General features: G+C 38.9%; 1 protein-coding gene across 2 annotated transcripts; it reads right to left on the bottom strand.

Annotated features, from left to right (window-relative positions):
- Positions 1-43112: 43112 nt before the first annotated feature.
- On the bottom strand, positions 43113-133518 carry LOC308338980 (XK-related protein 6-like). 2 transcript variants are annotated; one of them, XM_080797356.1, is made up of 4 exons: positions 132269-133209; positions 45221-45333; positions 44727-44785; positions 43113-43244 (listed from the first exon to the last, which is right to left on the bottom strand). In XM_080797356.1, the coding sequence occupies exons 1-2, from the start codon at positions 133030-133032 to the stop codon at positions 45315-45317; spliced, it is 783 nt and encodes a 260-aa protein (XP_080653482.1). In that variant the 5' UTR covers positions 133033-133209; the 3' UTR covers positions 43113-43244; positions 44727-44785; positions 45221-45314. The 2 variants fall into 2 exon arrangements, with proteins under 2 accessions (XP_080653482.1, XP_080653483.1); XM_080797357.1 differs by lacking the exon at positions 44727-44785 and having other exon boundaries at positions 132269-133518.
- Between the last annotated feature and the right edge of the window lie 10661 nt (positions 133519-144179).

The following is a 144179-nucleotide window of genomic DNA, read 5'->3' as shown; positions in this document are numbered from 1 at the left end:
GTTCTTGGCATGCCAGGGATGGTGAGAGGGGAAGGGGATGCTCACCCAGTCAGCACTGCAGGCCTCCAGCCTTACAGCTGTGGGATTATGAAGTGGACACTTCATAATTAAGGTGGTGGACAGACACTTCCCATCAAGGCCCTGTCCCCACAAGATGTCTATTCCAACCGACTCAGGCTAATGGCCAAATACACCTTCTGATAGCCAAGGCAAAGGGTCACAGGGACCATGCCAGGATGACTCTGGTGGACAAGGCAAGAAACAGGGCATGAATGGACCTTAAAAACACGAACCATTTTGCAATCTGAGCTCTGCTCCTCTGGGGACAGGGAGCAGGATATGAAGACCACAGCCTGATTTCCAGCCACTTACTCACAAGGAGGAAACACCTCCTCCCCATCAGAATAGTGACCTCTGAGCAGGAGACACCCAGTGCACACACACACAGCCACATGTGGGCATCTCCCTGTTGGTCTGCAGCAGCAAAAGGAAGTGTGTGTGTTGGAAGCAGGGGTGGGGTACAACCTAAACGTTTACCAGTAAATGAAGAAATCTTGGTGTATCACCAAAGAGTTTGATTATGGGTTATATCAAACAACAGAATAAATGCAACTATTAAAAATAATGAAATAGATCTATACCTTCTGACTTGAGAAATGTCCATTGTGCAAAATGCTGCAGAAAATAGTGATTTTTATTTTTGTAGAATAAAATTCTATTATATTATTTTTATAAAATAAAATTTGGTTTTCTGCATATGAATTTGGCTAAGCATACAGATAAAATAGTCTGGAAGTTGACACCACATTACTAGTTAACAGCTGTTACCTCTGGGATGGGAGGGGGATACTGGAGCTAAGAGGAATGAAGATAATGTGATTTTACTTTATACACTTTGAATTTTGTTACGAAGGCTACATAACATTTTGTCATAAAAACCAATAATGGTTAAAAAAAGTAATAAATTCAATAATCACCAAAGGTGCCCAAATACCCTGAAAGAGTGCATGCTTGAGATCAGCATCCACCCATGAATGGGCAGTCCCCTGAAAAGTGTCCAGAGACCCACCTCAAAAAGCAAGTAAAATGCCCACTTCCATATTTTAGTGGATATATATGTTTTGTTCTTTGCCTAAGTAGAAGAGCTTGGGCCTTTCCAGGCATTTCAGCCCCCATTACAAGATAGCTTCCCAGCAAACTAACGAAAAGAGATCTCTTCTCACGCAATTTGTCCAAGCTACAGCGTATGCCAAATCAGGGATCTGTCTCTTTACAAGAAAGGACAGATTTTAGGAGGAGGGTAAAGAGAGAGGAAAAAAGAAATCAGAACATGTCAAAAGAGATATCTTTTACAATTCCACTGACCTGATTATGGGGCGCATTTTAACAGTTTAACTATTTATCCATTTCTCTCAGAAGAATGTAATAATCAGAACTTTGAAGATGTCAAGTCAGTGTTTGACACTGGTTTGAGTCTGTCTGCAGCCCATCGTCCTGGAGACAAGGTAGGCAGGTGCCCCTGGCTGGTCTCCAGGACCATCTGTACAACCCACTTGCACTTCCGTCCAGCTAGTTGGTCAAGAATTCTCTACCGAGCATTGCTTGTGCCAGGAAATAGTTTGGGGGAGGAGACAGATAGCTCCTGTCCACAAAAAGCATATAACCCAGTCAGAAAAAAAAGAACCCCCAGAGAGAATGCCATAATACCAGAGACCGAGGCTATCTGGTGGTTTTTTGCAGTTTACACAGAGCTGCTGTGATCCCTATCTTTCATGTGAGAAAACCCAGGGGCATAGAATAAGAAATGTTTAATAAAATTGCCACAGCAATCCCAGCCTTCAGAAACCACAGCCAGCAGCCATCAACATTGAGGCAAGACCTTCCACCCACAAAAAGACTACAACTCACTGAAAGCTCAGATGATGGTTAGCCTTTATTAGCAATAAATAGTTTTTTAATTAAGGTTAAAAAAAAGAAATGTATAATAGAACAACAAAGTGAACATTTATCATTGGTAAAGCATCACAAAGGAAAATCAACAGTCTGCAGTGATTCAGGACAAAGCCCTCCACAGCAAAACTCTGGGCAAGACTGAAATCATTCATTCTAGGGAACAGTATCACAGGGAACTTTTAGGGGTAGAGAGGTAAGTACCCCCACTTCCTAGGGTACCGACCTTAAAACTGGCATAGTTTCGATGAACAGAAGACCATATTCTGGGAAAAGTAAAAATTATTGAGAAAAGCATGAAAATCACACTCTAAAAACTGCTGCTCCCAAGGAAACAGGAAGGTGCCAGAGAAATCCAGAAGGTGGACTTTAACTTCAGCATGACCTGAGCTTCCTAATGCACTAATCACACAGATGGAATAAATCTATTCCTGCAGGGGCAGAATTATGCGGTTCACTGTGATCCAATGTCAAATAGGTTATCCCTTGATTAAGGTCTTAGTATGGATGAGAGTTTTATTGAAATGATTTTCCATTATCTGCACAGCAGTTCATCACAAATATATTTGGCGAAGTGTATTTCAAATATGATTTGATCACGCATCAAAATTGTGGGCATTTAACTTGTTTTAATCAAGAAATTAAATGCATCTTGCCTTGCCTCCTCTCCTGGGACTGTCCTATCCCAGGAGCTCCCGAGCCTGTAGGCTCCAAGGAGCCTTCAGTGGCAACTCCGCTCAGCCTGGCTTCTCTCTTCTCTCCCTACGGCTCCCCACCCTGAGCTCTGACCATCAAGTTGAAAGAGAACCTTACAATCAAAGAAGATGTAAACAAGAATAAGCCCCGTCGGCTTAATGGGGAGAAAGAAAAGCTTTAATGTGCATTAATTAGTAGGGGGCTTACTCTGCAATAGTTCATTAGGAGTCAGTGTGAGTCTCACTGTTTCCCCCAGTGTTACTCGGGCTGCACCCCCACCGCTTCTGTCAAAGGCAGCAAAAGCACATGCTCCTTGCCCTCTGAAGCAGGGTGAGGTGCCAGCCAGCCAGAGGGGCAGTACAGAGTTCACTGAACCCAACCGAGGATGCGCCCACCTACTTGCCCTCTCTGCTAAGACCCGGGATGTCCTACGGCCAGGGACCCCATGTGGAGGAGAGCCAGAAGTCAGACCAGTGCAATTTTGGCTCTGCTACCCAGGACAGCTCCTTCCACAGCCAAATATGCCACTGTGTGGCCAGGAGCAGTGAGCTGGGAGCTGGACGTAGTAAATTAAAGAGATGGTTTCTTCTGAATTTAGAAGGGTGGTCCGCCCTTGCTTGTGGGAGGGTGTCTGTGAAGCCTAGCTTCATTCTTTGTAAGCTCTTGCAGACAACTGAGAGTCCAAGTGGACATCTCACTTGGTTGGGGTGGGGCTCAAATATTAATGGGCAATCACTTGGTATCGTCTTATAACAGCAGGAGCAAGAATCAGGAAGAGTTAGAAGGGGCTTAGTTAAGACCACTGGCAAATGTGAAATCTGAGCTGAAATAACGGGGGGTTCAACTTGCAGCCTGGGAGAAGATCATGAAAAAATCACACCAAAAGCCTCCCTTCGGCTCTTGGCATCCAGCTTTCCTGAATTCCTCCAGATTAGGACACTGCAGAGACTTGACAAAGCCCACATATTCAGTGGACACACCAGGCTTCCTTGAACAAGGATAGAGGCATAACGTTACTCTAACTCAGAGTTCAAGAGCTAAAGAGGAGCTAAAGAAGCCAGAAAGGAGGGCTACCTGGCTGGCTCAGTTGATAGAGCCTGCAACTCTTTATTTCAAGGTCATAAGTTCGAGCCCCACAATGGGTGTGGAACTAATTAATTAATTTAAAATAATTTTTTATTATGTTGTTAGTCATCATACAGTACATCATTAGCTTTTGCCATAGTGTTCCATGATTCATCGTTTGTATGTAACCTATTAATATAAGATAAAATTTGGGGGCACCTGGGTGGCTCAGTCATTAAACAGCTGCCTTTGGCTCAGGTCATGATCCCAGGATCCTGGGATCGAGCCCCGCATTGGGCTCCCTGCTCGGCAGGAAGCCTGCTTCTCTCCCTCCCAGTCCCTCTGCTTGTGTTCCCTCTCTCTCTGTCAAATCAATAAATAAAATCTTAAAATGTATATAAATAAAATAAAATTTAAATTTAAAAAGCCAGAAATGGTCCTAGTGGTGAACTTTGATCTGTTTCTAGCTTTCTTCTACAAAAGAGAGCCTGAGAAAGGGGAGCAAGGCTTTCCCACCTCAGGTGCTAAAGGCTGCAGCATCCTCACTGGGGTCTAGACTTTATTTTTATTACATTCCAGAGTGCACTATCCCTAGCCAGGGTCAAAGCTTTCCCTGGCAACCTGCCTGGGCCAGAGTACAAAACGCCGGTGCTGGGCAGGGTTTCCCCTTTCAGGCCTGAGAATGCCTTCCTGGGGGACCGGGCAAGGAACTAGTTCAACCTGAAAAAGTCAACTGCATAACAATGTTAATACCAATGTTATATGTCAAAGTTAAATATTTAAAATCAACCTAAGTGCCCAAAATGAAGGGAATGCTTAGTATCAACGAGAGCTCTGGTAACCTGTCATAAAAGTAATTATGAAAAATACATAACTATAAGGGGAAGCGATCTGAATATTATATTAATTAAGAGGGGGAACACAAAATTGTATGCCATTAGGATTATAACTATGTATTTCAAATTTTGCAAGGGAATGCAGAAATATATATTTTTAATATTTCTGCATTCCCTTGCAAATTTTAATTTATTGAAATACATTTAAATAATTTGATTAATTTAAATAAATCTAAATTTATTCAATTAACTTAAATCTAAATTTATCTGATTTATTTAAAGCTCTTGAGGTAGGGAGATTATATGTTTTTTTTAATCTCCTTTAATAATATATTATGTTTACAATAGATAACATTGAAAAAAATAAGAAGCCTGTTAAGAAAGGGGTCCTAGATGGAGGTCCCTAAGTCCTGGCTCCTGTTCCTGTCTCTGCTCCATCTCACCACGTAGCCTTGGACACACCTCGTGGAGCCTCAGGTATCACAATGGTACACACAGTGTAACTCAGTTGGTAGAGCTGACTTCCTACAGCTTTGTCCACCCACAAACAGTGTTAACTGACCTAATTAGACCATGACTTCAACCATTGATACTTATCAAACCAAAGGAGCTGGAAATCTGGCCAGAACACCACCTGTGTATACTGTGCCCTCAAGAGCTCAGAGCAATTTACCACATACGATTTCAGCCATGCTTGATTCTCCTGTGCACAAATAGAAGCTACTAGATTGCTTCAAGCCTGGGTCACTTGGCACTTCCCAGGATTTAAGTATGATGTGGACTACCATTTATAAATAAAACTCCTGCGCCTCAGAATCCCACTATTCACCACAGAGCATATCCTAATTGGGAAGGGAGGGGGAACTATTTACTCAGACAGCAACTTCCAATTTACATAGCACCTCACGCTAATGAAACGTCTACCGGAACTTAATGATGAGATGAAGGTGTAAATTTAGAGCTCCACCCACCAGCCTGCTGTGTTTCTGATTCAGTCCAAATCTGTTTGAAGTAAGTTACGAGACTTCACCAGCTTTCTGAGTTAATGTGTAGGATCTATTTTTTCCCTTTTACAAAGAGGCACTTGCCAGTAACAGTTTCGCTATTTCTCAAGACTCAGAGAAGGTTCTGCGTTCTCGTCTGTGGCAGTTACCGGGACTACCGCCAGCTTCAAAGGAAGGGGCGGGGGGGGGGAGGCGACTCACACAGGAGAGGAGATGGAAGAGAACTCTAATGTCCTTTGTCTTCCTTGCGAACTTGCAATCGGTCAGCTCCCAAGGAAACACGATGTCTACAAAATAAAGTATTTTCTGAATAATGGAATCCAAGGGACACTCATGATCTATCTGTGAAGGAAATCCCAGTCACCTCAAAACAAACCTTTTGAATCTGAAGCTCCCCATATTCCAGCTGCACCCCTACACTGTTCCTCAACTCCCACCTCTCCCTCTGCCTGGCACAACCTTCCCTCAGCCCTCCTCTGTGCCTGGGGTCACTGCCTTTTCTTTATTCCAGGCTCTCCTTTCAGGCTTTCCTGACCCTTCCAGGCCTGGCCCCGTCCTCCTCATCACCCCAGAATGGTCTGCATAAAGCTCTATTAGTATGAGCACTTCTCTCATTCCATTACCCCTACAAATTTACCTCAATGCTCCCCTGTGTTAGATGGAGAATTATTTTAGGGCAGGGTCATGTCTTCCCCGTCTCTATGTCCCTGGCAACAGGCAAAGTTCCTTCTTTGATTTAGCAGGTATTCGTGGCGTGCCTCTGTTCCTGCTCTCAAGGAACCCACAGTCCTATACAGGGGAGCTGGCCTGGGGAGAGTGCTTGGGACATGTTCATTCAGTGTGAAGGGGATGTATGTGTGTGCTTGTGTGTGTGTGTGTGTGTGTGTGTGTGTGTATGTGATGACTGCATTGATCCTCACATCAATCTCATGCGGAAAGATAATTTTCCTCATTTTGTACATGAGATCACAAAAATACGCAAAGGCATATTGACCAGGGGTGGAAGAGTGGAGAGTGGACAATGATGGAAGGTCACCACAGGTGACCCCAGTGTTGTATTGAAAAAGAGAGCCTACCAGAGATCAGACTACTAATAACCTTTACTTCCTGGGCCAGGCTTGGTCAGCCATGGGCTCAGACTGCCACCCACCCACCTCTCCTCAAAGATTCTTATCCCCGGGCTGCGAGTGTGGACCTGGGAGTGGTAGTGGCCTCCACTCTGCCATTTTCCCCCACTTTCTTCACATGTCCGCTCCAATGATCTTTTTCAGAGGAAGGCTCAATGGGGGCAAGTTGACTCAGCTCTGTTCCCTTTGCTGCTGGCGTCAGTATCCAACTCTCCAGAGCTCTTAGTCAGCCAGTGTGTCCCAGTGCAGTTGTCTGTCAAAGATCTCCCACGTTGCTTCTGTTGAGCCGGCATTCAGCACATCAGCAAGACTGCTGTTTCCCAAACTGGGGTCCACAGATGTTCTGCCTCAGAATCACCTGGGGAGCTGTGAGAATGCACATGAGCCTCACCCCAAATCTACAGGATCAGAATGTCTGTGGGTAGTACCCAGAAATATGTGCAGGGGGTGGGCAGGAGTGTCTGCATATGGGGACTGAGGAGTCTCTTCAGGTGGGACCTAGGGTTTCACAAACCCCTCTGGGAATTCTAATGCTCACTGAAGTCTGAGCAGCACTGACAGAAGGAACTGCAGCTCCCCTTCAGTGAGTGGGCCCGGGTTCCCTGGAGGACACTCTCCATACATGCTCACAGCACTGCCAGCTGTCCACGTTCCCTCAGTTGAAGAATTAAGAGTGAAACCAAATGTGTTTTTGAAAAACAAGTAGAATGCATGTCCCTAACCCAGACTCTTGCTAAATGCACTCAGTGGTTTGATGAATGGGTGCTTAAATAGTAGCAATTTTTTTTTTTTTGAGAAAGAAACTCACACAACAGGTAAAAACAGAAGTTGAATTTGGCTGACCCAGGGAATGCTCTGGAGGTCTAAGAACTAATGAACCAGGGCCCAAATCCCTGCCACACAGTAGGTGCCTAAGCAGTGCTAATTGTTGTTATCCATAAATGACAGCCTTCTGCAGAGGTGGGCATGAAATGTGGAGGTGCTCATCAGAACTGGATCTTGTCATTTTATTAGCACAGTCCCTGAAAAGGATCCTAATGGGAGGAAGACACTGCATCGTGCCCAGCCCACAGTAAGGTAACACTGGACTGAGACATCTAAATGTCAGAAAGAGGAGAAAGCTGTCAAAGGTACGAAGTCGAGTTGCCCACGCTGGAAAGCAGCATGGTGAGGTTAAGTGACTTACCTCAGCTACAAAGTAAATCCCCAGCAGAGGCAGGAATATAACCCAGGTCTCCAGTGCCCTGTTCTGATAATATCTTTTTTCTAGATCCTGCTGCCTCCTCAGTGAAAGGGGAGACTTCAAACAAAAAGTCAGCATAGTAGTTTGGTCTGCTATGAAGAGAGGCACTGGTGTGGCTGCTGCCTGCATCCTATGAAAAGACTGAATGCTAGAAATATCTGAAAGTGAAGAGACCTTGGAGGTCACCTGGCCAGATCCGTCCTGCAGAGATCAGTCCTGTCCCTCGAGATCTTCAGGGCATGGCTCCAAGGAAGAGACTGCCTCCCACAGAGATCTGCCTACACTGTAGGGCTGGAGGTATGAACAAGTGGGTCCCATGAACCCCCAACTGCCCTTTGCCCCCCACTCACTCATTCTCCTCTGTTTTGCCCTCACCTCACTCTGCTCCAAGGTCTGAAATCTGGTACATGTTAAAAGTCTTTCTTTATAGCGTGCTTCCTTTCCTCCTACCAAATCCTATAACATCATAATGTGGGAACTCAGTGTTTAACTATTGCTAAATTTACCCTTCGAGGAGACATTCAATGACTGTCTCAGTGAAGAACATTTTTGGATGCTATTACTGGTTAACCGCCCACATCCGTTCTTCCCCTTCTTCCTTGATAACAAAAATCTGAACTTGATGATTTTGTTCGCCTCAGGAAAACTGATGGACTTCAAGCCCAGGGGTAATTCTAATTTCTCTCTGTCAACCCCAACAATGCCATTCCTCCTGCCAGGGATTAGCACTAGGCACAGCAATATGAAGGATTCTGGCCAAGAAGACATGGTGGAAACTCCCTGGGGGATCTTATGGAAAGGGTTCCTCCTCCTAAAAGAGAGACACATGGAAAGAGACTTATCTCTTCTTCTGCTGGACTCTGTCATATCTGAAAACTACACTGGGGTCAGTGAAAGCCATTTTGCAAGAGGAGGGATGTCTGGGGAATATGGTGGAGTAGGAGGACCCTAAGCAATCACAAAGGGAGCCAGTCTGACATTATGATGACAGCAGAGCAAAAAGATGGAAGGAACCTGGGTCTACACTGTCATCTTTGAGCTACTGAATTGACCAATCCTAGCATCACAATACCTAGTGACTTTGTGTTCAATGGCACGATGCGTTTTCCTTATTATATAGGCTACTTGGAAGTGTGTTCTCTGCACCTGTAACTAAAGGGACCCTAACTGATTAGCCATCTCCCTTCTCTTGGCATTTAGTTGAGGAGACAGAATATAACCAATACCAATTTCCAAACTACACATAGAACCAACATAGCACATATTAGTGTAAATGTTTAGCAACTTTGAGATTCTTCTTACGTGACTGGAATGTAAATTAAACCCCCTCAATTTCCAAAAACCTAAATCCCTGGTGGAGCCTTTTACATTTAGACCACAATAAACGGCCCCCTGGTAAATGGGACATGCATGACATTTAATGGCTCTGGGGGAAGGACAATCATGTAATACCACTGTGTTTATCAGCATAAGCCAGCAGGCTCCCTGGGACAGGGAGAAGCTGCATATTAATCAAAGACTATGTTCCTTTTACTGTAGGATTGTTTCAATTCAGGAGGATACAAATCATTTTTTTTGCTGGTGGAGAGTTTGGAGGTCAAACCATGCTTCAAAACAAAATAAATACAAGTAATCAATGCCTCTGTAGGTTTCAATGTAAGCAGGCATTCAGAAAAAGCTACCTGGATTCATGTGGAATTGTTATCCTTTTCTTGGACCAATGACTCTAAGTCTGAGGTTCAATCTGAGCTTCCTGACCCTGAAGAAAATCAACAGGTCCACCTTCAAGAGCAGAGGAGGCCAACTCAAGTGGTTCCACCATAAGCCTCTCTCCCTGGGTTCTTTGGAGCACTTGGATAGCAGAAACAGAGCGTTTTCACCAGCTGTCCAAGTCATATGTATTTTGAGGAGGGAAATGAGATAGTCGGTAACTCTGGCATATGGGGCATGGATATTAGACCTGTTTCCATGAACCAGATGGTAAAAGTCAGGTTTCTACTTGGTAGAAGAAAGACCCAGAAGACTGTCAGGTCTGCCAGTGTTTTGCATGAAATCTCAAAAACCTAAGAGGTGGCCATTCTGCTGGAGGGATGAGATAAAGCTCAACATGAGAAATTACCTGTAGATAGAGAAAAGCTAGGCACAAGGAGGGGACAAGGACAGATTGTGGAGTCAGATGACCAGGGTTCAAATATCTCTGCCATTTTCCAGCAGATGACCTTTTGCAAATCATTGTTACTGCTTCCATCAGCCTTTCTCTTCTCGTCTGTAAAGTGGGGACATTGATGTAAGTGATAGCTAACTCTTGTGTTGCACCTTCCAAGGGCCAGACAATGTCCAAGTGCTCCATACAGATAAATCGTGCTACTTCTCCCAGCTGTCTCAAGGCTCAAAGGAGATGGCTGTGAGGGAGATTGTGACTCCCTTAGGCATGGGGGAAAGTAAATTCATTAAAGTAGGGTCCAGTCTTCCCGTTTTCCTTCTCGAGAGGCTAGACTGGTTTCAGGGATCCCACGATTAGAAGTCCAGCCTGTTCTAATTGCAACAAAACCTCCCAGAAAGGGAATAGATCTTTATGTGGGCCCTTTGACTGTTTTTCTTGTCTTACTCAGGATTTTTGTCTAAGGCTTCGTTTGTTTATTTGTTGCACACACACATTATCGAGTCCCTTCGGTGTTGCAGACAGCTTCTGATGGAGAAATCAAAGCCTTGAGAGAGGGGAAAACAAGGAGAGCACCAGGGAAGAATAATGGAACTGGGGCCTGATGGAACAATAGGGCGGGCCCGAGACCAAGGGGAGGGCAATGGGCTGCAATGGAGTGAGCACTGTTCTGGGAGTCCCGAGAATCTCAGACTGGATTCCAGCCTCAGCTTTGCCTGCACTGAAAGGAAACAACCCCCGTCCATGGAACCACCTTGCACATTTCTTAAGATGATGGAGGCTTTAAATCTTGTTCCAGTTCAACATTTCCATCCTATTTTTCTCTCTTGGCCACATTCTCATTGGCTGTTCATTCGACAGATGCTATTACTGTGAGAGCTCACCTGATACTGGGCATTACAGAGATACAGCAGGACATGAGATGTAGTTCTTCCTTTCTAGATGCTAAAAGTCCAGTGGGAGATGCATATACCAAGGCAGTTGGAGGAGGACACAGCCAGGCTCTTAGAGGAAAGGCCTCTTAGAGGAAAGGCCTCTTAGAGGAAGTCACAACCAGTTAAAGGGGACTGGGAATTGGACAGAGGAAAAGGGTGCAAGCGGTCCAACCCTATATGAAAGGGCTAAGATACGGGGGCACATCCCCTATGTAAGATGTTTGGAAGGCAATGTTGACAGTGTAGAGCTAGGAGCCACACACGTGCCTGAAAATGACCAAGCAAGAGAAGCCTTCTGTTTCTCTGTTGCTAAAGATCAAGGGCCAGAGGGCACCCAGCGGGGTGGCCTCTTCTTTCCTCTATCACAGAAGAAGGTCATAATTATAATCAGAGCAAATTGTTCCTCAGATCTGAGCACTGGTGCCAGACAGGTTGTCAGGGGTCAGCTCACTAAGTCCCACACTGACCTGACAAGGACACAGAGGTCCCTCAGCTACTGAGCAGAAGAATGAGGACCACTTCTGACACCTCATGCCTCCCAAGCCAGTATCTTTTCCCCTCTTCAGTGGCACACAGGATCCTGTCACAAGGACCATCATACTTAGTTAGATGGAATGCAAGACACAAAGACAAAGACACCAGCTATGAAGGTCTTCCCTTGCATGAGACTGGCACAAGAGCCACTTAATTATTTTGTCATTAAAATGTTGCCAGATGCAGATGTTGGTGGTAATCTTTCCATCTTTAATGCTCGAGTATGCATTTTATATGACACATTCATCTTTTCAAATCACATTGGCAGGTATTTTACCTATGCTTTGATATTAGAGTGGTGTCTTCCTGAAATGAGGTCTTCTCCATCCAGACCTTAATCAGAAAAATAGGATCCAACCATAAATCTGAAAGTGTTGTCTGGTAGTTCTCTAAGCCCTGCCACCACCACACTTCGAAGTTCAGATGGGATTCCTGAGAGTGAGTGGAGGTGGAGGGAGAGGACGTGAGAGCTGCAGCCTTCCATGCTGGGAGCTATTATGATCAGCTATCCTCCAACCTCTAGCCCCAGTGAGATCAAGTTCCTCCTCAAAATACTGTCCCTACAACACCCACTCCACCATGACAGCACATGTAATGGCTGAGGGAAGGGAAGACATGATAATAAATATTACTTCTCTTTGATCTTCTGCAGTCAGCCATAGCTTTGTGCTAGACAACTGCATATATCATTTCCATTAATCTTCCTGACTCTGTGAAACAGGTATGAATTCCATTTTTAAGATGAGGGAACTGAGACTCAAAAAAGTTAGTTTGCCTGAAATTACACAGATAGTAAATCGTAGAGCCAGGATTCAACGTCAGTCTTGCTTTTCTTAAAAGGCTGTGCCTTTTCCAAGATATGACTGAAGTGGTTAGCAGAGTGCCTGATGTTTAACCTATGTCGTCCTATTGGGTCCTCACAATGTCCCAAAAAGGGAAGTGCTATTGGGCCCCTTTTACAGAGGAGGCTAGTGGTTTACAAGATGTCACACAGCCACTGTGTGAAGGAGGTGGGGTGGGTTCCCCTGTTCTCACTCTGGAGACCGTGTTCCTCTCAACTGGAACAAGAAGCCTCTGACTAGCACAAGAGAGAAGGTTCCTAATGTGTAGGTTTGTGATACAATCCAACTATCATCTACCAACTACGACCTATCCAAACAGAATAAGCAACCCAAATTAAAAGAACAATCCCTGTTCCCCAGAAAAGTAGCATTGGAAATATACACTGCATTTCTGTCAGTTTTCATACTCCATGTTGGGCTGATACTGAGTATGAAGCAATTTTCTCCAGCTTGGTAAACCACCACCCCAAGCAGTCCTCCTGTCCTGCTATGAGTTCAGGACTCCTCCAACTAATCACGGTGCAGCCACAAAGCAGTTCTCTTGGTCTAGTAGCCACAGGAAGGATTCACTGATTCAGAGGCATGTGCCTGACAAGTCTCCCAATGGTCTGAATATTACTCCTGCCTGTAAGATCCTTCCACACAGTCAACTGCAGCCATTAATTATCCAGCAAGCAGCTTCCACTCATGCACTCAAGCTGGCTGTGAATCCATTACTTGCTTCCAGCGTTTAAGTTCTAGTTGTGTTGACGGAGGTGGCCTTTAAAGCACCATCACAAAAAGTACACCTTCTGTTTATGTTCACACTCCTTAGAGTCAAGATTGAGAAACTGGTTTCTAGAATCCAATGTCAGATACCTGGAAGATCCAGAGCAGAAAGGGATATGTGGTCAAAAAGACAGCAGCAAGGTGTGCAGAGAGGGGAAACCAAGGTAGAAAGTGTGCTGAAATGATGCAAGAGGGAGGTGTGCAGTCAGGGAACCCAGGATAGGAAAGGGCTCAGCCAAGTGGAGGGGGCTCCACAGCAGGCAGGGCCCGGTGTTCTGGGTTTCCAAGGACTCCATCACACCACACATAACTCAAAGAGAGAGAAAAAATATTTCAACAAGGTTAACCATGCTTGGGATTACTTGGGAAGAGGACTGTGTTCTACAAGTCAGAAGCAAGCCTACAGTCATGGAGGAACTTGATTATCCTTTCCGACATACCTCTTAATGCCAGCTTCAGCCTCCTCTTGGCACTGGACCCTATTAGGCAGGGCCAAGCTGGCACTGTTTCTGTTAGTAACTCACATTTACCTCCCCAGCCAATAAAAACAGACATGCCAAAGCTTTAAAGCAAAGAACCAGGAAAAGTAAACCGGTTCATATACTTTTTCTTTTTCAGACAGTGTCACATTCCATATGGCGCATTCAGGATTTCCTCATGGTTTGTTACTGAAAAGGAATCCCTGCTGTTATTTTGGCAGTCTAACAGCCACCTACCCCTCTGCTGGGAACCCAGCCCCCAGTACTGCTATTGCCCACCTGGAGGTGGAAAGCTCCACCCAGACCCTCCTCTACTGGAACACGACTGGTGTGGTTTGGCGGTGGGGGTTATTGGTCAGACATGTGACTCTGTTTCCCAATCAGATGTGCTGTCCAACCCCCAGAGGTCTGGGGATTCTAGAGTCACACTTGCAATATTGACCAGTCTGTTCCTGCTAAGGAGACTTTGTCAGGGCCTCTGCAGACTCTCCCTGGTATTTTTGTCTCCTATTCAATCTATTTGTAGGTGCCTAAATTCTCCCTATGCCTCCATGTTCATTCTTCCTGCCCCACCCACACTAAGAGAGCCAGAATTGGATTCCATTCGTTGCCCCTCTGGAGAGCAGACAGTCATTCACAATGGTCGTAGAGGAATATGACCAGCATTCTTAAAGCCAGGACTCCAATAATGCCATAACTCAAAAGAACCTTTGATGAATCCACTGTCCCAAAAGATTGGGATCTGCCAGCATATCATGAACCTTTGGAGGAGGACCAGGTCTTCCTGGAATGCTATGTGAGCCCCACTGCTGGAGATGAACCTTCCCACTATGTTCAGACAACCTGTGAGTCTCTAATTCCACATGTAAAGTCATTAACATGGAGAAACTGTGAGTTTCCCATCATTAGAAATATTCAAGTAGAGACAAGGCAGAGAAGGGACTTCTGTCCAGGAAAGAGTGAGGTCCATATAAAGACTCCTTCCAAACAAAGTTTTCAAACAGCCTACCTGGATAAGGAATAACCATGAAAACAAGCAAACAGACTGGGACTGGTTGTTGGAAATATAAAGTATAACTGTTGTCCAATTGAAAATTGTTTTCCAGGAGTATACTGGAAAGGAAGGGGTGTGAGGAAGGCTAATAGCTTTAAGAATTCACAGATACCTGCTTTGAAAAAGTGCAAAGAAAATTCCATTCAGTGTCAGATCAGAAAGATATTTCAGGCTCACACCTCCAAAATAGTGATATCAGAAGACATCTTCAAATCCACACGTGTGTATCAGTTTACATATAATAGAGATGTTGTTAAGTATCTACTTGAGCCAAAAGATGGGGAAGGGTGGGAGGACTTTATAGAAACCCAATCTGACATGAAATGATAATTCTGACCCAGATCCCTTTGCAAAAGAATGAATCTCAAAAACCAGTCTTACACAGCCAAGTATGAAACAAGCTCTTTCATTAAGGATGATTTCAGATCATGGTGCCAGCACCATTTATTCGACCTACACCTCATACTGTCTTGTCATGTTAACTAATTTATTGTGGCACTGTCTTCCTCTCTAACTAACTGCAAAATCCCCAGATAGGTGAGATCATGCCTAGGGCACTGGAGTCTGGGTTTTCAGAAAATATGAAGGCAGAATGGCTGAGGTAGAATGTCCTCCCTTCCTTCAGATGACAAAGATGGAAGGGAGTGCATGATACTCCTATGAAAATCAATGAGCTAAAGACACTAAATATTTAAATTCAAGTAATGAGAATTAAGCCATAATCTTAACACTGATTTCAATGTTTTGGACATATAATCTGAAACTCATTTATTTCTTCAACCAGTGCTTAATGAGTTCCTATAAATGCAAGGCATTAAAAATGAAGAGAATGGTATCTGCCCTTTAGTGCCTAGCCTAGCAAGATAAAATAAATTTTAATATGATAAATATCATATTAGAACTATAAGGCATTTTGTAAATGTTCTGAAAGTTATGACCATTTGTGAGAGAACACATCAGGCTAGGCTATATGAGCCTTTCACTTAGAAGATGCTCAATAAATGGATGAATAGGTGGATGGATGGATGGATGGATGGATGGAGAAATGGATGCATGGATGGGCAGATGGATGGATAAAAAGAGGGTTGGGTTTGTTTAACCAGGGAAGAGGGGTAAGGGGATTTCAGCCAAGAAAACCACAAACGCCAAGACAAAATGGCAGGAAAGCATCAAATATGACCTGAGACCCATGGTTGAAACATCAGGTCCATTGAGGAAAGTGCTAAAGCTTAAAGCTAGGAATAGAGGCTGGAGTCAGGGACTAGAGGATCAAGACTGCCCCACCAGGGAAGTTTAGACCTCATCTGATCTAGAAGGCCAGGTGGAGGGAATGGTACTCAACTAGTCGGGGGAAAGGAAGACTTAGAAGCCTTCTGAATGGGGTGGGAGGAATATTTATCATACCTTCACTGAGTGCCAGACTGTGATTGACTAGTTCTTAAAAACGAAATATTTCAAGCATATAAGTAAAGAGCATAGTATAAGGAACAATAATATACCCACTCAGCTCTGTCAAAATTTTAACATTTTGCATTCATGGCTTCATTTTCTTTTTGAGAAACAAAGCATTTAATAAACAATTGAAACCCTCTCTGCACCTTTCTCCATCCCATTCCCCTTCCTGAAGTACTTACTTCACTGAATTTGTTGTTAATGGTTCTCATGCACAGTTTAGTATATTTTCTAGATATACCCTTATTCATAAGCTAGGTGTATATTCACCCATACATATGCATATACATGCGCCCACATATGTCTAATATATATAAATAATATTATTGGCATATTTTAAATTTTTACATGAATGTTTTCATACTGTAGATATTCTGTGTTTTTTTTTCACTTAACATTGTTTTAAGATTTGTCCATGATGACACAAATGTAGTTCTAATTTATTCACTTTTAACTGCTCTATGCTATTTCATTGAATGAATATCCAGACCCTTTTAATGGATGCTTTTGTTATTTCTTGTCATTAAAAACAAAGCTGTAAAGAACATTCCTGGCAAAGGAATTTCTGGCTGGTAGATATACATATCACTAACTTTATTTTATATTGTTAACTTGCTCTCTAAAGAGGGTGGAACAATTTACACATACACCAGGAATATGAGTTATTATTGCTTAACATACTTGACCACACTTCATGTTGTATTATAGATGTGAAACAGTATTTCATTGTTTTAATTTCTTTTTTTTTTTTTTTTTTTTAAATTTTTTTATTTTAATAAACATATAATGTATTTTTATCCCCAGGGGTACAGGTCTGTGAATCGTCTGGTTTACACATTTCACAGCACTCATCATAGCACATACCCTCCCCAATGTCCATTTCCCCACCACCCTCTCCCGTCCCCCTTCCCCCCCGCAACCCTCAGTCTGTTTCTTGAGATTGAGTCTTTTATGGTTTGTCTCCCTCCCAATCCCATCTTTTCATTTTTTCTTTTCCTACCTCCCCCCAAACCCCCCCACCTTGCATCTCCACTTCCTCATATCAAAGAGATCATATGATAGTTATATTTCTCCGATTGACTTATTTCGCTAAGCATGATACCCTCTAGTTCCATCCACGTCGTCGCAAATGGCAAGATTTCATGTCTTTTGATGGCTGCATAGTATTCCATTGTGTATATATACCACATCTTCTTTATCCATTCATCTGTTGATGGACATCTAGGCGCTTTCCACAGTTTGGCTATTGTGGACATTGCTGCTATAAACATTCGGGTGCACGTGCCCCTTCGGAGCACCACGTTTGTATCTTTAGGATATATACCCAGGAGTGCAATTGCTGGGTCGTAGGGTAGCTCTATTTTCAGTTTTTTGAGGAACCTCCACACTGTTTTCCAGAGTGGTTGCACCATCTTGCATTCCCACCAACAGTGTAGGAGGGTTCCCCTCTCTCCGCATCCTCGCCAGCATCTGTCATTTCTTGACTTGTTAATTTTAGCCATTCTGACTGGTGTGAGGTGGTATCTCATTGTGGTTTTGATTTGTATTTCCCTGATGCCGAGTGATGTGGAGCATTTTTTCATGTGTCTGTTGGCCATCTGGATGTCTTCCTTGCAGAAATGTCTGTTCATGTCCTCTGCCCATTTCTTGACTGGATTATTTGTTCTTTGGGTATTGAGTTTGATAAGCTCTTTATAGATTTTGGATACGAGCCCTTTATCTGATAGGTCGTTTGCAAATATCTTCTCCCATTCTGTCAGTTGTCTTTTGGTTTTGTTAACTGTTTCCTTTGCTGTGCAAAAGCTTTTGATCTTGATGAAATCCCAATAGTTCATTTTTGCCCTTGCTTCTGTTGCCTTTGGCGATGTTCCTAGGAAGAAGTTGCTGCGGTGGAGGTCAAAGAGGTTGCTGCCTGCATTCTCCTCAAGGATTTTGATAGATTCCTTTCGCACATTGAGGTCCTTCATCCACTTTGAGTCTATTTTCGTGTGTGGTGTAAGGAAATAGTCCAATTTCATTTTTCTGCATGTGGCTGTCCAATTTTCCCAGCACCATTTGTTGAAGAGGCTGTCTTTTTTCCATTGGATATTCTTTCCTGCTTTGTCGAAGATTAGTTGACCATAGAGTTGAGGGTCTATTTCTGGGCTCTCTATTCTGTTCCATTGGTCTATATGTCTGTTTTTGTGCCAGTACCATACTGTCTTGATGATGACAGCTTTGTAATAGAGCTTGAAGTCTGGAATTGTGATACCACCGACTTTGGCTTTCTTTTTCAATATTCCTTTGGCTATTCGAGGTCTTTTCTGGTTCCATATAAATTTTAGGATTATTTGTTCTATTTCTTTAAAAAAAATGGATGGGATTTTGATAGGGATTGCATTAAATGTGTAGATTGCTTTAGGTAAAATAGACATTTTCACAATATTTGTTCTTCCAATCCATGAGCATGGAATATTTTTCCATTTCTTTGTGTCTTCCTCAATTTCTTTCATGAGTACTTTATAGTTTTCTGAGTATAGATTCTTTGCCTCTTTGGTTAGATTTATTCCTAGGTATCTTATGGTTTTGGGTACGATTGTAAATGGGACTGACTCCTCAATTTCTCTTTCTTCTGTCTTGTTGTTAGTGTAAAGAAATGCGACTGATTTCTGTGCATTGACTTTATATCCTGACACTTTACTGAATTCCTGTATAAGTTCTAGCAGTTTTGGAGTGGAGCCTTTTGGGTTTTCCACATATAGTATCATATCATCTGCAAAGAGTGATAGTTTGACTTCTTCTTTGCCAATTTGGATGCCTTTAATTTCTTTTTGTTGTCTGATTGCTGAGGCTAGGACTTCTAGTACTATGTTGAACAGCAGTGGTGATAACGGACATCCCTGCCGTGTTCCTGACCTTAGCGGAAAAGCTTTCAGTTTTTCTCCATTGAGAATGATATTTGCGGTGGGTTTTTCATAGATGGCTTTGATAATATTGAGGTATGTGCCTTCTATCCCTACACTTTGAAGAGTTTTAATCAGGAAGGGATGCTGCACTTTGTCAAATGCTTTTTCAGCATCTATTGAGAGTATCATATGGTTCTTACTCTTTCTTTTATTAATGTATTGTATCACATTGATGGATTTGCGGATGTTGAACCAACCTTGCAGCCCTGGAATAAATCCCACTTGGTCGTGGTGAATAATCCTTTTAATGTACTGTTGGATCCTATTGGCCAGTATTTTGGTGAGAATTTTCGCATCTGTGTTCATCAAGGATATTGGTCTGTAATTCTCTTTTTTGGTGGGATCCTTGTCTGGTTTTGGGATCAAGGTGATGCTGGCCTCATAGAATGAGTTTGGAAGTTTTCCTTCCATTTCTATTTTTTGGAACAGTTTCAGGAGAATAGGAATTAATTCTTCTTTAAATGTTTGGTAGAATTCCCCTGGGAAGCCGTCTGGTCCTGGACTTTTGTTTGTTTGGAGATTTTTGATGACTGTTTCAATCTCCTTACTGGTTATGGGTCTGTTCAGGTTATCTATTTCTTCCTGGTTCAGTTGTGGTAGTTTATACATCTCTAGAAATGTATCCATTTCTTCCAGGTTGTCAAATTTGTTGCCATAGAGTTGCTCGTAGTATGTTCTTATAATTGTTTGTATTTCTTTGGTGTTGGTTGTGATCTCTCCTCTTTCATTCATGATTTTATTTATTTGCGTCCTTTCTCTTTTCTTTTTGATAAGTCTGGCCAGGGGCTTATCAATCTTATTAATTCTTTCAAAGAACCAGCTCCTAGTTTTGTTGATTTGTTCTATTGTTTTTTTAGTTTCTATTTCATTGATTTCTGCTCTGATCTTTATGATTTCTCTTCTCCTGCTGGGTTTAGGCTTTCTTTGTTGTTCTCTCTCCAGCTCCTTTAGGTGTAGGGTTAGGTTGTGTATTTGAGACCTTTCTTGTTTCTTGAGAAAGGCTTGCACTGCTATATATTTTCCTCTCAGGACTGCCTTTGTTGTGTCCCACAGATTTTGAACTGTTGTGTTTTCATTATCATTTGTTTCCATGAATTTTTTCAATTCTTCTTTAATTTCCTGGTTGACCCATTCATTTTTTAGAAGGATGCTGTTTAGTCTCCATGTATTTGCGTTCTTTCCAAATTTCCTCTTGTGATTGAGTTCGAGCTTCAGAGCATTGTGGTCTGAAAATATGCAGGGAATGATCTCGATCTTTTGGTACCGATTGAGACCTGATTTATGACCCAGGATGTGGTCTATTCTGGAGAATGTTCCATGTGCACTAGAGAAGAATGTATATTCTGTTGCTTTGGGATGGAATGTTCTGAATATATCTGTGATGTCCATCTGGTCCAGTGTGTCATTTAAGGCCTTTATTTCCTTGTTGATCTTTTGCTTAGATGATCTGTCCATTTCAGTGAGGGGAGTGTTAAAGTCCCCTGCTATTATTGTATTACTGTTGATGTATTTCTTTGATTTTGTTATTAATTGGTTTATATAGTTGGCTGCTCCCATGTTAGGGGCATAGATATTTAAGATTGTTAGATCTTCTTGTTGGACAGACCCTTTGAGTATGATATAGTGTCCTTCCTCATCTCTTATTATAGTCTTTGGCTTAAAATCTAATTGATCTGATATAAGGATTGCCACCCCAGCTTTCTTCTGATGTCCATTAGCATGGTACATTGTTTTCCACCCCCTCACTTTAAATCTGGAGGTGTCTTCGGGTCTAAAATGAGTTTCTTGTAGGCAGCATATGGATGGGTTTTGTTTTTTTATCCATTCTGATACCCTGTGTCTTTTGATTGGGGCATTGAGCCCATTAACATTCAGGGTAACTATTGAGAGATATGAATTTAGTGCCATTGTATTGCCTGTAAGATGATTGTTACTGTATATTGTTTCTGTTTCTTTCTGATCTACTACTTTTAGGGTCTCTCTTTGCTTAGAGGACCCCTTTCAATATTTCCTGTAGAGCTGGTTTGGTGTTTGCAAATTCTTTCAGCTTTTGTTTGTCCTGGAAGCTCTTTATCTCTCCTTCTATTTTCAATGATAGCCTAGCCGGATATAGTATTCTTGGCTGCATGTTTTTCTCGTTTAGTGCTCTGAATATATCATGCCAGTTCTTTCTGGCCTGCCAGGTCTCTGTGGATAGGTCCGCTGCCAATCTAATGTTTTTACCCTTGTATGTTACAGACTTCTTTTCCCGGGCTGCTTTCAGGATTTTCTCTTTGTCGCTAAGACTTGTAAATTTTACTATCAGGTGACGAGGTGTGGACCTATTTTTATTGATTTTGAGGGGCGTTCTTAGCATCTCCTGGATTTTGATGTTTGTTCCCTTTGCCATATTAGGGAAATTCTCTCCAATAATTGTCTCCAATATACCTTCTGCTCCCCTCTCTCTTTCTTCTTCTTCTGGAATCCCAATTATTCTAATGTTGTGTCGTCTTATGGTGTCACTTATCTCTCGAATCCTCTCCTCATGTTCCAGTAGTTGTTTGTCTCTCTTTTGCTCAGCTTCTTTATTCTCTGTCATTTGGTCTTCTATGTCACTAATTCTTTCTTCTGCCTCATTTATCCTGGCAGTGAGAGCTTCCATTTTTGATTGCACCTCATGAATAGCTTTTTTTATTTCAACTTGGTTAGATTTTAGTTCTTTTATTTCTCCAGAAAGGGCTTTTATCTCTCCGGAGAGGGTTTCTCTAATATCTTCTATGCCTTTTTCGAGCCCGGCTAGAACCTTGAGAATTGTCATTCTGAACTCTAGATCTGTCATGCTACCTATGTCTGTATTGATTAGGTCTCCAGCCTTCGGTACGGCCTCTTGTTCTTTTTTTTGAGGTGAGTTTTTCCGCCTTGTCATTTTGTCCAGGTAGGATTTGCTTTCTCCTGCTGTGGAATTCCGCTGTTCTTGCTGACTGAAGTTGGTTTTGGATGGTTTCTTGTTGATCTTCTGGGGGAGGGGCCTGTTGTAGTGATTCTCAAGTGTCTTTGCCGCAGGCGGAATTGCACCGCCCTTGCCAGGGGCCAGGCTAAGTAATCCGCTCGGGTTCGCTTTCGGGAGCTTTTGTTCCCTGAGCGCTTTCCGTAGAGTTCCGGAGGACGGGAATGAAGATGGCGGCCTCCCAATCTCTCGGGCCCGGAGGAGCCGAGAGCTTGGGGTTCCGCTCCTCAGTGCACTCTCAGAGCAAAGCGCCCAATAGCCCCGCCTCCCTGGCTTGCGGTCGCGCCTCGAGGAAAGCAGTCAATTGTTGGAGCTGGAGAAAAGCGCCGGGTCGCTTTTGTCTCCGTGGCCTCCGGCCGCGCTCCGAGCCCACCCAGCCTGCGACCGGCACAAGGTAACCCCGGGCTTAGAGCTCACTGGTCGGCTTTGTCGCTGTAGCCGGCTTCCCCGCTCTAATACCTGCGAGCTCTGCGGCCCTCAGACACCCCCGGTCCTTCTGTGACCCCGCGGGACCTGGGGTTATGCTGACCCCGCCTGGGTTTCCCCCCGGTTTAGCCTCTGGAGCGATGTCTCCCAGTGGAGCCGACTTTTAAAAGTCCCGATTTTGTGCTCTGTCGCTCCGCCGCTTGCCGGGTGCCGGCCCCTCCCCCCGGGGTCTATCTTCCCGTCGCTTTGGATTCACTTCTCCGCAGGTCCTACCTTTCAGAAAGTGATCGATTTTCTGTTTCTGGGATTGTTGCTCTTCTTCTCTTCGATTTCCCGTTGGATTTATAGGTGTTCACAATGGTTAGATAAGCTATCTAGCTGATCTCCTGCTACCCGATGTCGTCTCAGCCTCTATTTCATTGTTTTAACTTTTGCATTTTCTAGATTGCTAATGGGGTTGAACATCTTTTGGTTTTTTTATTTCCTCAGAAATTGTTCACATTTTTTCAACCATTTTTTAAAAATTGGCCTTTTTTTCCCTTTACTGTTTGAAGGGAGTTCTTTATAAATTGTGAATACTAATCCTTTGTTAGTTGCATGCCCTATAAATATCTGTACAGTCTTACAGTGGCTTATCTTTTAGTATTGTTTTTGATGTGTATATTTTTATTCTTAACTACAACTCTTAAAATATATATCATCAACTCTGTTTCCTAGATGAGAAAACTGATCCTATGTGACTTGCCTAAGTTCCCTTGGACAGAATGGGGAAGAGATAAAACTTAAGCCCAGGCACTTACGATCCTAAGTCCCTTTCTCTCAGACCATCATTTCAGGTTAGAAGTAGTAATTTTCATCTATACCAACAGGTGGCACTGGGAATAGAAAGAAGGGAAAGAAAGCAAGGGCTGTAGGTAGGAAAAAATCAATAGGAAGTGACTAATAACTGGGTGACAGGGTCAAGAACAAGAGTGAGGTTGTGTCCAAATGAGGGTGACAGTGGTACTTCTAAGAATATAGAAATACAGGAGGAAGCAGTTTGGAGTCTGTTTTTAAATGTGCTGAACCGAAGTGCCAATATGAAGTCATGTTGAAAATGTAATTAAAGAGACCTAGAACCCATCAATGGAGAAATCCTTGCAACCAAGGGTCTGGGTAAACTAACAGAAGAAATGTGAAAGGAGAGTGCTGAAGTTCAGCTCTGGTGGCCCCCAAAAGTATTCTACCCAAGGGACTGTGAAATTCCCCAGGAATTCAACTCACACTAATTTTCTTCCTTCTATATCTGACACTTAACACAATGTCCAGCTCATAGTAAGCACTCAGTAAATATTTGCTTAATGGATGAAAACTGTTACATCCCTTATATAAATCCACAGTGTCTTGTGGAAAGTCCTATGATTCAGAATTTTTTGACCCTTAGATAAGTAATTGAATGCAATATGCCCATTGGTCTCAAAGGCGTGACTCCATTCTGAAGTTAAGTGTGCACATATTCACAGTAAGTGAGACAGAGGAAGACCTTAAATACCCTTAAATCACCATTTTGCTGCCAAATGAACTTGTGCCAAACTTAAGAAAAGTCTTTCATGTTTTGGAATGTGGAGTTGCAGATAAAGGATTGAGAGCTCATAGCAGTGGTTTTTAAACTTTTCTAACTATATTGCAGTGAGAAATACATTTTTCACTGACACTCATTACATGCTCACACACTTACAAAGTAAAATTGAAATAAACGTTTTATTAAATAGCACTTATCCTTATTATATGTGGGACACTTTGATTTTTTTTTTCTATTTATTTTTGGCATTCTGGTTGGAGCCAATTAAATTGAGACTAAAGCCCGCTAATGGGTGGTGACATGCAATTTGAAAAATACTTCCTAAGAATCCAGCAAAGTGCTTTATATACAGTAGATGCTGTTGTATCTGTTGAGCAAAATGAAGAGCATTAAGTGTACAAACAGCACTACGGATTTGAGGATTTATTTATTTATTTATTTGCGAGATAGAAAGCAAGTGCATGCAAGCAGAGAGAAGGGGCAAAGGGAGAGAAGGGAGGAGAGAAGCAGAGTCCCCGCTGAGGGGAGCCCGACTTGGGGTTCAATCCCATGACCCTGAGATCAAGACCTGAGCCGAAATCAAGAGTTGGATACTTAACCAACTGAGCCACCCAGGATCTCCAGCACTATGGACTTTGACCATGGAACTCTTTCAACTTGAGTTCCCCTCTAAATTTGGGGTGGTTAGGTGGGGACCCTGGCTGGAAAGATTGTATCCTCTGAAAGCTGTCCTGGGGGCAGGGGATATCACAGGTGGTAAAAGATTAGGAAGAGAAATTGCTTAGTTCTTGAGTTTGCCAAGAGCTGGCCATGGTCCTGCTTTGCAAAGATCAACTGGAAAGAGGTCCAAAGATAAACTCTTTCTCCTGGATGGCAATCAAGAAGCTCATTTTGCTCCACTTCTGGACAAACCTCATCCAGAAAGGAACTCACGATTCCTTGCAACCTCTTTCAATTTTTCTGGTCCAAAATAATCAATAAATTGGTTTTGCATCATGGAAAATCAGAGCTGAAATGGGCATGAAGACCATACAAACCCGCCAGTCAGTTCCCTCATCTAACCAGAGGCCACAAGCTACAAGAAGAGCTTGGGCAGCCAGCCTGGGGCTCACAGCACAGGGAGACCTGGTCTGGCTGCTTGCTGCTTGCCTGCACACAGTGGCCAAATCTGCCGCGCCGTCTGCTGCCCCAGCCTTCTCATCCACTGTTTATTCAAGTCACAACTTCAACCATGGCATAAAATGTTTATGCAAGAAAAACTCACCTGGTATAAGGTTTGGTGCATCCCCAAGCCCCCTGTGCCTGACCATGGACTGGGTTTCGCCCTGCCAGCACTTAAGCCCCTCTCACATACTCTTAGCCTCTTAGTTAACAATAGATTTCTGGCAACATGACCTTCCTTCCTCCTCCTCCTCTTTGAAGTGACCTAAGATGCATTCATATCTGACTCAAGCGTTTTTTACATAAAAATGATGTACACAGGAGTGTGGTAACTCTTCAGGCCACACCCGTATCTCCTGCTTTTGATTTCTTATAAATAATAAATGTATTAACTATAATAATAAATTTAGCCCATTATGCTTCAGTGTCTTTATATTATCTACTTTTTGTTTGGGGCATATATAATTTCTCAAACTGGTCAGGGGACCTCAAACACAGAAAGAGACCTCTCCTTAGAACCCTCTGCCTCCTGACCCTTACTCACACACATCCTCCTTTAAATAAGCCAGTGCAGTGAACAGAGTGAGGGATGGAGGGACCAACAGTAATAAAGTAGTCGCCAGCTGCCAGACACTAGACTTTCATTGCCATGCCTGCTTCCTGCACAGCCCTATGAAGTGGCATCTTTACCACCACCACTGTCGTCACCATCACCATCATCATCATCATCTCTGCCACCACTGTCATTTCTGAGGCTCTGAGATGCTAAGTTCCTTTCACAAAGCCAAAGCCCTTCCATGCCTTCCTCTTACCTCCTGCAGGCTGACTGGCTTCTCCTTAAAAAGCAAGATGCTATCTATGGGGTGGACACTAAAAAAAATCATAGGTTGATTCGTAGGCAAATTCCCTTAGAAATTATTAGAAAATACACACACAGAGACACACACACACATAAACAAGGTGTTAATATTTGTTATTTGTATACATATTTATCTTCTAATATATTTTATGTATTCTAGATATCCTTCAAAATACATTACATTTGTAAGTATGTTGTCTTTCCAAATTAAAAAAAAAAATCCACTTGCCACAGTATAGTGACACCTAAGGCAAGTGAATCAGCCACAGAACTCAGAACTAATCTCGTAACATCAAACAACCACCACCTGGGGAAACCCATGTTTTCAGAGAACCACTGTAATTTTGCAGGGGCCTCCCAGCACACTGTTCTGAATTCCCCTCCTCATAAAAGCACTCTGATCTTCATTGTTAACAGACAATGGCAGGTAAGACAAAATACACCCATGCTAATAAAATGTAATGCTCAAAGCAAGCAAACAAAAAAAAAAACCAAAAACAAAAACATGCAACTTGGCTCTGCTCCTATCTAAGTCTGTGTATTTGTGTAAGGGTTTTGATTTTTTTTTTTTTTTTGAGTTTCTGATTCAATGGTACTGGCATGTGACCCAGGCCATTGGTAACTTTTAAAGGCTCTAACAGGTGATTCTGAGCTACACACCTGTTAAGACTAGATCACATTTAATTAATGGTTGTGTTTTCCTCAAGATGCTTACTGCCAGTTCCTAATTCCTCTGTCTTCCAGTGACATCTACGGTGAAAGCTAACTTGGAGAGTCATTTTAGCTCAGGGCTGGGAAGACATTTTTAAGCAGAAGAAAGAAAGCCTAAAATAAAAGATTGAAAAATCTGACTAGGTAAAAGCATAGTATTTTCTGAATGTCAATAAATACTACAAACAAGGTGAAAAAAAAAAAGAGGAAAATATGTGTACAAAACAGAGCTTTCAAGGGTCACTGAGAAACAACGACAACAAAACAAAATTCCAAAAGAAGAATGAGTCAAGGACCTAAGAGGCATTTCACAGAAAAAGAGAAAGAAAGTAAGCGATTCAGTCTCCAGGAGATCAAATGTATGCAAATTAAAACAAGGGGATATTATTTTATTTATTTTTTTTAAGATTTTATTTATTTACCTGACAGAGAGACAGAGATCGCAAGTAGGCAGAGAGGCAGGCAGAGAGAGAGAAGCAGGCTCCCTGCTGAGCAGGGAGCCTGATGCAGGACTCCATCCCAAGACCCTGAGACCATGACCCGAGCCGAAGGCAGAAGCTTAACCCACTGTGCCACCAAGGCGCCCCAAGTTAACTCAACTGTCAGAATGGCAATTTAAGCACACACCCCAAAACAGCCCTGGTGCACTGTTGGTTAAGGATATAAACTGGATTGGCCACTCTGGAACAGGCCTCGTTAGGATTTATCAAAAGGCATTATTTATCCAACAAATAATTCACATATATCTTTAGAGTTGGTAATTCCATTTCTCCATATTTATCCTAAAAGAATAATCGGAAATGCACACAAAGATTTAGTGCAAGGATTCTCTCTGGCAGCATAATGTGTTACACGACAGGCAACAAACTGAATGTTCATCAATAAGGGAGAACTGGATAAACTACACTACATCCACCTGAAAGAATACCAACTAGCAAAATGAACTAATAAGCCAACAAAAACCTCTTCGGTAATATTTCAGAATTTCGGAAAGCATTCACTCTAATACTCACGTGAAAGAGGAGGTTACAAAACTTAAATAGAAAAAAAAAACAAAAAATAAAACCAAAAAATAAAACCTTAACAGCGTCATCATCTCAACTTGGTAAAATATGTTTATGAATTATACTTACCACAACAATAACAATAGTTGTCACTGAATACTAGGAGTAGAGTGATTTTTTTCCTTTATGTTTTCTATTTGTTTCCAAAATTTTTGCTGTGAACATGTATTATGTTTATAACAGGACACTCTTAGAACATCAAATCAAGGCATTCATGTTTTTGAACTGAATAAAGACACCAAATGAATCCAATTGCTCTATACCATTACACTGTTTAGCAGCAGATGCCCAAGAGAGTTTGGAAAAGGAAGGAAGTCAGACCAGCACTGATTAAGAAATCAGCCTTCTCATGCCATTCCGATCAAAATTCCACTGGTATTTTTCAAAGAGCTGGAACAAATAATCCTAAAATTTGTATGGAATCAGAAGAGAGCCCAAATTGCTAAGGAAATGTTGAAAAACAAAAATAAAATTGGCGGTATCAAGTTACCTGATTTCAACCTTTACTACAAAGCTGTGATCACCAAGACAGCATGGTACTGGCATAAAAACAGACACATAGACCAGTGGAACAGAGTAGAGATCCCAGATATGGACCCTCAACTCTATGGTCAAATAATCTTCGACAAAGCAGGAAAAAATGTACAGTGGGAAAAAGACAGTCTCTTCAATAAATGGTGCTGGGAAAATTGGACAGCTATATGTAGAAGAATGAAACTCGACCATTCTCTTACACCGTACACAAAGATAAACTCGAAATGGATAAAAGACCTCAATGTGAGACAGGAATCCTTCAGAATCCCAGAGGAGAACATAGGCAGTAACCTCTTCGATATCAGCCACAGCAACTTCTTTCAAGATATGTCTCCAAAGGCAAAGCAAACAAAAGCGAAAATGAACTTTTGGGACTTCATCAAGATCAAAAGCTTCTGCACAGCAAAGGAAACAGTCAACAAAACAAAGACACAACCCACGGAATGGGAGAAGATATTTGCAAATGACAGTACAGACAAAAGGTTGATATCCAGAATCTATAAAGAACTTCTCAAACTCAACACACACAAAACTGATAATCATATCAAAAAATGGGCAGAAGATATGAACAGACACTTCTCCAATGAAGACATACAAATGGCTATCAGACACATGAAAAAATGTTCATCATCACTAGCCATCAGGGAGATTCAAATTAAAACCACATTGAGATACCACCTTACAGCAGTTAGAATGGCCAAAATTAGCAAGACAGGAAACAACGTGTGTTGGAGAGGATGCGGAGAAAGGGGAACCTCTTACACTGTTGGTGGGAATGCAAGTTGGTGCAGCCACTTTGGAGAACAGTGTGGAGATTCCTCAAGAAGTTAAAAATAGAGCTTCCCTATGATCCTGCAATTGCACTACTGGGTATTTACCCCAAAGATACAGATGGAGTGAAAAGAAGGGCCATCTGTACCCCAATGTTTATAGCAGCAATGGCCATGGTCACCAAACTGTGGAAAGAACCAAGATGCCCTTCAACGGACGAATGGATAAGGAAGATGTGGTCCATATACACTATGGAGTATTATGCCTCCATCAGAAAGGATGAATACCCAACTTTTGTATCAACATGGACGGGATTGGAAGAGATTATGCTGAGTGAAATAGGTCAAGCAGAGAGAGTCAATTATCATATGGTTTCACTTATTTGTGGAGTATAAGAAATAACATGGAGGACATGGGGAGATGGAGAGGAGAAGGGAGTTGAGGGAATTTGGAAGGGGAGGTGAACCATGAGAGACTATGGACTCTGAAAAACAACCTTAGGGTTTTGAAGGGGCAAGGGTGGGAGGTTGGGGGAGCCAAGTGGTGGGTATTAAGGAGGGCACGGATTGCAGGGAGCACTGGGTGTGGTGTAAAAACAATGAATTCTGTTACGCTGAAAAGAAATTAAAAAAAAAAAAAAAAAGAAATCAGCCTTCTCAAAAAAAAAAAAAAAAAAGTACTTGTGAAAGTGAAAGACCATAGGAGACTCACTTTGCCCCAAATCTCATCAACCCAGGGCCAGCGAGGGCTCCTCTCTCCAGGCGGGGTGCAGGATCCGCAGTCAAAACGTCACCCTGGATTTCCACGCGGTACCTTTCTCTGTGTTTGACAATATTTAGCTCTTCCTCAGCTAACGGTAAGCATAGTCTAGAGCTCCCTGAAAGTTATCCCAAGATCACATTAAAACCTAGCTAGAATAAAGACGTTGTGTTTCCGGTTGGCAAATTCTGAGGGAGATTTAGCCCATTTGCATATGATTTGCACATCCTTTGTACCATCTGACAGGAATGGCGCTCCATAAATCAAAGCCACCCAGCTCTCAAGCTCTAGCTCCATCCAGAAGATTGAAGACAGCCTACAATCAAGTTAAATCCCATTTTCCCAAAGACAGTTAAATTTGTCATCAGCAGGACACTCGCCACCTGCTGTCTCCCTGTTGCCTAAAAATGGCAAGTAAAAGAAGTCTCACGTCACTCTCTCCCTAGTCCGTTAGCTCTGATTCTAAGACCTCAGAAGACATCATAACAACAGTAATAATAAGAGTGTGTATTGTCTCTACTGGGTTTCAAAAAATGTCACTGTAGCCATACCTCCCCACTCCCCACCCCCGTATTCAGGATGCAACCACCAAACCAGAACTACTGTAACGGAAATACTCTGTGGGGCATGAGAAAGCTTGATCAAGCTTTGTTTTGGCAACCTACCTTTTCGGACCTGTCTTGTTATGTGTAAAATGAGGTGACACCAGCAGGGCTCAACTCACAGGACAGTTACAAAGTTTAGACACACACACACACACACACACACACACACACACACAAGCATGTGAAAGTTTCTGATAGGCTAAGAGCCTTGCTATTCCATGCAGTTTGCCCACCAGTTGGACTGGCTTCACCAGCCAGCCTGTTAGAAGAGCAGAAGCATCTCCAGGTCCTGCTCCAGAAATAGTGAGTGAACTAGAACAGTTATTCTGTCTCTCTGTCTCTGTCTCTCACATACACACAAACACACACTTTGAGAAAGACTGAACTAGAGAACCCAGTGGACAGGACAAAATGAAGTGAAATGAGAATGAGGTCCTATTCTTGCCAGTCTTTGCTTTCTCCTGACACTCTTCATGCTATGTGTACGTCTCACCCTTAGAACTCAGGTCATGATCTCAGGGTCCTGCGATCAAGCCCCATATCGGGCTCTCTACTCAGCTGGGAGCCTGCTTCCTCCTCTCTCTCTGCCTGCTGCTCTGCCTACTTATGATCTCTCTCTGTCAAATAAATAAATAAAATCTTAAAAAAAATAATTTCATGACTAGAGGATAAAAATTATCTCTGTGCAAATCCCTGAGTTGCCTACACGGTAAGGTTACATGGTCATTTATGCTTTTATTATGCTCCATTTCAGTTAAATGTTCCTTACAGAAAAGTTCAAGATACCTCTTTCCTCTTTTGGAGTATTTGAAGGATTCATTATTTATTTATTGCTTGCATAAGTAAGAAAAGTCACCTAGACTTCCTGTTGCCTTATATTTTAGTCTATTTGCATTGTTGGAGAAAGAGCTTTCTTTTTTTCTTTTTCTTTCTTTTGAATCTTCAGTGAGGGGAGAAAGACAAATTTCATTGTTTCAAAACTTGTTCTAATTTTTTTTCAAAAGTTGTTTTTAAATAGACTTTCTGGCTTTGGAACTTTCTGAGATAGTTGCCCATAGACATATTTAAATTATTTAGTCCACTGAATTTAGTCCACAGAAGTCTAAACAAACAAACAAAAAGTGTGGTAGTCATGAGGATTTTGTTTACTGATACGGACTAGTAGAAAATGAGACTATAGGGAGCTTCCTCCTCTTCCCTGAGCTCTGGGGTAGCCTAAGTCAAACCCTGAGGTATTATGTTGCCACTCTGCCATTTCTGCCCTCCTTCCCAGAGACCACACACTATACACCCACAGCTCACCAACCCCCCCCCCCATCAATACCAGGCACCATATTACTCAGCCCTCCTCCCCTCTAAGCAAAGCACCCAGTCCCTCAGAGCTCTTAGCTCCAGGGATGGCAGGAGGGCCATCTTGTCCCACCAGACTCACACTCTGAAAAACTGTAGGCTCAGTGAGTGTCCTGTTTCCTTTTGTAACCCTGGCCTCCGGTGGTGGTCCCCTGGCCCCCTGGCTGCTGCTCAGTAATATCTATTGAGCGTATTCATCCACTAAAATGCTTCTTAAAGGCGGTGCCTACTATTAGCACAAGTCACCCTCCAACCGGGGGAATGTTAGAGACGATGGCTTTAAATGAACATGCAGGTAGAAAAGGGGCTGAAAGCCAAAATGGTGGTTGCTGTGCAAAGACAGTCCTATGTGGAGATTGGGCCCTGAGATGATTGCTGCCTTTTTCCAAGTCCTTGACTTTCTTCCAGTGTTGAAATCTCTTAGTTTCTTCACAAGTCCTTAGGTAGGAACCGTGGAGGATTCATCCACTTGTCAAACAGCACACATTTACTGAGTTTCTAACATATGTCAGGTGTTGTAGCTTTTGGAGGAACAGTGGGAACAAAACAACCCTGCCCTCTCCGAGCTTATGTTTTAGTGGAGGAGACAAATCTTTACCGTCAGCTTGCAGTGACTGCTATGACAGGGTAAGGAAAGCATGAATGGGATGCTATTTTACACAGGCTCTCTGATGAGGAGACTTTTTAGCAGAGAGCTAATGGAAGCAAGGGGGTGAGCCATGTGGGTACCTGGGAAAAAGCATCCCAGGCCAAGGGGCCAGCCAGTGCAGAGGCCCCGAGAAAGGAGAGCTCAGTGTTTAACTCTGAGCTCTCCTCGTGGTGTTTGTTGCACAATGGTCTCACCTAGGAACCATCCAGAGATCTTAGGGACGAAAAATGGCTGGGGAAGGGGACATGGGCAGAAGACCACCACTGAGGGATCCAATTAGACCACTTCCAGAAGGTACATTCCCCTTAAAGAACCAAAATGAACATCACTCACACTTAACCCTTGTAAAGACTTCCTACATTGGAAAATAGAGTAGTTTGCCATATGATTTTCAACGTCTCCAAAAAACGTGCTGTCTCTTTGATCTGCCTAATTAAAATAGTAAAACTTGGAATCAAAGCAGTTTCATGCAAGGAAGCTAGAAAGTTCCATTTTTAGTTTGGCCTCATATGTGCTCATCATCTTATATTCCAAAAGCTTCTGCTGGCATTGGCCTTGGAGTCGGTGTTCTGAAAGCTGACTGCAAATGTGCTCTGTGAGCCGCAGGCACTTCCAATGTGACAGCAGTGCCAAGGAGAGACAGGAGTCTCACCTTGCTGGCCCAAAGGAGAGACCACCATCTCCCCCAGTCCACCTCGCCATGTTTTATACAGAGCTGGAGACATTAGTTGGTACTAAAGTGCTTTGAAAAGTACACACACACACAAAATACTCCATGGTTATGTCCGTACTAAACTCTGGTACTGTGCATCCCCCGTTCTACGCATCCTGGTTTTTGTTAGTGTCAATCATTTACACCAAGGAGATGACTGGCTGAGTGCAGATATTGTACAGAGGGATAGCCACTGGAAACCAAGCTTGTAAGAGTGAAAAACGGGAAAGAATCTGAATAATGAACATTGTAAGCCACTAAATTTCCAGCATCGGGAGTTAGTTGATTGTGCCCACACAGAGCCACCCTTATAAAGGATGCTGGGAGCACGGATAATGGAGAAGTCGAAACTGCTTATGATCAGACTATTAACAGTAGTGAGATAGTGAACTTCGCCCTTTTTGTCTTTCTGCACCATTTGAGTTTTTGTAAGAAAAAGTTATCTGCATTTTGGAAAAAAAGATATGGAGAGAGAGAAGAGAGGAATAATTACCAAGCACCTTCTCTGCCTTCCCTCACTTGCCAGAGATTAGAAACTGTGAACCTACAGGAGCCAACAATTCTGGGCCATGTCCAGCTGAAAGTCCCACGTGGGAGAAGCCACAGAGAACAGCCCTGGTCCCTTCACACCGGTAGAATCTTCTGCATTTTAATCACCCTTAAGTCTGTCCTTGTTAACCCTGGCCTGCATTAGCTTCTGGTGCTGCCTCTGCCTGGCCTGGCCTGGCCTCCTAAGACCCTCCTTATGGAATAAACACAGCCGACCCCTGAGAGTCCCTGCTGGATTTTTTTTTAAAGTTTATTTATTACTTTTGGTAATCTCTATTCCTGACATGGAGCTCAAAGTCATGACCCCGGGATCAAGTGTCGCATGCTCCACAGACTGAGCCAGCCGGGAGCCCCCGAGGGTCCCTTCTAAAAGCCCATCTTTCTTCCTCAGTGGGACCCCTGCGCTCCTGGAGTGTTGTATCTGCCATATGGTCCAGCTGTCTATTATGATCATGCCTGCCTCCCCAAATCATGTCACTGAGAGGCCACGTGGTCCAGGCTCCGGAAGAGAAAAATCGAGGCAGGAGAAATGACAGTAGCAAAAACAAGGAGGAATGTGCATAGCTACGTTTGAACGCTGCGAGGGCTTCCAGTACGAAGTGACTGGAAAAGAGGTAAACAATTGTTGGAAACTCTCCAATATTCAGTTTTCTGTCTTCCTGAAGAGAAGCCTGTCGGTCAGCTGCAATCTATACACACACGGTTTTCTCAACTCTCACCTTCCCAATGACGTCTACTCGGAGCTCCCTAAACACGGAGGCCTGCCCCGCCCTCCCACACAGGTGTCCCGAGCGCATGCGCTCTGCTCTTCCACGTGGGTTCTACCGCAAGGTCCTTCACAGGCTGGGTCCGTGTAGCTGCCTACAGTGCGAACCCCGCGCGTTGTGTGTTGTTTCCCCAAAGAGCCCGGAAGAGCGCCTGGCACTTGGCAAGCGTCCATCGATATGCTGCAGGAATGAATGATTGACTCCTGTAGCCCGTCCGGCAGGCTTCGCAAGTTCTCCTACCAAATAGCTTTTTGCGAAAATTATTTCACTGTGGACTTTCACGTTGAAAAAGGTGGGGAGAGACAGGAAGCCAGAATGGCAAGTGACAGCTCCAAGTGTTGAGATACGTCGTCTTTTGAGTCAGCGAAGTCTAAGGATTGAGAGCCTCTGCCCACTCATAATTTGATGCCCGCTGTGGCAACAGTGTATACACGTGTGCTGAAACCTTTCATGCTCCAGAATTCAGGTTTCCGCCAAGAAGATAAGGATGAAAAGTGGGCGGGAAGAGGCAAGAGTTAACGTACAGGGCTCAGCTCTAGTCCACTCAGTCATTAAAAACATGCGGATAAAGCTACAATACCGGTAGCCTCGCCCGGTGAGTGTTGCACTTTTGAGGGTTTGTACCTTGTTCTGGTGCCACTTCCCTGCTATCCCCTTTTTCTGATTCTTGCTCTGAATTTCAAATCTTTCAGGCGGTCATCAGCTTCACTACCTGAAGGGGCCAGAGGACCTGAAGGGCAGGAGACTAGTGATGGAAAGGGGAGAGGAAAGACTTAAACTCTTTTCCTTCACTCGGACCAAATTTATCTTTTTTTTTTTTTTAATCAGAATTTAAGTCTTACATAATAGTGAGTACAAGATGGAATTCTAGGTCAGCTGCTGCTGGCATCCCTCCCCCCCGCCCCCCCCCCCAAGGAAATGGCAGCTATGGAATGAACCTTGCTTCTTAAACAGATAAAAATCCAGAAGTTATTATCTAAAGAAAGGGAGAAACTACAGTTTGCTACAGTGACTTCTTAGAAAGATGTTACATAAAAAGCAAGCAAACCGGAATTGCTTATGCTGGTAGATGTGAAAAGAAAGGCCTCCAACACCTGCCTGACTTCCTAAAATCATTGAGATGCTCCAGCGCTCAGACATTGTGCCACTCAGCCCCCACACGGGAAGTATGCTGAATCAGACCTGACAAGAACAGCCGGAGGCATAGACAGAGCGATCCGTGAACCACACATTTGCCTTCACTTGGCCTGGTACTTAAGGACAATTCCTCATTTCTGATAGTGGAAAACTATCTTATAGCGATTTGAATATTTTAGTATTTTTCAGAAGATCCCACACACGGGGCTTTTAAAATTGCATAACTCATTCTGTGATGCGGTTTTCTTAGGTCAAGAGCAGTCCTGGAAAGGTCACTGACAGCCACTCAGGAGCTAAAGAAAATCCTAATTCCTAACGGAAAAGTTCTGAGGTGCGATTTGACTAAAAATGTAACTTGGTTTGGAGCAAGACTGAAATATCGGTGAGAAAGAGAAACTAAATTTCCTTAACTGTCACCAAAGATCCATGGTAAGTAAGTTGTGTTTTTTCTTCCAAATACATAATGGCAAATCTGTAATTTTGGGTCATGTTGTATTTTAGGTGAAATGATTTCAATCAGTATGTATCTATTTGTAATCTTTTCTCTGCTGCATAATTGAGAATGTTCAAAATATTTAGCCCAAAATTTTCATGCAAAGTGATGCCCTCCAGAATTGAGAAATTTACAAGCCCTTGCTTAGTTTCCCACAGGTGGGAAAGGATGTGAAGCACATGGCAAATGAAGTCCAAAATATCCCTCAAACTTATTTCATTTTATTTAGTAATTTCATTCTTGCTTTTAAGTTCCAGTGAATACAGAAAGCAGGCGTCTGCCTCACTAATCTTGGCCCTGGGTTTAATAATTCAACGTTGGTGGATGGAACTAGAGGGTATTGTGCTGAGTGAAATAAGTTAATCAGAGAAAGACAATTATCATATGATCTCCCTGATATGAGGAAGTTGAGAGGCAAAGTGGGGGGTTTGGGGGGTAGGGAAGGAAAAAATGAAACAGGATGGGATCGGGAGGGAGACAAACCATAAGAGACTCTTAATCTCAAAAGACAAACTGAGGGTTGCCGGGGGGGAGGGGGGTAGGGAGAGGGTGGTTGGCTTATGGACTTTGGGGAAGGTATGTGCTATGGTGAGTGCTGTGAAGTGTATAAACCTGGAGATTCACAGACCTGTACCCCTGGGGATAATAATACATTATATGTTAATAAAAAATAAAAAATTAAAAAAATAATCATTCAACGTTGGGTCTCCTAAGAAAAATTCTCTAAGAAAAACACTTAATGGTAAGCTTCCCCTAATGAACAATTTGGTAGGAAATTTGCAATACCCCCAACATAAAGGGAGGTACTTTGGAATACTAGAAACCATGACTAGAGGCCATGGACTTCCTCTGAACTTGCCTACAAGCACCCATTTAGGAAGGATACCAACCTTCATCTTTAGAAGCCAAAGGAAGAAATCTCAGTATCTTTCTTGAAAACGTATTCCTTGATTATATATATATATATATATATATATATATATATATATATATGAACACTGGAGCTCAATACTAGAGCACTTCCTACAGTAGCTAGCTTGTTAAGTGGATGAGATATAAAAACATAGTCCAGTCACACAAGACAATGGTATATAGTCAATCTTAAAGTTGTTACTGGAGATAAGCAGAAATAAGTTACAACCATTGCATTGTTTCTGGTCCTTTAACATTTTGCAGGTTGAAAAAATTATCTGCAAAGTAGTATAAATGATTTCTTTAGAGTTTGTGTTGTAGTGGATCTTTGCATTATTTGAGGTTTCAGTTTATCTTCACATAAAACTATTGAATATCTGTACGAGAGATTTCCAGAATGAGTTCTTGGTCAACCGTTGGTTGAAACAGGATGATACTAGCTGTCCTTTTAACTACTACTTTTTTCTAAATTAATTTCAACACTCAGCGTGGGGCTTGAACTCATGGCCCTAAGATCAAGAGTCACATGCTCTACCGACTGAGACAGCCAGGCACCCCTTCACTGCTACCTTAATTAGGCATTTTAAGACTTAAGTAAGTCCCACTACACAGCAATTCTGAAGTAATTATCTAAACCCGCCAAACTGTTCTTTGGCACATTAATCAGTATCCTGTGAACTATGCATTGCAGGATAAACAACTGGGACCTTAGTACGTTAATCCTGCACATTGCTAAGAACCAGCAGCACACTCCTTTTGATTTCACAAGCCGATAAATTTTTTAAAAATATCTTTAGAGAACTAATTTGACATGGCAAGCTTTTTATTTTACCAAGGGTAAGCAGTAGAGGGAATGACATAAACGTTTAAAAGGACAGTTTTTTAAACTGATAAGAAAAAAAAATACCTGTGAAGTCCCTAGCCTGTCCTTGTTTTTCTTTTTTCTAATTTGCCTCTGCTTGGCACCCAGCTTCTACTGGTCATTCAGGAACTGTGGGGATAGACTTCTAGTAGCAAGCTTCCTTGACCTTGGATTCAGGTGCAGAGCACAGCTCACACACACCCCCACCCCACCACTACTGATACCAGATGGGTGTCTCTCTCTTCTCTTCAAATGACACAGCCCACCCCTATCCCATTCCCCCAGACTCACTACCACTGTTACCTTCGACAGCAAAAAGTTGCAAACCACTAATTCAGACCCTCATTTACAGATCCTTTTTTCATTGCTTCTCCTTTAACTTGCCCGTATTTAATAAAATTTAATTACTAAAAGCTCCTTCAGGGTACAAAGCTACTTTATTTGGACAAAGTTTGCTACATACACAGAAAAGCTCAATATGCATTTCCAGCCAGCCCAATCCCAAGCACGTGGTAATTACAGCCAAAGTTTCAGAAACTTACTGAGACACACAGATCCCGTTCACAGTAGTTTTACATGTGGAAAACAAGTATTCTAAGAATACTTGCACATTACATGAAAAGTAAAAATATTATATACTTAAAAATTTTACTCAAAAAATAATTCCAAACTATTAGGTTTTAAATACTGAGACCACTTAAGTTTAATATTTATTAGAGCAAGAATCAGAAAATTATTATACACAGTATATACCCTTTTACAGAAAACATATTTACACGTTTCTGAAAGCTACTTGTAAAAATTTTACTTGTAAAAGTTTTTTTTGAGTAATATCACATTTTGTACATCACGGTAATATGATAATGCTTTTAAGGGGTACTTTTTTTTTTTTTTTAAGTAAGACAAACCAGGATAGTCAATGTGGGTCCATGGTTAACCTGAAATTTGGCCTATTTTTTGACAAATCTTGTTTTCAACATCCAATGGACATGATAACTTTCTCTGCACATGATCTGCTTTGACTAGAGTCCAGTGGAGGGCACAAGGATCTCTTTAATTAACCCATTATTATGACCCCAGGAACCAGCACGCTTACATAGAGGTCAGTTGTGGTTCTCCCTGTGCCTAAGGCACCATGAAGTCTATTCCTGGCCTCAAGAGAATCAGGTGGTACAGAGAAAGAGGGGACTGCCCTACCCAGCAGAGGGCCCAGCACAGGGCAGATACAAAGGAGACTACCATTAACATCTCAGCTAAAAGATTGTACTTTAAATACAGTGCTGTGAATCTATATAGGCAGACCTTACACAGCCCATATCCCCAAGTCTAGATCTGTTTTATTTCTACATCAGTACATGCAGGAAGGGAGGTGGAAATGAAAGGACACATGTGGACTCTTACAGTAAGGCAACTGCCAACCTCCCATCATAGCCAGAATGAAACAGGACAATGGGAAGGAAGACTGAAACGGTGTGGTTTCAATGCTACCCTGACCTAACAAGGGGCTAAAACTGGGCCATATTTAGAAAAGCTGAAAAGGAAACGTAACACAATTACCTGGAAGGGATAAGTGGGACAGATTTAACAGGATGTTGGAATCCTGTATGCTCCACGTTTTCTCATATTTCCTCACATTTAAGCCAACGGTGCCAAAAAAGATGGACAGAGAACAAGTATCAGGGCACAGATAACTAAGGCTCCTTTCTCAGCGGCTCTGAAGGGCACATCGGAGACAGATGTTGTAAAAGCCCCAAACACTGTATTCCAAGAGGAAATTTATAAACACCTTCAAGTCCAAAATACATGATGTTTAACTTTCAGTCAAGTGCAAATACCCAGTTTCCCTCCAACAGTGTGAGTAGTCAAGAGCAGACTGTTCTGACAGAAATGTTCTTAGAGGCCAGGGTGTGTTTTCTTATATTAAAGATACATTTTATGAGGTGGTTTTCTCTATATATAGGTCCAGTTTGTAACACAGTCAAATTGTTTCATGTACAAAAGCAACACAGTCTAAGATGTTTCCAGAATGTGCTGGGTTGTCAATCTGATGATGCTCTTCCATCTCTTTACTCAGTCCCCAAATTAGTTTCTTCAGATTTCTTGATTTTTCAAGGATGATCTTCTCAGCGAAGCTGTATTTTGCAGGAAGAGTCCCAATGAACAACATAACAAGCAGGGGATCTGAGATTCCAAAATGAAGATTAGAGCCACTCAAATAGAATTTTCTGTTAAAACACATTTCTAATAAGATAAATTAAATATATCCATTCTGTGCCAAAATATGAATGGAAGACAGTTTTGTCTAATCTTATAAATGGCTTAATAAGGTTCAGAAACAATCATACATTCAGGAACTTGAAAGAAGTTAAGAATGAATTATCTGGGAATCTCAACACTTTTCCTGAAAACGTGTTATAAATTTCAGAGTTACAAAAGTAACAGAATCCCAAGTTCCCAGTTATTATGTTAATTTGAAGTACACATTTTACACCATTAATGTGACATCCTAATACATGGGGAGAAAGTCACACTTGGGTAGAAAACCTTTAAAGTAATTAGAGATCTTAAAAGAAATATGCTCATTTTAAAGACAAAACATTAATATTCAACTTCCTATGGAATAAATGCCCCTATACCAGCAGGAAGCAGGTACTAGCTCGGAGGCTGTGCCACACCTTCGTGCCTCAGGCTCTATTTTTACCACTGTACCTGTGGGGCAGCTCTTTGTGGACCACGTTCACTCCATTATATTACAAAGCTCTGGACTTGTGACTTCAGTTCAATGTGTAAGGCAGTGAGTGTCCTTCAAGATTTGAAGCTACCTTCAAAGGCGACAGAGAACCCCTGACTGAGAGTGACAATAAAGTGAGAGCAAGGTCAGAAGAAAAATGAAGATGATCTTTTAGATCAGGGCTTCCTGACCTCTTCCTGACCTGACAATCAAGGGCAGTCCCTCTACCCTCAGAAATTGCAGTCTTGTTGGAGAAAGCATCCATAGTTACCTTCGGATTTTCAAAAGGGGGTTGAAAAGTACCAAAATACAAAGAACCACTAGGTTCTAGGGTCACCTTCTCTGTGGTTCCCTACGTACTTTCTGTACCCAGATTTACGAAGATCTGTGTTCCTCCCCAGGGGTAAACAGAGTTAGATTTCTAAACTTTCACAATGATGTGCCAGACTGTGGAGCACAGTGACCCAAGAAGGTACACATTTTCCCACTAAAATTCTGTTACAGTACAACTAAGGACAACAGGTTTTACCTAGAGGTTTCTAGAAAGCAACCATCAAATACTGATTATATTCATGCCATCAATTCTCTATTATGCTCCGTATTCTACATTATTTTCTCAAGTTATACAATAGGACAAAAGATCCATTTTTTATTATATTTTCTCTAAGACTGAAGATACTTATCTTGAATTATGTTCATCTTTGAGCTGCATACCCATTTAAAACCCACTAAAATAAAAATCAAACTCATCGTTAGGAATTACATCAGTATTTCCCCAGATCACCTGTCACTAGCCTTAAAATACTACCACTTGCTAGTGTGAACTGCTCAACTGACTATCAGAATGCCTGCTGTCCCAGGATTTCATATACTGCCTCCTCATCTCCAGGAACTTCACTTCATTCCCATTCACTTCATTCACTTAGGTCAGCTGTGTGAGAGTTTATTCCCCACTCCCACTACCGTTTTTTATTCTTGGGCTCTTACATTTTTTCCCTTTCTTGGGTCTCTTTCCTTTGTACTCAAAGTGTTCAGAATCTAAAAAGGTTTTTAAAATATTCATTCCAGTAGAGACCAAGTTTTTTCCTGCCTAATTCCTTCGGGGTATATCAAATGCCGAGGCCTAGTCAATACTGTGGCTAGAATTGGCTAAGAGGAAACACCTCTATTGACAAAAGTATCACAAAAGGAGAGTATTTTAAAAGCTAGTTGTAATGGGAAAGTAGCAAATAGGCAACACACATTTAAATTAAAATGTAACTCGATTTTTAAAAATCTAATGTTTTCATTGTGCCATCTATTTTATATATATATATATATATATATATATATATATATATATATCAGTCAAATCCTCTTAAAGCAAAGCAAAGGGGTGGAGGGTGCTACAGTGTATCTTATTTAGCTTCTAGAAGCCTTCTAATAGAAACATTATGAAAACTCTGATCATACACAAACTTCCACATTTTTAGATAATCTACCAATGAAAAAACTTGCTACCACTCAGTCTCTATAGCTTCGTGAATTCTCTTCAGCCTTTCCCTATGATCCTTTTTCAAGCTGTTTCTAAACACATTCTTAAAAAGCAAGCCTTCCCCAATTTTGGTCAAAGGGATAGGGAGGCTGTTGTATTTGACTATGAAAATAACTGCCCCATGATATTTTTCCAATCTCTTCATCCAAGCAGTCAACCACAGACTCACCCAAGGACTATCTGACTCTCCTGTTAAATAACGAGTTCTCCAGCTATCCTCTGGGCAAGCATACATTAGTTCACATTCTGGGTCTACATGAAATTGATCCTATGGTTTTAAAATAGTGTGTTCAAGTACTTGGAACAGAGCTAACTTTCAAATTTTTAAGGGGAAGTATTCCTTCTTGGAGATTCAAGTTCTGTTTTTTCTCCTTTCCATTTACACTGTCTAGCTCTTAGCCATCTTACTTTCCACTAATTCATGCACCCAACAACAGCAAGATAGGGAGGAGGTGAAACGGAAAAGCCTTTCTCCTCTCCATTAGCACTTCTGTCCTACATAATAATATCCAATTTGGAAATCAGCAGCATCTGGTCACAAGTGTATTTGGGTATAACAGACCATTCCGAGGTCATTTCCAGGCTGAAATTCTGTAATTACTACCTCTAGGATTGTCACTTGATCTCTTCCTGATCAATAATTACCTCTGATCTAAATAAGCTACATGGCAACGTAGATAGAAAGGAAAAGGAGCTGACCAAATCAGCATGGGAAGATTACATAAACTGCCTGGGAAAACATGGGGTCCATAAAAAACCCCAAATATTCAAAATGTAACTGTCTCCGGGGAATGACACTAATACTGAAAGATGGGAATCTGAGACATGCATGTCAACTTAGAAACACAAAATTATAATACCTATTCTTTTTTATATTCTTTTTTTATTAAATCTACTGATTCACCTAGTAAGTCATTATATACACAAAACAATAATTTCCAGAGTTCCTAAATATTTCCAACATATTCAACTTAGGGATCCAAGATTCTGAACATGCCATCACCAAAAAAAATTGCAAACCTAAAAAACAAAAAGGAAAAAAAATTAAACAATGTCAAAAGGAAAAAACTTTTTTAGAAAAGGTCAATATTTACTTTTATAATTTTCAAAACAACATTTTTAAGCTAATGTTTCTTTCTCATCTTACAGTTATAAGCTCTTAAGTCTAACATTAAAGTTTTGCTTAGAAACAAGGCAGTTTACTTATTAAAAAATGTTAAACTATACTCATACATATCACCTATTTAATATTTACTGGCTCTAAATATCTTCACATTTACAATTTCAGGCTTTAAAGTGGCATTAGTTCTAGATTTTCTTTCTAAAAGCTATCATTATGGTGACAGACATTCAGATGCATAAATAAAATTACTGACTTCACTCTTATATAACACATGCCTTCAGAAACCACATTTTTAGCCAATTAATAGTGGTTAAAGTCTTCATACTTCTATCCCATTAACTTTCAGCACATGAAATAGAAAAGATGACCTTCAAAGTTCTTCTAACCTCAAAAAGGGTCAGTTTAGATAGGCTTTATTTGAAAAAAAAAATTATTTGGGTAAACATAAGAAAGGAAAATTTCAAAAAAATAAAAATCAGTACCTATTTCTCATTAAATCATTAATACACAAAAGTAAACTATATGAACAATTCTTCTACCATAGGCTTAAAAATGATGCTTTATAGATTAGCCTATTTAATTTTTCCATAGAAAAGCAAGAGTTCAAAGTTCACATATCAGAATAAAACAACACATCAGCAGATATGGGAAACAAAGAAATGATCTGTTGTGTACTATTTCTCTTTAGGACAAAGCCAGACTGATTTACTTAAGTATAAACTGAGATCACAGATATAAAATCATTACACTCCAGTCAACCTAGTGCCTGGATTTACATGGCATGTGAATAAGTCTATCATCACAGAAAGCCATGTATACAAACAAAAATACATTTTAAAAATTTAAGTCACTCTTGACATTGGAGAAAATACTATTTGTAGAGAAATAAGGGAATGCAGAACTAGAGCAACAACTGAGCCCCTGGAAGAAAATCGGAAAATAAGTGTGACTTTTAAAAAATATTCTGTAGAATCTGCCCTCTGTCTCATCCTCTGGGTGGGATGACAATTTTATTTTCTTGGCATGCCATCAATTAAACAAATGTGTAATTTAGGCTAAATATAAGTAAATTGTGATACTATTTTTGCTATGAACACTGTTACATGTAGTATAAGAAAGATCAAATAACCACTTACTCTGAAAAGATGGCTTAGTATAAAACCTGAACTTGAGCAAAGAACCTATTGGACTTCTATTCCCAGGGGAAATTAAGCCTAGTAACTGCCTTTCTAAGCCCTGTTATATCATTATTTTAACAGGACATGGTCCACTGGAATAAACTTAATAAACAGCAGCACGCTCCCAAAGAAAGTTTTACTGTAATAAAGACAAACAGTGCTCTTCTCCTCAATTGTAAAACAGATTTTGAACTAAGTTACCTGCGATATTTAAAGCAGAGTTAATGGACACTACTAACATTCTTCATAGAACTTTACATCTTAAAAAGAAAAACAAAAAAGCATCCATAAGACATCAAAATTTTTTATGACAGCAAAAGCACAGAACCCTTACTTTCTAGTCTGAAAAGCTTAAGTATTCAGTCCCTTTTAAGAGCAAACCCTATTCATTTTCAAAGGAAGTCAATTATTTCAATCTGCAAATTCCTAATGGCTTAGGTGTTTCCACATAAATATTTTGTCACTGGTTAAACATCTCACTAAGAAGTTTAAACAACTCTGAAAGGCTTAATTAGTATGTCGATTTACACAACTCTTCACATTTGAACCAGTTTAGTTAGAATATATCAGCATGTTTTTTAATACGTTTTGTTCACAACTTAAGATTTTTTTTTTCTTAAAGAAGGAGGAATGGGATAAGAGAACAGACATGGAAAAACATGAAGGCCTCTCTTTCTCTTAGGTTTTGCCATTACCATTCTGTTTGAAGTGGTTTCAGGACGAGGCGATCGCACACCTTCTAGTCAGAAATCAGATGGCCTCAAAACAACCTCATCTCAGTCTTAGGCCTCATGTCTTTCGCTTAGAGCTAAAAATAAAAATACATGTGAATGAACAAATGATCATGGAATGAAATCTCTAACATGACACTAAAATATATAAAATATCAGAAGCCATTTTTATCACAGAAAAATGAAAGGTACACATTTCCATCCAGAGCATCACAATCCTAATTAGAATGAAAGGCTGCTCTTCTTAGCCCACCAGCTGCCGGGAGTAATAGTGACAATGATAATTTAATACCAAGGTGGTTCTACAGAGCCACACTAGGATTTTATCCATCTCCTGCGGTTCTGAAATGTTCTTTTTTTTATGACGTTAAATATAAAAATATCATTAATGAAGCTAATGACACTAGACAGCAACTTAGCTCTCTTTATGCAAATAAACAAAGGCAAGCAAAGGAAGTGTCACCCTGAACCCCGAACAATGGGCTGGCCCTAGAAATATATGTTTCTGGAAACTCTGAATTCTAACAGCCATGCTGGTAGTACATGAAAAGTAACCGGGTTCTGGACCTCAACAAGTGGGAGACTCGTTTTCTATTTGTCTCAAGTCTGGGCTATCATGTTAAGGAGACACAAAATAAGGATTGCTATATTTCCAGGAGAGGGAGGAGGGCAGTATATATCATATGACAAGAGAATGAGACTGCAGGATTTAAACAAAATCCACTGAGAAGCCTAAATCTTACGCTGCAAATGACGTCCAGCCATTATTTGGTCTCTGTAGTGTGAAGCTTATATTTCCAAAATCCTCATTAATCCTGAAAATTAATTCTCCTCCATTTGGAGAGCACTGGTAGTTTCAATCCCAAATATATATGTCTCACACTATTTCGCAAAGTTAAAACAGCCAAGCACCTTCAACAATCACTTAATGTAAGAGTCCTTCATTCAACTGAAGCCGTAATTTAAAATTCAGAAGTTCTGCTGCCAAAGTTACACTCAAGAATCGGCCCTAACTATAGTGTAATGAAGACAAATAGCTTATGAGATTTTTTTTACACCATTCATATACTTCCATTATATAAAATTACTAAATTATCACTAGAGTCTATACCAACAACATTACCGTTAAATGCTTTGCCTTTCTCTGCTGGTTCTATGTATACCAATGAAAGGCTTTAATTTTGTGGGAACAAGTACATTACCAATAAACATCAAAATGAATCAATTTAAGCTCGATGTTCACCTTAAATTGACAGTAGTAAACACATTTCCTGAGATCACTTATCTTCTGTAATTTTTCATGTGAAGTCCAATTACGTTTAATATCTAGACAAATGTAACAGAATTAAATGGTCTGACTCTGAAGTTTATAGGTTTTAGAGCCATTCTTTAAAGTAATAACTTGTAATTTACACTTAAATATTTAGAATAAAGAAGAAAAGAACTGTTTTGAGTTTTACCTAGGTTTAAGGTTATGGTTTGCATCAAGTGAAAATACTTTTAAATCAGTAAGCTTTTGGAATTTCATTTCCCACTGAGACTCATAAAATGATTCTAATAGTTTTATATTCTGGTATATTCAAATTTTAATCAAGGAAAACTGGACGCTGTTCTTATTTATAAGCAGTCACTCCTCCTTCCTTTACCATATGTGTCATAGATCCCTGCTTCTTTCAGTTTCAATAAATTTCAGAGAAAACATAACTAATTGATAGATATACTTTTTCTACACGGTGCCTCGAACATTGACTTATCTATAAATCCCAAATGTGTCCCGCAGCAACACAAAGAACCTATCCTTTAGTCCACAGCTCCTCTTAACTCATGTTTGTCCCCATTCTTTGGCAAAAACGAAAAGTAACAAGAGATTTCATCTGCCTCTCCAAAACTTGGATCTTTCCCTTAAGTAACTTTTATCTCCATTCCTTTTTGCTTCAATCATAGTCTGTTTTGTTTTACAAGTTTCAGTCATATCACTTCCCTGAACCAATGGACCCAGGTGGGAGAAATGCAACAACAAATACCATGCCACTCTCCTTTTCACAACCTTCACTACTCCCACTCTGATCAAGGACTTTAATGATAAAGTAATGAGATTTAATACTCAGAAGACATGTTCTATAGCTTACTAAGAAAAGTACCCTTATACTCAGTCTTAATTTATACTAATCATAAAACTCCACTTGTCTCATCAGGAATGTCATAGTGGTCTCTCCTTTAGTAAGATCAATGAATTCCAGTATGTTAGTTATAACTGTCAACAAATCACAGAACCGAATTTCTATAAAAATGTCTATTATTTTAAGAATATCCAATGTGAAATACATTCTCATTCAAATAATTTCTTTAGTTTAGACTGTTTTTGTTTTTTAACAAAAAGGGTTACATGATATACCAGGAGTGAACCTGCAACCTGATTATTATGGTCTCTTCTTAGAAGTTTACTTTTTGATTCTAGTACTTTACACATTCTAAGATCTCCCTTCTGACACATACATATCTCATCTCCTAATCTAAGCAAAAACCATATGAATGCTTTTTTTCTTCTGATCATAAGCTGTTTCTTCCTTGTAGTGTTTAGCTGTAGAAGCAGCATTAATTTACATGGGAATTCTATAATAAATATTACATGCACAGTTTTCCCAACACAATTCCATACTGTTTTACCTAAATGGTACTGTAAACACAAAATATTCATCAGTCAGAAAACCTCAAATCTCAAATTTGAGGAATCTATGGGAAGAAGAGTGCACTCAAAAAGTGGTGTTTAGACCACAGCTAGCCATTTGGAAAACTTAAGGCTGGCGCTCTCTCTACGTTCATTCGTTAAGCCAAAATAAATTCCAGATATACCACATTTAAAGTTAAAATATGAAACTACAAAATTACTTAAAGAAAATATGAATGAAATTTTAAAATTAATTTTGAAGTATAGGGAGGCCTTCAATCATGACATAAAACCTAGTAGCCAAAAAACAAACAACCAAACGAAACAAAACTACAATTGTTTTTCAGAAAAGCAAAAACCAAATCAAACAAAAAAACAAGTGTAAGCAAAAGATAAACATAAGCTGGGGAAAATATCTGCAGTAAAAATTTAATATGCACAGAGTTTTTATAAACTGCTAAGAAAAAGATAGCCACTGGAAAACGGGTGATGATTACACACAATTCGCTGGGAAATAAAAATAACTTGAAAATGTATAAAAGTATCTTTAAACTCATTCAAAATGTACAAAATGAGATGCTAACAATGGGTAATGATTAAATTCAAGAGTGTGGGAAATAGGGCACTCAAATATACCACTGGGAGAGGTATAAACTGGTATTAAAGTTTTGAAGAATGATAATATCTACTAAATTTAAAAACCCGCATGCTTTGACCCAGAAATTTGACTTCTAGGGCTAGATCCTTCAGATTGCTTTTCACAGGTGAATAAAAGTATCTGTACAGACAGACTATTCATTTACAAAAAATGAAAGAAAAAAATCTGGAAAACAATAGCAATGTCTGTCCAGTGTCCTAAAGTCCAAAAGGAAGCTGGCTAAAGAAGGTATTATATCTCATGTAGCTATAGAAAGGTGTCCTAGATATACTATTAAATGCATAAATGACATGTTTGAATAGACATATGTCATTCTTTCCAAAATAGTATTTTTTTCAAAAATAGTATTTTTTTAAAAAGGAATGCCAAGACAGGTGAGAAAGAAAGGAAGAAATGAGGGGCGCCTTGGTAGCTCAGTCGGTTAAACAGCCAACCGGCCCACTCTTGATTTCAGCTCAGGTCACGATCTCAGGGTCCTGGGATGGAGCCCCGTGTCGGGCTCCACATTCACCAGGGAGTCTGCTTAAGGATTCTCTCTCTCCCTCCCTCTCTGCCCCCTCAACCAGCATACACATGCACACTCTCTTTCTCTCTCTCCCTCCCTCAAATAAATCTTTAAAAAAAGAAAGAAAAAAGGAAGGAAGAAATGAAATCTGTGAAAAGCTACCCAAGAAACTGTTAAAACATGAGAACCGGGGAGGAAGGACTTTTTACTTACCACTTTATAACTTCTATAGTATGCAATTTTTGTAACACAAGTAATTATTCTACAATTAAAATGTTTTTCAAGGATGCTTTGCTATTTTAGCATTTTAAACTCTATGCATTGATTTCTCAAAATGGAAAGAGATTTACATTCTAGAGTCAGATCTCACCAGCCACCTGGTGAGTGTGAGGACTCGTTTGTGGTCAAGACCACAGAGGCATTCACTCAGCTTTCACCCCTGAAATTAACTGTCAATGCACTTGGGGAACTGTGCTTCTCAAACTTGGCCACCACTTGCTTCTTCTAAACATTCTTTAATCTACACACCACACTGTGGCCTACACAGGACACTTTCACTCCTACTCCTATACATGAGGGGCAGGTTACAGGGTTCTGAATTTACCTTCATGGACTTAATGGGCTATCCAATAGCCCCCGCCGTGTGCCGCGAGTTAGTCATCTATTATTTATCCTATCTTCTGTTCTACAGAGAGTGCCAATCTCATAACACTGTGTTGTTACTTACTTCTGCAGTGATCTCAGACTCCAAACCCAATTCCTTCACAATGACAACCTTGCTGTTTTATGTGACATCTACTTTACAGACAGAATACATGAAACTGGTCAAGATTCCAGTAAAATGTCACTAAAGAAAACCAGTATCTCAGGTGGAGAACAAAGCAAAATGTGCTAAAAATACAGTATTTGTCCATTTAAAAAATGGTCTTAACTCTGCAATTACTCTCCCATTCACCCAAAATCCGCACTAACCAGAGATGGTTAGTTTTTCAGCAGGATAAGTCATAATTACCCAGGCATGACCAGATTTTGGAACTTGCAGGAACCCTCTATCTCCAAAAGGGACATACAGATCTAACTCTGACAACGCATTGTTTGATTGTGAACCACGAAGTTACTGGGAGATTTTAAGCATTTTCTTTCTTCCTCTTCTTTTTTTCCCACCCAGGGGGAGAGAGAGAGAGAGAGAGAGAGAGAGAATTAAGCAGGCTCCATGCTCAGCATGGAGCCTGATGCAGGGTTTCATTTCATGATCCTTGAGATCATGATCTGAGCCAAAATCAAGAGGACACTTAACCTACTGAGCCACCCAGGTGCCCCAAACAGTTTCCATCAGCATTTTTCTTTAGCTATGAAGTCACTATAATTGAAAGTGTTGTGGCACTTATGAGTAGATTAATTCATATATCTAATTTTACTTGAGCCCTAATAGATTATTTTTAAACAGTTTCACTCTCCTATCTAAGGGTAAACAGGGATATTCTTTTTAATGTTGACTTTTTTTTTTTTTTTTGGTAATCATGTAACTCTTGTGGAGCCTTAATCCATTTATATCTTCAGTTTCACCTGAAATAGCTTCTTTTAATTTTTTTAATTAATACATAATGTATTATTAGCCCCAGGGGTCCAGGTCTGTGAATTGCCAGGTTTACATACTTCCCCAGCACTCACCATAACACATACCCTCCCCAATGTCCATAACCCCCCCCCACAAGCCCCCCACCCCCCTAACCCTCAGTTTGTTTTGTGAGTACCTGAAATAGCTTCTTTCCTTTTGCCTATAGACATTCAGATTTCCGGATCCTAGACCAATCCACAATCCATTTCCTTGAATACATGACTCATTTCAGTTAATATCCCCCTTCTTTTTCTTTAGTGCTAAATTGCCAAATTTGAAGAGTGATCTAGAGTTGGTTCATTCATTTAAAAATATTTCCTGAAAAGTGACTAAGTGCCAGGGTCTAGGGATACAAACTGTTATGGCGCCTCCCTTATAGTTCGATTACACAGATAATCAGGTATCTAGAGGTTCAGGATGTTGCCATGAAGGAATAACACTTGAGGCTATGACAGAGCATCAACAGGGGACTTAATTTAGATTGGGATGCCACTCTGCACAACATCAACAGGTGCTCTTCTCTTCCTGGGCTGGGTGTTCTGGGATACGCAACTTGTGCGTGGTCTTATAAGGCAGCCCTGGTGGGGTCTCCTGGAGGAGGTAGCCTTTAAGCTGATATCTAAAGGTTGCACAGGAATTGGCCAGGCAAAGAATAAGAGAAGTAGCATTACAAATAGAGGGAACTAGTTATGTCGAAGTCCTCGGACAGGAAAGAATATGGTGAATATGGTGATCTGGAGAAGGGAATGTGGGCAGAGATCATGGAAGACGAGCAAAAAGGTATGAGCCAGATCAACCAGTCTCAAACAGCACACTGAGGATTTGGGGCTTTAACCAAAGTGCAGTGGGGACCACATTTAACACTCTTTGCAGCATGATTTCTACTCCTACTATTCTCTAAACAGCCAGCCATACACTTTTAACATACAGAATCTTCTCCATTCTCAGCAAGTAACTATAGTTATACCCCAGACATACTGTGGGTTTGGTTTCAAACTAGTGCAATAAAGCAAGTCAAATGACTTTTTTTGTTTGTTTGTTTCCAGGTGTATAAAAGTTATGTTTACTCTCTACTGTAGTCTATTAAGTGTGTGTTAGCATTATGTCTAAAAAGGCAATGTACACTGTACCTTAATTTAGAAACACTTTATTGCTAAAAAAAATTCTAACCATCATTTGAGCTTTCAGGGAGGCATATCCACTGATCACCAATCATCATAATAAATATAATAACAATGAAAAAGTGTGAAATAAGAATTACCAAAAATGTGACACAGACACACGAAGTGAGCAAATGCTGTTGGAAAAAAGGCGCCCAAAGGCTTGCTTGATGCCGGGCTGCCACAAACCTTCCATTAGTAAGAAAGGAAGAAAGAAAGAATGAAAGGAAGAAAAGAAAGAAAAAGAAAAAGAAAAAGGAAGGAAGGAAGGAAAAAAAAGAAAAAAAAGAGCAGTACTGAGAGGTACAATAAAGTAAAAGCGTGGTAAAACAAGAAAGGCCTGTATTCAGCTTCTGAAATGGCTTCTAGCCTAAGCTTGAAAACATAAGCTGTCACTGATTCTTCTAACTTCTACTTCTCTCAGTATTCGGCTTAACGTTTTATACACAGTAGGTGTTCAAAACCTGCACAAAGACAAATCAGTCTTGGAAGAAAACAGATAGATGAAAAGTGAATCACAACAGTGTAAGAATGTAATCATATTTAATATTCTCTATTAGAAGTATATTTGAAATGGCTTCAATTTAACTTACAGACTTGCCTTATTTTCTCCTGTAGTGATGAAATACTTATGAACTCCAGAAATTTCTTTAAACAAATGCCCAATTACAATTTGATTAGTCCACAGATACAATGCTTAGATGACACCACCGTTCTCTGCGCTCAGCACAGGGTACATGGTAGTGGACTAGTTCTTCCATACTAGAATTATAAAAACTACACAGCTGACATCCAGGTAATATGTACATTCCACTGAAAAGTATGACTACTCTGTTACAAAGAATATAAGTCAATGACATCTCATATTACACTAGCCATCAAATCTTGCATGTTATTATATGTATGCTTTACATAGACTATTCATTTTGAAACTGTTAAATATGCTATTCTTCCATTTTTGATAATTTTAGCAAATGCTAAAAGTCAATGGCCACCATACTTATAGACTTTAGCAGTAATTTACCATACTTATGTTCTATTAAATGAAGATAAGTACCAACTATTTTCACCTTATTCTAGCAGGTAGTTCAGATGTCAAATTTGCTGGGTTCAACATTTAATAGTTCTGCCCATATTTCATCAAAAACACTGGTACAGACTTAGAAACAAATGTAAGATTTATTAAAAAAAAATATATATATATATACTTCCCCCAATGTCAGCTATTGATATTTCAGGTCTCTGCAGATCTTTTTTATGTCTACAGAATGATCTGAATTGTGCCCCCAAATCAGGCCATCATACAATTAAGCTGAATTAGATATTTTCTATACAAGGCAAATAAAAACATACTTTCATTATTCTTGTATTAAATACACTACTTTATGTGTCTTTAAAACTCTAGGGGTAAGAACGCTAGGAACTTTAAATGTTATTGATTGAAAAAATTCTCATCTGCTTCATCCTTTGTTTTAAAATGGCTTAAAGATTAGATTTTGTACATTTTGAAATTTAATGTGTATACACTTCAGAATGTTTCTGCTTTCTGATGTCTAGTTTTTGTTACAGTAGATTAGGATGTTTAAAGGCCTTTGATGCCTCAGTCCTGCTAATAGGACTCTGTTGTCTAGAAGAGATGATCAGACTAACAACTGAAACCTCTAATACCTGGGTGGCACATACTAAACATGACAGGAAAAAGTGTCCATGTTTGGAACTGAAACAAATAGAAAATCGTTCCAGTGTTGAAAATAAATCATGCTATCTTAATGTAAAAATGTCTACAATAAATTCATGCTCCATGAAGTAGAGACCATGATATTTTTAATATTAACTTGACAGGTGTTGAATAACTGTGTCATGTTTGGGTAGTTCCCAACCATACAGGCAACAAGTACGGCCTATCTGGACTCATAAGAAGAAAGGACATAGCAATTAAGAATACGAATGCACAGTAAAAACTGTTTGTGTTTTCCTGGTCTCAGTCAGTAACTGTGCTATAAAAGGCAGGCAATGAGAGGGACTCACAGACTTGAACTGCCTACATGACCTCTTACCCTCTCAAGGTTCCACCCCTTTCAGCATTCTTTCTGTGAAAAACAACATTATCCTTCCTGTCAGAAAGCTTCACAATTTGGTCTGTTCCTCACTAGCCATGTCCCGCTCTTTCCACTGCAAATGCTCATTAGTGATGGAGGGTTACAGCAGCCACTAGAAGTTCTTGGTGGAATAATTTTATTCTTCAAACTGAATGACAAATAATCATTTAAAAATGTGTATACTATGGAAAACTTCCAAGGTATACAAAAGTAAATAAGCTAGTGCAATGAACCCTCAACTCAGTTTTAACAGCCCAACTATCAACATCCTGCCTTTTCTGTTTAATTGGTATCTCTACTCACTCTTCACTTCCCAACTAAAGAGGTTAAGTTTCCCTTTTTTTCTGGAGGTACAATTTACAATTAAGTTTTTTCTTTTAAACCATCTTAACCATTTTTAATGTGTACAATGTGGTGGTATTAAGTATATCCACGCCATTGTGCCGCTGCCACCCATCTCCAGAATCCTCTGCATCTTGCAAAACTGAAATTCTGCGGCCATTCAACTGCCCACAGTCCCTCCCCACCTGCCCCAGGAGCCACCTTCTCCGTTCTGTCTCTGTGAGCATGACTACTCTAGGACCCTCACACCAGTGGAATAAGACAGTCTGTGTCCTTTTGTGCCTAGTTTCCTTCACTTAGCATAATGTCCTCCAGGGTCATGTGTTTGTTTTTTAATGCATCCTTCCGTTTTAGGGCTGAAGAATATTCATTTGTATGTATGGGCCACATTTTATCTATCTGTCAATGAACTCTTGGCTTGCTTCCACTTTTTGACTATTGTGAATAACACTGCTACGAACATGAATGTATAAATACGCTTTCAATTGTTTTCAATTCTTCTGAGTATATACCCAGAAGCAGAACTACTGGATCATATGGTAATTTTATGTTTCAGTTTTTGAGGAACCTCCACACTGTTTTCCATACCACAGCTGTACTAGTCCACATTCCCACCAACAGTGTACAAGGATGATAAACCAACTGGCATGTGACAAAAACTTTGAGTTTACAAAGCACTTGCATATATAATATATTACATAATCCTTTCAAATACAATTGACTAGTGGGAGTCCTAATCTGTTGCCAAGCATTCAAGATCCTTAAAAATCTATCACTATTTTTCCCATATTTCCGAATAAATGTTTCTTCTAATCAGACTGGTTTAAGCAGACTATATTATACAATATTAGATCTGTAGCTCAGTAAATGCTAAAAATATTAACAGTACAGGAATTAAAAGACCCAAATGAAAATACAAATACAATGGAATGATACTTGTGGCTCCCAAAGAAAAACTAACCTTAAAACAGCTATATCTAACACAGAGCCTCGACAGATACCAGCTATATAGTTATTAAATAACAGGTTTGTTATCATTCTTATCAAAGTCAGAAAAACACGACTACTTCCAAATAACAAAAAAGGCATAACAGAATTATCAGTAAGGAACTCAAAATTAAAGTAACATTTTTTGGAAAATTTTCTGGAAACACCCCATAAGGCAGCAAGTAATCTACTCCCAAATTCCCTCGAATAAACAAACAGCCTCTTGGTATAATCTTGAAAAGTTTTAATGTTGATGATGTCAGCTTCCCAGAGAAAAAGTAAGGCAGGAAAAATAAACACCCAATTATACGCATTATTTAGTAATAAAATAAACAAGTTCATGAACACTCTAAAATTTAAATGATAAAGGTACATGTCCCACACACAAATAAAAATATTTACAGTATTTTTCTTGAAAATTTGTTTTCAGTTGCCAACAGCTTTCTGATTGCAGAACTTAAGCTTTTGTTTTAAAGCTAAACTGGAAAAAAATCCTAGTCATTATGAAGATTTTTTTAAATGAGGAAATTCTATTTTAACAAATATTCTAATCTGCTTTTCTACTTCATATTGGACAATCAACTAACATAGACAAACTGCATGAAGGCTATCTGCTAAAAGGCAAAGCCTGATGAAGTTTCTTCAATACCATCACCAACCCCAAACTGGACCTAAGAACAGAAACACTCACTGGCTGATACATACGCTGATCAAACATTTAAGTGCGCAAGAGTTTGAGGAGATCCCTGAACATCACAAGATATGTATCCTCTATACTTTACATTTTCTTTTTTTTTTTAAGATTTTATTTATTTATTTGACAGACAGAAATCCCAAGTAGGCAGAGAGGCAGGCAGAGAGAGAGGAGGAAGCAGGCTCCCCGCTGAAGAGACAGCCCGATGCAGGGCTCGATCCCAGGTCTGAGCCGAAGGCAGAGGCTTAACCCACTGAGCCACCCAGGTGCCCCATACTTTACATTTTCAAAGGAACTGAATCTCCTGAAGAAATGTGAAATTGTATTCTCTGCTCTGGGGCTGTTCTTCCTTCGTAGTTGTCACGGCCGTCCTGCTTCATCTCAGTAAGGTATCTGCTCACATGCTAACTCCCAGGGAGGCTACCCCAACCAATCTGTCTAAAAATCAAACAGCCCTTCCTACCATCCCATCCCATCAACCTAGAGCCCCTTCCTTGTCCTGCATGACTTTTCTTCCTAGCATAACTTACTGCTAACGTTGTATCATATTTTAACTTATTTTCTATTGCCCCTACCAGAATTGATTCTCATTTCCTGGCATTTATATCTAAAACTGTATTTCTATAGTATAATCATTCAAGGAAGAAAAAAAAAAACTTTAATGCTAATCTGTTTTCTAGAGAATAGATCATTTAGTTTACTCATTTTACTCCATCTGCAAAATAGCAGACCAGGATACTGATAAAGCTAAGTTTCTACCCTTAACCTCTGATGGACTCCAGACCATCTCTCTGGCAACTCAATATGAATGCAGTTACACCTCAATTAAACACAGAACACAACTGACTAGAAACAAGCGCATAATTCATATGTTTTCTGAAGTACAGAGGTCACAGGCAGAAGTTGGAGAAAATTATTACAGGGGCTCTTCAACAGAATTTCAATAAAAGTTTTTGTCAAAGCTCAAGATAGTACTGTAACTGATCAACAAACTGATCAAGTAATTATAAAAGCCAAACCCTGTGAGTCCAAGAAAGCACTTCAGGGTTAGCTGAAATGAAGAGAAGTTAGGAAGGGAAAAAGAGTTAAAAACATGAGAGGGGATGGCAGGGTGGGTAAAGTGGGATGAGCTGAAACTGGTGAGCAATCAGGCAGCACAGGAAGCCCATAGGGAAAGCTGGAAGCAAATGGAAGAGAGAAAGCAGGTAATGAGTAAAAGCTTAAGGCATAGGATGGCTACATAATTTCCAGGGTGTACATTGTAAGGGAAATGCAAGGCCCTTGTAAAAATAAATAAATAAATAAATAAGACTTTCAAGGTAACAATGGGAAAACATTAAAGCCAGTGTGGGACCCTTTGCACTGCCCATGAAACTGACCCTGAGTATATGGGCTGAAGACCTGAGGCAAGACAACCACTACTGCTGGAAGCAGCAAAAGGAGGGGAAGGCAAAAGCGAATTCCCCGCCTCTAAGTACAGTAGGCCCTAACAGAGGCCACTCACATCCATGGTGCAATTTACGGGGCGCAGCAAGGCCAAAATAGGTCTTCAGACATTTTCAGATTTGTTTTTTAAATAAAAAAGTGTGGGAGAAGTGGTAACCTACCAACAGCTAGGTGAATGATTAATCACCACAAAACAGGAGGTTAGTAGGCAGGAAATATAATCGATAAATTTTGGTGAAGGGGTAATCAGGAAACAGATGTGGAGATCAATATGGCTGCTTGACAGCACGAAGACAAAAAACCCATTAAGTTATATCTGAAATATACAACATTAAGAGAAACAGGGAAGACCTAAGACAAATTTTCTCCTATTGACTAATACTCAGGGTTAGCCAGGGTTTAAGAAAATATATATCCTGCTAGGCAAGAAAATGAAGGAATCTGGAGTTGGACAGAAAAGAACTTTAATACCAGAATTAATACCAGAATTAATTAATTTAATTAATTAATACCAGAATGGATCTTGGGAGAATTGAGGGGAGGAGGGAAACAGAGTCTAAAACAAGGAGGAAAAAAAGAACCTCACAAAACTACCAGTTCGGTTACCATTCCAGAGGACAAATTTGTTTACTCTGGAGTTCATCTTCTAATTTCTGAAATGTTGTGATAATGTGTAGGAGCAAACTGTCATTTTTTTAAAACTAGGTATGTTAATTTATTTTCTTGATATCCTTATAAAGCCAAACATGTTTTATGAGAAAAGAAAAACTAAAAAGAAAAAAAAAAGAAGCTTCACAATATCATGTTGACAGTCCCTCTCTCTTTCTTTACTACCTTTGGGTCATGTTAGGAATTAAAATCTGAATTTAAACTTTTTTTGCCTTTATTTCTGATCTAAGACAAGTCAATCAAACATTGTGAATGATTAAACCTGATGTTTCTGATAATGTCCACAATGTATAAAGACACATTTTTATTTCATTTTTGTTTTTTAAATTATTTTAGCTTCTCATTATCAACTTGAAATTCAAAGCATAGAGAGATATCAATTTAATAATGAAGTACTTATTTTGACCTCAAATAATGTGTTTCCAACTTAGAAACTCAAATAGTACAAAATATTTCTAATAAATGCTTCCACTACTATTACTTTCCAAAGCAATGTGTCAAAGACACACAAAGCAATGTGTCTCTACAACATCCTCTCTATTAATAAGACTAGAGCATTTGGTCCATCTTTCAAAAGGAAAAAAACTAAAAAGATCAAGATTCTTTAACCAGAGTAAAACACAACTTCTGACATCTACTCTAGAATACTTTCTTCTCTCCATAAATCAGTGCACCTAAACAACAAAAATGTCTTTTACACTAAAGCACAATTAAATCCTACCTCCTTCCCTATAGAAACTAGAAAGCAGTAGACAACATATTTGGAAAAAGGAAAACAGGCTCTGTAAGGTGATGAGAAACAATGCTCCACATTCATTCCTCAAAGCAGTGATCCTAGGAGAGCAAAGAAGGCACAAAACGGAGAAGCTAAGTGGATCCCAACGTCTTCTGTTCCAACTGTGGATTGCTCCATTATTTTGTTTTAGAATGGCAAAGCCGGAATCTTTCAGTGAGAAAGAATCTAAGGTCATCTAGTCCAGACTTTTCATCAATGCTGGAAACCCAAGTCTATTAAGTGTTTATTCAGCGTTTGGTTAAACATTTTCAGAGGGCAAAAAGGCTGCTTCTTTGGAAAATCTTTTCCATTTCAGAGCAGCTCTGCTGGAAATCATTTTGGTCCTATACAATTAAGGAAAAATTTAAAATGTTACATTAGTCACGTCAAGTAAAGGCCAATTTTTTTTTCCATTGTTAATAATAAGTTCCAAGGTCACAAATCTCCAGCGGTTTGTTTATTCTGGTGCTTCAACATCAAAGGCCTAGGCTCCTTTATTCATTTTCACTCTGCCATTAGCACACTGGTTTAGCTCTCCTTACGGTTTCAAGATGGCCCCCATCATTCCAGGCTTCACATGTAGATATAGTAATGTCCAATGTAAAAAGATTACTTCTTCCCCTTCTGAATCTTATCAAAGAGGAATTTCTGTGTCTGAAGACCCCTAGCACACATCTTATCATAATTGGTCAAAATTATGCCTGTCCAATCACTGGCAAGGAAATGAGTCCATCATGATTGAGAATGATATCATTTGTCCCCCTGGAGCTGGGGTTTGCCGCTCTTGATAAATAAACATAGGCAGAAAGGGCAGATTACTTAAATAAAATCAAAATTCCCTTAGAAGGAAGGGAGGAGGAAAGGGCAGAGAGATGTACAGGTGATCCAACATCTGCTATGGGTACATGGCCTCAAAATCTTGTCTTTCAGCAATTTCTACCTACTGTCACTAGTTCTAACCTCTAGATCTAACTGCAGAAATCCCTTCGCTTTAACAGCACTACACATTCTATACATGTAAAAACAACTACTGTGCTCCCCTCCTCAATCATAAATTCTTCTTTGGGTTAAACAGTCCTATTTCAGTGTACTGCACTATATCACTTTCTGTCTACATGTTTTTACCATCTTGATCACTCTTCAGTTACCAATGTCCCTCAAAAAATGCCCAGGACCCTCTTAAGATGTTTAGTTCTAGTAATTAACTTCCATGTTTTATCAGTGCCATCTGACACTGCTGCTTCTCCGGGACTCTCCTCCTGACTTCCAATAAACTTGACAAACTATAAACCTCTTTGTCTTCTATAACCTACACTTTGGTATTTGTAAAAAATAATATAATACAAAACTCTACACTTAATTATGCTATACTTCACCTTATTTTTGGTCTATCTTTCTAACGTAAGCACGTGTTGAAATTTTTTTTTTTTAATGCTAAAAACTAATGTTTGCCACTTTCCTAGTTTTCAATTATAGAAATTCAAACTTGAGAAAAACTGACTGATGTTTATTTCTCGGCTTTGCAGAAGCAGGGCTATGTCACTTGGGGAAGACATCTTATTCTCACAAGAAGTCTTCTGAGACTGTATTACTTGTTGAATTTCCAAGAATCAAAAAACGAATCCTCACAACGTCAGCAAAAAAAATCTATTAAGTGGATTGAAAAGAGCCATTTCCCAGGGATGGAAAGACTTTGAATGGACTAACTAAAATCAGAATGTCAATTCAAAAATGTTAAGTGAAAATGAGAACAGCTAAGGAATGAAGAGAAATTAGAGTCCTGTGGCCAATGTATTCCCACTTACCCACCCCATCCACAGACAAACCATGATGGAAATCAATACATAATCAAAAGAAACCAGATAATTGAATCATTTGCTCAATGAATTCTTTCCATGTAGACATGTCACACAGGAAGCCAAATTATAATCAAATATTTGTTTAGTGAGCATACAAATCAAAGCAAAAGCAAAGATGTTAGTTTTCTAATATCTATTCAACAATATCAGGGTAATAGTCTCATATATCATTCTCTAGAACAGCTTTATTACTCTAAGTATAACAAAGTACTAAACAGGGTACCGTGGCTGTTACTTGAATGTTAAAATCTGCTTTGGGTACTTGACGAAGAAACTTCTTTCCTGACAGTCCTACTTCTTAATTAGATGCAATACAACTCCACCAACCTATGATCAAGTGCAGATAACCTGGAGGTTAGCCTATCTTAAGATCTGGGAGTCATAATGGTTGAGTTCAAAGCCAACTCTTCCTTCTGGAAACTCTAATTCTCTAAGGAGGAGAATCCCTTGCCTCTTCCAGCTTCTAGAAATCACATGCACTCGTGGGCTCAAGGCCCCTTCCTCCCCCTTCAAACCAAACATCACTGGCAGTGTAGTATCTTCAGATCTCTCTCTAATTCCTCAGACTCCCTCTTTCACTTACAAGGCCCTCATGTGATTACATCAGGCCCCACCTAGATAATCCATTATAATCATTATATTTTCAAATCCTTAACTGAATCACATCTACAAAGTCTCTTTTGGAATGTGAAGCAACATATTTTTAGTTTCTGGGCATTAGGATGTTACATCATTGTAAGATCATGATTCTCCACACGGCAAAGCTGTTGTACTGTAGTTCTACCACTGATTTTATGTTAACCAGTTTAAATTTGGTGAAGATATTTCATTTCATCTTGAAACTTCAATACTGCTAGCTAGGGAGGACACAGCTATTTCCATTGCACAGTTCATACTAAAACTAGACTGCATTTTCTATTTCAGTTTTCACACACAAAATGGCAGGTGTTTCATTCATCAATGGAGAAGAAAAGAAAACTTAGAGTCAGGCAATCATTCAAGCCCTCAAGGCTGTATCAATTAATATGAGGCCAATTAAACTAATAAGAAATAAGCCAGAATGAAGTCAGTATGTAAATGCTGGCTCCAACAATTCCTCAACCTCAAGGGGTCCTTCAAATCAGGGATCCTAATACCTTTTCATTCGTCCTATCCACTTTCATCCTTACACCCTAGCTTAGGTCTCATAGTCCGCTGTTAATAATCACTCTCCTCTCTCATCTCATGGTCCTTGGCTAGCAAAAACCCAACACTCCTCTATACAACTTTCTGTCCATTTCACGACAACCCCAGGACAATTTAACATGGTAGGAGAACACCTTCATCACTCATCTCAAACAGGACCTTTAGAGTGGCCCTCTAATCAAACTATGGTTCTTTAATCCATTATCTCTCTCTGAAATCCTGTACCCTCTTCTTCCCCATCCTCCCTCTCAGCTGCTTCCTATTTCACTCAGCAAACAGAACTTCCTTCAGATCCCACCTCATCATCTACTCACTGACTTACAGTGTATCCTTATACTCTCCTTTCCCTCCTGTATGTCTGGATTGAATGCCAGTCGCTTCACTCTTTCTCTGATCTCTCCTTCTTTTACCAACTCAAGGCTGCAGCTCTAGCACTCCTCCGTCTCTCTCCTGCTTCATCAAATTTTTCCTCTCTTGTGGATAATTTCTGTAAGCAAACAGGCTGTGATTTTTTCCCACTATACTCACCGCCTCCACCTGACCCCCTCCCACTTTCTCCTGAGCCTGCACACCAAGTGCTCACCCTCAACATGCAGCAAAAACTTCAAAAACATCAAGGTCATCAAGAATCTTTACAAAGCTAAATTTAATGGTCAATAGTTGGTCTCCATAATATTTGACTTAGACCATTAATCTCTCTTCTATGAAACATTTTTCACGTTTCACTTCCAAAACACCATATCCTTCCGGTTTTTATTCTACCCACTGGCCAGGCCTTCTCACTCCCCTTTGTTAGATTCTTCTCAACTACCTAACCTCTAAAAGTTAAAGTGTCCCAGGCCTCACTGTCTACATTCACTCCCTTGGGGAAGTTTTTAGTCTCAGGACTTTAATTACTTCCTGTGCTGACAACTCCAAATTTTATATTTTTAGTCTGGATCAGACCTCTGGTCCCCAGCCTCCTATATCACAAGTAGGTCCCTCAACAGATTCTCTCAGACATCAAACAGGCATCTCTGAGTACCCCAAACCAAATTCCTGATCCTCCCTACAGACCTGTTCCTTGTAGTCTTTCTCAGCACAGTATACGGGAACTCCATCTCATCAAAAACCTTAGTGTCATCCCTGAAAACTTTCTTTCCCTCACGTCTACCACCATATCACATCGGCAGACCAAATTAGCTCTCCCTTCAAAATATATCCAGAATCTGACCACTTATTACCATCTCTACTGTTATCATCTTGAGCCAAGCCGTCATTTCATATTTAGGTTAGTTACTGCAACAATCTGCTTCCACTCTTATTCTCCTTGTTTATTTACTACATGCTGGGGTGCCTGGGTGGCTCAGTCGGGTCAAGCATCTGACTTTTGATTTGGGCTCAGGTCATGATCTCGGGGTTCTGGGATTGAGCCCCTCGTTGGGCTCCCTGCTTAGCAGCAGGTCTGCTTGTGTCCCTATCCCTATGCACCTCCCTCCTCCCCTACCCACTAGCACTCTCTCTCTAAAATAAATCTTTTAAAAAATTAAATAAAATATTTAATACATGCTGTTTCCTTTTTTTAGTAGGCTCCACACTCTTCGTGGGCCTTGAACTCAACCCTGAGATCAAGAGTCACAAGCTCTACCAACTGAGCCAGCCAGGTGCCCCCATGCTGTTTCTGAATGTTTATGTCCCCCCAGAATTCATTATGTTGAAATCCTAACCCCTAAAGGTAATAGTATTATGTCAGGCCTTTGGAGGGTGATTAGGTCATGAGGATGGAATCTTCATGAATGCATTTAGCACTCTTATAAAAGAGACCCCACAGAGCTCCCTCACCCTTTCTGCCATGTGAGCACACAGCAAAAGTGCCTACTATATATTTTTAAAAGATTTTATTTTTTAAATTTTCTTTAGAGAGGGAGGGGGTGAGCGAGAGAGGGAGAGAAAGAATCTTAAACAGGCTCCATGCCCAGTGCAGAGCCGGATATGGGGCTCAACCTTACAATCCTGAGATCATAAGCTGAGCCAAAATCAAGAGTCAGACACTTAGCCAACAGAGCCACCCAGGCACCCCAGGTTTTTTTAAGTAATCTGTACACCAATGCAGGGCTTGAACCCACAAAACCCCAATAGTTGCATGCTCCACTGACAGCCAGCCAGGAATCCCAGGTGCCTGCTTTAAATCAGGAAGAGGGCCCTCACCAAAATATAACCATGCCAGCACCTTGATCTCAGACTTCTAGCCTTCAGAACTATGAGAAATAAATTTCAGTTGTTTATAAGCTACCCAGTCTGTGGTATTTTGTTATAGTAGCATGGATGTACAACAATAATACAACAGCTAGAATTTTTTTTAAATTATGGTTCATGGTTTACTCTATTGTGCTCACCTTTTAAAATAAGGTAAAATTTACATATGGTGAAATGAAATAGATCTTAGGTTTCAATTCAATTACATATACCCATGTAATCAAGACCACAATCAAGATACAGAATTCTTTTAACTTTGGGCTATTATGAATAAAGCGGTTATAAACATTCTTATACAAGTCTTTTTATGGACATATGGGTGCCTTAGGTAAGAACCTAGGACAGAGTGCTGTGTAACAGAACAGAAACATGTACATGCACGTTCGTAGTAGCATTATTCACAATAGCAAAAGGTGGAAATTGCCAATATCCATCAACAGATAAATGGTTAAACAAAACGTGGTATATCCATACAATGGAAAATTATTCACATATAAAAAGGAATGAAATACTGAATCATGCTACAATGTGGATGAATCTAGAAAACATAAGTGAAAGAAATTCAACAGTAAAGATCACATTTACATGAAATATTCAAAATAGGTAAATCCATAGAGTCAGAATGCAAATTGGTGGATGCCAGGTGCTGGCAGAAAGGAGATAAATAGGGAACAGTTGCTTAATGGGTACCAGGTTTCCTTTCAGGGTGACAAAAATGTTTTGGAACTCGACTGAAGAGATGGTTGTTGCTCAATACGGTGACTGTACCACGTCTCACTGAACTGTTTGCTTTGAAATGATTATGTTATGTACATATTTCACCTCAAATAAATAAATTAAAAAACCCACACAGAATTTTTTATATTTTGAACAGATCAGCATTCAGACAGTGTAGAATAACACAAAATCCAGTGTCCACACCACCATACATGTGAGTTGGGTTGTTTCACTAAATGCAGTCTGGAGTAAGTCTTTCTAACTCTATAGAGACTTTACTTTTTTTTTTTCATGTGTAAAGTGAAGACACTTCAATGGGTTGCGAGGATCAACTGAGATAATGACGATGAAAACACACTGTAAAGTGCTGTGCATAAAAAAATTAAGTATCTTTATATTAGCCCCAGGTAGGGGATATACTCAGACTGAGGGGACCACAGGCGAATAGAGGCACCATTATTCTCAGGGAAGCAGGTAAAGCTATTTTGAATAGCTAGTCTTGTAGGCACAGAGAGAGGAGAATCCAAGTTAAGCCCCACCAGCAAAGTGTCCACTGCTGGCTTCTATGATGACTTAGCTTGTCAGGGGTCGTACTTAGATTATCCTCAGCCCCAGTCAGTGATTTAACACTGTACTCAAGACTGGCTTGCAAGTGTTGCTATAAAGTGAGAGGACTTAACGAAAGATTGCAGAAGATAAAAGAGGCTACTTTCCTGAAGCCATAAACTTATGAATCCCCAGTGCTCAAGACTTAAAACAGGGAGCTAATCAACTCTTATGCTATTTCAAAACTCAGTCCCAATTAGCATAGGGTAATAAACTAGAGTGTGACTACAGTAATTTGCTTATGTCAAACACTAACCAACATATAACTAGCCATGTAGAAGTGGCATTAACCAGATTTAACATGTCCAAATTTCAGTGTTCTTAAAATGTAAAATGTAACAGCTACCAAATTTACAAATGAAAATTACTACAGCTTAACCAAACCTATGATAGACACTGTGCAACATAATTTACAAATATTATCTGCACTCCTTACAACAACCAAGTAAGATGGCTGCTTCAATCCCTATTTTGCCAAGCAACTGTGCTGAACCAAAGTAATTAGAGGCAACTCCGTGACTTAACGTGGGGTGGGGCTGACTCTGAAGCCCATGACCCATTCACTAAACCCTGCTGCCTCTCAGTCCCAGAAAAAACTCTAGGGTCATAATTCTTAGGGTTCTAATCCCTACTGAATACAACTTCAGGAGGTGTATGATTAACTAAAGGTCTTACTATTCAAGATAAATCAGATTCTAAACACTGGGAAGCACTAATTAGACAGAAGGGATTAATCCTAGAATGGAATCATGCTGTTTGAACTGTTTGAGGTACAGTTATTGGTTCCGGGCTAGTCTGGACCATCGGGTCACAATTAGAGCCTACCCAAAAGGAAGCCTGAAAGGGCTAACTTCACTTCACTTCAGAAGAATGCAACAACAGAGCCCATATCTAGAATAATTCTTTGCATCTCTGCAGACACCCACGGGCCTTACACAAGTAAAGGAATAAATATACAGAAACACCAGAGTTCTCATCACTTTAAGATTTAGTAAATGGGGTTTACAGGTCAATAACCTAATGTATTTGCCATTTTGTCCCCGCCCCCCCCCCAACAGACATTACTGTCAATTCAGGAGAAAGGAAAAGACAGGCTATAAAGATTTCTTCAAAAATGCATGCAGAAAAAGCAAGCCCCTCAAGAAATCAAGGAAAAGAAATCAAGCTGGCCTCGGACTTTTCCAGAACAACATTCCATGTGACAAATCAATGGAGCAAACCTCTATCTAGTTTTGAGGAAAAGAAAAGTAGGACCCAAGAGTGTTACAACCTATTTTCATGAGCTCATATGAAGGACAGGGCCACACATGGTCTGAAACATGAAGGATCACAGGAGAATCCAACACCCATAAGTCTCTTGTGAACATTTCCTTCACTTTCCTGTGCTAAAACTAACACCTGTCATCTGACAACACAGCTTCTCCTGCAGCTCTCAGGAGTGAAGGCTGTGTTCCCCCAACATGCCACATATGTGAGCCTTTTGGGGGAATTTGTATCTTGATCTCAGTGCTACTTCTTTTCTTTCTACTGTCACATGTCCCAGGTTCTCTGAAGGCCCTGTCATCAGACTTGAACACTGTGAAGAAAATCTCAACATATTCCAAAAGTAAAACCAACACAAGCCACGGAACTGGAAATTAACAACAAAAGGCTAGTCAAAGATAGCTCTTTACTTAGAAATGTAAAACACCTCTTTTGAATTCAAGAGGATATAAAATGGAGTATTTTAAACTAGAAAGGAACTAGCATTTTTAACTAGAAATGAGAAATGAACTAGTACTTTTAATTAGAAGCAAACAGTGCAAAGATGACAACAGATCAAATAACGTGGAACACAGTCAAAGCCACATGTAGGTACCTTTTAGCAGTTCACACTACAGTGAGTACAAGTGATTCAGAGACACTGAATCCAGCACTACTCGTTGAGAGGTAGTAATGCGGGGTTCCCAGGTGGACTGCACCTGGGTAAACATTTAGGGGCTGTGGCTTATGAGCACTGTACAGTGAGGAGCTACTACGAGTAAGAAGCTCTGGCTCCAATGCAGGCTTTGCCACTACACTAACTAGCCAAGTGTCCAGCATCAGCAGTTTGCCAACGGCTCCGAGTCTCAGTCAGTTTGGAGGCTCTAAAACTAGGATAGGCTGATTAGATTATCTCTGAGGTCTCTTCTCCCTTTCAGAATTAAAACACTCTCCCAGCAAAAACTTTTCCTGTTGACCTATTTTGAAAGCCAGCTTCTGTGCAGCACATCTTCCCTGCTCTACAACAGAGTGCACACATTAACCTTTTCTTAATGACAATCACCCTAAATGAATATCTCCTATTGTACTGTGTGCTTTAAAACAGAAACCACAATTCAAAAGCAAGAATAAGATAAATTTCTGCCTTCAAAGAGTAGTGCCTTTTCATTTGCCAAGTGATTTCTCAATTTAGTAGGATAGATTGGGAAGTGGGTGTGGGGAGGGGGCAGCACACTCTTCTTTCTGTGAAAAATACTCCTGGTGTTCAAAGCTAAAAGGTTTATCGCTGCAGTCATGTTTTCAAAGTCAAGTAAAAACAGTGGCTTTTCACTGTTCCACTGATGGAACTTCTACAAAACTCTTATCATCAAACATTTCTGGAGTGATTCCTCCTTGTCTTTATTAAAAAAAAAAAAAAAGGCTTTATTTATTTATTTGATAGAGAGAGGGAGAGCACAAGCAGGGGGAGAGATGCAGAGGGAGCGGGAGAAGCAGGCTCCCCGCAAAGCAGGGGAAGCCTGACATGGGACTCAACTCCAGGACTCTGGGATCATGACCCAAGCCGAAGGCAGTGGCTTAACCAACTGAGCCACCCAGGTGTCCCCCTCCTTGTCTTTAAACAGTTTCAAATGTACAGAGCTCTCCCCTTCCACTTTCACAGGAAAACCACTAGCTGTTCAAACCATCTTTTCTTCAAGAATGAATACCTGACTCTAGAATTTAATGAGAATATTCATGCGACAAAACCAAACACAAAATACCATTTTTCAAATATTACACATATTTGGTGTCAAAGGCTATATAAGTAAGTTAAGACACTTTAATTCTACCTGAATTTTAATTTATCCTAAATCTATTAGTTTTGGATTTTGTATTTGTGTCTAATTTTTTTTAAATCAAGGTGAAAAGAAGGACAGGGAAACAAGACAGAGAGGAGTATTTTCTATCTAGCCAAGTCAACTGTCTTAAATGATCCTTTCCATTTTTCTGCCATTTCACAATAAATATGAGAAAACAATTCAATTCTCACTTTTAAAAATCTCACCTATTTAGTATACAACAAGAGAAGGGAAAGGGAAATTTGAGGTAAAAAGCTCAAGTGTCCATCTGAATTCTCAATTCTAGATTGCACGGGAAATTCCTGATCATACTTCTTACATAAAAGTTCTGACAATAAAGTAGCAAAATCAATTCTTCAGAGCCACAGAAGAAGCAATGTCATTATATATTCAACACATATGCTTTTAGAAAGCTTTTAGAAAGACCAGTTAGTCCTTTTCAGTCCTAGAACCAGACTAGCATTTAACATTTAAGATAAAGTAAAACTGAGTGGCTGGTTTCATTTATTTATTTATTTTTGGATTGCTATTAAACTGTTCACTCTCAGTTTACAGTTTAACTTTTTTAAGTGCTTCCAAAATGAAATATTTTTTAAACAAGTAATTAAACTCATTTCCTCTTCACTTTCTTATCACGATCTGAGTTTGAAGTTCTCAAGTTTCCCCCCCAAAATAAGTATTTCATAATGGTATTCACACCATAGCACTGTAGTAGTATGAGAGGTCTTTAAAGGGAAATTCAGAGTTCCTCTCTTCTCTCCTCCTCCCACTCACCCACTTCCCTTGGACTCATCAAGATCTTGAGCAAAAACCAGGACATATATGTTACATAGGGAGAGTGCCAGGCCACAGATATAAAAAAAAAGTAAGGGTTTACTGTAAGTGGTGATGCACAAGTGGTGTGGTCTCTCTAGAATTGTTTAGGATAAGAGGCTAGGGGTTCCCAATTATGGCTAACAAATGGCTTTAAAAAAAAATCTTTTGGGGTGCCTGGGTAGCTCAGTTGGTTAAGCGTCTGCCTTTAGGCTGTGATCCCAGGGTCCTGGAATGGAGCCCCGGTCTCGCGTGTGCACTCCCTCTATCAAATAAATAAAGTCTTTTAAAAAAAGAAAATAAAAAACAAAAAACTTTCATTAGATTACTTGCAGTTGGTTTTCATTCCTGTCCACTGAAGATCTGCTTCTGAGATCTGACTGAACTCTGCTCCAGGTACTCTGCGTACAGGCTGGGTCATTGAGAACCTTGTATGAAACACCGTATCTACCTCCTTCTTCAGACTAAGGCACAGATTGTGGACCTTCCATTAGAAGCCATGGGACATCCAGACAAAGTGACAAGTAACTTGAAAGTAATGTGGAAGTGAGAAGTAGCTAGGGGCCTTTATAAAGAACACTGGATTCACATATGTGTATACCTACTAGAATCAAATTAACACCAAAACGTCAGTCCTTTTTTATATTCCACTTTACTCTGGCAGTGATAATACAAATCTTGTGGGAAAACAAATCTATTCTCAAATAGTAAATTCTGTAGTCAAACTACCTGAATTCTGAGAAGACTAAGAAATGATATCATTGTATCACACACAATATAAATATCTCTGATTAAATAGGTATTTCCCAGTTCCCTAAATCCTCTACAATCACTTTGGTTCATTTATTTTCAAAAGCACACCCTCTCCCCTGGCTCGTCGTCATCAGCATGTTTCATATCAAAGTGTCTTCCATCTTAATTATAAACAAAAACAAAAACCTACCCCACAGTGACTTCTTCATTTTGGTATCTCCCAAGCCACTGCTATCTCCAAAGCCAAAGAGAAATTCCTCGAAAAATATTCAAAAACTATCAGTACTTCATAGGAAAGGAATACAACCAAATAAAAAGATCAACACTATACATAATTAAAATTACACTGAGAAAGTATTTTTCACCAACCAAACTGGCAAAAATTCAGGAACTTTTTGTCAATAAAGCTGTGGAGAAATAAGTACCTTCTAACAATGTTGATGGGAGTCCAAATTGCTCCAGCCATTTGGAAGGTAATTCTGCCAATATCAGTCAAAAGTGTACATGCACATACTCTTTGATACAACCAATAAACGTCAAAAATTTATTCTATAGCTATACTAATATGTGTGGGAAGATCAGATGTGTATGTGTAGATGTATGTTTGTGTGGCATTTATACACACAATATCACAGTAATGATGGCAAAGATGTTAATAAATACAATTGTCTATTATAAAATGTATAGTAGTATGTGACTATTTGTAACGTGTATGTGTGCGTGTGTGCATGTGTATGTATGTATAAAAGGACAGGTAAACAACCCTGGGTACCTCAGATGGAGGAAAACCTTTTACTATATATCCCTGTTTACTTTTAAATTTTATGCTATTAAACCATTCAAAACTAATTTTTAAATACTTGCTTTAGTTAGGTAAAGAAATTTAACTATGTTTCTAAGGAATTTTCCCTTTACATAACATAAATTTAAAAGAATGTTTTCCATCATGCCATCTCTCTTATTTTTTTAATGCTAATTCAAAAACCTGGGTTAACATTTCCTAAAAGACTTCATATTTTCATTTAAGTTCTTTTGTTTTTTTATTCCCTTTTGACTCCTTGCACCCAGTTCTTCCTTCCACCCCCACCCCATCACCTCTAGCAACCATGAATGTTATCTGTGAGTTGGTTATAATGTTTAATTTGTATTTCTTTTTTTTTTAAGATTCCACATATAACAGAGATCATATAGTATCTGTCTTTGTCTAACTTATTTCACTTAGCATAATGCCCTCGAGGTCCCACCATCTTGTCACAAATGGCAAGTTCCAGATTTAAGTTTTAGAGGAAAACCTCCATACTGTTTTCCACAGTGGCTGCACTAATTTATATTCCTACCAACAGTGCACAAGGGTTCCCTTTTCTACACATCTGTGCCAACATTGGTTATTCTCTTGACTTTTTAATAATAGCCATTCTAACAGGAGTAAGGTAGTATCTCATTGTCATTTTGATTTGCATTTCCCTGATGATTAGTGATGCTGAGCACCTTTTCAAGTATTTGTTGACCATGTGTATATTTTCTTTGGAAAGATGTCTATTCAGATCTTTTGTCTATTTTTAAAATTGGATTGTTTTTTGTTTTGCTACTGAGTTGTAGTTCTTTATTTGCTTTGGATATTAACCCCTTATCAGATATATGATTTGCAAATGCTTCTTCCCATCCAGTTGGTTGCCTTTACACTTTGTTTTTTTTGTTGTTGTTGTTTGCTTTTTTAAAGATTTTATTTATTTGACAGAGAGAGACACAGCGAGAGAGGGAATACAAGCAGGGGGAGTGGGAGAGGGAGAAGCAGACTTCCCGCCGAGTGAGCAGAGAGCCTGATATGGGGCTCTATCCCAGGACGCCAGGATCATGACCTGAGCCGAAGGCAGAGGCTTAACCCACTGAGCCACCCAGGTGCCCCTGCCTTTACACTTTGTAAGTGCAGAAGCTTTTTAGTTTGATGTAGCCCCACTTGTTTATTTTGCTTATTTTTGATGTCAGGATTCAAAAACTTATAGCCAAGACCCTTGTCAAAGGGGTCTTGGTAAGTTGCTAATTTCTAAATATTAGCTTTAGTTAGATCATAAAATTTAACTATGTTTCTAAGGAATTTTGCATTTCCATGTCATAAATTTAAAAGAAAACTCAATGTTTTCCATCATGCCTTCTGTTCCAACTACCATTCTCTTCCTTTTATCTTATTTACATCTTTCAAGTAAATTTCAATTCCTAAATCCACACACACCATTTCCACATAGAAATCTAAAGAGGTATAATCTGGATTAAGAGCCTAAAGAAACAGAAAGAGGTAATAGTTATACTGTCTGTGTAACCAACACAGAGAAAGGCTGAGATCTTAAAGCTAAGAAAACAAAAGACACTGAGTAAAACAAGAGCACATAAACACTCCATTCAATACAATGTCAAGTCTTCGGAATTTTTTTCATTGAAATTATAGCTACCAACAAGGATTATGACAGCAAAAAAGAAGTCTCCAGGAGAAAGACTCTCCAAAACAGGGTAGTCTGTTACATGACTAGCATTATTTCCTAGCACTGTTGACCTAGCGAGCCTATCTTCTCTACATGCTAACTAATACAGTGAATCTTGAAATTCAAAATTGCTGGGCCCCACCCTCCAGAGATTCTGGTTCAGTAAATCTGAGGTAAGGCCAAAGAATCTGCATTTCTAATAAGCACTCAAGTGATGGGATACCACTAGTGCCAGGACCACACTTTGGAAAGCACTGATCTTAATATAATCAAGTAATCTACTATTGACACTAGATATCATCAGTCAAAGTCCATGTATCATAGCCCAAGTGGTGGTTCCAGAGCTACTGTCGAAGTAACTCTTTCTGCCTCTTATTCAGACCTCTGTGTCATACCTGCTAATCACCCAGTCTTCAACAACTTCTTCATGCTGTTTTCCTTTCCCTGCCACTTAAACTTCTCTCTGTCATGTGACTTGTGAGGGGAAAAAAAGCCTTCCAATGGAAATGCCAGAAATAAATGCCCCAAGGACAAAAGTCTGCTAGAGTGAGATTAAAGAGATTCAAGTTAAAAAGAAGGGTTAGAAGTAAATTTACACATTTCTGAGATCAAAAACCTCTGTAAGGAAAATAAGGAAAAGAAATTCATTTGACATCTAATGTTATAAGGAAGGGAAATACTGAACTGCACGTTATATTGCAAACATATAATTGACTTTAAAAATAAGCACACAAGGGAAAGGGTGCCAACAGTACTAGGAAATTGAAATTTAAATGCATATTTATTAAAACCTTTATTGCTTTAAGGCATCAGAATAAAGTATTATCATTGCTATGTATGTAACTAGCTAGGATCACATTCTGACAGATCTATAAAAATAGAGTGCCAGCTTCATACAGAGCACCTCTCTGTGAGGCAAGCTGGAGGTGGACTGGAGTAATAAATCATGATCCTTGGGCCAAATAAACTCAGATACTTGGGCCAAATGTAAACATTATCCCTAAGATTCCCTTCCTGGAGAGGGCAAAAACTCAGGATCCCAACTTACTCTGGGAAAGTACAAGGCTGCATATGAACAGACCCTGAGCTGGAGGGCATGGAGCTTCCCTTAGAACTCTCCAGGGAGATTTAAAGTGGAACAAATGCTAATATATCACAGCCTAAGATTCAGTCTAGGCCTGAGTCCTGGAAGAACTGTGTGCGTAAGAACAGTCCAACCTTTAACAGGAAAAGCATTACCAGTAGGGCTATGACTCTCCTTTGTAAATCGGGAGGGAGTTAAGATACCCTTTGCCCAAAACCTGTCTAGTCCTCAGTAGTCTGATTCCTTTTAAAATCAGTTATCTCCCATGGAAATGTCAGGTCTCACAATCCTCCTGCTCTCAAAACAGAGTTAACTCTATGCCTTACATCATCACATCATATACCTCATCAGATCATGTCATCTTCCACTTTAAAATCTAGCAATGACTTCCCCTCACTTATGGCATAAAGTCTAATTACTTTGACATTTCCTATGTGGCCATTCATGACCGGGTCTCCCACCATTTTGCCCTGATCTTCTATCAAAAATCCTCATTCTCAAATCACCTGTACTTCCCCAAAAGCATCCTTTAGGCTCATACCTCTGTACCTCTGCACAAGCTCCTGTTCTATATAAACGTCCTTCATCACCACTCCCCCAGTTCCTGAGTGTAAGAATAAGAACTCTTACACTCAACACTCAAATTACCCAAGCAATTCTTCCTTTACGATGCCTTCCTTACACACCACCCACGAGATGGCTTAAGAGTGTCCCCAAGTACCTTCCCCATGCTTTTTTTTTTTTTCAAAGAGCTTTAAGTATTTTGTTTGTAACTAGGTTTGTTAACACTATCTAATGAAAATGTACAAAGAATAATGCTGCAGTTTTTGGTTAGATTTAAGTCAAAGACATTAATTAATAAGGAATCTGTGAATATGAATATTCTAGAAATTTCTCTAAGCCATGTGATCAGAACACCTGTCTCTATTACCTTACTTTGGAAGGTACTGGCATACATCTGAATTAAACTCAGAATATTTCAAAATAAGGGGCGCTTGGGTGGCTCAGTGGGTTAAAGCCTCTGCCTTCGGCTCGGGTCATGATCCCAGGGTCCTGGGATCAAGCCCCACATTTGGCTCTCTGCTCAGCGGGGAGCCCGCTTCCTCCTCTCTCTCTCTGCCTGCCTCTCTGCCTACTTGTGATCTCGTCTGTCAAATAAATAAATAAAATCTTTAAAAAAAATATTTCAAAATAAGCTCTAAATAATAAAACTATGCTATATTCAAACTAAAACAATTTTCACAGAACTTTCCTTTCCAGAAATAGTAATAAAGGAAATAAGGCATTCCATAAAATGTGGTTCTGAACAATACGTAAAAAACAAATGTATACTTAACTTCTACCTCCTCAAAACAGATGAGCAGAAAAGTTTTGCTTGTGGCAACCAGAAAGTTTTAAGGTCTTTCAATTCATATAAAATGGAGCTGCAGAAACATTTTAAGTGTTCTTAGGAAACAAAGTTGGAGCTGAAATGTGATTATCAGACCAGTTGCAGAAAGTGTACAGGAGCCATATCTCAAGGTCAAACCTAGTACCCAGATATGCAAGAAAATTTCAGGACATGTAGCTTGTTGGCCTTGTCCCATATTGTCATACTCTGATCATGTGTGACTTTAACAAAAGATTCCAATTGCTCAGCTAGTTGGGTATCAAGGATTTGCTCATACTCCTCCCAAATTTTATCTTCAGAGTCTTTTAAGAGATGCCCCCATATTATTCACACTTGTAGGAGGGTAAAGGTGGGCTGGTCCTTCTTCATCCAGAAGGAACCTGGAGAGCTAGGTGCTAGGGTTGCTGAGGAGTGAGGAGCTTAGAGCTTACCACAATGTGTTACAGATTTCCCGGGTTACCCCATCCCCACCCCCAATACCTCACGATCCCGAGGAAAGGATTTTTGTCTAACCAACATTAGCAACAATTCAGCCACCTGCAACTATTAAATATAGGTAAGGATTAAGAAAAATAGGTAGCCTTAGAAACTGCTAGACAATCTGGCCATAACTATTGTCAGTGAAAAAAATATATACCCACTGACTCATTTCAGTACCCCAGGCACAACAACAGGCATTCAATGTGTGTGTCTGTGTGGAATAATATCCTAGCCACTAATGTTTTCATTTGTCAGACTGTTGTGGAACTAAAACATGAAAAACTTGCACCCGGAATTTTTTTTTTTAGGATTTTATTTATTCATTTGAGGGAGAGAGTGAGATCACAAGATGGGGGAGGATAAAGGGGGAGGGACAAGCAGACTCCCTGTTGAGTAGGGAGGCTGCCCTGGGTCTCAATCCCAGGGTTCTGGGATCATGACCTGAGCTGAAGGCAGATGCTTAACCTTAACCAACTGAGTCACCCAGGCACTCTGCACCTGGAATACTTTTATATTTTTTTGAAAAGAGGATTCCATGGTCCTTTTCACTGTGAGCGTGAATGCAAATTGGTACAATTTTTAAGGAAGGCTACTTGAACATACAGATCCTTCCTCAGCTTACAATGGCTTTATCTCCTGATAAACCCATTATAAACTAAAAATATGGCTAAGTTGAAATGCCAATTATCTGTGCACACACACACACACACACACACAACCACAAAAGAAGTGCTGTGAAGGGAGAAAAAATAATCTAAACCAATCCTCACTCTAAAGAGTTGGAGAAAACTAACTTCACAGAAAAATGAGCAAAAGAAAATACTGAAATCAGATCCCTCACAATGTTATCACAAGGAAAAGACGTTAAACAGCAAATACTCCACAATGAAAGCACACATAATTAATTAATTAATTAAAGCCAGATAAAAGATATTAAGATGAGACAAAGCATGAAAGAATGTAAGTCAGAATTTTTTTTAATTCAGAAAAGAGTTGATAAAAATAACAAATGAAAACATCAGTTTAGAAAAGAACATTATTGTGACACCCTACTTGGCTCTGTTGGAAGAGCATGAGACTCTTAATTTTAGAGTCATGAGTTCAAGCCCCCATGTTGGGTATAGAGATTACTTAAAAATAAATAAAGAATTTAAAAAAAAAGAAATGAAGATTATTTTGGAAGATGAGAGCAAATAAACACAACTATGCTTTAAGAGAAACAGATAAAATTTTTAAATAAAAGGAAATGAAGAGATTAATAAAAAGGATACAACAGAAAGTAACAAATATTAAAGATGGACAAGAATATCTAACACAGAAAATAGAGAAGTCTGACTAAAAACAAAATGCAACTGAACTGAATACTGAAAATAAATGCAAGAACATTTTCTTGAAATAAAAAATGTGAAGCTGAATACTGAAAGAACATACCATGTATCTGAGACTGCCAACCCTGATAATCAACACCAGACATATTCTAAAAAATACCATTAGACTTTAAAGAAAAAGTCCTTTGGACTTCTAGGCAAAAGAGTTATTATCTAGCATGTTACTTACAGAGCTAAATATCACTGGACATTGCCAGCAATATTTTATGCCAGAAAAAAAACAAAGAAAGGTATTTACGATACTTAAGGAAAGAAAATGTAAGCCAAGAATTTTATATCAAGAAAAAGTAACCTTAAAGTATCAAGGTGACACGATTCAATAACCCTAGAAAAGTTTTCTGTACTTCTGAGAATCTACTAGAGAATAAGTTCAGAAAACTAAAATGATTACAAAGACTGGTTTATGTTAACTATATAGTTACTTGAAGAACTAATAAGATTAGTTAAGAGAGAGGGATTATAATATAAGATGGCTTTACAAAATGTTGAATTACAGAATGTTGACACAATACAACTATTAGAAACAATTGGAAGAATGGGGACAGTATATGCAAAAAGAAAAAAAAAAACAGAAACAAAAATAAAAACAAACAAAAAAACTATGTTCTATTTTGACTCTACAAGAGAAATTAAAGACCTTATCTCTAGAGCCCTTTCTTCTTCATACACTAGAACACGGACTGACCAGTAGGTTTCACACTAGAAGGATGGTGAAAAAGAAGAAAGAAAAAAAAAATAGTACCAAAAAAGTTTTCCAAAACTAAAGAGGAGTTTCTTTGCTGAAAAGGCCACAAACCAGAAAAAAGGATAAAAAGCTCCACTTTAAGCTACATTGGTACGAAATTTGTAGAGGACATGATCATCTACAAAGAAACTCCCATCGAATCTACCAAAAAAGGTACTAAAACTAAGTTAATATAAAGTAATCAATTGTATTTCTATAAACCAACAATAAACAATCAGAAATCGAAATCAGTAACACAATACCATTAACAATAGTGTCAGAAAATATGACCCACTTCAGGATAAATCTGACAAAAGACAACACAAGAACTTTACACTGAAAACTACAAAATAATGTTGAGAGAAATTAAAGGCCCCTAAATAAATTGGGGAGATGTGCCATGTTCATGGACCAGAAGGTTCAATATTGTTAAGATTTTAATTCTTCCTAAACTCGTCTAGAAATTCAATATAATCTCAATAAAAAACCTCACACACTGTTTCGCACAAACTTACGAACTGACTCTAAAATGCATATGAAAACGTAAAGAACCAAGAGCCAATACAACTTTGAAAAGTAAGAACTTTTCCTTTAAGGGCTTGCAATGTTTGAGAACTTGAATGATTTCAGGATTAATTTTAGAAGTTATAATAATCATGATTATACTGGCAGTAAATTTTTTTAAAAAATTATAGTAATCAAGACCATGGTATTAGCATCAAGATACATACACACACAAAAATCCATGGAACAGAAGAGAGCTCAGAAATAGACTCATTTTATGGTTAGCTGATTTTCAAAGGTGCAAAGAAAGGAAAGTTAGTAAAGAGAATAATCTTTTCAACAAATGGTACTAAACTATTCAGATGTGGGAAAAAAGAACTGATCAATACTTTATATCATATACAAAAGTAACTCAAAATGGATCATAGACCTAAGTGTAAAAGCAAAAACTGTAAAACTTCTGGAAGAAAACAAAGGAGAGAAACTTTGTGTTCTTGGGTTTCGCAAACATCTCCAAAAAAGACATCAAAAGCACAATTCATTAAAGAAAAAGTTAATAAAATACCATTTCATCAAAATCTTTAAAAAAATATTTTTAAAAAGAACGTTTTAAAAAATAAAATAATAAAATAAATTGAAAACTCCCTCACTAGAAGATACTGTTAGAGGAATGAAAAGATAAGCCAAAGACTGGGAGAAAATATTTTCAAAGCATGTACCCAATAAAGATCTTGTATCCAAAATAAAGATTTCTCAATAAGAAACCAAACAACCCAACTTTAAAATGGGCATGAAATATGAACATACACTTTGCCAAAGAAGATATATGGATGGCAGTAAGCCCATGAAAATACTCCCAACACCATTAGTCATTAGCAAAATGCAAACTGAAACTCCAACGAGATACTACATTATACAGCTATTAGAAAGGCTAAAATTATATACTTTATCACACCAAGTGTTGGCAAGTGTTATGGGCTTAACTGCCCCCCCATCCCTAAATTTCACATATTGAAACCCTTAATCCCCCAATACCTCAGAAGGTAGCCATATTTGGAAATAGGGCATTTAAAGAGCTGATTAAGCTAAAACGAGGTTAGGGTAAGCCCTAATCCAATCTGACTGGTGTCTTTATAGAGAGGAGGAAATTTGGACATAAGAAAAGAGAATGTGAAGAAGCAACAAGAAAGCAGCCATATACAAGCCAAGGAGAAAAGACTCAGGTGAAACCGACCCTGTCCACACCTAGACCTTATACTCTAGAACTATGAGAAAATAAATTCCTGTTTAAGCCACCCAGTCAGTGGATCGTGTTATGGCAGCCCTAGCAAACTGAAACAGCAAAGAAATGAAGCAACTATAATTTTCATATTGCTGATGGAAATGCCAAATGATATAACCACTATGGAAAACAGTAACCATATCTTAAAATGGTAAACATATATCTACCATATGATTTAACCATTCCATCTTGGATATTTACCAAAAAGAAATGTAAAAAATAAACATATGTCCACACAAAGATTTATACACAAATGTTTATAGCATATTGAAGTGTAACAGCCCCAAACTAGAAACAACCCAAGTATCCATTAACAGATGAACAGACAAACTAGTGTTTCCATACCATGGAATACAGGATGGAATTCTTCTGGGCAATAAAAAGGAATGAACTATTAATACACATAAAAACATAAGTGGACCTAAAAATAATTATGCTGAGTAAAACAGACCAAACAGAAAAGCATAATTTCATTAAAATAAAATTCTAGAAAAAGTAAACCACAGTGAAAGACAATAGATCAGGGACTCCCTGAGGACAGGGAGGGAAAACAATGAGGGGTTATAAAGATGCACAAGAAAACTTTGAGGGGTGATGAATATTTGGGGTTTTAAAAAAAATATTTCTTCTAAATTTTTATTTAAATTCTAGTTAGTAAACATACAGTGTAGTATTGTGTTTTTTTTTAAAGGTTTTATTTATTTATTTGACAGACAGAGATCACAGGTAGGCAGAGAGGCAGACAGAGAGAGAGGAGGAAGCAGGCTCCCTGCTGAGCAGAGAACCTGACACAGGGCTCGATCCCAGGACCCTGGGATCATGACCTGAGCCGAAAGCAGAGGCTTTAACCCACTGAGCCACCCAGGCGCCCCTGTAGTATTGGTTTTAAGAGTACAATTTAGTGACTCATCACTTACATATAACACCTAATGCTCATTCTAATAAGTGCCCTCCTTAATCCCACTCACCCATTTAAGTCAACACCCACCCACTTCCCTCCATCACCCCTCAGTTTGCTCTCTATTGTAAAGTCTCTTATGATTTGCCTTCCTCTCTCTCCTCTCTTTTTTCCCCCCTTCCCACACTATTCATCTGTTTGGTTTCCTAAATTCCACAGGAGTGAAATCTTACGGTATTTGTCTTTTTCTGACTGACTTATTTTTGCTTAGCATGATATACTCTAGCTCCACCCATGTTGTTGCAAATGGCAAGTTTTCATTCCTTTTGATGGCTGAGTAAAATTCTAATGTATATATATACACACACCACATCTTCTTTATCCTTGTATGAGTGGATGGACACAGGCTTTTTCAGAATATTTTGGTTTTCCTGATAGTGGATCTCTTGGGTAGGGATACAGATTTCAAAATATTGCCAAACTATATACTTCAAATGTTTGTAGTTCTCGGTAAGTCAACTGTATTTCAACAAAACTTTTAAAAAATTTAAAAAGCACACATTTTAAACTATAAATGAGAAACTGACATAAAATCATCAGAGAGGTTTCTAAAAAACTTCTTTCAGACCTTGACAGAGTAGGTAAAAAACGAAGAACACAGAGAATATTAAGTTGGAACACACAAGTGCATACTCACACATCTAACTCTACATCACGAAAAGAATTACGCTCATTCAAGGACTCACAACGCTACATAAAAAGTGAACACATATTAGACTTGTAGAGAACATCTTAACATTCTAATAACAGTGCAATAAAACTAGAAATTTGTGACAACAAAATAGTTACAAGAACCCAAAATTCACTAATCTATTAGAATTTAAAATATTCTCATAAATTAATATTAGGCCAAAGGGAAAATCAAAGATATAATTATAGATTATCTAGAAAATTATAATTAAAATGAAAACAATGTCAAAATTTGTGGGCCACTACTGAATCTGTTAACATGAGAAAGCTCATAGTTGAAGTATCTATGTTAAGAATGAAAATAAATTAATAAGCATATAAAAGTGAAGAAGTCAGAGAAATAACATGAATCCAGGAAATCAGAGAAGAGGAATTAATAACAGTATCAACTGAAATCCACATAAGAAAAGAACAAACACTATTATTTCTGACTAAAATTCAATATAACCTATCATAGGTACCTGGGTGGTTCAGTTGGTTAGGCATCTGCCTTTGGCTCAGGTCATGATCCCAGGGCCCTGGGATCAGGTCTGGAGTTGTGTTCCCTGGCTCAGCGGGGAGCCTGCTTTTCCCTCTCCTTCCTGCTCGCTATCTCTGTCACTATCTCTGTCTCTCTCTCAAATAAATAAATAAAATCTTTATCAATCACTAATCAGCCTACTCAAAATTTAGAGAGAAATTTTAAATATCAAAACTTAAATTAAAAAAAAAACAGGAAAGTAAAAAGAACTATAGGAGACTATTTATTTAACTCAATGCCCATAAATCTGAGAATAAAGTCCAATGATGAATAAACAGTCAGCAAAACCGACTCAGGGAATAGTAAACTTAAATAGTTAATATTTATTTCCTCGTATGGAAATGAGAAAGCAAAAAGCTACATTCTAAAAATCAAGCCCAGTTATTTCATTTGTGATCTTTTATATGGCCAGAGTAAGTTGTTCTGAAGCTATTCAAATTGTTCCTGCAACCAGAAAAGAGAAAATTTGTCCTCCTTTTAGAAAGGAGAACAGTAATGACGAAATGCATAAACACCCACACAAAGAAAGACATGTAAATCTCATGTAGGAAAACTGAGGAATACTCAAAATAATATTCAATAGAAAGAACATAGCAAAACATTGAAGAAAGTACTTTTATCAGGATTTTCACATCAATTAGAAAATTAAAAAGAAGAAAATATAGTCACACTCTTTTAAAAGCATAAAATGATGAAGTAAGAAATGTGGTTGATCCTTAAAAGAAATTATAACTCAACTAGGGGATGTAAAAGAAATCTCAAATTAACTGGAAAATTGTATCTGATTCTGAATTGGAAGACTCAATACTACAGGTTGCCAATTCACATCAATATAATTTATAAATCAACAAAATTATAAATTTTAAAATTATAAATTATAAAAAGTTTAAATAAAAAACTACAACATATTTATTTTTTAAACTTCAAAATAATCCTAAGGTTTACTTAAATGAATAAAACTGATCATAAAACAATATGCAAAGAGAATAAGAAAGAAAACACCAAATAAAAGTAGTAGAGAATAACATGAGAGAGCTAAAACAGAAACAAAAATATTAAAGTGGACCAAAGATATATTAAACAAACAAAAGTAAAATATAGCAACTGCACTCTCAACAGGAGTGTATACACCTGCTAATCAAAAAACAAATGCAAACATGTTTTGTAGCAGCATTATTTCTAATGTTCAAAAACTAGGACAACCCAAATGCCCATCAACATTAGTACAGATTAGTAAATTGTATACTCAGACAATGGAACACCATACAGCAAGGAGAGAGAACAGTCTACAACTAGTACACACAACATGGTTGAATTTCAAAAACAATGTTGTATTAAAGACGACACCAGAGAATCTGTATGATTCTAAATGATACCACTCATATAAAATTCACACAGGTAAAAAGTCTTTTATGGTATTAGAAGTCAAGATTAGTGTTCACCCTTAGGTTGGGGGTGGCAGGCATGTAGGAAGAATAGTTTTACAGTCTAAAGAGTCACTGTGGACTTGGTTTCTTTATCTTGGTGCTGGTCACATGGAAGTATTCACTTTGTCAAAATTCACTGAGCTAAAACAAAAACAAAAACTAAAACTAAAACAAAAAAGACACAAACTAAGGATGACAAAATAATAAATATGTTTTGGCTATCAGATTAAAACACTGACAATACTTTCTTAAAGATGCAAATTAGTGCCCATTTTGAGTATTTTTTATATTTGTACTCTGAGATCCAGAAATATTTATCCTACTAATACAAGTACAAAAGATAAATAATAACCATATATCACAAAGTTGACTGAAGAACTTTTTGCATTTCTACATATACTCTTTGTATGCATAAGAAATTGGAAATCAACTAAATATTTTCAGTAAGAAACTGTTTTAAACAAATTATGGCACAAAGGAATGTACAACACAGTGGAATTCTATGTATACATTTAACATTAGAAGAACTATACATACAGACATAGAAATGCATGCAAAATGTTAACTAAAAATACCAATTTGTAAAATAGTATATATAATATACTCCCATTTTCATAAAAGTGAATAAAAATAATGATTATTCAACAAACTTTTAATAGTGGTTATTTCTGCGAGGGTAAAATTACAGGGAATCTTTGCTCTCTACATCCACATTCCAAATGGTTTCTATGTTTGAAATAAGCATGTATCAGGCTTTTATAATCTGAAAAAATAAAAAAATTAATGAGATAATAATATTTCAAGAATGTCTATGCTTTAAATCTTTCTAAAAACCTACTGCTGTATTATTATCCTTTATGCAAAACCATTTGTAGAAAACACAAGGTGAAAGTGATTTGAATAGATAGGATTTCCTTCACCACCCTCACCCTCCAGTTTGGGCTACTCTCTCTAATTCCCACCTCGTTTCTTAAATTGCAATATTATCTATCTGAAAAAAAAGGGGGAGCTGAACAGAAGGATCACTTACAATTCCTTCCAACCTTGAACTCCTTTATTATTTTTTCCCTTCCCTTTTCTTCTACCTCCTGCAGTCATAAGAAAGATGTGTATTGTTTCACTATATTCAGTGGAGTTTTATATTCTCTTTCTTTAATTTAAAATTATGTTAGAATTTCTCCCAAGGAAAAAAGAAACCCAAACTAATTTGCTTCATAAGATTCTTTGTGAGCAGCCCTGAAAAAGCACATTCCTTAATCTTTCGGATTTTCTTCCAGTTCCTGTTTTTTTCCCATATGGTATAAATATTCATTGGATATTCAGAAAACAGCATTTCTGTCCCAAAAGTACCCAAGAAACTGAAAGTTTTACTATTAAAAGTAAGCAACAGGGGGTGTCTGCCTGGCTCGATGGTCTCAGCAGAGCATGCGGCTCTTAATCTCAGGGTCTGTGATTTCAAAGCACAAGGTGGGCATGGAGCCTACTTAAAATAAACAAACAAAAATAAAAGTAAGCAATGTTAAAACTGTCTTGATTTTTCTTTCCTCGTTTTATTTTAAGCCATGTCTACAAACTTACACATCTAAATGGACTTAAGCTAATTAAAAAAATTTACACACTGACACATTTGACGAATGTGTGTATATAAAAAACCACCACAATTCAAAATATTTACATTCATCTCAGAAAAGTATTTTCTAGGACTATAGCAGGAACCATGTAAGAGCAAAGAACATGAACGTAATTTACTATAATTTTCTATTTAATCTTTTCAGCATGGCAAGACCAACTTTGTTCAAGAACATTAATGGAACAATGTCATATAATTCCACCCATGTAAACACGATATGCCATTTCCTAAAATCCCCTGTTAAAAACTACAGCATTAATAGCAGAAACAACAAAGCAGTCTGGAAAGCAACAGGAATTCAGATCAGACAAACTTGAGTCCTAGTTTCAGAAAAGGGAGACCCAAGATTCATTTGATAATCTCTCAGAAGTACTTTATTTCTGTTTTTTCTCAATCTCTTTCCACACATCAATTCACATTCCCTTTTGCCTCACACTTTCTCCTACTTTAAAAATACCATTATAAATCCATTTTTAGAAGTGCCTAACAGCTCCCATCAGCAAGGGAAGTAATTATTAATAAGCCTGGACTAATGTTATCATTTTGGCTCTATAGAAACAATGGTATCATTCTCATAACTGGTTGGGAAGAAAAGAACAAGTCCTGTTCAACAGGATATTAAAATGAAGGTTGAATGACAATTAGAGACAAGAAGAGCAGAAGAGACGATGGTAACCAAACTTATTAACAAATTACAATAAGAAAGAGGCCTTTTTTGATTCCTAGTTTACATTAAGAGCATATAGATAGACTTTTGCTAGAAGTCCTAAGAATTCAGGGGCGCCTGGGTGGCTCAGTTGGTTAAAGCCTCTGCCTTCGGCTCTGGTCATGATCCCAGCGTCCTGGGATCGAGCCCCATATCGCCCCATATCGGGCTCTCTGCTCAGCAGGGAGCCTGCTTTCCCCCTCTCTCTCTGCCTGCCTCTCTGCCTACTTGTGATCTCTGTCAAATAAATAAATAAAATCTTAAAAAAAAAAGAAGTCCTAAGAATTCAAATGACATCTTAAGAAATCTTAATGATATCTTAAGAAATGATATCTTAAGAAAAATTTCCCAGCAAAGGGCAGTTAAAACATTGGAATAAATCAATGGTATGAGCAGTGTGATTCTAGCTGTGGGGGAATCTTTCTGAAGACATTAAATAACAGCATGCTTCCTTGCTGTCTACAGTGGTCCTCTCTGAAACATTCTGGAAGGTCCTTAGTTCTGATGCTATAACATACCTAGGCATATTGCTAGCCTTACCTATCTACATCATTCAAGATTTGACACCCTTTTTTTAAGTTAGGCTACGATTATATTAATTTTTACAGCTTTGAATCTAGATATATAATAAATTGTGGGAAGGACAGAAGGACAAATGGTGGGAGGATGGGAGAGATGGAAGGAAGAAAGGAGGGAGGAAAAGTCAACACACTCCATCATTTAAGAATGGCCACCACCAGAATGAGATTTCTTGCACCTGAAGAACTTTAATTGAACTTCTTTTCCTAATGAAGTATACATATGACCAAAGGTTCTCATTCTCTATTCTAACATCAATAATACCAATCTGTTTTATTTCACTAATCTGTTTGCTTTCCAAAACAAATGAAGAGAATTAAGTTCGTGGCCCAGAGAACTAAGCCAGAGTTAAAAGCCAAAAAACGACAATTTGATCCTCAACTTGCTTTTAAACAGAATACGAATGACCCTCAAAGAACACAGGTTTGAAATGCATACATTCACCTGTATGCAGGACTTTTTTTAAAAAATACACTACAGTATTGTAAATGTATTTTCTCTCCCTCATGATTTTCTTAATAACATTCTCTTTTCCTTTAGTTTACATTATTGTAAGAATACAGTATACAATACATATAACATGCAAAATATGTGTTAATTAACTATGTTATTGGTAAGGCTTCCAGTCAAAAATAGGCTTAGTGCTTTAGTTTTGAGGCGTCAAAAGTTACACACAGATTTTCAACCTCACGGAGCTGGTACCTATAATCCCCACCATTGTCCAAGGGTCAATTCTATTTCTTTTCTAGTTAATCCTTTTAACTGCTATAAACAATTTTAAATGTAATTAGAACTGAGTTCATCAAGTTACAATTCCCAAAGATGAGAAATTTCCTAAGCAGTCTTAAGCAAACTACCTAATTTCCATAATACAGCAAAGATATTACTGGGTCACTGGGGCTTGAGACTAGCAAAAACTAGCTGACAGTTTTGTCAGATGACAAATGTGTACAAATATGTACTGATACAGATGAATAGCCAAATGGTTTGGTATCATTCTGATCATAGCATCAACACAGAATAATACTAAAAAACTTTTCTATTTGGAAGAATTTTTTAAGTACCAATTTTCAAATTAAAATTAGAGTACAGTTAGACTATATGTAATCCACTGGATTATAACTCACTGCCAACATTCACAGTTAAACTCAATGAAGAAACTGAATCTGTATAAAACCATCACTAAAGCTGAGGAAAGATACGTGAAGATAATAAGCAACTGAGTTCATATTAATTTATTCCTTTAGATAAATGCTCTCAATTGACCCAAATAAAACAATTTACTAGGTCACCAGATAACATGAAGAAACTATGAAATATGACATGACTCATGCATATAGCATGTATAACACAGAGCAAGAACTTCTGAAGGTGTGAACAGTTTCAATAAGTTGAATAATTTTAGGTCCAGAAATTCTACTACTGTTGCTACTCAGAAATAATTTAAAATATCAAAATATAGTTTAGATCATGTTGATAATATTATTAGAGAAGAATCAATAAGAGTATTATTATTATTCAAGTTGGTCTTTGTCCATTCAAAGTTCTTACAAGGGTGTTATAAACTACAACCGACTCTTCTTTTTTCAGGTATCTGAAACACAAGGAATGATTTGCTTTTAAATAAGCCACAATATATCATCAGTATAGGACTAGTTTTTATGACGTCTTCTTAAATGATGGTGGTGGTGGGAGCCACCTAATTCTTATGACGGACATCTTTCTCAGTAATGGCATCTCCATCCCTAAGAATTGTTCATGCCAAAAGCCTCAGGAGGTACACTGGACTCCTTCTCATTCTCTCACACATATGTATATCCAATACATCAATAAATCCTATTGCCCCTTTCCTTCAAAATATTCCCAGACTGCAACCACTTCTTTTACCCCTACCACTATCACCTGGAGTCAAGCACATTCTCTCTGGACTACTGCAAACAGTCCTTCTAACGGTCTCTCTGATTCCACCTTTGTCCTTACTTAAGACCAATCTCAAAAAAAACTCAAGCCAAACCTTTTAAAATGTAAGTGCGTGGTAAAGTTGGCCTTGCCCAAAAAGAGGCCTGACCATTGCTGGGCTTCTTGGAGGTAATCTGGTTCATAACTGATCGAAGTGATAGAAGGGGTTGGTCACATCAGACCTTCAGGCAGGACTGGCCCAACCCAAGAGTCTTAGGATTAGCCATGCCAGAAAGACCAATTAGTGTAGAGGCTAGAGGTCACACAGAATCAAAAGACCTGTAGACTAAGTTCAACTCCACAGACAATCAAGCAACTAATCTCGCTTATGTAATGAAGCCCCATTAAAAACTCTGAAAACCAAAGCTTGAGTTGCATTCCCTGTTTAGCAATACTCTGTGCATAAGGCAAAATATCATTCACACACTGAAACCAAGAGGGTCACTGTCCTGACTCCATGGGAGAAGAGAACAGAAGCTACACATATAAAATTCTCTAAAACCCTGCCCTAGGAGTCTCTTCCTTTGGCTAATTCTGATCTGTATCCTTTCCCAATAATAAACTACAACTGTATGAAAAGCAGCTCTCAGTAATTTCTGCGAGTCCTAACAAATTATAGAACCTCAGAGTGATTTTGGGAATACCCTGAACCTGGAGTTGGTGTCAGGAGTAAAGACGGTCTTGGGGCCTGCACCCACAAACCTCAGAGTTTGGTTCACTCCAGGAAGGTATCAGTGTGTTTTTGTAGTTTTCTTACAAATTCATAGAGGTTCTAAAATACTTTATAATCTTATCCTTTTTTTTTTTCTTGTCTGCCTATAAATGTGGTCTACCCTCCCATTCTTCAAGAGAAAATAAAAGTATCCTGTTCTCCCTCCTCTCTTCTCTCCACTGACTGCTTCAGGCCTCTTCAAATCCTCTCACTACTCCACTCACTTTACAGACTCAAAAACGAATTCTAAAATTTTCTCATCATATTCTCATAAATCTGCTAGGTAAAGTTTCTACTTCTCCTGGAAAATAAAGACGAATAGAAAATACAAGAGATTTTCTACCAGCACAGCCTCCTCATATTTATTTGAGATGCACTGGAGATGGAAACGGTAAAAATCTGGCTAGGCCCATGGTTTCATCCTGAGGCCCCCAACCTGGCACCTGTTTGTCCAGTCTTGCTATGACATACTCTCCAGAATGGTACACATTTTACAAGTTGATTTTATTACTCAAAAAGAGTCCTCTCGGCCTGGCTATGTCACCACTCCCTTGTCTTGCTTCAGGCTTCCAAATGTTAAACAGCATTATTTTTTTTTAAAGATTTTATTTATTTATTTGACAGACAGAGATCACAATAAGGCAGAGAGGCAGGCAGAGAGAGAGAGGGGGAAGCAGGCTCCCTGCTGAGCAGAGAGCCCGATGCCGGGCTCCATCCCAGGACCCTGAGATCATGACCCAAGCCGAAGGCAGAGGCTTAACCCACTGAGCCACCCAGGCACCCCTGAACAGCATTATTTAACATTTGGGCAGACTGAATTCCCTGCCTTACTAGTTAATTAAGGGTCAAGTGTTCCAGAGCAGTAATCAAATATGTTTCAAGCTGAAAAGAAAAATCTGTTTTTATATGAGTACAACCAAAGACTTTATTATTTGAATATTACAGTTTCATTTTATCAAATAAACACAGGACACCCCCCCCTCAGGAAAAAAAATTATTAAAGATTTCACAATAGTTGTGCATTATCTTGAGGATATGGATCCTTAAGTGAAATTTGAGAACCGCATGCACTATAAAGCTTTACACTTCTTTACAGAGGCATAAGCTATTTGTTTAATACACATATGCAGTTTTCACCTGACTACTTCAGTGGTCTTTCAGAAAGCTCCGTTGGTCAGCCGCTGCAAAGACAACTACTGAAGGCTAACTGGCTTCCCTATGTTTGCTGAAACCTTCCATTCATTTTCCATTCCACCCTCAGGCCACTACACTCTACTACAGAGTGATCTTACTCAAAATGCAAATCTGATCTCCCATCAATGGCTTTCTGGAGCATTTGGGATAAAGTCAAAATCCTGATAAGACCTTTACCATGTTCCGCTCTCCCTGCATGTGAACTGAACACTTCAGCCTCCTAGGTCATCTTGCACAAGACCCCCACCCTCTCCTCCCCAAGGACACTCCCTCCCTCCCTCATAACTGTTCCCTCTACCCCATGCTCTCAGATTCTACTCATCCCGCAGGTTGCTGTAGTCACATTATCAAAAACATCTTTGCTGGTGCCTTCCCACAAACGAGGGAAGCTCCTCCTCATAGGTTCACATCAGACACTCTACCTTTCACAGCCCTAACCACTCCCTCTCCATTTGTCTCCATTAGACTGGAAGCTTAAGAACAGGGTATGAGTCTTTCTTACTCACTGCTATATCCAACCATGCTTTTGCACATATTTGCTGAATGAATGAGTCCAGAAGCATGAAATATACTGACTTAAAAATGTTTCAAAGCCAACTGTTAGTATAAATTATGTTAATTTTATTAACATTTCTTTTCAAAAATCCATCACAAAAGGAAAATGGTTCTTACTTTAAAGTGAAAGTTGTTTGTTTACCATTACAATACTAGACAGTTTTCAACAATAAAACCAGTACACTTTTTGAGTATTTAGAATAAAGAGCATATGTTTTCACTAAGGATTTACAGCAGAAAGAATATAAATGCAAGATTACTGGCTGCCTAATGAAGTTTCATTTTAAATTAATTTCTGAAGTCAATTAATACCATGCCCAAAGGGCATTATAATCACAACCAAACCCTCCTTTTGTTAAGCATAGGGTCAAATCTATGTTCAAACACATGCTAAATTTTAATGCTTTATTTAGGAATAATTTTCTTCATGAGAGGTTCAGTTCCTTTACAAATAGCACCTATCAGATTAGAAACTTCTGATTAACATTATGGCCTAAGTTAAAAGAAAGGGAAGAAAGGAGGTCACCATAAAAATTAGTCCTCTTCATAGCTCAGAGTTAAAATTATCTAGGAGGAAAAGAAAAATATCAGGCAAAGATTCTCTAAGTGCAGAACCAGCTAAATTCACTTCTAAATGAGAAACTATTTAGAACAAGATAAAACTACCACAGATCCTAACCTCATTCTCTCCAGCACCCTGAAAAACAAGGAGAGTGACTGCTCTGGCCAAAGGCTGAAAGCCCAAAGCATGAGAACGAATGGTAGAATGTCACATATTTATTTTTGATCCTTGTCTATATCTGTCCTATATCCTAATTACCTCTACCAAGTTCACAAAGGGTATGGACTCTGATACTTTTCTCATCACCAGAACTTAGCAAAGACCTTAAGTATATTAATACAAGAAATGAAATAAGTGCATTGAATACAGTAATAGCAAGATGGAAGGTCAGGCCACAGCCTGAACTTATCTATAAGCCAAATGTTAAGTCTTATATGTAAGTCTAATTGTTCTAAATACAATATGCAAAACCAATTTAATACAAATTTGATTATTTACTAATGCAAACTATCTATTCTGTTAGATCAACCCTTCTTCCTTTTCTGGACTTTATTTCAATTACCCACTTTCCTCCTCTACTGGTTCCTTCCTTTCATTTAAACATAATCAAGTCTCTCCCAACTTAGAACTCCGGCTAACCCTACAATCTCTTCTAGTTGTCTGCCTCACCAAGCCCCTTCATATCTAAACTTCTTGAGAAAGAGGTCTGCATTTCTCCACCGCCTAGTCACTTCTTAAACTCATACATGCATGATGCAAGTGAGGTACATTACTGAGCCATAAAACTAAAGATGAAAATAATGTGAACAAAATCATTATCTAGTCATTTAAACACTTCAAAATTCAGAAACTGAGAAACTTATCCATGTCTCTTCCCACTTCATACCTTCTCCTGTCTCTCCACAAATTGTATATCCAACCCACCTCCCACCTCATCTACACCATGGTTTAAGATGCAGCTTCTCAAGCATGCATTTTTGGTACGGGTCTTCATTGGCTGTGTTCCCTCTGCTTAGAATGTTTTTCCAACCTTTTCATGATTTAACTCTTCCTCATTCTTCAATGCCAAATTCAAATGGTATCTCTTCTCTGTAGCTTTCCCCACGCTCAAAGCAAAACTACTCCCTTAACTGTATTCCCATAGTACTTTACTCAAATTTCCCCGATAACATGCAACACATTCTAGTCATTTTTTTTTAACTTGCCTATCTCTTCAGCTGTTCTAAATTACTGGAAGACAGAGTGTGTCTTAATTGAAGTTCTAAAGAGTTTCAAAGACCTGGGAAACTCCTTAAATTAGAAGCAAAATTTTGTACATCTTGTGTTTTTGGACAGGATACAGAAGCTATCGTTTTCTCAAAGAGGCATATGACCCCCAAAAAGTTAAAAATTACTGCCCCCGAAGTTAGCACAGTATCTGTCACATAGTAGAGACCCATTAAGTGGGTCTCTAAACTGTCATCAATATAACCATAAAAGGGACTAGACGGGGATAAATCTATTTGGTGGGAGAGAAAAACAAATCTCCTTTACGAATTCATAGGCACATACTGCCCTCTCCAGGAGGTGGAGCTTAATATCCTGCCCACCCCCACAAGTCCTTGAGGGTGGGCTACTTAGAGACTTGCTTCAAACGAATTGAGTGGGAAATGAGAAAAATAGTAATTTTCAGCGGAGAAACCTGAAAACACCACCTTAAGCAAGGGATTAACTACTTAGTTGAAGGTTGACCTCACCTATGATGTCATGCAGTTATCAGGCATTCCCTGATTTGATGTATCAAGAAACCACTTTAGGGGCGCCTGGGTGGCTCAGTGGGTTAAAGCCTCTGCCTTCAGCTCAGGTCATGATCCCAGGGTCCTGGGATCGAGCCCCGCATCCGGCTCTCTGCTCGGTGGGGAGCCTGCTTCCCCCTCTCTCTCTGCCTGCCACTCTGCCTACTTGTGATCTCTGTCTGTCAAATAAACAAATAAAATCTTAAAAAAAAAAAAAAAAAAAAAAAAAAAAAAAAAGAAACCACTTTACCCCTATAATATTCTTTCCAAAAATGTATAACTTCTGTGTAATCGTGGGGGGAAAAAAAGAAAAAAGAAAAAAAAATAAACAGACCAACCTAAATTGAGGGACATTCTACAAAATGCCTGACCAGTACTTCCTAAATGTCAGGGAACCAAAAAATACGGAAAGAGGGAAACTCTTACAGTCCAGAGGAAACAAAGGAGACAGGACAACATAATGCAATCTGGTGTCCTAGACTGGATCCTGGAACAGAAAGAAGACACGAATGGAAAAACTGGTGAAATTCAAAAACTCTGGAGTTTAGTTAATGGTAGTATACCCATTTTGGTTTCTTCATTTGGACAAAGGTATCATGGTACCTTTCCCAATGCGGGGAACCCAATGGGGAGTATAGAGGAACTCTGTGCTGTCTTTATCATTTTTCTGGAACCTACGATTATTCAAAAAAATAAAAGGTTTCTTTTCTGAGTCTATTTTCATGTAGTCAACTCACAGACTTCTCAGATTCCCAGTTTCCAAACTTTCAAAGAAATAGTGGCAAACAGATCAGTTGTCCAATCTCAGTAAGTTACATTAGACATGCTTTATAAAGGATGCCATAGTCAAACCAAAGCAAAAATCCGTCAAGTCAATTATAATTATAAAAATTATAAATTACAACTTAGAAGTTTAGTGATTGGCATCTATTTCTCGATAATGAAGTTTCAAATGTGTAATTAGTGACTTTTAAATCTAAACTGCTCAACTCTACATCCAAGCATCCTATTGTGCTAGGCACAATGAAGACCTGTACACACGCAGTGTGGAATGGGGAAAGAAAGACCAATAAGCAATAATAAATGACTATTGGACTAGGGCAGTGGGATATAGAATGCAAGGGGAGCAGAGAGCAGGAGGTCTATGGACTCTCAGGACTGTTTGAGGGAGATTAAGATGGAAGGATCAGTAAAATTTTTCGCAAAATTTGGAATGAGACCTGAAGAGTAAGAAGCATTAGCCAAGAAAAGAGGATTGAGGAGTACACAAGACAAAATCAAGAACCTACACAAAGACCTACAAGTGAGAGACCATGGCCAGTGGTTCAGTGTGGCTACAGATTAAGTGCTAAACAGGGCATGGCAAGAAATGCAGGAGCCCAGTTCTACAGTCTGCTTTTGGGAGTCATGCCTAGAAGCTTGGCCTAGAGTTTCTTTATCTTTCCCAATAATCCTGGAACAACTTCTAAAAACCTCTGCGTTAGTTTACTTGCCATAACGATGCACCGCCACAATCCCTCTTACTAATAAGATAATTAGCCTCCACACCATAACATTCAACAGCAACAAAAACAAATGTTTAACCACAGTCTCTACACTCAATCCTATCTACACAATTTTCTTTGCCACTAGTATGTGCAAAAAGACATGGAAGGCAAGTTTATAAAATGTGTAAGATGGCAAAAAGCTGGCAGATATTGCTAACATGTTTTAAGTTCTACACTTATGTTCAAATGTATCAATAACACTAAATATAAGTAGCGATGAACCAGGGAGGAAAGAAAGGGAGGGAGGGAGCAGGAAATAATTACCAGAAGGCCAACCCCACCATACATCTAAAATGAACCTCTCAGCCTTACCATTCCTGCAACAGAGGACCCACCTAACAGTAGAACACATGCTTTTTAAAAATACAGGTTGTGAGGCCAAAGTGCACGACTCTGAAACCCAACTCTACTACCTGCCAGCTGTACTACACTAGGCAAATTACCCCACCTCTTTGGACCTCAGTTTCTTCCTTTGGGAAATATAGATAGTATCAGTACTTATCTCACAGATATAATTTGAAGTTTAAATGAGCTAATACACACCAGCTATCATTAATATCCACCTTGTATTCCCAAAGGTGCACATTCCCGGTACCCTCACTGAATAGCCACCCTTTTTTCTCCCCCTCAAGAAAGCATGTCAGAAAGTAACAAACATTATCTCAAATCTACTTATCTACTCTATAAGTAAATCACTCTCAAAGCTTAGTTTATTACTAATAATATATTCTCTATAGTCCACAATAACAATCACACTTTTCAGTGTGTTACAACACCTAGAAGAAATATGATCCGAACTATGGCAGAAATGGACAGTTGCTTACCTCACTCACTGCCCCACCTAATAACAAAATCCTGATTTTGTTTGGATATCAGTTGGCCACACACTGTAAGGGAGACTGGGCCTATCTCCATTCCCTGGATCAACAGCATCAGCATCACCCAGGAGCTTGTGAGAAATCCAAAATCTCAGTCCCCAATCTAAACTTGCTAAATCAGAAACTCTGGGAGTGGGGTCCAGAAATCTGTGTTTTAACAAGTTCTCCAGGTCATTCTGGTGCACACAAGTCCGAGAACCACTGAGCTCATAATGGTAAACCCTATCTCTTGTCATTAACTGGTTTAGGAATAGGCGCATGACAATTCTGACCAAGGAGGGTCACTTCTGGAAATTTTGCTTATTAAAAATGAACACAAAGAAGCGACCTTTTCTATTCTGGCCTTTAGATGTTGTTGATAGGAGGTTTGCTACTTAGAGCTGCAGCAACCACCTTGTAGTCATAAGAGGGCAAGCCAAAAACGTAGCTGCCACACGGTGTCACTGATATTATTAAGGCAAAAAGAAAAAAACAAAAACAAAAACCACCAATCATGGATCCACTCTATCCACGAGATCTCCTGATAATTAAGATAATACCACATTTCATCAAATATAAGACATTTCAATGGTAAGATGCATCATTATTTTATGAATCATCAAGAGGAGGGAATGCTGTGAACTAACTGACATGCGAGTCACTTAAATGTTCAAAATGTCTCAATTTCAGGAACAATCAATTATGAAGAAAACATAAACCTCTGAAATGAAAAAAGTAAACTCCTTATTGTTTAAGCCATGAAAAGGGGTTTTCTGTTGCCTGCTGCTAAAAACATCCTGATTTTTAAAAGGATATTATATTCAATTCTGGGTCTTCAATAGGACCAGAATACACAAAAGATGGGTAAGAATAACAGTGGGGAATCTTGAAATATAGAGTAAGAGAAAGTAAAATATTTACACTGAGAAAAGAAAATTTAGAAGAGGGCATCATAAATGTCCTCAAATATCTGGAAGGGTTGGGATACTGGGAAAAAAAAAAAAAAAGATTAGACTTCGTACAGCTCCAGAAAAGACTAGCAAAGGCATATTTTAACTTAAGGAATGAAATCTATCAATGGCAAGAGTTGTGTCAAAAAAGAGTTCACGCATTCTAGCAGAAAAACAAAAATTAAGGGTATAATTCCTATACTGGCTGATAGGTAGATCAGATTACCACCAAGGACCTTCCAATTTTAAGACCTAAAATATTATGAGCAGATTAGAGTACAACAAAGAGTTATTAAAACGTACAATCAAATCACAACTGCCAACAGGACCTGATCTAGGCAGAGTACCTAGGAGAATTAAATTCAAGAAATCTAGGATATGGGATGGAATTCACAACCCTCATGGGGTTATAAGATGGCTGCAGTAGCTCTATGCATCAAGTCAACAATCAATAACATGTGAAAGCTAAAAGACAGAAAGTCCATTCTTCGTGGTCATATCTAAAAATACACAAGGACTTCTAAGTATCTATCTACCTCTAATCTAAATTCCCCTGCATGGGATTTAAAGTTCTCTCTCCACCACCACTACCTACACTACCTTGATACACCTTCCACTTCTTAAGGAATCTACTCAGTGTCCATATCCCAAAGCTATCCGTAACCCTCCTCTCTCCCCAGTGCCTTTGTTCATAATGTTCCCCCACACACCTGGCACGTCATTCACCCTTTCTGCCCACCTAGAATTTGCAAATCTTGAAAAGTGCAACCAAATACCCAGCACCATGATTAGGATAGATCCATGATTCTTTTCCCAGCAACTGCCAATAACGACCGTAATGCACACATCATCCTCTATACTGGGATTCTACTGACACAACAGAGCAAGATTAAGGGCCTGACTATTCTTTCAGATATTTTTATTTTTCCGATTATAACATAAACATGTTCCTTCAATCCTTTACACTGCTAGGAGCACTTTAAGCCCTTAATCTTATTGATTAATCGATCACTTTAGGAGTTATCAAGTCTTTCTCAGTCAGAAGTTAGTATTTAGTATGTTTATATAATGGTAAGAAAAAATTTTTTAAGACTTTTATCTAAAGATTTTATTTATTTATTGGAGACAGAGAGAGTATGAGCCAAGGGAAGAGCAGAGGGAGAGGTAAAAGCAGACTCCCGGCTAAGTAGGCAACCTGATGTGGGACTCGATTCCAGGACCCTGGGATCAGGACCTGAGCCAAAGTCACATGCTTAACTAACTCGGCCACCCTGGTTTCCCAAAGATTTTATTTTTAAGTAAACCTGAAGTAGGGTTTAAACTTACAATCCTGATATCTACACCTGAAGTAGGGCTTAAACTTACACACCTGATATCAAGAGTCCCATGCTCTGCGGACTGAGCCAGCCTGGCACCCCTATAATGGTAAAAATTCTGGCTGGCTTAACTAACAAAGAAACAAAAGATAAAGGGTTAGTCTGCCTTTGTAAAAAGGAATTGCACTTAGTTGTCTGGGTCCTAACAAATACATGGTGCTGAGTAAAATGACAAAGAAAATGAAAACAAGAGGAAGGTCTATGGAAGGATCAACCTCATCCTACTTCACAGAATGTCATATCTGGAATAGTAATCCAACTCCATCATATTTTACATATAAAAACAGTGATCCAGAAAAACTGTAAGTGATATACCCAAGAAGTTCCCTTTTTATTGATGAGACAGGCAACCACCTAATTATAAAAAGAAGCTAAAAAAGAAAGCTTCCAGAAATTTTTAAAAGAATGAACAGAGAAATGAATCCAAGAGTTAGGGAAACAAAAAGTTGAAGGGAAAGGCAGACAGTGCACATGGCTGTATAAATTAAATAGGAATAAATATGCCTACCACACAGTAAACTCAGAAAAAAAGTCTCCTTCTCTGTCACCTTCTCTCAGTCCACAGGAGCTTTCCTCAGACATCCCCAACTCTGAGGCTCAATGGCCTTAATTTTCTAAATGGTGACTTAAGATTCACAAGGTCACAACTTTAGAGTGGTTCTGATCAACTGCAGAAAGGAAAAAAAATCCTAAGTTTTCATTATAATAGGTATTAAGTGGTTTTATTTCAAATTTGACTTAAAGACAGCTAAGCTAGAATTTTAAAATGGTTTCATACTGACACTGTGACAGTAAAAAATTACAGAATACACCCTACTCTCCATAATTACAAAAGAGGAACTTCACTTTTTTGTTGTTCTTTTGGCTTATATAAAAGTATGACTTCTGCCTTTCTTAAAATTTTGAGACCATTATTACAAAGGCCTAGTGGTTAACTCACTGAGGTACTGAACCTCAGTTTTAAGACGGGTCTGTCTGACTGACACTGGGGAGCCAGAAAAAGAACTTTGTAATGAGCCACAAAGAGTTCAGCTCTTTAAATCTTTACACATTAACAGCAAAGACATATCCAAGGGCTGAGTCCTAGCCGGACTACCCAGTATAAGGATTTCAGACCCTGCATTTTTATGCATTCATCACTTAATCTATTTCTCAGTCCAGCTTATCTGTTTGAACCATGAGCCTCCAAAAATATTATTTTAGGAAAAAGAAAACAGCTCATCCTTAAAGAGAAATAGTTTATCCAATCTGTTTTCCCTGTACCTAAAAACAGGGATAACAGAACACTTCACTAATACAATAACATACCAAAAACAAGTGATCATAACCTAAAATTATTCTCCAATAAAATCAGGGCCACTTAAAGATGATCACAAATCAACAAATTTAATAATAAAAAATCATTCAAAAACAGCAAACCATACTCTGTGTCAGTCCTAATAATTACCATTTTTTTCCAAACATGAGAAGGTTTTAAAAATGCAGTTCTGTGTAAAGTATAAGCACTACACAGCATTTATTACCCAGGATAATGTATTACCAACTCTATTTCCATATGCACTTAATTCTAATAGATAATTCCTGTTGCAGGAAAAATGTGACCAGCATACTAGAGCCTTTGTCTTCTGTTGCCAGAGTCATTTCCCTGGTTCTGACACGGTATAAGCAGCTCACAAAATCCACCTAAATCTGCACGTACTATGTCTTTACTCAGTCACGTAACTATGTCCTGCATCTGCTGAAGATAGACATCCGTGATAAAACTAAGTCTTGTTAGTAAAGCCTAAAGGTAAAACACATACTGAATTTGGTATAAGCACTTATTCAGGGAGGACAGAATACATATCCATTTTGTTGTCTGCATGGTCTGTTCCTCATTTTTTCAGTTTCTGACAACAATAACAGCATTTATTTTCTGCTAGGCGCTGCCTCGGCACCTTAGATATGTAAACTCACTTCCTTCTCTTCTTGGTACCTCTTTACACAGTTAAGGAAGTGAGGCAGAGAGGGCTCACTAATGTACCCAAGGTAGCCAAGATTACAGAGCTGAGCCAAGGGTTTATGTTTTACTTCGTTCTAAATCTTCTCTGCTGTCACTGGCCTGGCCCCTACTGAAAAATTCAGGCAAAACAAAAAGATAAGCAGACATCAAAAGGACAATCATTCCTCAACCCAGCTGTCCTGGTAAGTTACAGACATGTGCTTCCGAGTGGTAATGTGAAAGTAAGTTTCTGGAAGAGTCACCCTTAGTTTCTCCCCTGTCTATATAATGAGGACCCCTGTCTATAATGAGGAAGAATGAATCTGACCAAGCCAGCACTGCTTTCTACTTGCCTCCCTACTGAGTCAGCCTATTCATGGCCAGAAAGCCAATCCTCCTGCAGGCTTCTGCTTCAATTCAGGTAGAGCAGTGAGGTTTGAAAAGTGCCTCAAGCAGAGCCAACAGTTCTCTGATCCTTTACAGTACCAAACTCTGCAATTGTGTGTCCTAGCAGCCATGCTAGAATGAGGTCAATTACTGCAGGCACTCACTAGACTTTTCCCTTTTCTCCACCCCCGGTGTTCAGACTCTTCCCAGCACTTGCTCAGAACCGCTGTTAGCCTTTTCCCCTTGGTTTTACTGCCCCTACACTTATGTTATTCTTCCCCATGGGTTGTTATGGGGAAAACTGAAGGTCTGAGAGGAGAAAAATAAATACACACACACACACACACACACATATATTAACTTCAGTGAAAATTCAAGAGGTTCTTGCATTAAGCCACTATTTTTTTTCAAGATTCTTTAATTTTTTTAATTTATTTGAGAGCGAGCGAGCATGAGCAGGGGTTGTGGTGGGGGGAGAAGAGGGAGAGGGAAAAGCAGACCCCACCCCACCCCCCGCTGAGCAGACAGACCAACACAGGGCTCAATCCCAGGATCCCTAGATCATGATCTTAGCTGGAGATAGATGCTTAACCGACTGAGCCACCCAGGTGCCCCTTAAGTCACTATGTAAACAGATATATGGTTCTGTTCATTTCAAAAGAACTAAGCATTAAACTACAATAAATATGGCCTCAATATAATAAAGAAATAAACACACCTATGTCATTAACAATGAAGGTCTTCAATTCCAAGCATCCCCCTTTTCTTTCCCATCCACTTATTTCTAACTATACTATTTGACTCTAACCATGTAATCAACTATTTCTCAAAATCCACTTGTCAGAAGTGAAATATTAGAAAGAACATTAGCCTTAGACACCTGAGACCCAGCTCCTAGAACACCACTATCACTTACTGAAAAAATGATGTCACTGAAGTTTTGTTTATTATCTGTAAAACAATGACAATCCCACCAAAATACCCCCTAAAGCAACATGTCAGTACTAAGTTATCCAACCTTTCCCTTGACAGTAACTATTTTAAGCAGAGAAGTACTAACTCCATTGCCTTATGGAGAATTTTAACAGGACAAGCAAAGTGAGGGGCATTAAGAGACAACTGGGAAAATAGCAGGGGTCACAGGAGCCTCGGGTTGACTTCATATAAACAATTTATTGCCACCTGTTTTTCTATTTTTACCCCAACTCAGTCTTCAGATTAAATGTGATATGTTGGCTCCTAGGTCAAACTCCTGAAAAACTAACAGTGATCCCCATTCAATATCAAAATGATTGTTCAACAACAAAGTAGCCAAAGAACACTAAAAAGACATCATACATTCTTACATCCAAAAGTCTCAAATTCTTATTCAAGTGATCATTTCTAGTTTGTGTACACAGTGCTAGAATTTGTCTCCTCCTGAATATATACTCTGTTTTACATTATCTCATGTTACAGAAGAGGGAAGTAAGGTCTTAAAAAGCCACATGCAGTGGTCATTGTCTGATGTTCTCCCAGATGATATCAACTTTCCATATTTGCAAACTGATTATAAATGTATACTATCCATCGAATAGATAGAAGAATAGAAGACCATTTTAGCTATACTTTAGGTTCACCAGTAAATGCATAACTATAAAACCAGATATAAATCAAATCATATTTACCATTGTCTCAGGTTCTTTCAAAAGTACATTTGCACAGGAGGAAAAAATATCCAAAATGGCCTTAAGATATAAAGATTAGGCACCAAACTTTTTGAAAACTTTTGTATTTAGTATTTATTTAACCTAACATTTAATCAGAAAAAAATATTAACACTACCACTCAGTCAACAACAATCCAGAAAAATAGTGTAAGAGAAACTGTGGTCATTGCCAGGATATATAAAAAGAGGATCTAACAAGCAATGAAACACCTCTTATCTGCAGAATCTGTAGAGGGAAGAGAATAAGATGCTTTCTTTGAACACTGAGATGGACTACCAAAATGTGTCCAAGTCTAACAAGGTGAGGGTGATGGCAGCAAAATGGCAGAGTAAACAGCTCCACCGTCCCACCTGCAACCCCCTATAGTACCTGACATCGAAAAACACACACCAACTATCAGAACCAACTTGATCAGAACTCTAATCAACAAAGACATAAGCAATCAACTGAACACTGAATAAAAGAAAAGTCAACAACTCTGCTATAACCTATCTGGGGGCCACCTGAAGGACTGACACAAGGGATAGTCTTTGTTTCACTAATTCAGTCACCCAGGCTGGAGATGTGGCTGGCACTGCTCAACATATGGCAAGGTGGAGTAACACTCTGTGGACACCTGAAGTAAAAAATCACAGCTGAAACATAAAATAGACTACCCAAGGTCTAGGAGGAAAATTCAAGAAGAGAGCCTCTTTGGGAAATTAGGGCAGTCAAAAGCACCCCTCTATCTGAGGAAATTTAGAAAGCTGCAGGTATGCCCAGAGTAGGAGGCATGCTCAGAGAGAACCATAAGCTTTCACCTCATGCTGAATGCTAGACTAGTTCCAAGTCTGGCTAACTTATGAAAATAGACACCAGCACAGAGCCAATCTGCAAAGAATCGGAGGGGTTTGCTTGTTTTTTAGCTTCTGGTATTCAAGAAAATCTCTGTGAAAACACTAGCTGAACAAATGTTAAGAAATTGAGACTTCAGTGACCATACAGGACAAGGAATATGATCCCTGCAAAAATATTTGTTAAAAGTCACTAGATACAAAAAATAATGTTGCCTTCCACAATTTAAAAAAAAAAAAAAAAAAGAAAGAAAAGAAACAAAAACAGGGGAGGGGGAGAATCTGATTTCCAGAGATACAACATTAAAAACATCAAATTCAAATGTCCATTTTCCAATTTAAAAAATCACAAGGCATGTAAAGAAAACAAAAGGTATGGTCCATTCAAAGAAACAAAATAAACTGACAGAAAAATTCTCTGAGAAAGCCTAATATTGGAAATACCTTGAGACAAACGAAAACAAAACCAAACATATCAGAACTTATGGGAAACAGCAAAAGCAGTGCTCAGAAGGAAATTTATAGCTGTAATGTCTGCATTAAAGAGGATGAATGATCTCAAATCAATGACCTAACTTTGTACCGTAAGTTTAAAAAAAAAAAAAACAAAAACCTAAAACAAAAGCTAGCAGACAAAAGATAATAATAACTATCAGGGAGGAGATCAATGAAATAGAGAAAAACAATAAAGAAAATCAATGAAAACCAAAGTGGCTTCTTTGAAAAATGAACAAAATTGACAAACCTGTAGCTAGACTTACTGAGAATAAAGAGAAAAGACTCATTAACCTAAATCAGAAGTGAAAATGGACACATACTACTGACCTTGAAGAAATAAAAAGAATTGCAAAAGAATTCTATGAACACATCAAATTAGTTAACCTAAATGAAATGGACAGATTCCTGGAAATGTACAAATTATTTAAACTGATTCAAGAAGAAAAAGAAAAATCTCAACAAAGCTATGTAACAAGCAAAAAGATTAGATTAGTGATCAAAAGCTCTCAAAGAAGCCCAGGAACAGATGGCTTCACTGGTGAATTCTACCACACTTTTAAAGAATTAACACCAATCCTTTTCAAACACTTCCAAAGAAGAGAAGACGAGGGAACACTCCTCAATTCATTCTATCAGGCTGCAATATACTGATACCAAAGCCAGAAAAAGATCACAAGAAAGTTAAAAAACAACATCCCTTATGAACATATGCAGAAAACCCTTAATAAAATACTAACAAACTGAATCCAACAATATATTAAAAAAAATTTATCCACCAGGACCTACTGGGATTTATTCTGGAATGCAAAGATCATTCAGTATACGAAGAAAGTGAAAGAACTACCCACAGAATGGGAAAAAGTATTTCCAAATCATATATTGTTATGGGACTGATATCAAAATATATAAAGAACTTCTACAACTAAACAACAAACAGATAAGCCAGTGAAGTGGATAAAGTGAATAGACACTTCCCCCAAAGAAGGTACATAAATGCCTAACAAGTGCATTAGATGCTCATCACCACCACTCATTGGGGAAATGCAAGTCAAAGCCACAATGGGATACTGTCATATCTAACCAGATTGACTAGAATGAGAAAAATGGAAAATAAGTTTTGGTGAGGATATGGAGAAATCAGAAGACTTGCACATTGCTGGTGGGAAAGTACTTAACGCCAATGCAAAATAGTGCAACTACTGAGGAAAACAGTTTGGCAGTTACTCAAAAAGTTAAACAGAATCACCATATGATCCAGCAATTCTATGCCTAGGTATGCACCCAAAAGCAGTGAGAGCAAGAACCCAAACAGGTATTTGTACACCAGTGTTCACAATAGTATTATCCATAAAAGCCAAAAGGTAGAAACAACCCAAATGTCCACCAACTGACAAGCAGATAAATACAACACAGTGTATGTCTATATGGTGAATTATTATTCAGTTTTAAGAAGGAATGCAATTCTGACACATGCTATATAAGATAGAGGAACCTTAAGAAATATGCTAAGTGAAATAAGCCAGACACAAAATGACAAATGTATGATTCTACTTATAAGAGGTACCTAGAACAGACCAACACATAAAGACAAGAAGAAGAGAGGTAACGGGGGGCTGGAAAAAAGGAGCACTAGGGAATTATTGTTGAATAGATACAAAGGTTCTTTTTGGCATGATGATAAAGTTCTGGAGATGGATGGTGGTATTGATTGATTGTATGAACTGTACACTTTAAAAATGGTTAAGATGGTAAAATTTGTTATACATATTTTACTACAATAAAAAATATATATGGTCACAATGGTTATTTACATTATGCATATTTATCACAAGGACAAAAATCTTAAATGGTTAATATAGATTTATGTTCATATATTTTACCACAATAACTTTTTTTAATGTAGAAGAAGAGCAACAGAACAGAATCTCTATGATCTCACTGATGTATGTAATAAAATTTCTCCTGTAGAAGCATGAAAATAGTCTGCAATTTCTAATTGGATATGATGTTAGATCTGGGTGACTAATGTCCCAAGGAAGTCTTAAACAAGAGTGACTTAACCAAGCTCCTGGCCCTTAGATAATGTCTTATACTAAACAAAGAATGAATTATAGTGCCAGCACACTGCTGTATGCAGTCCTTCAAAATGTTACACACAGAATTATCATAGGACCCAGCAAGTCCACTCCTAGGTGACATGACCAACAGAAAAAAAAAAAAAAAAGTACAAAAACCTAACACACCATTCATAGCAGTCAAATAGTGGAAACTAACCCAAATGTCCATCAACTGATAAGTGGATAAACAAACTAGTAAATCCACACAATGGACTTATTATTCTGCCATAAATAAAATGGACTGCTGATAGAGGCTACTCTACAGATGATCCTTGAAACATTCTGTGGAAGTGAAAGAAGCCAGTTGGAAAAGACAATATATTCTAAGTATGGTATGATTCTATCCGTATGAAATGTCCAGAACTCTATAGAGACAGGCAGTATGTTCATGGTTCCAAGGGGCTGGGGAAAAGGGAAAATGGGAAGTGACTGACAATGAATGGACATGGGGTTTCTTTTTGGAGGGATGAAAATGTTCCAAAATTAGATAGTGGTGATGGTTGCACAACTCTGTGACTATATTAAAAACATGGAATTATACCCTTTAAGTGGGGAAATTTTATGGTTGCCTATTAAATCTTAAGCTGCTAAAAATAAATGCTGCTTTTTGACATTCTGATCCTCATATCTCAAGTGCTGAAGCAAAGTCTCAGTGGGGAAAAACAATAGCATCTGTATACACAATGCTTCTCAAAACCCTTGTTTGTATTTTAAGTCTCTGCAATGTTGGAAAATATTCCTAGATTTGAATAATTTACAGAGGAACATACGTATTAACCTCAACTGTGACAACAGAATAGTAATATTCTGTTCTATCACCCTTCATAACAGCTTTTCCAATTTAAGGATTAGGTTAGCAACCTTGAACTCTTGACTCTTACTAGTTTAGAAATTACAAGGAAAAACTGAGAAAATACTGTGTCCTCTTTATATGCGTTATTCTTGAGTTGCTGAAGTCTGTATTACTAAAAATGTCACATGTCTTGTGCACAGAGAAGAGCATGAGTAAGAAAGGACTGCAGGAGTATGGCTCATTGCAGAGGTTAACTGTACACAGGGCACCTGAGAACAAAAACTGCCATTAAGAATTCGGGTGGTGCTAGAATTAAGGGTGCACACACGCTCACATGAACACACACACACACAAAGATGCACAGGCATATACAGAGAGCTAACTCAAAAGATGGTTTGCAGGTGGGGTTATCAGTCTGGGACACTTTACCTCTCACAACAGATTATCAGAAATTAAGGGCTGTGGCCCTCAAAATGCCATTCTTTCATTACACAGCACATACTTTAGGTCAGTCTGGCTACCTTCGTGAGTTTTCTCCTCCACATTATACTTTCACACCAGTACACTTTCTCAACAATAGAGCTTCTCATGGAAGTCACCAGATTATCGCAGTGGTATTCACCTCCTGCTCTGAGTGCTTTCCACACACTCATGCCTACCTCCCAAATAAAATGGGTTTGGTTGACTGTAGCTGAGGATGACAAGACAGAAAGGACAGAAGGATTTTTTTTTTCTTTTTCTTTTTTTTTTTGAACCATAGAAAATGCTTCCACATAAATCAATTTTAAATTGCAAAGCTTTTCTTTTCCTTTACTCCATGGCTGCCTCTAGATATGTTTGCCTACTCAGCAGGAGCAAAAGCCAGAATGCAGGCAGGCTCCAAAGAAAAATAGCCAGAATAAAACACGACAGAAGACTCATGGGGGGAAACGTTTACTTTAACAAAGCAAAACCAGAAGGAGGATTCCTGCAAGCAGTTTGGCAACAGTAGAATTGTTTCAAGTCATGTATTTAATTAATTATACAGAATTTCTTCTCTGGTATTTAAGTTATTAACATATTTGTATTTTCCATTCACCTAATTCCTGGGCCAAAAGGTAGGCTTTAAAAATATAACAGCTTCCAGAGAATATAGGTGTGTTTCCAAAAGATGGCACAACATTGTGAGAATGGGATTCTGGAGCCAAACCAGCTAAATCTGAATCTCTTACTAAGCTCTATGACACTGGGAAGTTCCTCACTTCTCAGGGCTTCAGTCTGCACATCTCTAAAATGGGGATAACAGTACTTCCCTCACAGGGTTGCTATGAGGATTCAGTAAGTAATACACATGTAAAGCACTTAATGCCCAGCACTTAAGAGGCCCTCAATGTAAGTTAGTCATCGTGATGGCAATTTTTCCAATTATGTGTACCAATTAAGGACAATGACCCTTCCTGGCCACTTCCCTGATGAAGCAGAGTCTTCCTTTACTCAGCCAATCCCCATCAGTCTTTTAATGCCCAAGGCCTCCAGAGAACTAGTGAGTGATCACCAGTATGAACAGCAATGTAGTTATGATGCAACCACAGTCGCTACTAGAAGAATTCTCCTCATAAGTCACTCTGGTATCTAGTAAATTGATAGCACATAGGGGAAAAAAGGGAGAGGAGGGTATGAATGCAGCACCTTCCTAAGGATGGTGATTTGGGATGAGGAGGGTACTTTCACTTTTTTTTTAAATACATATCGGTATTTTTGTCTGACTTGTTTATAATATTTTTTTTGTTTAAAAACGCTAAGTTTCAATACATGTATGAAAAACATTTGCTTTCAAATTAAAACAACTACTAACCAGGTACTAGGTACAGTTCAAAACATATCTCTATAAATCCTATTCTACGTGTAGTTCTTCCGAAGGATTTGATGGAACAAAATAATTACAGCTGTCAATTTTCCTCTCGGTGGATGCGCAATGAAGAGGGAACCTGAGCTTTCGTTAGGAACACATGCGGGAATTCCAATCACTTCCTCTCCAGCAGTAAGTCACTCCTCTCTCTACCAGATGGCAAGTGACACTCCAACAAAACCCACATACTTAAAACAAGTGTAGAAATGTTTATTGTACATTGCTCTCCAAAGCAGCTGCTCAAGAGAATGTACTCGTGCCACAATAAGGAAATCAAAGTGTATGTCCAACTAATGAAATCTTTTACGAGCCGCGCACTGCACAGACTCCAACACTGGTAGCTGCCAGCTGCTGCCTAAATACTATTTTCCAACATCTTCTGAAGGCTAGTAGTTACTCAAATAGATTTTTAAAAGAAAATGAATGCAAAATATTGTAATTATTAGAAGATTATTATAATTAGACATTCTGTTCCTTCCTTTGATTCAAGGAACAAAGTGGATGTGACTATAGCTGAGAACACAAAGTGCCTTCATTTGGTTGCTTATTAATCCATTGAGGTTACACTGACTTACAGGGTAGAGACCCTGCCCTTAGCCTTCCAATTCCCGCTCTCACCTATAGTCAGTCTCCTGAGCAAGTCCCAAAGCTCTCTCCATTAGCTCCCTTCCCACTCTCCAGTGAGGCAGAAGAGAAAGAACCACCAAGGGCTCTTTCCACCCCTCAAACACCTCGAAGCTACATTCTAGAAAGGAGAATACTTAACCAAAGTTCTACAGTAATTTATAAGTATTAGAATCCCCTTCCTACTTTTTAAACTAAGTGAGTGGCAACTGATTTTATTGAAATACAGGAGGTTAAAAGGAAACAGAATTTGTTTGCAAGATCTAGTCCTCAGATCCCTCCGTAGTAGGTTCTCAAAAAATTTTTTTTTGAACTTTTGACTATCTACTTGAAGATATTTCACACTGAAAGCAACACAGGATTTTTAAAACCTTGTCCAGTATGTTTTCCTTGCCTACCAGACCAATGACATCTCAACATAATCACTGTACCTTCAGCAGTCTGTCAACAGTATCTATCAACGGCGCTCATCAGCATTTTTCATGATCTTTTCTGACTGCTGAAATAGCATCATGCCACTACAAAAATACAGGTTTGCAACTTCGTCCTTCTCAAAAAATTAGAGAAGAGCTGTTTGCATTTAAAGTCTGACAGATTAATACTAATTTCTGACCTCTGAGAGAGGGGCTGCATCATTCACTATTCCACGGGTTTAAAAAACGACCAACCTTGTAAAACTCATTTTACAAGGTTTCCAACTTGTGTGCCCAGTGTTTCCAAACTGATCATATCACTGCTCTACATACTTAGCTTCTTTAAAGCACTTTTATAAGCTATCCGATTTCAAAAAATTGAAGCATCTCATAACTGAAATAAATCTGAGAAATGATCTAAATCCAATTGACCAACATGTCTAAATCTTGTTCTGATGCTTATAATGGTCTTAAGATTAACAAGATAAGGGGCGCCTGGGTGGCTCAGTTGATTAGGCGTCTGCTTTCAGCTTGGGTCATGATACCAGGGTCATGGAATCGAGACCCACACTGGGCTCCCTGCTCGGTGGGGAGTTTGCTTCTCCTCTCCCTCTGACCTTCCTCCTCACTTGTGCCCTCTCTATCTCAAAGAAATAAATAAAAATATTTTAAAAATTAATAAAATAGGTACTCTCTTTTTCAATTTACAGAATCAGAAACTGAGGGTAAGCTGAGTAAACTGGCATTAACATGGTAGATGATAAGCAAGCGTCTGGTATATTTATTATGTCAAGAATAAATTCCCCCAAAAGAAAACTTAAGCATGATATTGATACTTGGAAGGGTAAGAAATGGTTTCAATATAAGCTGGTAAACTGGCGATTTTATTCTGTTATCCCTTTATTGATTAAATATGTGTATATTCTTTTATAAAAAGTTATGTCAAACCAAATTTCTCATCAAAGTCTATTCTGAAACATTCAGGTACTGTCCCACAGATCTCCCTGCCATCCCCAAATCCAAGACTATTTAAAATCCGGGGTGAGAAGGCAGATGCGGTCAACCCCCTGGGTGTCATGGAGCCACACAGCACTGCACCCACTGGGACCGAGCTCCACAAGCCATCAGTGCATCATTGGAAGGTGTACCTCTCTCAAAGAAAACCCCCATAAAGCCTCTAAATTGGAGTAAGAGACCTCCTCTGGCCATCTTCTTGGTTACTATTTTTAGGCAGTTCAACCCTGGGCAAAGTCTGGCACCACTGGCAGCAAGATGTTACTGCTGGCAGCACTACGGACTCCAGCTGCTCCACTGACAGCCACTTTCAGCATGGCCAAGGCTAAGAGAAGATGGAGAGGAGGAAAGGGCAACTCCCACAGAGCAAACACGCCATGTGTGCCAGATACGATGCCAACATCATCTCCTCCAAACCCTGAATAACCCTACCAGAGAGGCGGAGTTCTCATTCCACCAGTGGGCAAACTACGGCTCTGAGAACCCAGGATTCTGTTACAAAGCCTAAGCCTATGGCACGACAGAAACCGAGAGAAAGGCATTATCTGCAGGATTAAAGTAATGCATAACGAAGCCCTACCAATCTGCTCTGGTTACAGGATGAAGCTACAGACTGACCTATTTCATAACCTTCATTACAGCATATTGTCATCAACATCTAATACCCTTATCTGAAGAGTGACCTACACACATGGTGTATTCTTAAACTGATGATGAAAGAGAATTTTAAAACTCACTATGCTAAAGGCCTGGGTGTCACAGGTTAAACTGTGTACCTTCAAAAGATACATGAGTCCTAACCACCAGAATCTCAAAATATGACCTTATTTGGACCAGGGTAGCTGCAAATGTAATACGTGAAGATGGGGTCACACTAGAGTAGGCTGAGCCCTAACCCAATATGACTGATGTCCTTATAAGGAAAGGAAAAAATCTGGACCCAGAAACAGAGGGAAGAATACCATGTGACAATGGAAGCAGGTAACAAAGTTATGCAGTTGGAGGCTGAGGACTGGCTGCTGCCCCCAGGAGCTAGGAATAGATAAGGACCCATTCCAGCCAGGCTCAGGAGGATCAGGGCCCTTCTGATACCTTGGTTCCAGACTTGTCTGCAGAAAGGTGAGAGAATAAATTCCTGTTGTCTGAAGCCACCCAGTTTGTGACACTTTGTCTCAGCAGTCTTAGGAAGAAACTAATACAATGGTCTACCATAGATTCCAAGATACCACCCCACTGACGCCTCTCTGACATAAAAAGCCTGAAGTCTGCAGTCGTTCTGCACTGTGAACTACACAGAACTGATCCCATCATACTTTGTTTTAAGATAGAGGCAAGAGATCAGGGTATAGCACAGACAGGCGGGTACTAGGCCAGAGGCTGGGTGGAAACCAGGTGTTCCAATCAACAGGCAGCAGCAGGAAACCATCCTATGAAGAAAGAGGTTAATCTAATTGACACTATTACTCACTGAAAACAGGCCACAGACATGTATTCTGGTCAAATCAATAATTTCGCATGTTCAACAATTCATCAGGCTACTCTGGTATAATCTTTTGAAAGTTTATCAGCTCTGAGATTGACCTGCAGCAACCTCAAGAATAATATTATGAACTTTGGAAAATTACAAATGGGCCAAAAAAATTAATGTATTAAAAATGGATGACTTCATTTAATCGTCTTACTTCTGTGACTTCAGGTGGCCATCAGGCAGTTATGAAAGAGTACAACCAAAAAGAAACTTTAGTACATACACATTAAACTTGGGGACAGAATAAAAGGATACAAAATTTCCCAACCATAAGAAAAATAAATCACTAAAAAAAAAAAGAAAAAATTTTTAAAGATTTTATTTATTTGACAGAGAGAGCATGCGTGCACAAGCAGGGGAACAGCAGAGGGAACTGCAGAGGGAGAGGGAGAACAGGCTCCCCACTGGACAGGGAGTCCGATGTGGAGCTCAATCCCAGGACCAGGGGTTATAACCAGAGCTGAAGGCAGACACTTAACCAGCTGAGCCACCCAGGCACGCCACAAGTGAATTTTTAAGTACAAACATCTGAAAAGTTAAAAATAATAAGAAATGAGAAGAGCTTGGATCAAATATAAAACTTCTAGTTTTACTATAATTTGGGCTATAAATAAAATTGAGAAAAAGCCCTTAAAGAAAATTGCTAAAGTAAACACTTCCTTCTTTAATTCTCCATTTTCTGACTGGCTTTGGTTCTGTCTGAGCCCACAGGAGTCCAGTAGCCCAAAGACAGGCATCCAGCTGGAGAAAACCCAACCAACGCTGACAGGACTACAAGTTACAGATGCCTCTTTCATAAAAAGCAAATAACTGATTATTAACTTACTAATTCCTACTGGACACCTAGACTTTAGCCACCAAACACAGAAAACAAAATAAGCCACTGCATACTTCTAGTTCATTTAAGATTTCGAAGGCAACCGATTCAAACCAACCATCTGAGCCAACCAGACCCTAAGCAGCTGTCACAAGCAAACCCAAGTTTGCAGCATTAGAATCAAAATATTTCATATGTGTACGCATGTGTGTGTATTTAGACTTCTATTTGCGTCACCTGGTGCTGAAGTCCCCTTCAACACCACTAAAGCCCAACTCAGGCTGCATGTTAAGAGACTCCTCTTCATACCCCTCTTCTGATGTACTCATATCTATCATTCAGTTGCATGTGGTTTAGTTGCCCTGTGTCAACACCATGCAATACTTTATTTAATGCCAGGTTTGTTCATTCTTTAAAACAAGCAGCACACCTTACTATATAGAAATTTCTTTGCAAAAAAATGGGTACGAATTAGAACCTATTCTTCAAGGAGTAAGGGAGAGAAGAACAAATTATAAGTAAGATAAAAAATCAAAATTCTAAGTACCAAAAGCACTTTCCCTAACAAAGTTCACAGTCAAGAGTGACTGTCTGAGTGGATAGACCTGAATCCATTTTCATGGAAGAGGTAACAATTAAAAGAGGTCATAAAAAATTGTTAGAATTTGAACAGAACAATACAAAGGGCTGACGAGGTGGGGGTTTCTCAACCTGGGTTCTCTAAGTTTTAGACTTACATACTTAACTCTTTGTTGCAGAGAACTGTCCTGTGCGTTGCAGAATGTTTAGTAGCATCCTTTGTTTCAACCCCCTTGATGCCAGCAGTACTTTCCAGCTGTGATGACCAAAAAGTCTCCAAGATACAATTTAAAAGTTTGGGGTATGTTCTGTGACTGAAGAAGGGCCACCGAAGGTCTTCGATCCAGCCATAGCAGATTCAGAGAAGTAAGATCTGTCAATAATGTTGTTTGCAAAGGTTGTAAAATGGCTGGTTAACATCCTTCTTTGCTGAGAGGATTTTAGAGGGTTGCAGCATAGTTAAACCATTTATACACAAATATTCTCCTTATCAACTAAAGGGTGGTGAGCTCTTTTTCCATCAAAAGTTTACACGTGCATGATAATATTTTACAGTAACTTTTTCCTTTTTTTTTAAAAGAATTTATTTTAAAGTAATCTCTACACTCCAATGTGGGACCCGAACCTACAACCCCAAGATCAAGAGTCACATGCTCCAGTGACCGAGCCAGCCAGGTGCCACAACATTTTTTCTTAAAAAAAGCTCACATTTTAGATTTTTTTGGTGTTAGATGTTTCTGACTTTTATATCAGAAAACATGCCAGCCTAGCGTTATACTTGAATATACATAACCCAATTTTTATACCAGCATTTATCAATGATAAATAAATTACAAAGTGACTATAGTTTTCTCCTTGGTTTCACTTACAATAAACACAGGCATTTATGGACATTGGGGAAGGTACGTGCTATAGTGAGTGCTATGAATTGTGTAGACTAATGAACCACAAACCTGTACCCCTGAAACAAATAATACATCATATGTTAATAAAAAATAAAAAAGAACATATTAATACATATTTATAACTACTTTAGCATTATTATATCTTTATTTGGAGAATTTACTTTGAACACCTGAGCAAGGTACTTTGATAGGTATAGAAAGAGGGTTGGATAACCAATAAAGGAGGAAAATTTGGCCAGGTCGAACACCTTATCGACGACAAGAACAATCCTCAATACTCTGGGCCAGGTGGAAAAAGCTATTAATATCAAACACTTATTTAGTGAGCACTTACTATATATCAAGTGTTATTCTCAGACTTCACATGTATTAGCTACTTATTCTCAAACAACCTTCATAAAACTGTTCCTAATCTTTATACCCAAAATAAGCAGTATTCTATCTATGAGGGAACTCAGAAATAGAGAGGTTAAATAACTGCCCAAGTTTGTCTGAGGCAAGCTTGAAACCAATCACACGGGCTCTAAAAGGCATGCTCTGAAGGCTCTACTGGCTCCCTCAGCCCTCATGAGGCAGTGCTGAGCCTCATGCCCACAGGTCATGCCAAAGGAGGAAGAATTTGGAAGAGTACTCTTTTGATTTAAAATACTATCAAATTTTTACTGGAATAATTTCAGATTTCATAACACTGGAGTACTCTTTTTCAAATTTGACATTACAGGTGTCATCGTGGAAGATAACACCAGGACTAACTTTATACCTATCAATGATCACGCTGTGTTATGGAAGTGACCAATTTTTAAACATTTTTAGGTAAGACAAGTAAGACTAGTTGCCAGCTGGACAGTCTGGCTAAAACACTAATAAGACATATGCCATAGCTGAATGGGATGGCTAGGAGGACAGCATCAGTATTGTTTTTGGTTTTTAAACTGGAAACAGTCCTGGGCAAGGAAGAAAAAAAGATTTTGTTCGTTTGTTCATTTGTTTCTATGCTTTAAGTTGTAAGCCTAGAAAGAAGTGAAAATATCTGAAAGGTTTGTTGATTTTTTTTTAAACTGTGGCAAAATACACTTAACATAAAACTTACTACCTTAACCATTTTTAAGTGTACAGCGGTGCGAAATACATTCATGGTGCTGTGCAACCACCACCAGCATCCATCCACAGAACTCTCTTCATCTTCCCAAACTGAAAGTGTACCTAATTTCCTATTCCTCCTTCCTCCCAAGCCCTTAACCACTCTACTTTCTATCTCTGTGAATTGTACCATCTAGGTACCTCACAGAAGTGGAATCATATAGTATCCGTCCTTTTGTTACTGGCTTATGTCACTTACGATAATGTCCGCAAGGTACATCCACGTTGTAGCATGTGTCAGAATTTCCTTCCTTTGTCAGGCTGAGTAATATTCTATGTACATGCTACATTTTGCTCATGCATTCATCCATCCATGGACACTGTGCCTGCTTCCATCTTTGGCTATTATAAATAACACTGCTATGAACATAGGTGTACAAATCTCTTTTCGAGTCCCTGTATTCAGTTCTTTTGGGTATATAACCAAAAAGTAATTGCTCAATCACATATAAATCTGCATTTAATTTCCTAAGGAGCCACCATACTGTTTTCCATATGGTTGCACTATTTTACATTCCCAAGAGCACACAAGGGTCCCAGTTTCTCCACATCCTCACCAATACTTGCCATTTGGTTTGTTGTTATTTTTATTGGTTTTGTGTTTGTTTTTTTACTGTAGCTATTCTAATGGGTGTGAGGTGTTATTTGTTTTTTTTTAATTATAGTCAAGATTATATCTGTGTCAATCAAGAATATTATGTGAATTTATTGTTTATTTGGCCTTGACAAGAGTTCCCTACGATCTGTGTTAACATTACTATAAAGCCACTAAGTATAATTTTGCAGAGTCCACCCAAAAGTGAACGTATGAATTAAAAACTGAAAAGGCTTATGAGTAAGCTTTTAAACACTGTGTAAGCATTATAACATCTGCAGCAGTATTACATTCTAGAACGCATGGATATAACAGTACTTATTTTGATCAAGCTCAGACAGGGTCACCCAGTGACTTTTACACAATACTGGGGAATCAGGTCTGTTTGCAATCTGGGTAATATCACCTGGCTACAATGGACAGAATAGTGGGAGGAAAAAACTAAACAAATTCCAGATAATATAAATAAATATACTGAAAGTATTAAAATTATATTAATAAGATCAACAGGACATTTATCTCACATAATGCGCAGCTGACCTGTAACACCATATATAGCTTCTGCTAAAGGTTTTAGTGCATAGTTTTTATTCTAATTCTAATTTGCAGTTTTATCACTCAAGTATAATAGTCTGAGAAGATATTAATTACTCAGCCATACAGGTGACAGATGCTGGCTTTGTAAGAAAAACAAGGAACTTTATCTAGACTCCCATACAATCTCAACAGGTGGTAATATTATGTGGAGAAACTTTAACTATCAAATAGCCTCCAAATAACACACATATTAATTATTTATATTTATATATTAATTATATTAATTATTATATATTAATTATATTAATTATTTTTAATTATAATAATTATATATGATATTAATTATATTATATAATATTAATTATATTAATTATTAATTAAATAATTTAATTATTAATTATTATTAATTATTTTAATGTTTTAGTAACCTAATTTTTAAAGGCAGAATACTAGGTGGAATTTTTAAATTTTAATTTTTTTTAATTTTAATTTTTTAAATTTTTAAGTTTTAAAGGCAGAATACTGGGTGGCTCAGTCAGTTAAGAGGCCAACTCCTGATTTTGCCTCAGGTCATGATCTCAGGGTCCTGGGATCCCCTGCATAGGGCTCTGTGCTAAGAATGGAGTTTGGGATTGTCTCTCCCTCTCCTTCTGCCCTCCCCTGCTCACACTTGCTCTCTCTAAAATAAATAATAAGTCTTTAAAAAAAGAATACCAGAAAATGTAACCTAAATATTTGGAATTAAAAGAATAAGTATCGTACAACAGTTGACTGTTAAACCTTCAATACCAGAGTAATAGGTTCTATTTTTAAAATATTTTATGGATTTCAATAAGAACTTATAAAACATACTGACATGCTTTAATGAAAACATTTTAGTTGGAGTTTTACACTGAATCATATTTAGACACTTCAACAATTTTATAAGGAATTTTTAATTTTAATCCATCCCCAGTGGTTATTAACAAACAGAATCTAGAAATTTAGTAATATAAAGGGTTAGCATAAAATTCCAAATCTAAGCATGAATTTTACACATATATTTAGGTCTCTACAATTAACAGATGAAAAACAAGTGACTTTCAGGGGTTCTTATAGGGGAGCAGTGCCCAAAAGGTTCCCCCAAATTGGCAGGACATGGCTTTACTCAAGTTGTATCAGCTGTGCTCACTTACTGAGACCCCAAACTGTCCTAAATCAGAAGAACTATTTTTTAAAACTTGAAACACTGACAAGGGTTAGATATAGGGCCCCAACATTTTTTATTTAGTTTATGAGGACCATTTTTGCCTCAACTAAACTTCACCTGAAAAAACATTATTTAAAACTCTAGTTGTATTATTTCATATTTCAATTTAGTATATTTAATATGGATCATACTTTAAATGTCTGAACTTAGTTATTTTTAAAGGTTAATTTAAATAGTTACTTATTTTACCTGACCAATTAAAGTAAGGGTTGGCCTGTTTTTTATATGACCCTCAGGCTACAGACGGTTTTTACATTTTCTTTTCCATGCACCAAATGGCAGTTTATTGTGCTTTTTCGAATTTGTCTTTTTTTTAAATTTTTATTTATTTATTTTATTAACATATAATGTATTATTTGCCCCAGGGGTTCAGGTCTGTGAATCAGCAGTCTCACACAATTCACAGCACTCACCATAGCACACACCCTCCCCAATGTCCATAACATATGCACCCTATCCCTCCCCGCCCCCAGCACCCAGCAGCCCTCAGTTTATTGGTTTTTACATTTTTAAAGGGTGTAATGAGACAGAGGCCTGACATGTCTCACAAATCCTAAAATACTGAATTAAAACATAAATCAAAGTTCTAAAATTGTCTCTTCTATACTTTAATCAATACCAATTTACATCACACACAAACACACACACACCCACACCCACACACACACCATTAACCTGAAGGATATCTGGTCTAAGCATAAAATCCTCTCTTTCTGAGTCTGTCACCCCAAATGTACGCTTCCTCTTCTGGGGTACAAAACTGTTGCCTGGGCAGGACTACATTTCCCAGCTTCCCCTGATGTGGTTACAGTCTCAGGGCTAGTTCTTCACAGGAGACTGTCAAGCACAAGTGATATGTGTCAATTCAAGGTAGGGCTTTTAGGAAGGAATTATTATGCTTTCTCCATATTCTCTTTCCTTTCACTGGCTCAATGCTGAGAAGATTGAGTCCCTAAAGGATGTCAAAGCCAGGACCACCCACAGGAGACAATACATCTCTATTGTGTTAAGCCACTGAAATTTTTGTTACTACAGTTACTGAGGAAACAAGCTGTAACAGTCATTAACATAAATGTTGTATATTTGCTGCCTTTCACATTTAACTAACTTCTACTTAATTTAGAAATTCTCCCAATCATCCTTAAAAAAAAAAAAAAAAAACTCTATGAAAACAGAATGTTTATATTGCTGAAAGCCGTCTGTTTATTCTAGCCATCAGTCTTTTCCTTGACAACTGGCTACTGTTGCTTCTTTTTCTGTTTACTGTATGCTCAGATGAATTTTAATTTAAGAGCTCACTATAACCACATCTCAAATGAACCAAAATGTAAAAGCATTCCTGATCCACGCATGTAGTTCAAATGATGCAGCATTAAGACATTACCACATTCTATACAATGCCTATTCCAGAAACAGAAATTTTCGAATGGATTAAAATAGACCCTCTTCTCTTCTTCATTGTATGTAAGGGCCAAAAAAGCATGAGAAGGGTAATAAAGCTCATTTAACCTTGAAACACTGGTATCTCCAAAACTAGAAATTTCCAAAAACAGTAGAACCTTCGTATTTTCAAGAGCTACATCTTGATAGCATCACAGATTCAAAAATATGTAAGTGGTGGCAAAATGCACGCTTCTGTAACACGGATTCCATCACATTTGACTGCCAAATGTGAATGACAATAGTGTAAAGGGAAAGTAGTGTTGGTTCATGAGTTGATTCTTCCCAGCAGGTTAATGTTCTGAAGCTATCAAGGGCAAGATTTTTCACAAATCATGCGAAAAACGTGGAAGGAAAAACAAAATGAAGACTTTAAGAAAACTCGTGAGACTCTTACCAAAGTCTTACCTTCTTTGGTACAAACAGTGGTGGTTGCTTTAGTGGCTTTAGTACCCATCATGCTTATCACTATCTTGTGATGTGAACACACGGGAAGCTTACACCTTACATGAGAGTTTTAATTATGGTGAAACCAGCCTCCAGTAGAAGCCAGTAGCCACATAAATCTACATATAAAAGATAAACGTGTCCCAGGATAAAATGCTAAGAATCATCTTGGTGTGGAGTACAAATGTCACCCATACTACTGTGCTGGTGCTTTTATCTGGATTGTCATTGTTTTTGTTAGTGCTCTGGTTACAAAGTTTCATAGTCTTAAGTAGTCTAGCCTTAATCCTATTTTTTCCACAGCTGATAGTTTTAGTGCATGAATTTTTACAGAATGAGAGGTTTTTTAGGAATGTATGTATCACATTACATTAGATATGAACATATCACTAATTGAGATAGTGAAATGCACATGCCAAGCAAACAGGCAAAATGACACAATCCAACTTCACGGCGCCCCCATCCAAAATCCTTTAACACGCCTGACAAACACCATTGCATTTAATCCCAGACTGCTACGTCTAAAAAAGTACCTAAAAATTCTGTGGGCCCTATCAAATAGTGAAAACCATAAATATAGTCCACAAATGCTACAAACATATACTAACTCTCCCAAATTTACCACGTAATTGCTTTTAACTTCAGCTTCGTTTTAACAACTTTTGTTTAATCTGCAAAAAGAGTAATAAATCCTTTACGTAGCTTCTCTTTTCTTTCAATCCAGAGGTACACCATCACCTACTAGGTCTAAGCAAAAACATTTGAAAGTGCTTAAATTTTGCAAATATAATTTCCTTTTTAGAAGGCATAATATTTTTCTTCAGAGTCAGCTTTGATGAAAAGTGCCTTAAAGGTGGCAAAATGGCAGCATCCTCCACAGACACGGCTCTTTAGAACCACTCCAAGCTGCATTCCTTATAACCAAGCAAAATGACAGATTTGAGAGTTTTGCTTATTTTGATCCAAAATCAGAGGATCCAGTCCCATCTACACTGTGCGTGCCCATATACTCCATGTCCCATCTCTGCCAGCCATTGCCTCCCCTAGGATTTCTGACCCCAAGCTTCCCAGTTACAAGGAGCCTAAGTTTTCTCACCCCGCCAGAGTACATTCCTAGATGGAGCCCAAAGAGATATTATTTGGGTATGTGTAGATTTTAGGCGTCCTTGCTGATTCACTGTACTGATATCCTACCAACACTGTAAAACATTGTAGGACCTCTTCCTATCCTCTCCCCTAGTTATCCACCCTCTACCCACAAATCTATCAAGCAAAATGTAGTTAGGTAATTTTTCTTCTCTGCTTCCTTCATTCCTGTCTCTAATGACACCCACTTAATACCTTTTAGATCATTTCTCCCCTTTTGTTCACCAGTTTCTTTTTAGGAATCCCATCCTTGGCACTGATTTCAACAAACAGAACATTTCTGAAAATTCAAGACATGAAATTCACTCTGGAGAGAATATCAATCTCCCCAACACCATTCTAACCTGTCATTTCTGGAACACCAGCAGTGGTAATTCACGTTAATAAAGATTCTTAAGTACTTCAAACTTCCAAAGAAGCTTTTGAATCAAAGGAATATTCAAGTATATGCCATACAGTTTTAATGTTAAATGTATTTACAATATTCTAAATCTTTAGTATATGGCAATCCGTATGCCACAATATGTGGCAAATCTAGCTACAATTTGATTAATACACACTTTTACCAACACATTCCAACTAAGAGTAAGGTCCAATCAGAGACTGTTTAAATGCGGGTGTGTTCCTTTATACATTCCACCCCTCTAGATCTAGTATGCCCAGTATTTAAGTGTATAACAAATCTCCCAAGTGATTCTAACAGAAACTCCTTCCCCTTGCAAACTACCATGGCAAATATTGGTAAAAAACAGCCTACTGGGGAGCCTGGGTGGCTCAGTGGGTTGAGCCTTTGCCTTCAGCTTGGGTCATGATCTCAGGGTCCTGGAATCAAGCCCCACATCGGGCTCTCTGCTTGGCAGCGAGCCTGCTTCCCCCTCTCTCTCTGCCTGCCTCTCTGCCTACTTCTGATCTCTCTCTCTCTGTCAAATAAATAACTAAAATCTTAAAAAACAACAACAACAGCCTACACAACTGTGGTTCTCATCTCTGTGCACTGCTGGAGGAACTCTGTGAACACACAGGCTCTTTAAATACAGAGATTCCAAGGCCCTCCAGACCTACTGGATCATAATATGAAATGATGGTACTCAAATATCCAACTCCCAGGTGATTCCAATGCACAGCCAAAGTTTGGAAACAAATGCTTGATAACCTCAGGGATCTTAAAAGCTGCTGCTCTCGGTGACCAATGGGCTGCCAATGAACCAACATATGGGTCCAGCATTAGGTGGGACCTGCAAAGATAAAGAGGGGCCAACAAGGTGTGGTCAACCTTACACAGTCCTTTCTGTAATGTGGAAATCACAGGGATGGAAGGTGCATCTGCTTTGAGAAAGAGATTGGGGTGAAGTTCAGAAAATAATTTCCTAAGGATATACACCTAATGGCACTATTCAGCTGCTTGAATCACATTAGCAGTTACAATCAACTAACTGCTTACCCCACTCTCCGCAGAGTTTAATACATTACACTAGAAATCAGAGGTCTCAGAAGACCTTAGCTTTACATCAAGAGGCCCCAGTGGTTCAAGAATATCATTCCCCCACTTGGAATAAGCCAAAGAGCAAAGTCCAAAAGTAAAGCAAAGTAATTAATTAGAACAGACTTCTGATCATTACAAGAAAAATCTCATGAAGAAGACTGCACATATTTTTGCCATCAGTGAGATCTGCCTTCAAAACTTTCTCCAGTTAGTTACTAGTAATTCAGATTACTAACCTCTCTAAACCTATTTCTTCATCTGTAAAACAGGCTCAAAAACTCATGAAAATTTAAATGAGACAGTACTTGTAAAAACATGATATTCAATAGTTTCCTTTCCTCCTCAGAAATTTCTCTACCCCTCCTCCACCCTCCTCTAATTTAAGTCATACATACTAATAGTTTATATTTATCTTTGTTAGTCCTTACCTCAGTTGATTGCTATTACATATGAGAAACACATGAGACACATTTAATTTTGTTACTCCAAAACTAGCATGACACTTAAACTCTGTCTACTGGCAACCCATTGAAAACCCATCAGGGCCAAGAGTCATATACTAACTTCCTCAGGACAGATTTTTGTTTTTTTACTCCCAGGTACTGATTCCACAAGAGCAATGGCTCTCAAACTTTAAAGAAGGTAAGAGGGTTGCCTGGGTGGCTCAACGGATTAAGTGTCTAACTTCAGCTCAGGTCAGGATCTCAGAGTCCTGGGATGGAGCCCAGGGAATTCAGGCTTGCAGCTCCACAGGGGAGTCTGCTTCTCCCTCTGCCCTTCCCCTCATGTTCTCATGTTCTCACTGTCGTTCTCTCTCAAATAAATAAATAAAATATTTTTTAAAATAAACAAATAAATAAAAATAAAGACAGTAAGAACTGCTAGGGAGCTTATTTAAAATACAAATCCCACCTCACACCAACAATTTCATAACTGATAACAGGCAGGGATTCTCAATGGCTAATGCCAGTAGGTAAAAGGTTGCTAGGAAACAGAACACTTGACACCTTGCCAAACTACCACCCCATGAATTACTGATTGCAAAAGGGAAAATGTACCTTTATACAGAAAAATCTGGCAGTCAGGATCTTAATCAGGAGATAAAACTTAGCACCACTAAAAATGCAACAAACCAGGTACCATGTACCTACTGATATGATGCAAATAAGAAGCAGGAAGCAGTATTTTGGGTGAAAATACATAACCTGAATAAAACCAAGCACCTAGATGCATCTTCAAGTTTATCCAGAAAACATGTAAGTCAGACTACTCTTGGAAAAAACAATTAAGCAATCCAAAATACAGAACATACGAGAACTGGCCTAGACTCTGCAAAAGTCAACGTCATGAGGGAAAAAAGCAAAATTAAGAGAACTGTTCTAGAGTTACAGAAACAAAAGCAATGTGTGAATTCTTACTAAATCCCTATTTGGAGGGGAGAAAACCTATAAAAGAAATTGTTGGGGACAAATGCTCAAATAATATGAAGTAGCTACTGCATGATTCTATAAAATTATGGAGTAATTATTGAATTATTGTTATTTTTTTAGATGGGACAATGGTATTACAGCTATGTAAAATTATTCTAAATATTTAGTATTTGAAGTATAGAGAGGTGCAACCTCATAATATGTTACACACACAAATACACACTGACAAAGATATCTATGTTAATTACTGAAACCAGGTAGATGGTAACAGGTGTTCAAAACACTATCCTTGGGCACCTGGGTGGCTCAGTGGGTTAAGCCTCTGCCTTCGGCTCAGGTCATGATCTCAGGGTCCTGGGATCGAGTCCCACATCAGGTTCTCTGCTCTGCAGGGAGCCTGCTTCCTTCTCTCTCTCTGCCTGCCTGTCTGCCTACTTGTGATCTCTGTCAAATAAATAAATAAAAGTCTTTAAAAACAAACAAACAAACAAAAAACCACTATCCTTTCTACTTCTCTGTATGCTTAAAAGTTTCCATAAGGTAGACAAGAAAAAATACGCATTCCCTGGCCCAACTCCCTAAGACTCTAATTCCTTAAGTATATAGTGTAGTAAGCCCACAAATCTGCATTTCAACTAGCTCTGGGCCTATCCTAAAATACAAGATGCTTTCTGACCACTCTAAGAAACACAGTTGAAGAAAGAAGGGTGTGTCTGCTGCCCGGAAGGGCTTAGGTTCTTAACTCCCTAGCCAGCTCTATTTTACTGGCAGGTTTCCCAAGCCATGGATTTGGTTATCTTCCTCACCTTTGCCATCTTTCTTCATGTGTCCAGTGTATTTAAGATGGACTGAAAAGGAAGCATAATGGTTAAAAGAGAACGTTTCTATTTCATGTAGCTATGATTCCTTGAGAGCATCTCCCCAACGTAAATAATAATCATCAACTCTACTTCCCTTCCAAGAGCGCTGTAAAGAAAACTTCCTTGTCTTTCTGTGAACTGAATATTCAAAGTTCTTCCTAGAAATGGGTAATGAGCATATAGTCCATGCTCTATAAACTGATAACCAAAATAAAACAGAAATAGCATCCTCACAGTTAAAAAAAGGAAGACCAAAATATTGCACTCAAAAGTTTTGATTACAACAAACTAAAAAGCTTTTGTACAAATAGGACTACATCAAACTAAAAGGCTTTTACACAGCAATGAAAACTACCAACAAAATGAAAAGGCAATGGGAGAAGATAGTCACAAACGATATATCCATAAGGGGTTAACATCTAAAATATACAAAGAACTCCTACAACTCAATATCAAAAAAGATAAACAAACATTCCAATTAAAAAATGGACAGGGGACCCAAATAGACATTCTTCCAAAGACACACAGATGGCCAACAAGCACATGAAAAAATGATCAATTTCACTATTTATCAGAGAAATGCAAATTAAAACCACAATGAGATACCACCTCACGCCTGTTAGAATGGTTATTATCAAAAAAACAAGAAAAAACAAGTATTGGCAAGACTGTGGAGAAAAGGGAACCTTCATGCATAGTTGGTAGGAATGCATATTGGTGCAGCCACTATAGAAAAGAGTATGGAGGTTCCTCAAAAAATTAAAAACAGAATTACCATACAATCCAGCAATTCCAGTTCTAGGTATGCATCCAAAGAAAACAAAAACACTATGAAAAGATATATGCATCCTTCTGTCCATTAAAGTATTAATGGAAGCAACCTAAGTATCCGTCAATAGATTAATATATAGACAAGATGTGGTGCATTATCCAGCTATAGAAAATGAACTCTTGCCATCTGTGACAACACAGATGGATCTACAAGGTATTATGCTAAGAAAGTCAATGATTTCACTTCTATATGTGGAATCTAAAACACAAAACAGAAAAAGACTCAGATACAGAAAACAGAGATAGACAATATAGGTGAAGGGGATCAAGAGCACAGTCTTCCAGTGATAAATACATGTGACACAGAAATGTAATGTACAGCAGAAATATCAAATTACTGTTGTATACTTGAAATTAATGAAACACTATGTCAATTATTCTTTGATAAAAAACTTACTTTAAAAACTGCTATTTCAAAATTAAAGTGATATACAAGAAACTTTGTTAGCAAAGTTACCTCAGGATATAGTGGTTTGTTTTAAGATGCGTTAAAATAATGGAATATACCAAGATCTACCCACATCAGATATACAGAAAAATCTAAAGTTGAATCTTATGTAGAAATATATCAATGTCATTGTAACAATACTCAGTGAGTCCTCCAACCAAAACCCAGACATACACCTGGAATCAAAGAAGTACCTACAGCTTAATCTAAGAAAAACAAAAACAAAATTCACTTAGAATTATTTCCTAAAACAGCTCACAACTCGCATGGAGGCTATCAGTAAAAAAAAAAAAAAAAAAAAAAAAAAAAAATTTACAAACACTAAATTCTCAAAGTTAGAGAATACATACATATCAAATAATAAATTGCAGTAGGCAATTTTGATGTTCCTCCCCAATAAAGAAATTAACCTTAGTAAGCAATTCAGAACACCTCCAAAATATATAACTTATATGCATTGCTTTAGCTTACTCTAACAGTAAAAAATTTAAAACAGAAGATTACAAAAAATGAGCGCTTTAAAAAGACCAATTTTAGCTAAAATTGTAAATTCACAAAATCAGCTAGTAAACAACATTGACACATTTCTCAGAAAGTCTAAACTTTGATAAATTTTAACATTAACTACAGAAAGATATAAAATGCCTCTACAGGTAACAAAGTGATTGAAAATAATGGGAATGTATTTAGTACATCAAAATAACATACGGTAGATTTCAAAGCAGTTCCTGAGAAACCCATACATTTTTAAATATATTATTTGTTCTAACCAGAGCATGAAATTTTTTCTTTAAAACTTCATTGTGCTAATATCTATAGCATAATAAACTTTTCAAAATTGAAGAGACCTTAAAGATCACTACCTTCAACTCCTCATTTAATAAATATGAGAAAATTAAGGCCAGAGACTTTTTTTGTAACTTGCAGAATGATAAACCATGATTTCTTAACTCCAGTGTTTCCTTTACCTGATCCTATGTATGTCTTGTCCTTTAAAAACAAAACAAAACAAAAACTCCAATAACAATAAATAGGAGTTTGTCTTCAATCAAATGTCAAAAGTCACTGAACCTTTCGTTTAATATGAGGCTATATCTTCATGACTTTTTTTTTTCAATTTTAACTTTCTGAGACAAGTAAGAAATCCAGGATTTTAACTAGAAGAAAACAGGTAAACAGAACATCATGGGGAGTAAATTAAAGTGTTAGCCATAAACTTGTTTGCGGAGAGAACACTGTAAAGCAACCAGCTCATGTAAGACACAGTTTGCAACAGCCCAGAATTTATCACTTGCATAAGTATAACTTTGGATAAAGTTTGCAAAATCAAAGCAAATAATGTTGAAAGACAAAAATGAACTGCTTGTGACTTCTGACATGTGCCTACTAGATTTCCAGAATGCTAGACTTCTGTCATACAGAATCTGATGCTTTGTTTCTGGATCATTCTGGAAATCCTATCCTTCATCACCAGTTGCAATATTACTCAAAGCATGCCATTTTTTTTCATCACCTCCTCTTGAAAATTCACCATAAATGTCAACTTTTACTGTTTCTAATCTCTCAAAAATGACAAATACTCTTCAGAGATGGTTCTCTTCATAATCACTCTCCTTTAGGAAGTGGTTCTTTATCTAAATATATAACTCTTTCCCTCACCATGTATTTCTATGATTTTTCAGGTGATGGGAACAACTTTATGCTGTTCTATCTGTCCTCTTTTTTTTTTTCTTTGATGGAATCAAAGCATCTTGCCCCCTGCAAAATTATAAAATTATTATCCTATATTTTCCTTTAGGTTTAGTATCTTCTGTTTCCATCTTTAATCCTTCCAGAATTTTTGTTTATATAAGGTAGAGATCAATTCCTCCCCCCATGTGGGCAGTCATTTACCCCACTATCATTTGTTAAATAACCCCTTTTCCATTCATGGATTAGAAATGCTTTATTATCTACCTGCTTAATTCCTGCAAACCTATTAATTTACTTCACTCTTTATTTTGCTTTATTACCTATCTACCTAATTCCTCTGCCAGCCACACACCGTTCTAATTATTGACACTTTATAGCACATAAATTTTCTAATTTTTCTGGCAAATCTCAACATTTTTCAACAAGACTTTTTTGATTACACAAAAACATTTACCTTTCTCAGGTCAATTTTTCTCAAGTTTACCCTCAAAAAAACCCCCACTGAGTTTCTTTTGAACCAAAATTCCATTGAACTTACAGATAAAAAAATTTTATTTTTAAAATATTGAGATGCCATTTAGTAATAAGCAAATATATAAAGTCACCTACACACACACACACACACACACACACACAAATGCATGTATACAATCTTCATTTGACTGTGACTGGTACTCTGGCCCCATACGAATGATCTTTCCTTATTTGTAAGATAACACTGCCATTCCTAAATCACAAAATCTTAGAGTTAGAGGAATATTACAGATCACTTAGTCCAACACCTCTTGTAAGCCCAGTTATGTTTACCTCAAGCCTACTTGAGAATCATTTCAAAATTAAAATTAATGTACCTTTTACATATAACATAATCATAAAAGTACCACTTGCATCACACACAAGGCAATGAAGTGGGCTACATTTACTGAAGACTGCTTTCAATTTAGGAATCCTTTTAGAACAAGATCATACTCAGCTCAAAGAAGAAAAGAGTACCATAAGTACATACACTTGCAACAGCTCCAAATACTTTTTCAAGACACTCACATTTCTAAGTCTTTTTTGTTAGTATGTCCAGGAACCAAACTTAATAGTACCACATCATTCCATTCCCAATTGTTCCATCATATTTATTAAGAATACAAATCCAACAATTTCTAAATGGAATAAGCTGAAGCAACTCCATAGTGTTTCTCAAGCCTGGCTGCCCATATAATCACCTGTGGAGCTTTTAGAAATAAGCTTGCGTGGATCCCACCCTGGGACCTTCAGTATATTCTTTTTCTCTTTTAAAGCTATAGTAGATTCTATTCTCAGCCAGAGTTAAGGACCACTATTCTAAAAGATTCAACAAGAACAAAGGCGCTTAATATGTGTAATATCCCTATATATTGTGAGGGGAGGGAGGGCGGGGGGAGTGAAGAAGGAGTAAAGACAAAGCATCTTCACCAGCCTGGAAACATCTGCTGCTGATTCACTGAGTTCTGTCCCTACATTATGCCAGTCTTAAAACAGAAAAAAAAGGGGAGGAGGGGCCTGGATGGCACAGTCATTTAACCATTTGACTCCTGGTTTTGGTTCAAGTCATGATCTCAGGGTTATGAGATCAGGCCCTGTGTAGGGGTCCATGCTCAGTGAGGAGTTTACTAAAGTTTCTCTCTCCCTCACCCTCTGCCCCACCCTGTGCACCCTCCCTTCCTGTTCCCCCCCAACAAATAAACGAATAAATCTTGAAGAAAATAAAAAATTGGGGAAAACAAAGCTTCTGACTATTCGTAGATTTGATGGGGCGACTATGACATGTGAAACGCCTTTTTCTTTCTTCTCCCTTGAAGGCAACTCTCCACCCCACACTACCTTCCAAGAGAAAGGATGACTGATGTTCACTTTAAGAAAGCTAATACTATTAAGATTTTATATAAATTCCTCTTCCACTTTGTGAAATAGAAGGGCTTAAATACACCCATAAAAATAAATAGAGATTGATGATCTGGCTGGGGTATCATGACATGAGATGAAATTTCGGTCAAAGAGCTGTTGCTTCATGACTACAAAGAACTGCCAACACACACTGGCCACCCTCTGAAGTTAGCACAGAAGCAAAGAAAGGCCAATACACTGAAGAAACAAACTTACAACAATGCAAATATGCAAATGGAATCAAACTGTTTCTAAGGTCTACCCTCCAAGAAAATGATCACACTTTCTAATAACACTTTCACTAAACCGAAGCCTTGGTGTGACTCACATTCCTGTTATGAGTGACTCATATACCTTCTATCCCTGGGAAAAGCACACCTGAAAAATAAAGCTACACTGTAAGCTACATGCTAAGTAATTAGTAAGGGCAAAGCATGCATTAAATAGACCTTACTCACACACTAATATTCTACAAAAGGAGGTTCATGAAACCAAATCATCCTACAACTATTCTTCCATGCTCCAATTCTGGCCTAGCCCAAAATATTGTCTTATATTCTGTAAACTCACTTGGTGAAACAGCTATCAAATATGCTCCATCTCGAAAGGAAAGGCACCACACAGAGAAGCTTACCACCTTACTATCAAGGAAAACTAAATTCTCTTAAATAAGCACTGAGATTTGTCCAAGCAAGAGTCAGGTAACTTTACTTTTAAAAAAAGGGGGGAGGGGAATGTGAAAAGACAGGTATTTGTGGTTTAGTGGAATCAGTTTTAACCAAATACAACTTTCCCAACGTCTTTTCTTTAGAAATGTGGCCCAAATCAGCGATATAATTCCTAGGCCTTAACCTTTCTGTCACATGACCATATGAAATAACAAAATTTAAGTAGCAAATATAGTTATGGGAACAACTGTAACACAAAAAAATTTGCAGTAAAAACTGAGAGGACATATGGTTATATACACTGATAAATAACTGTTTGCCAAGAGATTAAAAAACAAAAACAAAGATAAAAACCTTTCTCTAAAGCATTTCATATGAATGATCTGCATGTAGCCCCATGCCTAGCAGGTAGTAAAGGACAGACCGGACCCTGCTCCTGGAATATTTCAAGCAAAACCAGCTTTCTAAAAAAAATTTGAAATAAATAAAATTCTTCTTAAGCAAACATTTCTTTTGAAGTATAGCTATGTTAGAATAACTTAACTGAATTCACATACCTTTGAATACTCCATACTTTCAAAACTTTATGAAATATTTAGACATATATTTTAGTCTTGAAAAACAATTTAAACATAGTAAAATCACAGGCATCTTTTAAAAATATGTTTGCATACCACTACAAATCTTGAAAGGTCAATGAAGATCTGGGAAATAAATGCACTACCCAATTTTAAACAACTATAAAACCTAAATTTACACTTAAAATGTACTTTTCAGTTTGTTCCAAAATCTAGACTTCTTACTTTGCCCAAATACAATTAAGATTGAGGTCAGTGGGGGAAAACTGCTCTGCCTAAAAAATTTGTGAAACCGAATTCCATTTCATTATGTCCAAAAAGCTTATTACTAATAAATATCTAGGATGGATTACATTAGAAACAGTTCTCTCAGGAAATTTAACCTGACAAGAAGATTCTGACTGCCTACACTTAGGAGTCAAAGACAGGGAGAGATACAAGATTTTGGCTTGTTTAGGAGAAACAAACAAGCCAAAATCTTGTTATTAAATATATGCTGTTAAATTCTACTAGTCTTTCAAAATCTTTCTCTTCCCCATTCTTTTTGTCCCTTTCCCCCTTCATTCTTTTGCATCTTACCCACCTGCAAGAAATCAAAAAAAGTATCCCCAGTATCAAACACACTACCTTTTATTCAATATGGATTTGGGAGTTCAGGGATGTTTTTAGATTTAGATTTCAAATTCAAAACAAGTTTCAAAATTTTACTTAACCCCAAGCTATCCTCACAATTGCCAAAAGTTAATAAATCATTTTTTCCCTATTTTATCTTCCTAGCCCCTTCTTACAAACTTAGCAGGAAACCAATTATTTGCAGACAAATACAGTTGGGGGAGGGGGGAAGGCTGCTCAGTTCAGTCCTGGAAGACCAATAAACAAACCTGGGAGCACAAGGAAAATCAAGAACCACTCATTCGACCCCCATCCTGAATTTGCATACAAATTCTATAGGACAAACTTCTTGCATTCACTCTCATGATCTGACTTAATTCAATCCCATGCATTCTGAAACATTTTTATTTAAAACTGTGAAGAGAGATCTGGACAAACAATTTAAAACACAATGAACTTTTACTTCAGTTAACCTAAGTACATCTCAGTTAACTGAAATGCATAGCACCTAAAATCTCCTAGTAGGTGCAGAACTCTGGGCAGTCTAGGCAAAATGTCTTCTCACAGAGGCAATGTACCTGAAGAGCTCTGTGTTATTTACCTTCAGTTAAGATTTTTTTTCTCTTGCAAATGTTTACTTACAAACTCAGTTTCCAGAATACACTCAAGCGGTTTAAGCTGGAGGGCACAGATGTACCAAGATTTTAACGGGATCATCTCCCTAGTTTAGCCAGTTAGGGTTAGTTGCCAAAAGAACATTTGCAAGTGGTTTTTGAGGGACTTACCAGGGGAAATTTACAAGAGAAAAGGGCTGCAGGGCCAAGCTTGGGGCTTGTGTAAACATAAATCACCTACGCACTGACCTGGCTACCTAAAACAATGTTCCTCCAGAATAGGTGTCCAGGTGGGGATTGACTTTCTGGAGGTGAGAGTTAAAAACAAACGCTTACATCCACCATATACTACACAATTTTACCTGTCATCAAGAAAAGGGCACGTCTAATCCACCCCCCCCCCCAAAAAGTCCTTTTTCCTTCAAGGAAGGAAGCGGCTTGGAGTCATTTGCAGGGGATGGGATTGCAGGAAGGGGGGAGGAGGCGTGGAATAAAGGAGTGCTAAAAGGAGAGGCAGGGCCCCACACAGGCCACTGCGGAGAAGAGACGGGGGAAGAGGGGAAGATGTCTCACCGGGGGACAAAACCGAGTGCAAAACCGGCTGGAAGAAGGAAGGTTCCCCCCCTCCCCCGAAGACGAGCTGGGGTGCAGATAAAAAGCGCTAAAACGGCTGGTTACCTTGGGATACAGGGGAAAGGGACAACGGGAATACAAAGGTCTACAGAGATGTGAGTAAAGGGAAGGTTGAGGCAGGGTCTCGGGTAAGTGCGAACCAGGGAAGAAGACAGACAAACAGCGGGACTGGGGCCTCCCAGGGCCAAAAGGCGTGGCCAGGGATCCAGATCAAACGATGGTCTTTTTGAGACGCCAGGGAAAGTGCGCGGCAAACCCCTCCTTCAAGACCCTGGGCCAGACCCGTCCTAGGGGCCCAACTGTGAGGCACCTCGAGGGCGGAACGCACTCGGAGGTCTCTGGCCTCGCCCGCGGGGCCCTCAGCAGAGCCGGCAGCCCAGGCCCCCGCCCCCACCCCCGCAGTGCTCTTACCTCCACACCTGCCCCATCTGCAGCAGGTGGATGACCGACTGCCAGATCCACACGGAGAGGCGGCACAGGCGCTGCGCCCCCGGCGTAGCCGAGACCCCCGCGCCCGGGACGCCGCGGGCGGCGCCGTGGCCGTAGCCGGCCCCCATCATGGGGGGGCCCCGGCTGCTGAGCCCCTCCACGGCGCCCAGCCCGCCGCCCGTGTAGTCCTGCACGAACCAGCGGAAGCTCAAGCTCTGCACCAGCAGCGACGGCACCAACACGAAGAAGAGGGTCAGCCCGAAGAAGCCGTAGTCCCCCTTGCGGTAGTAGTCGAGGGCCAGCCACAGGTCGGTGCCCACGTCCCCGAAGAAGACCAGCAGCGCCAGCACGATCCACAGGCAGTCGAGCCACGGCCGCTCCACCTGCGGCGGCGGCGGTTGCGGCCGAGTGGCAGGCGTCGGGGGGTGTTGGTCTGCGCCGGCGGCCGCGGGCGGCTGCAGCGGCTGGTCCCCCCCGTCGGCGGCGGCGGCGCTGCGGCGCGGCTTCTTGCCCAGGAGGGAGCGCAGGCAGGCGGAGCGGCAGCCCCAGTAGCACGAGGAGGTGTTGCAGCAGTGGCAGATGTGCAGCGAGCTGCTCTCGCCGGGCTCGCTGCCGTCTCCGCCGCCGCCGCAGCCGCCTCCCCCGGGCTCCCCGTCCTCCTCGCCGCCGCTGCCCACCGCCTCGTCCAGGTTGTGCAGCTGGGCGAAGCCCACCCCCACGCCACCGCCATCGGATTTCGCCGCCATCTTGACTCTCTTCCCAGCTCCGGAGGTTGGGGGGGGAGGGACGGGTGGGGGGGGGAAGAAGGCAGGGAACGGGGAGGGGGGGAAACGAATGGAGAGGAAGGGGGGCGGGGAGGAAGCGGGGGAGCAAACGAACGAGGGGGGAGTGGGCCAGGGAACCCCCTCCGCTTCCGGGTAGTTGGCGTCACTTCCGGGCGAGCCCCCCAATCGCACGGCGCCCGCAGCTCCCCAGCCCTACCCTCCCGGCCAAGATGGCCGCCCTCCTGTGCCTCAGCTGCTGGGCGGGGGACCGGGGGGTTCTCCCCGCCAGGGCTCCCCTTCCCCTCTTCCGTTGACCCCGAAACCCATCAGGTTGACCCCTCGGCGTTTCTGAATCCGGCTGGGCCGAGTGATGCGGTCCAAAGTGATCCCTGGAGGGGACAGTGCCAGACGTTTTGGGGTCCCCTTCCTCAGCGTCGCAGCTCACAGCTTTCCTCCTGGAGAAACGCCCCCTAACACCCTCCCGGCTGCTGGCGGAGGGGCGGGACCTCTGAGGGAAGGGGCGGAGCTAGTGCAAAGCAGGTGATTACGTGTCACTTCCGGGAGATAGGATGACCTCATTGAGTAGTTAGGCACCCCCCCCCCATCAAAATGGCTGTGTCTCACCTCTTTGGTTGTTTGGAGTTTTTTTTTTCCTTTCAAAATTCTCTCTTACTCTTTTCTTATTTGGAGGGGTCTTGAGAAATTACATAAGTCAGTTTAGAGTACCACATACAACTTACTGATGCTCACTTGTATTTGGACACCTCCCTCCTCTGTTGACCCCCTGATTTTCTTGTCAATGACAACTTTACCATCTTTAGTAACAAAGTTTCCATCATTCTCTTAAGAAAACTCCAAAGTCCATTTAAAAGTCAGCCTATTGTGTCTTGAACATCGGAGCAAAGATTGAATTGGCATTAGTGACCTTGAATATTTTCTTCACTGGAATGTATTCTACCAACTTTTTTTAAGTATGTGATTTTAAAATTATGTGACCTTAATTTCTAAAATTCAGAACTAGCCAGGGTTTAAGCTGTATCAATTACTTTTTCAAGTTATTCGAATGTGTGAAGGCTGCCTTTTAGAATTTTTTTGGTGCTAAAGCTCTATCAGTAAACACGGCTTTAAATGAGTGAAAATGTTATCAATGTGCGATATCATTAAAACAGGTGCAAGGTACACTACTTAATCTTAACAAATTACAAAAGTGAAGCACCACTGAGTGCATTTGAATTACAATGATCTTTTAGTGAAAGTATATTTGAAACCAAACAAAGCAAACTACATGGTAACAGTTGTTACTGATCAAGTGAAAGAGACATTTTGTAGTTAAAAATAGAAGAAAGTTTTAAACCCTGAATTCTCTCCTTGACCTCACCAGATTTTCATACTAATTTTTCTGATTCTATCTACTCCTCTCTTTGGTAAAACCTAAGAATACCATTATTTTCTTTGGAATGTTGAGACAAACTAGGTAATATTTGCACTGAAGTTCTGTGGAAGAAAGGTGTCTTTGAAATTTTCAGTATTATTTTGAGGCATATGGTATTTAACACTATAGCACCAAGTTAATTGGGGGTGGCAGGACAAACAAGGATTCCATATTTTAGGATACAACTTTTCATGAGTATTTATGTTAAGGTAAATCCTATGAAGACTTTACAAAAAGTACTCATAGAGAATTTTTACCCTAGCCATTGGGGAGAGTGATAAGGAGAAAGGGGGAGAAGTAGTTACAGAATCTACTTTTGGAAACAAGTCACATAACTGTAACTTTATTTCATTTTATGATTTAAGCCCCTTTGTTCCTATGGTAGTAAAACTTATAGCCAGCAGGTAAGGATACTTTCTCATATAGGTGCCATTCTATTTCTTTACAGAATTTGAATTAATAATATTTTAGAAAGATGGATTAAGTGTAGATTAGGACTGTCTAAGTCTGGATCCCAGTTCCACTATAATAATAATGCAAATGGTAAAAAGGAAACCACAGGCCCAAAATGGCATCACTCAGTCACCAAACTAGGGCTTAATATCTCACTGCAGTTTCAACCTCCCACAGAAATGTAGTCTTAACCAGTTAATCAAAAATTTTCTGAGCAACACCAATGAAGTAATTTGTCATACGGACTTCCCCATCCCCCAAGGAAGATGTGGTAATCTACCTAATAAGAACCCCTGCCCTTGCAGCTAAGGCAAAGTGACATTGCTTGGTACAACTCTTTCTTTTCTTTTACTAGTAATTTTCTTGCCCACCTTCCTTTCTATAAAAACCTTCCATTCTATAGAACCCCTTGGAGCTCCCTTCTACTTGCTAGATGAGCTGCTTCCCAATTCATGAATCATTTAATAAAACCAGTTAGATCTTTGCATTTACATGGTTGAATTTTTGTTCTTTAACATGAATGTGAGCAGGATAACCTCCTTAAACCTCAGTTTCCACCATTGTATGATGGAAATAATAACATGCCTTCTCTGAAAAGTGGTTGGGTAGATTAAAAGCGGAATTTGAAACTTTCAACATGATACCTGATAGGTAGTAAATACTAAATAAATGATAACTGATATTTTTATTATTATTGCTGTCATAATTATGTTTGCATAGTACCAACCTACAGTTACTTAAATTCTGTCATTCAGTAGATTTGCCTAATAAATGTAGGCAAAATGAGACAAACTAGGTAATATTTGCACTGTAATAAATGTAGGCATTAAAAAAAAACTATTAGGAAACAAGTACAATTAATTTGTGTTTTCAAGTATATTTTCTCTGTTTAAGCATGAGAGCCTATGAAATGAGATACAAAGCAGGCAGCAATGATATATTTATGATTCTATTTCTCTGTGCCCTGAAAGAACATAATCTACTAGTGAAATTAGCTAAGTAAATTACACTCACTGTATAAAGCCGACAAGTGAGACTGAATCAAAAGGGTTTATCACAATTGAAATTTCAAGTAGATATATAAGATTTGTAGGCTATCAAGTGATTTCAACTTTACATTTGCTGTTTGAACAATTTTATCATTCTGACTTCTGTGTAAGGGATACATTGTGAAACCCAGAAGATTCTAAAGTTAAAAACAGTTACAATGATAATAAAGCTATCATGAAGACTCATTGAAAGGCTCACATAAATTTGGACTGTGCTATGAATAAAAATTTTTTTGACCCAGAATTTTGGGGCAGTTAGGCATACCAAATAAGTCCAGAGCTTAGCAACGTGCTGAACACATAGTGAGCACTCAATAAATTTTGGTCAAATAGGGGAACTGAATTAATTTTTGAGATAACTGAAATTTACCCTTTCAAATGCCTTCCCCCGCAAAAATTGTATTTTACGTTTGATGATGCAAATCTTTTAAAACCAATGATATATTACAGAGATACCTTGATTCTTTAGTAAACAGGGAAGAAATTAATAAAAAGAAAATCACTGACCACTGGTCTGCTTTCTTAAGAGCACACCAGTTAACTTTTTCTTAATGACTTGGCCTTAATGTAGCCTTATGCTAAGAGGTTCTGTCTATCCATGAGCCTACTAAGGAGCCACCCCAGGCCTACTGGATACTTTTGTTTTTGTTGTTTCTAAATAACATTTTTTTTTAACTTCTGTTTTTTTGTAGTTCAGTCAGTTAACAACTTTGGCTCCTTTTACTTCCACTTTGACATAGGCTGGGAAGTCAAACCACAAAGCATGTTCAAATTACATGTGGGGTAAGAGTAAATAAATTTTTAGAGCCTCTTCTATGAGTAAGGTAACACATTTAATATATGGAAATTATGGCACATAGTTTCAGGTTAAGAGAGACCTTTGTGATGTTTCTTCCCAATTCTCTGCTACTTTCAGAAAGGCAAAAGGAAGATTTAATGTTAAATGCTATTATATATTAGACACCATCCCAAACATCATTCCAGTTAATCTTACAACAGTCCACAAAGGCATAGGGACTAGTATCCCCATTTTAATAGCTGGAAAACAGCCTCCAGTCACCCAAATGACTAACCCAGAGTCACACCCATAGGAGGTAAGGTGGCTATAGATTAGAATCTAAGCTGGCCTAATTCCAAAGCCTAAACCACTTACCCTTCCATTGTCCTGGGCCAGGCAGCTATTGGCCTCTTGAAATAAAGTCAGTCTTACTGCTCTCGTCACTAGAGGGGCCCCGTTATGATGCTGATATATGTAGGGCGACAGGATAATTGAGTTATAGCATGGAGATTTGCCCCCAAAAAAGCATAACGAAGGGGCTTTCTCATACATTCTTCACCAGGTTTTCCTAATTTGAGCCTGCATAAAGTCTCAAAACCAGCAGGTGGATGTTATCCTTATCAATTTTATTCCTTGTGTCTATAGTCTTTACAGAAATAGGACTTCTTTGAGCACAGTGGAGTAAGCTCATGGAACCCATTATCCCTAAAAGCTCCATTTCTATATTTGATTTTAAGAATTGCAATTTGAGCGAGCACTTTCATACATTCATGCTGGTGTTACAAAATGGTACAATATCTATGGAAGGGAATATGGCACAATCTATCAAAATTACAAATCCAATCATCCTCAGAGACAGCAGACCCTCTTATGGGAAGTTATCCTACAGATAAATATGCACATGTCAGAAATTACATGTGGACAAGGTTATACATGTAGCATTGATTTGTCTATAATAGGAAGAAAAATGAGGAGAAAAAAGACCCAGGTATCAGTCCAAAGGAATACTAGTTAAGTAAATTGTGGCACATCCACTTGACAAAAGAGTATGCAGTGATATTAAAAATTTATGGTTTTCTTTTTAATGATATAGAGTTACAGAACACCTTGTTATACAAAAAGAGTAAGGTGCAAAACAATAAAGCATGTTACATTTTCTGTAAAAATGGGAGGAGCAGAAGATTATCTATTCCTATTTTCTTGTATTTACATAAAGCAGTTCAAGAAACATAGCAAAGAAACTAGTTCAAGTGATTACCTACACAGTGATGACAGCTTTTAGGGAGAATGGTGTGAACATGGACAGAAAGGAGAGAAAAACAATAAATGTTTACAGGAGTCTTTTTGGTGGGATGAGGAATATGCACACATGAGGGGTTACAGAGATACATGGGAATGAAAGGGTAGGCATATCCATATTTCTTCTGGGCAGTAACACCACTGAGAAGTATTTTGTAAAGGTGTCTGTCTCTTAAGAATTCCATTATCTGTGGATTGATTTAAACCCTTCTTAAACTTTCTTATACTTTGATCCACTATGTTATCTAAGGAAGGATAATGAGATCCATGAGTTAACTTCCCAATGAGCAGAGTACAGCACAAGTTCATCATACATACACTTATGTGAAATCAACTATTCATGCTCAACCAAAAGAAAATAAGGAGCAAGCATAACAAATCAAACCATATAGGCCACGTCAGAGAAAGGGTATATGCCTTCACAGAGAGTTTGAAATGAGTAAAGGAAATATGCTATTTCCACAGTAGGACTTGGTTCCTTAGTTTCTCGTGTGATTATCTTGCCAGGCCAAGTATGATTTTAGAATTTAAAGATTTGTATTTGTCCAACAATATGGCCCCCAAATTCAAGCCAAGTCCCTTCTCTGATCTTCAACCAAAGATACAAGATTTGATCTGATGCTAGAGGAAAAGCTTGGTACGTTGGTCTTTTGGCAAACTGATATGATGTCTCCAAAACAGAAAATTTTGAGCATACACAGCTCTTATGTTCAGTGCTGACTTCAGACCCTGACCATTATCGCTGGTACTCAAGTCATAGGAAATCCCACATGGTATCTCCTTCACATTTTAGACATGTTTTCTGGTGTAGTATATCAGAATGTGACAGACACAAAATTAAATTAAGTCTAACTTAATTCAGCAAGTGTTTATTGAAAATGTATCCTTTGTTGTGAAGAAATATGAAGTATAATTTCTACAAACCACAGTCCCATTGCAGGCAGAAATTAAACACCTACAAATAACAGTTAACAAAACAGCATTATAAATAAGTCCTGAAGTGAAGCTAAAATTTAAAGAACAATTAGAGATTAGAGATAGGATATAGGATATTCATCCATCAACAAATATTTAAGTGCCTACTTCATGTTACATGCCCTACTAGGAACTGAGAATAAAAGAGCCATGGTTGTGGCCCCCATGAAGCTTACAGTTGAGTTGAAGTAAACCATTATAAGAATGAAAACAAGAAAGTATTCCTAAAAGCTTTAAAAAATATCCAAGAGGTGTTTTGTTGGCTAGTTTTGTAGGCTAGTAGGGAATCTACTGAAACATGAGAAATCAGGAAGCCAATGAAAAAGTGACATTTAAGTTGAGACCAAAGGATGGGGAGGGGCAGTCTTGGTTGATCATGGGGTGGGAGTGGGAGTAATATCAGAAAATGCTTCCCAGATGGAGAAAATTATCTGTTTCAGGGCCTGAGCTATGAACTGCTTATCCTGCTGGAGAACCTGACAAGAGGCCAGTGTGTAAGTGCCTACTAGACAAAAGAGAGAGTGGACCAAAAGAAGACTATGATATAGAGTTTCAGTTTTGTAAGATGAATCCTGGAGCTGGATGGTGGTGTTGGGTGCACAAAAATGTGAGTGTACTTTATACCATTGAACTTAAAAATGGCTAAGATGTTACATTTTATGTTATGTGTATTCTACCACAATTTAAAAAATTGAAGGAAAAAAATAACTGTGAGATTGAAGAAAGAAGCATGTGCACCATGATGAGGAATTTTTATTTTATTTGAAGTGTAAATTACATGGGTACAGGCAATAATAACAAAAGGATTAGAGAATGTGGGAGAGAAGAGTTAAAGAAGGTATTGTGGGGGAGGAGGGAATTAATCAAAAACATTGGCACAATGAACAAGAATGACCTATGTAAGAGGGCGTGGTTGGTGTGAGGCAGGGATTCCATGGCTCCAGGCAGGGGATCAGGCTAACAAGAAGAGACAAGAGTTTGCATGGACAAGTGGTAAGGCTGGAGAGGAAAGATGAGAGAGGGAAAAGTGGAAACCAGAAACTTAGGCTTGATGCTGAAGACAGTGGCAGCCCTTGTCACCAATGCCAAGAGGATGAAGTAAAATGCGAAACTAGGTGACAAAGCACCCAAGTGCTTGAGATTAATGCATACACTAGGGGCAGTTAGGAAGGAGAAATAGGAAATGAGTGATAGTTGGAGTCATGGGGGGAATCTTTAAGTGGGAAGGGCGTACCGTATTACATTTGGGTCCCATCAGATCTCTACCGTCATCCTTCCAGACAGAGGAGTTTCAGACATCTTAGTTAAACTTATACAGAAGTCCCTCTATCCCCCTGACTGATTTCATTTAATGGGTATACATTGAGTGCTTATAATATACTGAAGACTGTTTTAAGCACCCTGGAGAAAAATAATTCTATAAACATCCATGACCTCAAGCCAATTACAATCTTCTATGCATGTTTGGGGGCATGGGTATCATATATTTTTAAGTGATGTTGAAATAATGCCCTTTTCTGGATTTTCCTCTTTTTAAAAAAAGATTAAAAGTTTTTATTTTTATATTCACAGGAAGTAAGTTTTGTAGTTAAATCCCAGCTTTGTCATTGACTAGCTCTAGTATTAGGGGCAATGTTCTTTCTTATTTATGCCTCAGTTCCTCAACCATAAGAATAAGGAGAATAAAATTCATTTCATGGTGTGATTTGTGGTGGTTTAATGAAATAATGTGTATAAAAAGTACCTGCTTCTGAATAGGTGGTCAGTGCTGGCCCTTCCCTGCCTCATGTTGCTAGATCTTTGTGGAGGTCTTCCCAGTTCCCAAGACTCTGGTTCTCTGATTTATATCACATTTTGTCCTGATTTTCCAGCACTATGTGGTTAAGTAACTGTGTAAGCTTTGTGCGCACTTTGCCTTTCATACCAGAAATTGTGTGATGGAAAAAGCAGTCACACAGCACAAGGCAGAGTTGAATTCCCAGCTCAATCCTTCCCTGGGCAAGTTGCTTCAGTTATCAGATTTACTTTCCTGATGTGTAAGATAGCATACTGTTTCTGCAAAAAGCTTATTGTGATATCAATGCCCAATATACAAAAGATACTAAATAAATATTAGTCATCCCTCCCTACTGACTTCCTGTACTTGTTTCCTATTTTTGCTATAACAAATTACCACAAATTTAGTGGCTTAAAGCAACACAAATTTATTACCTTACAATCTTAGAGGTCAGAATTCCAAAATGGGTCTTGGCGGATGTCAGGGTGTCAACAAGGCAGTGTTCCTTTAGAAGGCTCTAGGAGAGAGTCATTTCCCTGCCTCTTCTAGATCTGGAAAGATTTTAGCTCATGTCCTTCTTTCATCTTCAAAGCCAGCAATCGCCTCACCTCTGCTTTTATGACCACATCTTTTCCAACTCTCCTTCCTTCTTCTTTCCCTTATAAGGATCCACCCACATAATACAGGATAATCCTTATGTCAACATACTTGTCTTAATTATATCTGCAATTTCATTTTCCATGTAAAGGGACATTCATAGGTTCCAGGGATGAGGAGGTGGCCACACTGAGGGAGCTATTATTCTGCCTAACACTCCTTTTAATTTTTTCCTGATGTGTAAACCTGAGCTCATCATCCCTGGCCTTCAAGTTGACTTTGTTTGCCAATTTTCTTAATTGCTATGATACCAACTTCATTTGGTCATCTGGATGGCTAACTGATGATTCGCTCACAAACTCTAAGACTGGTGAGCCAGAATGAACTGAAAGAGAATTTTGTGTACAACCCCCATGTTGCAGATTGGTAAAAAGAAGCTGAGAATAGAAGGTATTTATTTAAGGTCACACTGGATTACATTAACTCAAGGATTAGGATTTACATTTCTTGATATTCAGGCCTGCACTTTTACTACTACATAATGTGAATTATGCGGATTCCTATACCTCGTAAAGTTGCATAGATTATTCATTTTCAGTATTTGAAATCTCCTCTTTCATCTCTATTTCTTAATGACAGGAATGCTTGACTTAGAGATTAAAAAGGCAAAAACTAGGTCTGAGTTCCAAAAACACCATTTACCGACTTTATGACTTTGGACAAATCTAGATTGAATCTCGGTTCTCATGTAGAATAAAAATATTAATATCTGTCCTACCTTCCTCCAAGGCTTGTTATGAGTGCCTCTTTTGTGGGTTTGTTGGTTGCTTTCTAACTCATAAGGAAATGTAAAAATATATGGAATTATTTTTATCCAAGTTGAGGCCTCCTGCCTAATCTCCCTGACTTTATTCTCTTCTTTTTCCTACGCAGCCTACTTAGCACCATCAGACTAATAAACCTCAAACGCTATTGTAAGAACATGTAAGGCCTCGCTATTGCCTACTGTACCAAACCCAAACTACACCCTTCCATTTTCAGATCTTCCCTAATATTGTTCCAACCTACATAATCAAAAGTAATTTTCACCATTGACCAGAACACACCCTTATCATGAAAATATCCACATTGTCCACACCTATCTAGTACATTCTTGCATTGGCATGTCTGATCTTGCTTTTTATTCTTTCACAAAGTCATTTCTCCTCCTCTTTGCCCATCTTCCAATTCAAAAATTCAAAGCAATAAGCTTTTAAGAAGGTGTCATGCTAGCTATGGCCCAAAATCACTCCCATCTTTTAATACCTACTTCAAATCCTGCCTTCTTCAGCAAAAATGTCCTTGATTATGCCTACACAGAACAATACCTTCTTACTCTGAAATCTGGTAGCATTCAGAATTTCTACTACACATTTTAGTTTATTTATATGCAGTCTTCCATCTCTGAGTTCTTGTAATGATTTTTTTTTTATTTAGCACCGGAAGAAACGATTATTTCATCTAGTCTCTCATTTTAAATGGTATATTTCTTAAAGATTTATTTATTTATTTGTGGAGAGAGAAGGGGAAAAGGGAGAGGGAGAGAGTGAATCCTAAGCAGACTCCCTGCTGAGCCCAGAACCCAATACAGGGCTCAATCCCAGGACCCTGAGATCATGACCCTGAGAGATGCTTCAATCAGCATAGCCACCCAGATGCCCCTAAATATTTTTTAGTTTGAATGTAGTTGACACACAATATTACACTAGTTTCAGGTATACAACATAGTGATTGAACTTCTCTATATGTGATCTATGCTCACCTCAATGTACTCCTTAATTATTAATCTATTTCTATTACCTACCAAAAAAGGATTGTGCTATTTGAAGGAGTAGAGTGTCTTGTTAACTCTGCTAACCAGAACATCACACTTCTGGAGGATATAATTCATTGAGATTGTTTTTGACTTGATCTTTTGTACCACAGGTATAATGAGAAAAAGGAAAGGTGAGATGAAAACAAACCAGGATGAGAGGACAGAAAAGGAAAAAACAACTGAGAAAGTCCTTTTTATATTGCTAAAGAAGGGAAGACAAAGATCTGGGATGAAGAAAGGCCATGCTTGGTGAGAGGAACAGACAGATGAAGAACATGCAGAACAGAGACAGAAATAATTTACGCACCGCATGTAAATTAGGTACTGTGAGGCTGAGTCAAGCACAGAGTGGGCTTTTGGGCCCACTCGAGAGCTCTTTTAGACATGCAACTTGAGACACAGCAGCCCCTGAGTAACAGGCCCAGCAACTGTCGGCAGCATATTCTGCTCCATACAGCACAGAGCTCCTTCTTTGTTGCAATATTTTCAGGCAGTCTTCATGGGACAAAGTATTCTGTGGGATGCCAGGCAGGATGTAAGATTGATTATTCTATCAATTCACTGTTCTATCCTCCAGGGACCCTGAGATTAGGAAGGAACCTGAAGACAGGCACAAAATTACACTTTCGCAGTCAGGGATCCACACTGGTGACCAAAGAGCTGAATTATGCAGGCAGATGTGTTTTGTGGGATCGCTACATTGTATGTGAGTGTGAATCTAGAAGCCTATAAGCACTCTTCATTCTGACTCAGTTCCCACCATTCCCAAAAGTCTTACTATAACAGCTCACACATATACCTACCCGCTTGGTCTTTGAAGGCATTTAAGTTTGCATCCCTCTTAAATAAGTGGATACATTTGATTCTTGAGTTTTTATCATTTTTTCTATCAACTTCTTGCCTCACAATGGTTA

The sequence above is a fragment of the Martes martes genome, assembly GCF_963455335.1.
Source record: "Martes martes genome assembly, chromosome: 2".
NCBI lineage: Eukaryota > Metazoa > Chordata > Mammalia > Carnivora > Mustelidae > Martes > Martes martes.
This window is presented reverse-complemented; position numbering and strand designations above follow the sequence as displayed.

Bases quoted from the DNA above. Each gene is read 5' to 3' on its own strand.
- LOC308338980 (XM_080797357.1), bottom strand. From the start codon at position 133,032: ATGGCGGCGAAATCCGATGGCGGTGGCGTGGGGGTGGGCTTCGCCCAG.